Below are 144,179 nucleotides of genomic sequence, written 5' to 3' on the forward strand. Positions count from 1 at the left end.
TACAGGAAGATCAACGCTGACCCCACAAAGAAGGTGGAGAAAAAGACTAGGGCTCTTCTCAAGGACACGTATTTACCACAGGGTGTCACCAAGAAATTGACACCTCAAGGACCTGTACCGCCAAGACTTTATGAACTCCCTAAAGTCCACAAAAAAGGGGTGCCGTTACGCCCAATTGTCAGCAACATTAGGGCACCTACATATTTGCTGGCCAAATACCTGGCAGGACTACTAAGCCCTTACTTCGGTAAATGCCCTCTTTACGTTCGGAATTCAATGGATTTCATAAAACATCTCGAGAACTTCAAGCTGAAAGACTCAGATATTCTGGTGAGTTTTGACGTTGTCTCGTTATTCACCATAGTGCCTCTTCGAGAGTCAGTTGAGCTCATTGCACAGAAATTTGACAAGAAGACGACCGACCTTTTCAGGCACGTTCTGACCTCCACGTATTTTCTGTTTAATGGAGAATACTATTAGCAAACAGAAGGAGTCGCAATGGGGAGCCCACTTTCGCCTGTGGTCGCGAATTTCTATATGGAGTATTTCGAGGAGGAAGCTTTGGCGTCATCCAAATGCAAACCTAGTTGTTTTCTACGTTATGTTGGTGACACATTCGTGATATGGCGCCATGGAAGGGACAAGCTCCTAGACTTCCTTACACACCTGAACTCCATACATCCGAACATCAAATTCACTATGGAGACCGAAGCAGAAGGAAGGTTACCATTCCTGGACGTCATGGTCAAAAGAAGAGCGGATGGCACCCTGGGCCATGGAATGTACAGGAACAAAACGCACACCGACCTGTATGGCATGCAAATAGCTGCCACCACCCTTCGCAGAGGAATGGGGTACTAAAAACAGTAGTGCAGAGAGCGCGCACCATCTCGGACGCGGAGAATCTTCCCCATGAGCTGGAAAACCTCAAAACTGTATTTCGGAAAAACGGGTACTCGAAATGGCAGGTTAGACGCGCTGTGCGCCCCACCTCTACAGTACAGCATGTGGAGATGGACAAAGTCACGGAGGAAGATATAGCCACCGCCTGTAAACCGTATACTGGCGCACCATCGGGGAAAATAGGAATATTGAGGAAACATCGAGTAGGAACTGTCTTTTGCCCGGCCAATAAAACACGAGCATTATTGGGAAGTGTCAAAGACGATCTCGGCTTGCGGAAGGCCGGCATATACCAGATTCCCTGTGAGTGTGGGAAGACTTACATTGGACAGACAGTGCGCACCGTCGAAGATCGTTGCCGAGAACATGAGAGGCACACTCGACTTATGTACCCCAACAAGTCGGCAGTCGCAGAGCACTGTTTGTCCGAAAATCACGAAATGGACTACCGACATACCAGGGTCTTGGCACAGACATCTAAATACTGCGACAGCATCGTTAGAGAGGCTATCGAAATTCGTACAAGGGACGGACTCATCAACAGAGATAGCGGCTATAACGTCAGCAAGACATGGGAACCAGCACTGAGTCGAATTAAAGAGAGGCTCAGCAAAGAAAACGAACGAGCGACCAGGCCGGACGAGGCAGTTGCACCGACGCCACCACAGACGCCGACGCGAGCCTCACAGCGACCGCCGACAAGCGGCCGCGGGCGCGGACCGCGGAGAGAACGCCTCGCGGGGGAAGGGGATTTAGGACGGCCGTCCGCCCTCAGGAGCTCAGTTCGTCAGAGCACCTGACGATGGTGACACGTCTGATCGCCGAAATATTGTGCCCGTCGGACACTATGGACCGGCAGTACACCCGTGGACTGTTCGAGCAAGGAATACGCACGGAGAAGTTGAAGAATCACATCGTAGTTTTCTTGTCTTAGAGTGTATGTAGAGAAGGACTAATATCACGATGTTTCATGGTCATAAATTTATTTATTTTTAGAGGTGATGTGCCACGAATCTGAAATTTACGGCACGTCTTTCTTCCTGCCCTTTCCAGACGGCCGCAACAGCTCTGCTTTCGCGCGCGTGCTGGGCAAGAGGACGCGGTTGGCGGTGCTGGCGTGGTGACTGGTACTGTCGCTCCCAGTTAATACGGGCCGGCGCGAGACGCAAGAAATTACGTCATCTGCTTCGCTACTAGTGTGGTGCCGTGACCGCGGGCAGTGGTTGGGAAGCCTGCAGCGTCGTCAGTGGTCGACATGAGTCCTTGTCAATGCTGTGGCGGGAGCCGAGGTTCCTGAAGAGGGATAGGCTTGGAGGTGAGGACTGTGGAGCCGGAGATACGGCGACAACAAGGTCAGCCTTCGCCAGTAGCTGTGGTACGTGCGGATGTCGCGTAGTGGCGAGGCAAAGGGAAACAATTGGTGCGTTGGCCCGACTTGTTTCAGTTAAGGGAGCAGTCCGAAGGATCGCAGTGGCCGCAGTTGTAGCTGCAATTTCAGGGAGACAGTCAAGATTGAGAAGCCTTTTTTGAAGCTGGTGTGCTCAGAAGCTCGGAACTTCACTAAAGGTCAGCAGAGGGCATAGTCACTCTGTGGGGAACCGCGGGACTGCTACGGTCGCAGGTTCGAATCCTGCCTCGGGCATGGGTGTGTGTGATGTCCTTAGGTTAGTTAGGTTTAAGTAGTTCTAAGTTATAGGGGACTTATGACCTAAGATGTTGAGTCCCATAGTGCTCAGAGCCATTTTGAACCACTCTGTGGGCACAAACAACCCAGGGTGTCAATAGGTGCTTTTTCCTGGGCGAAAGGACAGCGATTCCAGAGGAGACGCAGATGGGGGTTTCCAAAGTACCAGAAGAGCCAAAATAGAAGAGGCGTTTATCTAAGTCTCGTATTGAGAGTTAAAGAAACTTAACGGTATCTCAAACGTACAGCAAGAACGTAAGAGTTCAGAAATGGTGCAATTTAGAACAATAGAACAGCCACGATATGGAAGCAATTCTCATTGAGGCTGGATAATTTTACAAAGAAGTGAACAATGTAGTGCGTCACAGGTAAATTCCCTACTTTTATACCAGAGTTTATCTTATAAAAATCCACCCTCTTGTAGTTCATTTGCAGATCTGCATTGTATAGGCCAATCTGTAGGCTGCCAGATATCATTGTTCGGAAACAGAAACCGATCAGCTCCGCGCAGTTTTAATTGTGAAATGTTGCTTACCCGCAGGAATGAACGAAATAATTGTCTCAAGAGAGTTCAGGTACTTCATCGAAAAATAATTAACGAAAGGGCACTAATTATGTTCCATCCTTCGTGACGGAACAATCCGCCTCCAATATTGCCCATTTTTCTTGTTGTAACATTCAGAAATGATAACATAAATAATTAAAAGACACGGCAATGGCTTGAATCAATAACGAAGCCAATATAACAGATAGAGATGATGTTTGGTTTGGTTTGTGGGGCGCTCAACTGCGTGGTTATCAGCGCCCGTACAATTACCCAATCTTTTGCTCAGTCCAATTTCGCCACTTTGCTGGATGATGATGAAATGATGAGGACAACACAAACACCCAGTCATCTCGAGGCAGGTGAAAATCCCTGACCCCGCCGGGAATCGAACCCGGGACCCCGTGCTCGGGAAGCGAGAACGCTACCGCGAGACCACGAGCGGCGGACAATATAACAGATAGATTTAAACAACTATTATCGAACAAATATAATTACAGTTACGACATTTACGACTCAACTGACAAAAGGTTATAACACAAGAAGAAGATGAAAGACGAATGGTCTTTCATTTACTCTCAGTGGCTTAGTATTCACGTGTTTTAGAGCTGGAAGTTTCGTCGTATTAAATGCAATCTTGAAACATATAGGTCTATCAAATTAGTGCTTCCTTAAACTGAAAAAGGGTTTTCTTACTATACGCTACTAATCATTAAAATTGCTACACCACGAAGAGGACGTGCTACAGACGCGAAATTTAACTAACAGGAAGAAGATGCTGTAATATGCAAATGATTAGCTTTTCAGAGCATTCACACATGGTTCGCGCCGGTGGCGACACCTGCAACGTGCTGAGGTAAGGAAAGTTTCCAACCGATTTCTCATACACAAAAATCAGTTGATCGGCGTTGCCTGGAGAAACGTTGTTGTGGTGTCCCGTGTAAGGAGGACAAATGCATACCATCACGTTTCCGACTTTCGTAAAGGTCGGATTGTAGCCATCGCGATTGCGGTTTATCGTATCGCGACATTGCTGCTCGCGTTGGTCGAGATACAATGACTGTTAGCAGAATATGGAATCGGTGGTTTCAGGAGGGTAATACGGAACGCCGTGCTGGATCCCAACGGCCTCGTGTCACTAGCAGTCGAGATGACAGGCATCTTATCTGCATGGTTGTAACGAATCGTGCAGTCACGTCTCGATCCCTGAGTCAACGGATGAGGACGTTTGCAAGACAACAACCATCTGCACGAACAGTTCGACGACGTTTGCAGCAGCATGGACTAACAGCTCGGAGACCATGGCTGCGGTTATCCTTGACGCTGCATCATAGACGGGAGTGCCTGCGATGGTGTACTCAGTGACGAACCTGGGTGCACGAATGGCAAAACGTCATTTTTTTCGGATGAATCCAGGTTCTGTTTACAGCATCATGATGGCCCCATCTGTGTTTGGCGACATATTGGAAGCTTGTACTCGTCATCACCCGGCCTTGACGGTATGGGGTGCCAATGGTTACACGTCTCGGTCACCTCTTGTTCGCATTGACGGCGCTTTGAACACTGGACGTTACATTTCGGACGTGGTACGACCCGTGGCTCTACCCTTCATTCGCTCCCTGCGAAACCCTACATTTCAGCAGGATAATGCACGACCGCATGTAGTACGTCCTATGCGGGCCTTTCTGGATACAGAAAATGTTCGCTGCTGCCCTGGTCAGCACATTCTCCAGATCTCTCACCAATTGGTCAATGGTGGCCGAGCAACTCGCTCGTCACAATACGCCAGTCACTACTCTTGATTAACTGTGGTATCATGTAGAAGTTGCATGAGCAGCTGTATCTGTACACACCATCCAAGCTCTGTTTGACTCAATGCCCAGGCGTATCAAGGCCGTTATTACGGCCAGAGGTAGTTGTTCTGGGTACTGATTTCTCAGGATCTATGCACCCAAACTGCGTGAAAATGTAATCTGATGTCAGTTCTACTATAATATATTTGTCCAACGAATACCCGTTATCATCTGCATGTCTTCTTGGTGTAGCAATTTTAATGGCCAATAGTGTAGAAGACCATTGCCATGACTTTACCAGCTGAGGGTGAGGCCCTTTTCTTCGGAGGAGAGGTGGTGTGACGCCACTCCATAGATTGCCATTTTGTTTCTGGTTGGAAATGATAAACAAAGGCTGCATCGCCTGTGACAATGTTCGTCAAAAAATTGTCTTGCTTGGCCTCGTACTGAGCAAGCAATTTCGCAAAGATGGTCCTTCTTTGCTCTTTATTATCTTGTGTTAGGTGTCGAGGAATGGATGAGTGAGTCAGCACTGCCAACAGTGGCGTCCTGTTGTGCAGCGAGGAGTTTGTAATCCGTCAATCACCTCGAAAGAGTCCACACGTTCCAACACTGTGGGAGTCATAGCTAAGTGTGGGCGGCCGGCAAGCGTGAGATCGGACAGGTTGATTGATTGATTGATTGATTTTAACAGGAGAGCTAAAACAGCTTAGGTCTGACCCGCCACTGCCCGCACCGAAACTAGGTTTATTGTGCGGTATCGCTCCCTTTATACCTAGTAAAGCTAACCAGTGCCCTTAAATAGTACAAGGAGTCCCTCTACCAGTTTTTTGTTAGACACAATTTCTTCAGGTCTAGTTGTCCCGAAGATTCTGATCTTTTACTCTCCAATGTCCTGAATTCAAAGATTAGGTGTGATGCAGTTTCTTCACCCTCATCACAGATCCTACATTTATGGTCCTCTTCCATTACACCCATTGTCTGTAGGTGTTTTTTGAAGTTCCTCATGGCCGGTCATCAGTCCAGTCATGAGTTTGATCTCTTTCCTGTTGAATCCCAGAATTACAGAGCTTCTTTTAAAACATGGCTTGGGCATCATTACCTTACCCTGTTTTTGTTTATGGACCTTGGTCCAATATCCTATGTGCTGTTTCCTAAGCAAGTTCCGTAGTTCTAATTTATTCATAGCTTTGGTGATTGCCAAGACAGGTTCCGATCCAATTAATGGAGTTGTTGCCCCCATCCTAGCCAATCTATCGGCTTGTTCATTGCCACAGATCCCTGAGTGGCCACGGACCCGCACTAGATACACCCTATTGCTTCCCCCTAGATCCACCAGAGCCCTGTGGCAATCTGCAACAATGTTACATCTTGTTGCAGGAGCTGCCAATGATTTCAGGGCTGCCTGGCTGTCTGAATAGATGCAGATGATACGGTCATTGTAACACCTACTCATATTCTCCTCCACACATGCCCTGATTGCAGTAATTTCGGCTTGGAATACAGATGATAGTTTCCCTAGAGACATGCTGCTCTCCAGTCTTGGCTGAACCCAGTACAACTGGTTTGTTCGACCTTTTTGCGATGATGACAAACGCCTCGCCCAACGACTTACCATGCTTTTGTTCACAACCATTCTGTAAGCGCTTACGAATATCTGTGATTCTCTGGTTTCCCGCCAAAAGAAACTCAATGGCAGCTCTCTACTTGCCACACACCTAAGCTGCAGACGCCATTCTAAAGGCTACATATAGCACCACCACCTATCACATCATCATGAAATTATAGGGGCTGCATCGAGAGTATTCCGCATTTTTCAACTGAAACTGGCCGAGAAAAGATTTTTTTTTTCATATCTTGCTGAAAGCCCCTCGTATATTGTTACCTTATTATTTCAAGCCCTGTCTTCTGGAGCTGAACTGGGATAAAGGTAAAGTGTAGTTGAGGATACCATGCTGTAACCTCCTCACAATATAAATTCCGTAACCTCCCAACAGTAAAAACAATATAATTATTTATTTCATTCACATTCAGCGTAACCTCCCAATAAACTAATTCCGTAACCTGCCAATAATGCAATGTGTCTAATCTCTCAATAAAAAATTGTCGATCACTTATAACGTTTCCATAATGACTGTGAATTTAAGCTGGTAAATTTTGAACGTCAGCAGTGCTGCGTCATGGCCCTGAAAATTCATTCTGAATAAATCGAAAAATCTTACCTCAATTAGGTCGCCGGATAACGCGTATATATCTGCACCTATAAGAAAATTTTCTGGCGCAGCTTAGTGCAATGCTGGCCGATATATTTCTCTTATATAAAAGGATTGTCAAAAGTTACTTTTTATAAGAAAGATTATTATTAAGAGATTTTTTTAGAAACATTTACATGGGACTTGATGTAACAATACTACTTATGCGCGAGGCTGCTTTTACCTTATACTACAATGCTCAGGCTCCGCCATCGCTCCACCGCGACCGGCCCAGGCAACACGATACACCACACTGCAAGCTGCTACTTACTGCTACACAGTTCCTACTGCAGTCAACACTGCTCTTTGGTCTCAGATTCTCTTATAGCTTACATATCGCAGGTAGCGCGTGAGCAATCCATCGAAATTACATCTGCTCGAGTGCGCTAGCAACAAATTCCTTAATCATGGACCTCTTACAATGCCAGCAAAACGCACAGGTCGAACTCGATTCCACGTAAATCCTCGGCTACAATGACTATTGGATGTATGTCCCTGGGTTTGACGTCAACAAGCAGCTGGCACATGCCGGTGGGTTCTTAAACTTTTGCTCCGACTGGTCTGGACGTTGGAGCGGCTGTGGTAGGTCAGAACGGCTCTCGATCCGTCAGCCACGAGACAGCTCTGAGAAAGGGCGGTAAATGCGGCCGCCTGGGCTATAACTCAGCGCCGTGGAGCGGCTAACTGGCCGTCTGGCGCTGACTGCGCGACCTGGCGCGCGGCTCGTTAGCGCCCCTTGAGCCTGGCGGGTGGGTGGGTGGGCGGGCGAGCGGCCGCGACGAGCGCTGATTAAAGACGGCGCCGCCCTGGAAGCTGCTGGAACGCCGCTGCGGATCATAACGCCTCGCCGACACGGCGGGGATGCCCGGACTGGAAAGCGGAACGCCTCCGCTGCGTCGTGTTTACGGCGTCCGGTTCTTCCGGCTAGTCTGGGAAAGGTCGATCTCTGGCGTACTGTAGTAGAGTGTGTTCTTACACTGCCGGGTCACATTAATGTGACCACCAAGTGAAGTATCTTCGTACTGAGAAGTGATCGAAGACACTTTTAAAAGTATAACTTTAACAAAATGAAACGCAGTTATAATGTCCCTGGATGAATATCCACACAACTAAACACACACACACACACACACACTGGTCATACCGGACTCGAGAGTCCATTACCGCAGCAACGTATTTTCTCCGTCTGTCCCTGTCTTGGGCTATTTCCTTCCATTCACCTTCAATACCTAGGCTCCTCAAATCAGCCTTCACATTGTCCTCCCATCTACGCCTCGGTCTCCCCACAGGACGTTTTCCCTCTAGGTGCCCTACCAGTACTCTGCGCGCTGCCCTGCCCTCATCCATTCGAGCTACGTGATCCGCCCATCGCAACCTACGTGATTTAATAATACTGATTATGTCAGTTCGTGAACCTCTTCGTTATGCAGTTTTCGCCACTCTCCGCTAATGTCATCCCTTTTTGCTCCAAAAATTTTCCAAAAAATTTAGTTTTCAAATACTCGAAACGTCCTTTCATTTTGCACATTGAGAGACCAAGTCTCACACCCATACAGCATAACTGCTAGAATAATAGTTTTGTATATTCTAATCTTCAAATTCCAAGCCAAATATCCGTGATGAAAGTAATCTATTCAGTGAGAAGTAGCACGCATTTCCCGCCCGTAATCTCTTCTTCAGTTCGGATTCAATCTCATTTCTCGAAGTGATGTCCACGCCTAGATACTTAAATGTGTTCACTTTTTCAAAATGCATATCTCCAACTCTTAACATATCCTGATCTACTGCTGTTAGCATTCTAGCAGTAACCACTTATATAGTTTTGTCTTCACTTATCCTTAGATCTACATCTTCACTAGCCTTGATTAACGCATTCGCATTTGCTGTTACAGATTCTTTCCTAACGCTAATGATGTTTAGATCATCTGCATACTGTAATATCTTAATATTTCCATTTAACTCCACAGCTTCTGAATTATCTGCTGCTATTCGTACAATATATTCTAGGACTAAATTAAAAAGAAGCGGAGACAGGGCATCTCCCTGCTTAAGCCCGTTCTTTATTACAAATTCTTCTGACTGCAATTTCCCCACGCGTACTCACCTTTTGTGTTTTTCAAACTCGCTTCTGTAAGTCTAAAATACTTCTTCGGTATTCCAAGTTCCAAAAGAATTCTGTACAGTTTTGATTGCAATACTGAATCATATGCTTTTGTAAAATCTATGAAAAGATTATGAACTCGTTTACTGTATTCCCATTCCTTTTCCAAAATTTGACACAGGGTGAATATTTGGTCTATAGATGATCTGTTCCTCCGAAAGCGAGCTTGGTAATCCCCCACAATTTCATCTGCATATGGTGTAAGCCTGCTTAGCAGAATATTCGAGAAAATTTTGGAACATACTGGTGATAGCGATATCCCTCTATAATTACCACAATCCTTTTTGTCGCCCTTCTTAAAAATTGGGATCAGAATCGACTCCTGCCACTTTTCAGGTATCATTTCTGAGTTCCATACTTTAGTTATCACTTTGTGAACTACTTCCACCAATTTCTGTCCCCCATTTTTAACTAATTCTGCAGTTATGCAATCTCATCCTGGTGCTTCATAGTTTTTCAATGTGTTGATTGCATCTCTTGCTTCCTTTAACATTGGCTCAGGTATCTGGGGTTCTGCTGTATTTCGTACGCCTGCTCATTTCCTGCTTCCTGGTGTACATTTAATAGATGCTCAAAATACTTCCTCCACTTACTTAACATAGCACTGGGGTCTATCAGTATTCCCCCGGCATCCCCTCGAAGTGCATTTGTCCTAAAAAATAAAAAAAATAAAATTTTTAAAAAAATAAAAAAAGCCTTGAACCCCTTCCTATACCCATTTATGTCTAGGTTAAGTTCCCTAATGTTCCCTAACACAACTACATACAACAGAATTATGTCTGCTCTACGTCGTCTGTAACGTGCCTACACTACCAGTCTTAGAGTGGTGATAGACAGTGGCGTTGGTGGAAGAGTGCTGGCAGCGTGTGACAACTGACGTGCTGCTGGTGAAGCCCAGGACGAACAGGGACTGGTCTGCCGGCCTAAGGACAACACTCTCTGCTGCGACAGGTATGCGGCCTGTCGCCGAGGTTGGAGCTCCCAGGGGCTGTGGAGGCGACATATGATTATGTAGTAAACAGCCCAGGCTATACAAGGAAAATCTCTATTTTACGCACTTCCTCCTGGCGGGACGGCTGCCCGCACAGCCTGCCTGGTGTGCGCAGGAATCGATGACCAGGCCGACATAACACCGCCTTTGTCCTATGTCAACCCGGAATAACCTCTCCAAACGGCAGGTGACAGCACTCCTAGTGGAGCATATATGAAACGTATCGATAGGATGCGGATAATAGGGCGGTCATTGTCATAATTAGCAAATTGAATACTGTGCATGGCAAAATGGCGACAAAACAATTGTGGTGCACCGATAGCCATTGATGCGAGGGGTGATCATCGGCTGTGGAGAAGTCTACAGGCGAATAGACGTGCAGTTGTTGAGCAACAAACCATTCTGACCCACCAAGGCTCTACCAACAGCGTCTCCTCAACGACCGTTCAGCGAACATTGCCTCATATGGACCTCTGCAGCAGCCACCTATTTCATGCGACTGCTGTTCATCGGCGACGAAGGCTGGAAGCTGCACGCCAGTACCGCAACTGGACGTCCACTATGTGGACTCTCAGGAGGATTCAGAGACGTGAGCAGATAAAAGCCGCTCGTTATAGACACTCTTCATGCTACGTATTCTTACGTGCATATCGATAGCAATCGCGTGCCTCGGAGAACCTATAGTCTGTCTCGTAGAGTAGCTTTATCTTTCTTTGCGAACCACAGACACATGGCTTAAACAAGTAGCATAAACTTCGACATTAGCCAGCCAATCGCACTCCTTGAGGCGGAATATCAGCATACAGCATGGATTGTGTTCAAGGTGACACAGTTCGCTTCCGTCTGGCGTCATGAACGCGCCCTGCTTGCCTGCTTGCTGCTGCCTGAGCGTGACGAAATGTTTAAGCATAAACGATTTGCCTTGTGATATTGAAGTGGACACACTGAAGCAACTTCGTCCAAGATTATGATGAGATCGTTGCTTATTTGTGTGGCATTTAGGTAATTATATGTGACGTGTCTTTCTTTTCGTATACAGGGTGGTCCATTGATACTGGCCGGGCCAAATATCTCACGAAATAAGCATCAAACGAAAAAACTACAGAGAACGAAACTCGTGTAACTGGAAGGGGAAACCAGTTGGCGCTATGGTTGGCCCCGGTAGATGGCGCTGCCATAGGTCAAACGGATATACACTGCGTTTTTTTAAACAGGAACCCCCATTTTTATTACATATTCGTGTAGTACGTAAAGAAATATGAATGTTTTAGTTGGACCACTTTTTTCACTTTGTGACAGATGGCGCTGTAATAGTCACAAACGTATAAGTACGTAGTATCACGTAACATTCCGCCAGTGCGAACGGTATTTGCCTCGTTATACATTACCCGTGTTAAAATGGACCGTTTACCAACTGCGGAAAAGGTCGGTAACGTGTTGATGTATGGCAATTGTGATCAAAATGCCCAACGGGAGTGTGCTATGTGTGCTGCTCGGTATCCTGGACGACATCATCCAAGTGTCCGGACCGTTCGACGGATAGTTACGTTATTTAAGGAGACAGGAAGTGTTCAGCCACAAGTGAAACGTCAACCACGACCTGCAACAAATGATGATGCCCAAGTAGGTGTTTTAGCTGCTGTCGCGGCTAATCCCGACATCAGTAGCAGACAAATGGCGCGAGAACCGGGAATTTCAAAAACGTTGGTGTTGAGAACGCTACATCAACATCGATTGCACCCGTACCATATTTCTATGCCCCAGGAACTTCATGGCGACGACTTTGAACCTCGTGTACAGTTCTGCCACTGGGCACAAGAGAAATTACGGGACGATGACAGAGTGTTTGCACGCGTTGCACTTAGCGACGAAGCGTCGTTCACCAACAGCGGGAACGTAAACAGGCATAATATGCATTTTTGGGCAACGGAAAATCCACGATGACTGCGATAAGTGGAACATCAACGACCTTGGCGTGTTAATGTATTGTGCGGCAGTATGGGAGGAAGGATAATTGGCTCCCATTTTATCGATGGCAATCTAAATGGTGCAATGTATGTTGATTTCCTACGTAATGTTCTACCGATGTTACTACAAGATGTTTCACTGCATGACAAAATGGTGATGTACTTCCAACATGATGGATGTTCGGCACATAACTCGCGTGCGGTTGAAGCGGTATTGAATAGCATATTTTATGACAGATGGACTGGTCGTCGAAGCACCATACCATGGCCCGCACGTTCGCCGGATCCGACGTCCCCGGATTTCTTTCTGTGGGGAAAGTTGAAGGATATTTGCTATCGTGATTCACCGACAACGCCTGACGAGATGCGTCAGCGCATTGTCATTGCATGTCGGAACATCACGGAAGACGAACTACTCGCTGTTGAGAGGAATGTCGTTACACGTATTGCCAAATTAATTTAGGTTGATGGACATCATTTTGAGCATTTATTGAATTAATGTGGTATTCACAGGTAATCACGATATAACAACATGCGTTCTCAAAAATGATAAGTTCACAAAGGTACATGTATCACATTGGAACAACCGAAATAAAATGTTCAAACGTACCTACGTTCTGTACTTTAATTTAAAAAACCTACCTGTTACCAACTGTTCGTCTAAAATTGTGTGCCATATGTTTGAGACTATTACAGCGCCATCTATCACAAAACGAAAAAACAGTGGTCCAACTAAAACATTCATATTTCTTTACGTACTACACGAATATGTAATAAAAATGGGGGTTCCTATTTGTTGATATCCGTTTGACCTATGTCAGGGCCATCCAGCGGGTCAACCAAAGCGCCATCTGGTTTCCCCCTTCAAGCTAGACAAGTTTCGTTCTTTGTAGTTTTTTCGTTTGCCGCTTATTTCGTGAGATATTTGGCCCGGTCACTATGAAAGGACCATCCTGTATATCGACGCGAGATACTTTGCAATTATATTTCATGTGATAAACGGTAGATTCTTTTTTCGATTTAACAACTTGGTTGGAAAACGTGGGGATCAATGTCATATTTTCTGTTCACTCACCCGGATATGCAAGTGGTTTACTTCAATGTTTTTCCACTCAGTAAATGAATCGCCTATTTCTAAAGAGGTTTAAGTTAACTGACACACATTTGTGGGAAACTGTTTAAATTGTATAACAAATTTATATGAACATAATTTGGCATTTTTATATTATATGACGCAAATGTAGTTGCCAGAGAAGAGCCTGACGTTATCTTTTGGTAACGCAATTAATCGTTAAAAGCTGGAAACTGACGCCGTTTCAAAAGATACATGTAAAACATAGTGAAATGACAGACACCTTTTTATTCACGTTAGCCTTATCTTGATTGCAAACAACATGTAAATTTCTACATTTTACTCTACTAACTCATAATTCTGCAGCGATAATTAATCAGTGTTTGACAATCCACTCACTTGACGTCTTAGTTGTCACTCTTTACAGACCACTTCAAAACTTCTCCATAGAAAGGTTGCTGTTCGTCAGGCAGATAATGTTGACGTTTTTCCAAGTCCTTGATTGTACTGGACTTCATTGGGTCCTTTCCAAATGGATCAGCTCGTTTTTCTGGTGCAGTCAGTGGACCACGTTGGCGGTGCAGAAGGAAAGTGTGACTAATCGGTTCAGTGATCAGTCGACGAAGAAGCTGTAATACAACCATTTCTTGTATGAAAAAGTGCTAATGAATTCGTCACATTACTTCGTCTTTCAGTTCTTTGAGTTTCTTCCTGTGGTAAACCTGACACCACGAGATGAAGTCTATCATTTCAGTAGCAGCAACCTCTCCAATAAGTAGCTTATCTTCTAAAGATCAGCTGTTTGACGTCATATACAGTAAAAGATCTGTCCTGTTTCCTTTGTTTCCTTTTTATAATTGAGAAATCCACATCGCGAAGTAAAAACTTGATGTCTCTTTGCGTTTAAAAGGGCATGGCCCTATAAGAAGAACATTGTTTTTTTCAGAATCGTGGAGAATGTACACTAACTAATGGACTGATACCCCTTTAATATCAGTTTGTTTTGTTAGTTTCATGTATAGTATCTGAAGCAATAGCAAATTAAAATTCGTCGCATTACTGACAGATGCTCTTTTAAAAAAATATGCTGTTCAATTTATGTTACAGGCGTTAATATGATTATAGGATGCTTCTTACGTTTTGTAAATGCGTGCTCGTGTAAGGTCAAGGAGTCCTATGAAGGGCACTTGTATGTAAGATATAAGACTATATTCATTTTCTGCACAGTATATACGCATTTATTCAGTATTCACATAAATTGCGACCCTCATGAAATTATTTTCCATTCCTCTGACTTTTATTCAAAACCCCACATGCACTCACTTAAGAGTATTGCACTCAGTTTCATTGTATTTGAATACGTTAGAGAATTAAATGCCATCACTGGAAAGGATGCTTTTATTTTAAAATTGAATTTTCGACAAAGAAGATAAGGGTGTGTTGAAGTGGAGTCTCAAGGTACGTGTTTGCAGCGACCAGGGCATCGACATTTAACTACCACACAGGTCAGTTTCAGTTTATTAGGTGTTGGAGGGTACAGTGTGCTAGTCCATTTGCATTGCACGGATCATTCATTAGCACAGACAGAGAGCAGCTGCATGAGATTTGTTGCAAAGGTTATGTTTTTAAACTATTTTCGTTAACTTATGTTAAATATCCCTTTCATTATTCCATTGAGTATTGAGAAAGGTCGCATACCCCTTTTAAATATTCCATTCCGCATTGAGAAAGTTCGTGGTTAGTGCAGCACTTAAGGTAAAGTTAGTCACATCGCGTAGCTGTTCACTTATGTGTCAGATATCATTAATGGGGGGATTGCTTCGGGGCATTAAAACCGGGGTCGTAGCTTCTTATGCAGTCACAAGATGAAATTTAAGGTAGTGACCGGTTTTCACAATGTAACTCTGGCTCCTAGCAACTTCCGCCGATGACCTCGGCAACAATAAAATAAGAATCCGAAAGAAAGTTAATTGGGAAAATGTCACACGAAACACCACACTTAAATTTACACCGAAACAAATGGATTCTATCGGCTACAATTAAACCTAGCCAAGTCCACCACTTTTGTTAAACGACCACCGCCGGCTAGCTATGGCTATACTTAATCCGAACATGTCTACACTCACATAACAGGAATGTGCCTAAGCAGAATTCTATGCCTGGGGAAGCATTTTCGAATCCCTTGCAGGCTCTTCGTACTGGAAAAGCAGCCTCGTTGATCATGAACGGTCACTAATTCTCTACTGCACAGATGATAACCTCTTTAAAAGACAAACTGCGCCCTGTAGACCTCACGACTTGCCACCTCAGTCGCATGAGGGCTCCTGGCAGACTAATGGACTTCGCTGGCTCTAATTTGCTCCACGAAGATATTCAACATTCAGACCTTTCGAGCAACTGGAACCAGTGGCCACAGGCAGGCAATTTCACTGACCATTTCCTATTCACGCTGATCAGTCTATTGCTAAATTCTTCTTCTCGGCATGCCTTTCAAAAGTTCGCTTTCAAGTGGTGCTGCGGTACACCTTCCATCCTGGGGTAAGCATTCATCCTTGAATCAGCCACGCAAACCTCCATCACAGCCCATGTAGGACGATTAGGGAAAGACCAACCCGTCATCTCCGGACTGGAAAAAATCAGCTTCCCTAACATACCCGATAACGTACATAGTTGCCACAGGATAGCACTCACAGGCTGGCGAAGAACTGATACGTTACCGCGCAGTTGATAAATGTTCCCCTCCATCTGCCGCGGCATCTGTTGTTTACAGGGCGACAGGAAGTAACACTGAAACAGGGAGAAGCTCCACTGCGCATGAAGTATTCAGGGTGAGACAACTAAGACCATCTACAGTATAAATAAATTGACGCTAAATCACAGATATACTCAGCTTTAGAGCTTTTAAAACACATGTCTGCTAAAATCGACATTTTTATTACACAGAATGGGCATATGACTAATGGGTCTAATCAGTCCATATTCCTAGGCGTTCACACAGATGGTAAGCTGTCATGGAAAACCCATGTTAAGAATCTTGTTCAAACTCTGGACGCTGCCATATTTACCATTAGACCAGTATGTGCACTAAGTAATAGTTCAATAGGAAAAATAGTCTCCTTTGCTTTAATTCATTCTCTTGTGACGTGATATCTCCCTGGGTAGCTCTTCTCATTCACAAAGAGTACTTTTGGCTCAGAAACGGACTGTTGGAGCAATATGTGGTGTAAGGAGTCTTGGAATTGCGACATTCGCTCCTCAACACATATTTTCTTTATTGTAGTCTGTTGTTAACAATATAAGGTTATTCCCAAGAACTGGAAACTTTCACTCAGTTAATACTAGGAAGAAATCAAATCAACATTTGGATCGCAACTCATGATTTTTGTGCAGAAAGGCGCTCAGTTTCTGCTGCATCCATTTTTCAATAAGCCTCCGCGAGAATTAAAAAGTCTTAGCAGTAAGCCCCACACTTTCAAGTCCAAATTTTTTCATGGTTTACTCCTTCCATTCTGTGGAGGGGTTCATGGAAAAAAAATGAAACAAATTCCTGCCTTATATTGTTGATTATGCTAACATACAAAAAAATGGCTCTGAGCACTATGGGACTCAACTTCTGAGGTCATTAGTCCCCTAGAACTTAGAACTAGTTAAACCTAACTAACCTAAGGACATCACAAACATCCATGCACGAGGCAGGATTCGAACCTGCGACCGTAGCAGTCTTGCGGTTCCAGACTGCAGCGCCTTTAACCGCAAGGCCACTTCGGCCGGCGCTAACATACACTCAGCAACTTTATTACTAACTTTTCTGATATAATTTCATATGCTAACACGTTCCATGGCCATGGAGATGTGACACTTCATTATGATACTACGGACTAGACGCGTAAATGTAAAAGAAATAAAACGAAACATAACGGGAACAAGTAGATATATCGAGGTGAAGTTACAGCGAACTATGAGACGACTATCCTGACTCAAGCAAGCAATTTTTAACGATTACAGCTGCTTAATTATTTCGCCGAAATTCCTTTTATTACAAAGGGAAATACACTCCTGGAAATGGAAAAAAGAACACATTGACACCGGTGTGTCAGACCCACCATACTTGCTCCGGACACTGCGAGAGGGCTGTACAAGCAATGATCACACGCACGGCACAGCGGACACACCAGGAACCGCGGTGTTGGCCGTCGAATGGCGCTAGCTGCGCAGCATTTGTGCACCGCCACCGTCAGTGTCAGCCAGTTTGCCGTGGCATACGGAGCTCCATCGCAGTCTTTAACACTGGTAGCATGCCGCGACAGCGTGGACGTGAACCGTAAGTGCAGTTGACGGACTTTGAGCGAGGGCGTATAGTGGGCATGCGGGAGGCCGGGTGGACGTACCGCCGAATTGCTCAACACGTGGGGCGTGAGGTCTCCACAGTACATCGATGTTGTCGCCAGTGGTCGGCGGAAGGTGCACGTGCCTGTCGACCTGGGACCGGACCGCAGCGACGCACGGATGCACGCCAAGACCGTAGGATCCTACGCAGTGCCGTAGGGGACCGCACCGCCACTTCCCAGCAAATTAGGGACACTGTTGCTCCTGGGGTATCGGCGAGGACCATTCGCAACCGTCTCCATGAAGCTGGGCTACGGTCCCGCACACCGTTAGGCCGTCTTCCGCTCACGCCCCAACATCGTGCAGCCCGCCTCCAGTGGTGTCGCGACAGGCGTGAATGGAGGGACGAATGGAGACGTGTCGTCTTCAGCGATGAGAGTCGCTTCTGCCTTGGTGCCAATGATGGTCGTATGCGTGTTTGGCGCCGTGCAGTTGAGCGCCACAATCAGGACTGCATACGATCGAGGCACACAGGGCCAACACCCGGCATCATGGTGTGGGGAGCGATCTCCTACACTGGCCGTACACCACTGGTGATCGTCGAGGGGACACTGAATAGTGCACGGTACATCCAAACCGCCATCGAACCCATCGTTCTACCATTCCTAGACCGGCTAGGGAACTTGCTGTTCCAACAGGACAATGCACTTCCGCATGTATCCCGTGCCACCCAACGTGCTCTAGAAGGTGTAAGTCAACTACCCTGGCCAGCAAGATCTCCGGATCTGTCCCCCATTGAGCATGTTTGGGACTGGATGAAGCGTCGTCTCACGCGGTCTGCACGTCCAGCACGAACGGTGGTCCAACTGAGGCGCCAGGTGGAAATGGCATGGCAAGCCGTTCCACAGGACTACATCCAGCATCTCTACGATCGTCTCCATGGGAGAATAGCAGCCTGCATTGCTGCGAAAGGTGGATATACACTGTACTAGTGCCGACATTGTGCATGCTCTGTTGCCTGTGTCTATGTGCCTGTGGTTCTGTCAGTGTGATCATGTGATGTATCTGACCTCAGGAATGTGTCAATAAAGTTTCCCCTTCCTGGGACAATGAATTCACGGTGTTCTTATTTCAATTTCCAGGAGTGTATATGCTTTCACCCTATGCCATTTGGAAAGCCCCTACTTGGAGGAATTCAGTGGCACTGTATTTGTGGAACTTGACAAGTAGTAACACTATAAAAAGTGCCGCAACCAAGCGTCTGGTCATCAAGAGAAGAAGTCGCACTAACGTCTGCCCTGCAGTATCAGATGTAAGCAAACTCCTCGCTCAGAGATGAGCCAAGAGTTTATCAGCGCGCTTGAAGCCCATCATTTTGTGTGCTGCTGTTGTAACTGTCATATTACTACATCGTGAAGCTACTCGGACTTTCATAATCCACGGGAGCCTACGACAGACTAACGTACCCTATATTTTGTCCTTCATTACGTTGGTAAACCAGTAATCATGAATATCTCGCACTTCCACAAACTTTCTTCTAGTGTGCACGCCAGTAACGGCGCCCTACATCAACAGATGGCGACGATGTATAAGTTTAGAAGATGGCCGATGTTAACGACGGACAAGATAGCGTTCTGTGACTGAATTCCTTCTGTAGATGGTGAAACGAGAAATAGCGTTCATGAAAGGTTGAAGAAGATATGGACGTCAACAGCGTTAGACGTTGGGTTTATGGCTTTACAGAGACTGAATGTCATACACAGTTGGCTGAAGTAACGCGGGGCGACCGAACAGCGACTGCAGGGCTATCACAAAATATCCAGCGTGTCGACCAAATCACCAGTGACGGCCCCCGGGTAGTAACAGTTGAACTGTGTCACTACTTACCCATCGGTAAAGGCAATGTGATGGCCGTTATTGAAAAACTTGGCTACTTCAAGGTTTATGCTCCCTGGGTATCGAAAATGTTGACAGACCAGAATAAAGAGCAAGGAAAATTACTGTATCCAATTTGTTGCAGCGCTTCATTGTCAAGTGCGAGGAGTTTTTTGGCAAAAATCGTGAAAGGAGACGAGAAACGGATTATTTTTTTAAAAAATCTGAGTCAAAGAGGCTGTCGAAGAAATGGCGTCACATAACATCGCCGACATGGAAAGAAGTGAGAATAGTGCATACTACGGTGAAGGCTATGGCAACAATCTTTTGAGATACAGAGGCAGCGATTGTGGTTGATTTTTTGGACACCGGTTCGCAATAAACTCTGTCCAATAGGTGAAAACTCTCAAGATGTTAGAAGCTTCTCTTCAGGGAGGCGGCCCATCGATAGTTAACGAAGGATATTCTTCTTTTGCACGATAATGCCAGGGCGCGCAGCAGTCACTTCACCACTGGTGATATTGCAGAAATGATCTAGGAGGTCTTGCCCCATCCACCAAACAAACCTGACATTGCACTATCAGAATTCCATCTGTACAGCCCACTCAAAGAACCTCACTGGGAGGCAAGATGCGGAGATGTTGAAACAATCTGTGCGTCAGTTGCTGAGAAAGCAGGACCATGATTTTTACCGTACAGATATACATGCCCTTGTTTCAAGGTGGAAGACAAAGATGGTGATCTTACTGAAAATTGACAATCGTGAATGTTGAAGTTGGTATCGTTTATGTAAGGTATTTACTTGTCCTGTAAAACAAAAATGTAAGAAATTGAAGTCATACTTTCTGATTGACCTTCCAATACGAAAGTTGCAAAAGTGCATATGGTTTTCGTTTATGACTGATGTCACAAAACTGCTAGAGCAGTAGTGGGGAAGGCATCGAACCTACTTCCCACTATCTGCCTTTGAATACTGTTTCATGGATTCCACATTTTGCTCCATCAACTGTTTCATGACAATGACTCAAAACAGATTATAGTTTTTCCGAATGTTGTATATGAAAACTACAAAATGACGCAACGTCTGTATGCAAGAAGTCGTTTACGGATTAAGTATCGTTTACAAACCACGGGCAAATTAGTGTTCACAAAATCTACTATTGGTCAGCAGGAAATTCAAGCTGACTGAGAGAAGAGGGTAAACAACGACCTTCATCTGTCAAGGTATGGTGCGATCCTACCAAGAATCGCAACATCGGTTCCTGTTTAACTGGTAGGACTGTAAACACTACGTACTATTATTCCTAACAGATATGCTTCGCAGGTACTCAAAGACATCCTTGTGGTATCCAAATGATGGATATCCCGCTATTCCGCACAGACATTTACAGTCCTTTTCAAGAGAATTATTTATCAGACGCAATACCTCACAACTTATATCTTAAAAAAGGAGGTTTACAAGGGAATACGGCCTAAGCCCGAATACATGAAATGCTGTACAACGAGGGCCTGTGCTGGGGTAACGATGAAATTCAACGTGCAGAGGTATCAGTGCATAATCGTTTAGTAGTATGTATCAATGCTCAAGGTTCACATTTTCACCGTGTGATATGACATGTTGAACGGGTAAGGTGAAACTGCGCTGCCTGATTTTATAAAACCCTCTATCAGAATGTTACCCTGACACACACCACCCCCAAAGAGCTGTAACTATAGACTGAGGTAGTGTCGCGTACACAAGATATAAAATGGCTGTGCATCAGCGGAGCTGTCATTTGAACGCAGGTGATTCGTGTGAAAAGGTTCCCAACGTGATTATGGCGGCACGATGGGAATTAACAGACTCTGAACCCAAAATGGTAGTTGTAACTAGACGCATGGGGCATTCCATTTCGGAAACCGTTAGGGAATTCAATATTCCCATATCCACAGTGTCAAGAGCGTGCCGAAAATACCAAATTTCAGGCATCACATCTCACCGAGGAAAATGGAGTGGGCGGCGGACATCATTTCACGACTGAGAGCAGCGGCGTTTGTCTAGAGTTGTCAGTGCGAACAGTTCGTTAGGGCTGTGCGGTGAAATTTGGCATAATGGACTATGGCAGCAGACGACCGACGCGAGTGCCTTTCCCAGCAGCACATCATCGCCTGCAGTCACCTCTCCCGCTCTCGTAACCACATTACTTAGATGCTAGACGACTAGAAAACCATTTGCTAGGAGCTGATGGTAAGGTTCGAGCGTGGCGCAGACGCCACAAAGCCGTTCACGCAATCTGTCAACAAGGCACTGAGCAAGCACTGGTGGCTACAGAAAGGTGTGGCCTGTGTTTACGTGGAAGGTTCAAAAATGGCGCTGAGCACTATGGGACTTAACTTCTAAGGTCATCAGACCCCTAGAACTTAGAACAACTTAAACCTAACTAACCTAAGGACATCACACACATCCATGCCCAAGGCAGGATTCGAACCTGCGACCGTAGCGGTCGGGCGGTTCCAGACTATAGCACGTAGAACCGCTCGGCCACCTCGGCCGGCTTACGTGGAAGGAATTGGGCCCTCTTGTCCAACTGAAGCGATCACTGACGGGAAATTGTTAAGTTCGGCTACATGGAAACCATTTAAAGCCATTGATGGACTTTATGTTCCCAAAAAACGATGGAATTTTGATGGTTGACAATGTGCATCTCAGTGGTCCACAACTGTTCGCAATTATTTTGAAGAATATTTTGGACAATTTGAGCTAATGATTTGGTCGTCTACTTGTATTAAACAGTTATGGGACATAACAGAGAGTTCAGTTCGTACATAAAATCCTGCACCGGCAACACTTTCCCAGTTACGGACGGATACAGAGGCAGCATGGCTCAATATTTCTTCAGGGGCCTTCCTTATCGAGTTCATGTCACATCGAGTTGCTGCACTACCCTGGCCAAAAGAAGGTCTGATGTGATACTAGGAGAAATCCCATGGCTTTTGTCACCTCAGTGTGTGTGCTGTGAACGGAAATCAGTAACGCAAAAAGAATGTATTTGGCCTTTAGTGAACAGGCATAATTAATTACATAATTAATTAATATGTTGATCAACATCCCCCGCAAAAGATCTGGCTCAGAACAATATAGTAAATGAAGTCCGCTTACTACTGAAATGGTAGTGGGTTTGAGAATAATCATGAGATTTATTATTTAAATACGAGGAAATCAAATGACATAAGACACAGGCGCCTGTAAGTGCACAAAGAAATACAATTGGTATCGAAGAATGATTAGTTAGCGATGTTGAAGTAGGATCCTAGCAAGTGACTACGGTTCCTATCATGTATTGTGAGAAGGATGATAATCCCTCACTGATTGAAGTACTACTACTGTGGAACAGTGATTGAGTACCAAAGTAAGTAAATAGAGTCCACATGCTAATAAGGTCTGCTGCTGCTACAATGCGGACGTGAACGCTGGTGAGACTGCGAGACTGCCGGGATAATACGTCTAAATGCCTACTGCGCCGGAGCTGCCGATACATTACGAGTCACCGATCTCACAGCTGTCAGTGTCAAGTTGGTCTGCAGGCTGCTATCAGCGTTGCTGACTTCCGTCTCCAGCTGCGGATCTCGGCTGATGTACCTGAATGAATCACGTCTCCGAAATCGAAGTTATTCCAACCAACTGTCTGGATCGGAATGCACGAAACTCAGACCGCCACACCGAGACAGTAACAGCACTGCTAACTCACCCTCGATGAGTCTGGATGAGACTCTTATCAAAAGTATCTCTCTGCAGAGAAACTCTGAAAAATTAGTGCGTTTCAGTTCCGCCAAGTCGCAAGACTGTCAATAGTGGTCAGCCGTGTACCTGAACGCCAATCACATGCACGAAAATCATTGTGCGACAACCCCTCCAAAACACATCTCAAAATTCTCCCCCAGATTTGCCGCCAAAACGTAGAGGCACCTTATTACATCAGCAAGTGTTACTAGCTGTCCTTCAATCGACTTGGTCGCATTTTTTTTTTCGTGGGTGGGAAGCCATAGGCGTCTGTACACGCAACAATAAACAAATCGGCTTGTATACGTGGGCGCCACTGAGACGCACAACCCAAGGTGTCTCCGCATTCTGTGAGCGAAACGCAAAAAAGGCGGCGAGGACTCGTTTGCCCTGCCATAAAGCGATTAACATTGTGGCGGACCGTCGATTTTGCTGATCCTAAAAGCCTGCTGTCCTTAAATCGGGAGACACAAAAGTGACCGGCTAACCCCTGCTGGCTGCCTTACCATTACTTCAGACGACTGTCAACAACCGGCGTACTTCCATTAGTCGCCAGGTACGCTAAAACTGTCATACCCAGTGTGCTTCGACTGTGCACAGAGGTCACCAAACAGGTCCCAGAAAAATATTCGGAAATAAAGCTAGTGTCATCACCCAGTTTAATCAGAACAATAAGAAGTTTTAAAGCTCTCAATACCGAATCACTTATTATGTCTACGTAACTGACACACTCGCACTGAAAGTAACTCGTGTAGACAATAAGAAATGTAAGGGACAAGACTGGTGTCTTTCACTGACAACAGAATTTTTATTCGGTGAATACTCACTTAGAACTGGATAGTGTCTCATTAAGACGAGAAAAAATCTGAATAATATGGAAAGTACAACAGAGAGCAGCGCGTTTCGTTACAGGATCATTTAGTAATCGCGAAAGCGTTACGGAGATGATAGATAATCTCCTGTGGAAGACTCTACAGGAGAGACGCTCAGTAGCTCGGTACGGGCTTTTGTTGAAGTTTCGAGAACATACCCTCACCGAGGAGTCAAGCAGTATATTGCTCCCTCCTACGTATATCTTGTGAAGAGACCATGAGGATAAAATCAAAGAGATTAGAGCCCACACAAAGGCATACCGACAATCCTTCTTTCCACGAACAATACGAGAGTGGAATAGAAGGGAAAACCGATAAAGGTACTCAAGGTACCCTCCGCCACACACCGTCAGGTGGCTTGCGGAGTATGGATGTAGATGTAGACGTAGATGAGATCAAATATTTGAATGAATATGGGGAATTCATTTTCGATGTTTCCAAATGTCATCCTTATTAGAGCTAATATATTTTCATATGACACCGAAACATCCTCAGGGACACCCACAGTCACTCACACAGTTTCTCGCACACTCGACTGAAATTGGGCATAGGGCAGATGGCCGCGCTGAAAATTGCTATTATTTTCAGTACAACCTTTTGGTCTCTGCATACTTCTCGGTCCATATTTAAAACAATCAAAAATTTACTGACAGGTGTCCAACACATCACATTTTCACTTTCGTTTAAAAAAGGAATTCTAATACAATGGTTTTCTCAAGAAATAAAGCAGTGAATCTCACACATACCATATTCCTGATCAAAACAAAGATCGTACATAATGAGCAAAATGGCAGATGGTCCACTGAACTGATATTTATCCATTGAGAAATGACAACTGCAGGATTCTTACTGCTCCCATATACCTACAAGACACGCAAAGAATTTCTGGCATCTTAATGAGTGCACAGTAATATACTGATCAGACATAAAACACAAAAAATATATTGATCATAACGTATGTGGTTTATTAGAATGGCTGGATCAAAACGAACTGAAAAAGTTTTGAGTCATAAACTATGATCAAGTAGCGACACAAATACAATTCGTGTCACATTGACAAATTAGACAGGGAGCGGTTAATAATTGCACTAACAGTGGCTCGATAATTGTGACAGAGTTGTTGTGCATTCTTTGAGCTTAGTAAGAAACAAAATAATTGACTGAAATGATTAGAAGCGGTACAAAGTTTTCAAAAGTATGCTATGTAGACACAGGTGTGGCAAAAAAAATTGTTTCGTGTCAGATGGGCTCTATCTTACAAAAACAACAAAAAAAAAGAAATATAGAAATAGTATTAAGAAAATGACCGTCACAATTATGGCAAAGATTCAGTTATCATACAATACAGGAAGAGAATTTTATTTGAATGGGAATGGACGAGACTGTTTTGAGCGGGATTTATTATGCAGTTATATGGTCTAACGGAGGTAATACCCATAACACACTTAATCTGTGATCCAAGGACGCGGATTGGCATTGGTGAGATTGCGTGAGCGGTGGAATGTGGAAGCAGAAACGAGCGTTATCCCTTATGTGGGGGATAAGGGCTGCTCCAGACATCCTTCTGTCATGGTAGAGGTATCGGCAGCTGGGCCAGGTGGCTCTCTTTGTGGGATGGCAGCAGGTGATAGTGGATGGCTCAGCATGGACATCCCATCAGGTAGTGATGAAAGCTCAAAAAGTGACCCTTTCCAGAGTGTGGGACGGCAAATGCGCTGCTCCTGCAATGGACCTTACCATCGGTGTCTCTACACCAGGAGCATATGTCAACTATCCAGAGACAGTGAGATAGATTTCGCTCAGGGATGAGCGAAGAGGAGGAGGTATACTAGGAAAAGGCCGGGAGGTACTGGAAGATTTCAGTTATCAGGCAGAGATTCCAAAATCAGGTATTGGATTATAAGGCATACCCAGGAACATATATACACTGAGATCACAATTTAGTAGTGATGAAGAGTAGGCTGACGTTTAAGAGACTAGTTAGGAAGATAAAATGCGCAAACAAGTGAGATACGGAAGCACCAAGGCATAAAGAGATACGCTTGAATTTCTCTTACGATATACATACTGCGACAAGGAATATCTCAGTAGGCAATTTAGTTGAAGAGAAATGGGCAATCCATAAAAAGGGGAGTCACAGAAGCTGGAAAGAAGGTAAATGCAAAGAAACCGTGGCTAACAGAAGAAATACTTCAGTTGATCGATGAAAGAAGTAAGTACAAAAATGTTCAAGGAAATTAAGGAATACATAAATGCAAGTGACATAGGAATTAAATCAATAGGAAGCACAGAGAAGCTAAGGCAAAATAGCTGCATGAAAAATGTACAGAAATCGAAAACGAAATGATTGTCGGAAAGACTTACTCAGCATATGGAAAAGTCTAAATAGCCTTCGCTGAAACTAAAAGCAAGGCCGGTAGCATTAAGAGCGCTAAGGAAAAACACTGTCAAATGCAGAGGAGTGAGCGGGTATATGGAAAGAATACACTGAACGCCTCTATGAGGGTGAGGACTTTCTGCTGCAGTGATGGGAGAAGAAACGGAAGTCGATATAGAAGAGATAGGCGATCCAGTATTAGAATCAGAATTTAAAAGAGCTCTCAAAGACTTAAATTCAAACATGGTTGAAGCAATAGATAACAATCCATTAGAATTTCTAAAATAATTGAGGGAAGTGGCCACAAAACAACTATTCACTTTGGTGTGTAGAATATATGTTTCTGGCAATATACCAACCGACTTTCGGAAAAACATCAGCCACACAATTCGGAAGACTACTCGAGCCGACAAGTACGAGAATTAGCTTAACAGCTCATGCATGCAAGTTTCTGACAAGATTAACATACAGAAGAATAGAAAAGAGAATTGAGGATAGGTTCGATGGTGATAAATTTGGATTTAGGAAAGGTAAATGCACAAGAGAGGCAATTCTGATCTTGCAGTTGATAATGGAAGCAAGACTAAGAAAAATCAAGACACGTTCATACGATTTGTCGATCTGGAAAAACGGTTCGACAGTGTAAAATGGTGCAAGATGTTCGAAACTCTGAGAAAAGTAGTAGTAAGCTGAGAGGAAAGAGCGGTAAGGAGAGAGGGGTAATACAAAATATGTACAAGAACCAAGAGGAATAATAATAGTGGAAGCCCGAGTAAGAAGTGCTCGATTAAAAAGGGTGTAAACAAGGATGTAGTTTTCACCTGTACTGGTCAATCTATACACCTAAGAAGCAATCAATAAAGTAAAAGAAAGATCTAAAAATGGAATTAAAATTCAAAGTGAAGGGATATCAAAGATAACATTCGCTGAAGACATTGATAACCTTGCAAAAGAGAAGAAGAATTACAGGATCTGCTGAATGGAGTGAACGGTCTAATGAGTACAAAATGTGGACTGAGAGCAAATCGAAGAAAGACAAAAGAATGAGAAGTAGCAGAAATGAGAATAATGAGAAACTAAACTTCAGGACTGATGACGTAGGAATTCTGCTACTTTGGCGCAAAATAACCCATGACCGACAGAGCAAGGAGGACATAAAAACCATACACACTGGCAAAAAGGGCACTCCTGGCCAAGTTTACTAGTATCAAACATGTCCTCAATTTGTGGAAAAAATTTCTACGAATGTACGTTTGGAGCACTGGATATGTTAGTAAAACGTGGACTGTGGAAAAACTGGAAAAGAAGAGACTCGAATCATTTCTGACATGGTGCTGCAGAAGAATGTCGAAAATTAAGTGGGCTTATAAGGTAAGAAATGAGGAGGTTCTCCACATAATCGGTGAGAAAAGGAATGTATGGAAAACACTGACAAGAAGAAGTAACAGGACGGTAGGACATCAGTTAAGACATCAGACATACAGTAGAATTGACTGAATCTCTTATTCAGTGGTCTCTACTACCTAAAGACCTATTTAACTATTTTGATTAAATCTAAATAATTATTTACTATGCTTAGCGCTTCCTTTTGCAATGACATTATCGGCAAAAGTTTCCTGCTCGGTGTCCTGTGGATAGCTTTCAAACAAAACACAAAACATAGCAAGACAACTAATACAAATGTGATGGCATTGAATGCGTCTCTATCCGCTCAGTGTATGACATATATAATGTACACATACATAATAAAATGTGGGCCCAGAGAAATACAAAACAGATAGAAAAGTGTTGGTTATACGTACACACCTACAACGACTCACAATTACTACCACAACTTTGACTCCTTTCAATACGTTCTGTGACGTCCTGATCAACTGTTACGACACAAATCCTGTGACAACAGAGAATGAGATTATCAGCTCTGCAACTCCTCATAGCATACGGTCTGACTATCAATGAAACTTGAAAACTTTCACTAGACAAAATCGATGGACTGTTAACCTTACATAAACTCTGCTTATTATACTAACCTAGCCAGTATAAAATAAATAAATAAAAAAAATATAATACTAATTATTGTATATGTGTGATAGTGATTGGTTGTAATTAATATTTGCTTATCTGGAACGTGGACGTTTAATTATTTGGTGTCAGACGCTTGACAATGGCTTTTTGGTAAATGCAATGTCATTCGTATTTGACCGTGAAATGTGATTCAAATAATCGGACTTCGTATTTAAATCGTTTCCAAAGACTGCTGCGGTAGGTGCGGACTCAAAATCTCAATATTAGAATAATTTGCCAGCCATGTCGTACAGAGGTGACTGTCTACTGAACATAAAAAAGTTTACACAGTTAGTTAAATCAGATATATTCAACGAATAAGCCTACAGTTAAATAAGTCAACTTACTTTTATAAATATAGAATCTTTACAGGGTCGAGTGCCTAGTGAGATTGCAACTCTCAGTGTTCTTATATAACATTAAATATGACGGTGTGACAGTTAATAAAATATACGTGCTTCCCGCACCAGCTATTCTACCAGACCTACTTCCTCTTAATGAAACATAAGAGTGTCGTAATTGTATTTTGTTTTATCAGCTTTATTTATTGGCTTTATTTATTTGTTAGAGATTAATTATTTAATTAAGATTTCGCGTTTCCAAGGAAACTCACGCAGGGCATGCAAATGTACCTTTATATTGCCCCCTGAATTGTGAGGCGAAAGGACACGCTTGCAGGCGAGAGATTCACCTAAAGGCAGAAGAAAATCTAAGTTATCTACAACTATTTACATGACATACATTATACAGTATATTATATACAAAATTTGAATGACGCGCGTGCGCTGTAAAAGTTCTTATGTTGGCAAAATAGAGTGCGCGCATGCGCAGAAGCGTCTATGTGACTCCGGCACTGCCGTTATATCGTAAATTTAGATCACGCGGCACAGTATTGCAGTTCGTATTGTTCGTGTGCGCGCGCATTTCTTAGTCGTTGCACAAAGAAAATATTTCACCAAGATTGCATATGAAGAGTATATTCTATGAGAGGTAGCTTAATTTTAAAATTACAGTATTTGTTATAATACAATACAACTGCTGAATGAATACAATACAATACAATTGCTGAATGTTCTTAGTTACGTAGTATTGCATTGAAATGCTTCAAAGAAAAATGTCTTTTTGTTTCAGGTGCGTTGACCTATACACATCGTGTCATTATTACAGTTTATATTCATCTGCTGCACAGTAATGTTTCACAGGTTAGTGTCGTCGTGGTAAAGATTTTCATCACAGTAACATCACTGTATAACAACGTAATTGTTACATAAGTATGTCCATTTCCTATTTCCATTATAGTCGTTGTGATGCAGTTCGTTGTGACAAAAAGCATTGTTTATTACAGATCGGACGTGACCCATCGAGTAATTGGTCCATATGCAGTTCGTTTTCAATATTCCGTGGAAGCTTGGTTGCATAACCTCGGACGGCACATAGCTGGCGTCGATCCTTGGATAGTCCAGGTAAGTGTGTCCGTCACATTTCGAGAACATTCCATTCCCTGAAGTTCCAACCAAAATTCTTCCACTCGTCGTGTTGTTTTCTGGACAGGCACGTTGTGACCATTTAATCCAGTTAACATCTTGAAGTTAGATACTGTAGTAATGTCGCTAGACAATGCACCAATTATGCACTTCACATTTTAGTTTTTTGTTAAATATAGCGCACCTAAATATTCGTAGTTACTTATCAAAGAAATCGTTCATCGCGTTTACAATGGTATGATGCATGATGAATATCATCAACAGTTTCTTTCATATAGGTTTCTGCGTAGTTGCAGACTTAGTAATGTACGTTTATGTTCGTGAACAGTCGTTCACTGTGCATTTTTTTTTATTTTTCACATTTTGGCACTCGTTATCGTTCAAATTTTCACATAGTAACAGTTACATTATACATAATTTAAAAAAAAAACCATAAGTAATCATACATATACACGTCACATATTTTCTTAGCATAAACATAATACAGTTACACATAAACACGTTTACATTATCATTACGTAGCTATAAATTATTACATTATGTCACATTTGATTACATGAATTGCAGATATTTACATTCTCTTTTACGGTTTTACTGGGTTTTTATCTGTGTTTTTCTTTCATGTCATCTGAAATTAAGATAGGTTAGACACAACATTCATTACATCAGTAGGCAAGACCAGGCGTTTTCACTACTCAATAAATATTCAAAATAATAAGAGTAGGAAAACTGTTAGATTCCTCGCGTTTTGTGCGTGTGTCTATAGTGTATGTGTGGCCTTGGCTACTGGTAGATGCTTTTCTTGCTGAGAGATGTGCGTCTAATCTATTTCTCGAAGTAAAAGATCACTTCGCAGATGACGTCTGTCGGTTCGTCAGGTGTCATACCAAGTCAGTGGTACCTATAGGCCCATATGTTCCGTGAAAAATTAATATATCATTCACTGCTACGTAATCATAAATTTTACCTTAATGTTCAATGTTCTTGATAGTGCCGCGGCGTTGAAAGAAAAGTTCTTCTGGCTTCAACTGCGTCACTGGTACAGCTGAAATGAAAATTTCTATACTACTTATTACCTACGTTGTAATTTGTTTTAGTTCTTGCCACACAGCAGGTCGTTGAGATAACGGTACGTTGTATGTCTTGTGGTAGAAGATCTTGTGAGGCTTAACTTCAATCTTGTAGACATATGTGTTGATAACACCTAATCGTTTGGTAAAAACTTGTAAATATTTGGATAGCACTTCCTGTAGTTTCATACGTTCATGTACACTGAGAGCTGTAGCTTCATTTATCTTATGATCAATCAATGTTTTCAAGTCCATTAGTTCTGTGTCAGATGAGTCTGTGTGCGTGTCTTGAATGTCATTGTCAAGTACTAACTGAACCTTGTACCCTGTACAGTGTTTGTCATGCTTTAGAGTTCTCCTGTCCAATTCAATAATAATTACACTGCCTTTATCGTTTAAAATACATTTACCTTTGGAGAAGTCTATAATGCAGTCCTTCTCGCTCATAATATCTAATCCTAATATGCAATTTGTCACAAGGTTTTGTACAACCAGGAATGGCCATTGTACGGTCCCATTACCCATTTTAATATTTACAAAAACTTGCTTCTTAACCCTACATGACTTCTTACCTAGAGCAGTAGTTATTTTACAGTTTTTGGCAGGAAACTCAGGCACAGGCTCCAATTCACACATCTTTTTATAGAAATTAAAAGACAAAACGCTCACAGCTGCACCTGTATCTAAGATAATAGTAGTTGGAATCCCACCTACTACACCAGTAGTGGAGGCTAAAACAAATTCATTTGTGTTTGAACGACATTATGTACTGTCTTGAAAAAGTTCATCAGATATATTCTCATTGTGGTTGTATCTTATAAATAAAACAGGTAGTTTCTGTTTACAATTATTAGGCATATCAATATTTTGTTGTTCAATGGTGGTGTCAAATAACTGATTAACATTGAAGTCGCCCCCCAAGAATTCTTCAGCCACGACCTGGGGTATAGAAGTGAGTATTTCTAGTTTGTTGGACTAGAATTTCTATTAGGAACTGACACAGATTGAGGTTGTGTATCAGGTGTCACTTCTATTATATTCACATTCGGATATTGCCTGTTGTGATCTCCAAACTTTTGCCGTTGTTGTTGCTGTTGCGCATTATGACTTACCTGTCGGTCGTAAGGTATGCTCCATTTTTGCCCTGGTGGCTGCTGTGGTATAGCAGTGTTAGAATGAAAGTATTGATCGCTACGAGTCCTGCCTTGATGCTGTCTTGGCTCGTAGTTATTATTGTTTCTGTTTGTGTTTTTGTTGTTATATTTGTATCCGTTGTTACCGTTGTTGTTGTTATTTTTACCGCGGTGCCTTTTGTATGGATTGCCGCATGAAGTGTTATTACTGTTGTAACTGTTGTTTGTATTGGAATACGCGTGTTGATTTTGATTTCCGTATTGAGACGGCATGTGAGTTGGCTGTTTTTGCTGTACCGCGTATCCAACTGTCGGCGCGCCAGAACTGAGTTGGCAAGCCTGCATGTTTTGCATACCACTAATATAAACATTGTGATTGTGGCTGCTGTTTTGCCGCGCGAAGCGCTGATCTAGTAACATGTCAACCGAATCTAAAGCTGTTAAAAAATAATCTGGATCGTCATCCGGAATATGTAAGAGTTTTTCTTTAATGTTGAAAGGCAATTTGGCCTTCAACGCACGGAGTATATCACGTGTTGCGACTGGTTCGTCCAAAAAATGTCCCATTTTCAAGTATTTTTCAAAATATCTGCGTAAGTTACAATTTTTACTGTCAAAGTTTCAGGTTCTAAAATTTGCCTTCTGAGTCGCTCCTGAGCGGATTGCGACCAGAATTTGTTCAGAAAGGCACGCTCAGACTCACTGTACGTGGTACATACGTCAGCTTGACTGTATGCCCAGACAGCTGCATCGCCTTGGATGTAACCGACAATATATGAAATCTTTTTCTGGTCACTCCAAGTGCGAGGGAATGCGTTACTAAAAGAATTAAGAAAAATCACCGGATGAATGGTTCGTTTTTCTGGGATAAAAGTCTGAAATTGCCTGTGTTTTATTAAGCTTTCTTCTTCCTTTGCATTGTAATATGGATTTGTTCCACTGTAATTACTGTAATGTTCAGATGGCGAGTAATTATGATAATGTTGCTGTGGTTTACCATGATAATAGCTTGTGTTTGTGTTTGCACGTCGTGGTATGTGTTGTCGTGGTGAGTTTTGTTCTTGTGTGTTTGTCGTGTGCGGTATGTGTGCGTCATACTTGTATGTATATTGGTTTCTGATCTGTACATTTTGACTGATATTTTCGTTACATTCAGACTGTGATTGATCCGTGAATCGTTTCATTGCTGCAGTGACAAACTGTACTGTGTCACTAATCAGCTGTTTGTTATTAGTGATGTATTCCGCTACGGAATCGTGCACAATTGTTGGTAAATTTTCACGTATGCATCTATCAAAATGTTTGTCTTTGTTCTCTACCCAATCATGAAATTCTTTATTAATATTTTGAAAATGAGCTGTGGCATCAGATTGTAATCTGTCAGTCAGGTGTTGTTTAACATCGTCAAATTTATTCTGCAATTCAGTAATTCGTTTTTCAAGGTTGTCATGTACTGAAGGATATGTTTGAATTTGTTAAGTAAGAGTTTCACACGTGTCATTAAGGATTTTTACTTGTGTCTGTAAAAGTGCTACGTCATTTGTAGTCTTTTCTTGCATCGTATTAAGCTTGGAAAATTTCGTACTGAGTTCAGTCATCTGTTTTGTCAGTGTGGCGTCTATAAATTCCACACGTTTACATAAAGTGTCATTACATGTCTCGATTGCTATGAGATCAGATTTAATTTCGTCATTTTGTGTCTTTGAGGTTGCCATATTTTCTGCGTTTTGTTTCATTAGCATTTGTAACACGTTGGCAATGTTTACTGTTTGCAAAGTCTCTGCTCCCGCCGCATCATTAGACGTGACGTCATGTATTAACATGGGCTCTGACTGAGACTTTGAAATTTTTGCGGTGGACGGCCTATTGTCAAAATTTCCGTTAACACTTGCGTCAATGTTTGATGAATCGTCACTACCGGTCGCTGTCGTAAAGTCATTTTCTAACATTTGTCTCGCGTCCGAGTCGGATTGCGTCTGAATAGTATGTCTTTGCAGTTCCATGTTTGCGTATTGTTTTCTAGTTATGACCATGCCACACGTAAGATATGTTCCAAGAAAATAAAGTTTGACACTGGTTTTAAAATAAAATGCAGTTGAACATGAATCGCTCGTAGCAACAATGGCTGTTTGTTAATTTTAAAATGTAAACTGAATATCGGATTATTCTTAATGGCTGCTGGCCATGTTACAACGTATCGTACAGAAGTCGACCATAATGTACACTCGTGTATTGGTATTGTTGCAGAAGTTATTGTTTAAGGAAAAGTACTGAGAATAAAATTTATCACTGAAAACTGCTACGCGCGAAAGAAATACTACAGAATCTACTAATACACTGAATTATGCGTCTGGTCAAGCCTGCCAATGCAAAGATGCTGCGTCTTACCTTATTTTGCTGGAAGCTTCGTTGCGTCTTCCCGCAAAAGTTTAGAATTGGAAAATATCTTCAGATTTTTGTTATTTCTCATATATTCACGTCCAGGTCCAGAAAGTTGATTTCTCACATGAAACAAGAGAACAATGTAACAAATGACAGAATAACAAGCCCGACACGCAGTCGTCAATATAAAATAAATAAATAAAAAATAAAATAAAATATTCATTATTGTATATGTATGATAGTGATTGGTTGTAATTAATATTTGCTTATCTAACGTCCATGTAGGAACTATCTGTGATCATGCAGAAATCTTGTGTTAAATTGGGGTAGAGAGTATCGGTGCTTCAAGTAATACTGGCGTCAAAGCCTGAATTCTTTCTCCACAGTTTAGTCCCAGACCATATAATTTTTTTTTTCCAGTTCGCTGGTTGAGATGAGTACTGCTTTGTGTATCTACGCGTATAAGCCGATTGTAGAAGTTAACAATTCAAAGCAAACCTCATAATCGTCTTTTGATCGTCGGTCTTTCAAATGTAGTGATTGCCTCCATCTTCTCTGAGTTGGTAATATTCCATCTGCTGCAATGTGGCCCAGAATTTCACATTCGATGTTTCGAAACAGGACTTTTCGATGTTTACAGTCAGGCCTTATTCCTTAAATATCTTAAATATGCAAAGTACCTCCCATGGACTGTATTATGTTCTGGCCATGTTTTTCTGCTATGAGGAAGTCGTCTACATAACTGTTCACATACCCATGAGGAATTCATTAAGAATTCTCTCAAGAGCCTGGATAAAAGCTGCTGACAGTATGTAGGTCCAAACGGAAGTCTGCAAAATTGTTAACATTTACAAAACGTATGGGAAGCCATGGACTGTGAGTAATCTTTATGGAATTCAATCTGTCACGAACTGGAGCTGTGGTCTACAGCTGAAAAAAAAAGAAAAAAAACCAGAGATTTTGTGAGAATTCTTCGAACGTTATTATAGCTTCTGGGGTCTGCCAGTTCCTGGATATATTATGGTGCCGATTTGTTAGAGTCTACGACGAACTGGATCGATCCGTCCTCCGTTTAGCTTGCTCCGAGTAGGCTGTTGTAAACCGCCTTGCAGGTTCAATCACACTATCAGCTAGTATTCTGGAAACTCCTTTCACTGTTTCATACCTGTAGGCAAAAGGAATTGCATAGGGTGGGACAAAGAATTTCTTGTGCATTTGTACCTTGAATTCATATTGAAAATTCTTTATTGTCCTTGGTTTTGGCAGAAGAACCTCAGTTTCTGCAGTAACATCTGAACCCATCGTGCAGGCTTGATAGATGGTACTGTCTTTACGTCCTGCTCTATTACATTCCTAATTTCTTTCGTCACTTCCTCCTCTTCTTGTTGACCGGTTTTTGAGGTCAAATTAGACGAACAGCTGTTTGTATACTCGAGTCTAACGCAATTGGCAGCAAGTTGCGCTCATATAACGTGTTCTTCGCACTTGATACCGATAGTGGCACCCTTGTGCAGGACGGCCTCTCCCATGCCAAGTTCAAGACTAGCCTGATATCCGATTTTGCCATAGTGTGGACAAAGTCTTACTGAATCGTGGCAACCAAACCTTTGGGTGGCGAGAACTACCTTTATCCCATAAATTTTGGAATTTGAGCACCGACAAGAAATGTTTGTGGTCGAATGCCGATTCTGCCCTCATGCTCACACTTGTTCTGGACCAAAAACTCTACTCTGCTCCCGATACCTCGAAAGTCTGTGTCCTATACCCTACATTATCAAGATAGCGGGATCCCACATGGCATCTCCTAAACAGTATGCAATTGTGCGATAGTTCACACTGTCCCATGGCATGGCTCTGATAGCCCTGCGGTTCTTACAACCGGGTGACACAAAAGGGACCGGCTGGCCCTCGCTGGATGCCGCCAAATGCTTGGAGAGTTGCCTTCCCACGAAAATAGACTGCAAAATGTTAAGAAGGCTAACTAACCTTAAGGAATGTTTAAGAATAAACAGGCACATGGAATCATTTCTTTTCAGGGAGAAGTCGTCTACCCTAATGTCGAGACAAATGCATGAGATCTACACAGTCAAGTATTGTGATTCACCAACAGAAACTACTTCTGTTTTATTTACTTCAACAGAAATTTCAACTTTTCCTTTGGGAAAACATAGAAATATTCATGTTACACACGCGAGGAGCCGGGGATGAAAATACATAGTCACTAGTTACTGAGCGGGCTACTATAGGTAAATTTGTGGTGGTATTTACCAGAATGATGGGTTCTGTAGAAATTAGCCGTGGAGGGGTCTATGTACTTCCAGTTTCGATTTCATGCAGAACTTAACTTCGCCTATTATTCCAGTGCAGGAGCTGTTCTACTTACGTCAGCTGCTGGTTAACGTTTATTGTGTACACAAACCTGACGCACGTTTATGATAAGGCTGAAGCAAACATAGTGATTAATGCATACGATTTCTAATCTGTGTAACTATCACACTCGTGGCCTAATTCATGTGCGTGTCAGAACAAAAATCAATCAACGATACGGCTCTGGAATTCAATATTTTGAGGACATTTTTCACATATTTTAAATCTATACTCATGTGTACTATGCGACAAAGGTTTCGAACGAATCAACTAGTTTTTCGTAAGTTGGACGCTAACTATGTACAAAAACAGTAACTTGAAACTATTTTAAACTGGTAAGAACAATAATAGAATGTCATATATTTGGATCAGCAGGCGGTGCCGAGTAAGAAGAGCTTTATTTACAACCAGTTTCATCGAAAAGATAGTCAGAAAACTTCTGTTTCTAGTTTCACGAGGCTCCTTAATGGTTATTGTTTCGATCGAAACACTAGTAGCAAATATTTTCTTTTTATGAACAGCTCCTGGTGGTACATAAATATAACTTTGCTTAAGTATTTAGCAATTTCAAGCTGTGTGGCAACACCCACCTACCATCCCGAACACATACACACACACGTTTATACAGATTATGTCAAAATCGTTGTAACAAAAGTCTAGTGGCGATAAATCACATCAAGGCGATGCTAGACTTCCTTTAGTATTCGTTGACCGGGGTACTACGAGATTTCACCGAACTAGCAGAGAAGGTGTGTAGCGTATTACTTACCCCAGTAAATTTGTAGTGTAACAACAAACAAACCACAAGAATGAGAGTCTGCAGTGCAGAACGATATTTTAGAAGTGAATCAGGAATTTCAGTTTTTCTCGGCCTTAGGCATTTTGCGCATAGTAGATGACTTGACGATAGGCAACACACACTGCATACGAACACCCCAGAGTGCCTACGTACGAAGCCGGGAAGCGTCACTGAATATTCTGTCTCTAACAAAGGGTGTTCTCCATCACATGATCTGTCACCCCTAGACGTTTGTCGCTTAGACTTTGAACAATATACAAGTCTACAATTTGGAAAAGGAAGAAAGAATTGCGATAACAATGGTGGAGTACCCAAGGAAACTAGAGAAATAAAAGTGGAACATTAGTCGGAGATATCATTGAGTCCTACTAGTCATTTATAATTCTGATGCAACTCACGTTTTTCACATTTGTGTCCAACCTTAATTACATTGGTGGAGTTGAAAAGCCCACTTTCGATTTCAGTTTTCCGATAGCAAAACGAGTGTCTCTTCCTCTGCGTGCAGCATACAATGGGCTAGTTTCGAGGAAACATCTATTTTTATATAGATACTCAGATAATGAAGTATATGAAATACATCCCCTACACGTATGTAGAGCATTACGAACATATACTAACAGTCCCTGAAGAAGAAGACCATCCTGGCATTTGCCTTTAATTATTCAGGGAAACTGTGCAAAGCCCTAATCTGGATGGCTGGTCAGGGATTTTATCCGCCGACATGGCGAATACGAGTACTGTGTGTGTCTTACCGCTGGACCAAGTCACTCGATTCCGCTCCCCTGTCTCTCCCCCCTCACGTCCCATTCACCGTCCCCCCTCCCCTCACTCCCCACTACATCTACATCTACATTTATACTCCGCAAGCCACCCAACGGTGTGTGGCGGAGGGCACTTTACGTGCCACTGTCATTACCTCCCTTTCCTGTTCCACTCGCGTATGGTTCGCGGGAAGAACGACTGCCCGAAAGCCTCCGTGCGCGCTCGAATATCTCTAATTTTACATTCGTGAGCTTCTCGGGAGGTATAAGTAGGGGGAAGCAATATATTAGATACCTCATCCAGAAACGCACTCTCTCGAAACCTGGACAGCAAACTACACCGCGATACAGAGCGCCTCTCTTGCAGAGTCTGCAACTTGAGTTTGCTAAACATCTCCGTAACGCTATCACGCTTGCCAAATAACCCTGTGACGAAACACGCCGCTCTTCTATCGATCTTCTCTATCTCCTCTGTCAACCCGAACTGGTACAGATTCCACACTAATGAGCAATACTCAAGTATAGGTCGAACGAGTGTTTTGTAAGCCACCTCCTTTGTTGATGGACTACATTTTCTAAGGACTCTCCCAATGAATCTCAACCTGGCACCCGCCTTACCAACAATTAATTTTATATGATCATTCCACTTCAGATCGTTCCCACTACAGAAGCTTTACCCAAAACTGCTCAGCAGAACAATAGACCACATAGTCAAATTTTTCATTCTAACTCTCTCTCAAATAACTCTTTTCCTTTTGGTACTTTTGAGCTTTCCAGCTTTCCTTGAATTTTATTTATGATTAATGTCTGCTACTGGTTTTTTTCTGAGCTTCAAGAGTTTCAGTAGTGTCTTGTAAACGGAAGTACCGCAGTCAAAATTACGTGCGGTTTACGTTTCATCTAGCAGGTAAGCCAACTTTTATTATATTTTTTGTTTATAAAATCTCAACGTTATTTCTTCTTGAAATTCTTGGATTTCGCAGAAGTTACTACATCACCAACTGGCTTAATACACAGTAAAGTGTCTTCAGAATCTGCAGAAAAGATGTACGACATTAGTTTCATTTGACAGGTCATCTCAGCATTTCAGTTTTTTGTGTATGTCCAACTTTATTACATTCCCGTAAAATTACCTTGGGCCATAAAACAAATGCGGAGAAGAACTCTAAATTTCTCAGAATTTATAGCCATATTTACAAGGTCATAAATTTTAAGTTCATCGTTTTGCTGCGTTATTGAACGCCCGAAGGCGGCGTTATTTCCCCATCGAATTCCACAAAGTGGAACCAGCTTTTTAAGAGCTTGTCCCGTTCTAGTTTTATGAGCGCTTCACGAAAGAACCAACATATCGGACTGTGCTCAGCTTGCAGTCTTTGTGCATGGTGTCGACATGGAGCTGCAAGTAACTGAAGAACTCCTGGATGTGGTACCACTCGATTACACCGCAAAAGGACGTGATATTTTTGAAGCTGTTTGTGAATCAGTGGACAATATGAATTTGCCGTGGGATAAGTTACATTCTGTAGCGACAGACTGTGCGCCACAAATAATCAGGCGTCACCAAGGTTTTGCTTCTCGTTTGAAAAATAAACTCAGGGACGAATTCGGGAAAGATATTTTGCCTCTTCGTTGCTTTGTTCACCAAGAGGCACTGTGTGCTGAAACAGTAGAGCTAGGTGGGGTAATGAAAGATGTCATGAAGTGTGTGAATTCTGTGCGGCGTCACGGTATGAATCATCGCCAATTCAAAGGATTCCTGAAAGATACGGAAGCGGAGTATGGAGATATACCTTATCACAGTACAGTTCGTTGGCTGAGTTGGGGAAAAGTTCTTGATGTTTTCTTTGCCATTCGTGAGGAAATATCCCTTTTTCTCGAAATGAAAGGGGAAGAAATGCGTTGTCTGAAAGATATAAAATGGATATCAGACCTGGCGTTCCTAGCTGACATAGCTATGCATCTGAATAACTTAAATCTGTCATTGCAGGGCAAAGGGCAGCTAATCGTTGACATGCACGACCAGATCAAAACGTTCATGGAAAAGTTACGTTTATTTGAGAGGCAGATGAGTAATGGACATTTAACGTTCTTTAATCGTCTTGCTTCTTTAAAACTACCTGAAGGTACTACTTTCGGCGATTACCAAGCAAAGTTAAAGCAGCTCATCACGTAGTTTGAAACAAGATTCCGAGACCTCGCTAGTTTGGAAATGGAACTTACGGTGTTCAGCACTCCTTTTTTCAGTTTCCACCGATGACTTGTCATCGTCACTTCAATTGGAGATTGTTGATTTGCTAAATTCAACTTTGTTGAAAGAGAGGTACTACAACACGTTGGATTTATCACGATGGTATCGTTCATTACAGCAAAAATCGTTTCCCAAGCTTCACAACAATGCCGCTCAGATCATGTGCATGTTTGGATCTGCGTATTGTTGTGAACAGCTTTTCTCAGCAATGAAAAGAGCAAAAAGTAAGGAACGATCGTTTCTTCGGGATGCAGCAATGAAGGCCATCCTCCACCTTAACGCTGCGAACACTTTGACGCCTGATATTTCCGATCTTCTAATAAAAAGAAAATGTTGAACTACAGAGGCCCAATAAATTTAGTGTGCAATTTCTTGTAAAATAGTTGTTTCTTGTTTATTTCCTGAACATCGTATTTCCTGGTGTAGCATGTCACCACATCTTAGCAGCTAAGAGTATGAGGCTGTCGATCTTGTAAGACGCAGCTGGCACATCAAAACGCTTGCCTTGCCGCCTGCCTCAGCCAGCCGTGCCACGTGCCGGGGTTGCCAGCCCAGCTGAATGGTCACAGCGAGCGACACGGCTCCGTGGAGCAGGGAGCGCTCCGCGGCTCACAACGGAGCCGACGAGTCGGAACAGCCTGCTATAGAGGCTGCATGTCTCAATATTTCTGCTGGGGACTTGCAGCGACTTGTTGAGTCCATGCACTACCCAGAGTAAAAGAAGGTCCGACACGGTACTAGGGGGTACTCCACAACTTTTGTCACCTTAGTGTAAGTGTGATAAAAGAAACGCTCCATCATCTCTTTTTCTAACAGCAGCGTGAATTGAGAGGGATACGGGAGACAGGAGTCTGTGATAGAAACATTTTGATGCTATCTGAATATTCCATTCCTACAGCAGATGATAGTCTGTCGAAAATCAAGTCTCTTCTTAATATGTCTCTGAAAAACTGTTCATGAACCCACAAGCGCAGTCGCTGCGCATCTTTGTAGTGCACTTATCACAGGTTTCACAGCAAATATTCTAACCGACATAACGCACTCGCACTGCCTCAGCGCCACCAGTCCTGCCTGGCAAGTTACGACTGTTCAGTGTCAGTTCGGTTGAGCACAGTGTCTAGCATGCTCTCAGTGCGTGTGCATGGAACTTTATACCATGATCTCACGACACATCACTACTATTGTGTTGGCAGAAGAGCCAACACCGTGTTGCTAGAGGAGGCCGAAATGCACGCTTTTAAGCTCACGCAGGCTGGCGTGAGGTCTGGAAAATGACAATGTAATTAATATAGCCAATAAGGTACGTTGCTGCTGGAATACTTAACTTTAATCCATAATTGGTGTACATCGCTCTTGACTGTACAGGTTTTACAATCTCAATATTAACTGGTAATGGCGCCTTGCTAGGTCGTAGCAAATGACGTAGCTGAAGGCTATGCTAACTATCGTCTCGGCAAATGAGAGCGTAGTTGTCAGTGTAGCATCGCTAGCAAAGTCGGCTGTACAACTGGGGCGAGTGCTAGGACGTCTCTCTAGACCTGCCGTGTGGTGGCGCTCGGTCTGCAATCACTGACATTGGCGACACGCGGGTCCGACGTATACTAGCGGACCGCGGACGATTTAAAGGCTACCACCTAGCAAGTGTGGTGTCTGGCCGTGACACCACAACTACTCCATTTTCATGATTAACTGTCACGTATCACACTCAAGATTCATTCACGATAATACATGAGTAATGGACTTCTTTTAACGGGTACATTCAGCTAACAGTTTGTCCACATCTAATTCACGCCGTTACTACATGAATGTGATTATGGTGCATTTGCACATGTAAGTCCACACAAGTTACATCGCGTCCTCACTGTGCTACAGTTCAGACTGCTTCCGAATCACAAGCGAATTCAGTCTGTATATATGAATATGTGATAACCAAATATAACCAGTATAACATACAATAGCTATTTAATCTCAAACAATCGATGAAAAAACCTCTCCTTCTGTGATTATTGTCACACCCATACCTGGTGCACGTGTAAGTACACATCGCTTTTGCAAGTGATTCAGGCATTGCCAGAATGCACCTTATCATTACTTATTTGCACAGATAACCGTCACATCTTGCACCATGCTCAGTATTTTTCAGATACAGAACACCTAACTAATAATCAAGAAAGGAAGTCACCAAAACAGGCTTGCAAACTCACAGGAAAATGAATCTACGTAGTCCAACGTAACCTGGGCAACCTCGATCGTTCAAACTCCAAACAAATGTTATAGTTTTATATCGTATTGGTGACAACTGATTTTTATAAGAATTCTAACTTGATAAACTGATGTGCAGTACTTAAGGACGAAAGTAACTTTGCGTGATGTCTCATAGCCAAATAACATAGCTTGATTAAACTTGAACCATGCATAGAAAAAACTACTACGTTATAGTACAGAAATACGTAATGAGAGGAACAGAAATGACACTTTTATTCAAAGTAATTACACTAAAGTCACCACGATTTATGACTATTGTATTCCGAATAACTTCTTGTCAAAATACTTTTTACTATGACTAGCTCAGTCCGTCAGGGTGATCACTGCCTGTCGCATCTTCTCTTCCCAAGAACCTGCACCCCTAGGAATCTGTTTTTTCTCCTTTATCCTTGGTATTAACTTGATTGTAGCACAATTAGTGGACGCGTGTTGAAGGTTGTTTTCAATCTCTTCAAATGATCTCTCATATTTGATCCTGGTCAAAAATGGTTCAAATGGCTCTGAGCACTATGGGACTTAACATCTATGGTCATCAGTCCCCTAGAACTTAGAACTACTTAAACCTAACTAACCTAAGGACAGCACACAACACCCAGCCATCACGAGGCAGAGAAAATCCCTGACCCCGCCGGGAATCGAACCAGGGAACCCGGGCGTGGGAAGCGAGAACGCTACCGCACGACCACGAGATGCGGGCTGATCCTGGTCATCTACTTGTTATAGCATTACGTCCTTGGAATATATTGAACTCTGTGAATATGTGTTGAAGGGGAATTGCTTCTGAGTGGTACTCTGATCTGAATATCTGCTTACTCTTTTGATGTAGTATAAAATTATCCACCGGCAGCCAGCGAAAGTTTTGGCGTTGTCAGAGAACAGAGCAAGTGGCTTTCCTACCTTCGAGGTATAGTCGTCCATTAGCTTCCTGGTTATAGGTGAACGTGTAACACGTTTTAGGGGCACAATGTTATACATCTGGTGAAAAAATCATGCGAGTAGAAAGCTGCATGGTACATGGCACCTGAATATGCTCGTGGGCTGTGGCCACTGATACCAGCTGAATGGTTTCTCAGGTAGTAAGTCGTGAAACTCGCCTTTACAGCACCTGTTCGAAGGTTTTGTCTTTTGGCAGATAGTTTAAGTTCTCAGTAACTTCTGTGCTTTCCTATATATGCTTGGAAAATGGCAATAAGTCACAATTTCTTTGCATATTTTATGACACCAAAGCGTCCCCTTGCTTAATAGTTATAACAGATTAATTTGTTTTCATAATCTGCAGGGGTGAAAATGCACCAGTGATCAGATTCATTTACGATTGCACAGTGCTCGGTCAGCCTTTGATCTATGATTCTGGTACTGCTGCAGCTTTTGCTTAACGTGGTTCCACCTAGGAACTGCATTTTGTAACTTTGACATATTTCTGCTCAAATCTAAATAATTTTCTGTGGACTTATTCTTTCGTTAATAACACCCTTAAATCCCTGAATTTTCGATCAACCATACAGGGAGGTGAGATAAGGGTTCATCCACTATATTGTCTTTCCCTTAGAGATGAATAATCTCAAACCATATACCTGGAGTGCTAGGGACCTTCTAGAACGTCTGCTGGTAATAATTTGCAAATTAGCAAAACGTTTAGTGACTGGTAATCACAGCAGACTTTTATGTGGGCTCGAGAAAGGTAACAATGGAACGTTTTGAATGCCCACTCGATTGCGAGCGCCTCCAACTTGGTGGTAAATTTTGTCCTCTCGCATTAGGGTAGGATCGGACTGGTGAAAGTGATAGTACAGAAGGTAGGATTCCACCTGCATTCCTGACTTCGAAGAGATAAGCTCTCACTCCGACACAAGACCAATCAGTCAACAATTCACATGCAGCGATCAATATTTTTCAGATTACACAAGTTCTGAATCAACTAATAACATGATCACATCCGTTTTACGACAAAACGGCGCTGCGTGACAGTCTATGCGAGAGTTGAACACACATTTTCATTCTGAAGATATCTTTAATTGTGCAACAAAGTTTTGCGTACGATGTAATGAAAGTTCCTAACCAATTTTATGTCCGGGACTCTGAAGTGCAAATTCTTCAGTCTCGCATGCAGACATTATCCGTTTCCGTTTCGTTTATTTGCAGAAGTTCTGCTTGAACAGAATGTACGGGAGTGGCTCTGTGGAGTTCCCAAACTGACCGACTGTAGATTTCAACTGGGCAGTGAGAAGTTCTTGAATGGTTCATTTTCTGACAGTGTTCTCCATTCTTCACTCTCGCCTGCAGACATTATCCGTTTCGTTTATTTGCAGAAGTACTGCTTCAACAGAATGTACGGGAGTGGCTCTATGGAGTTTCCAAACTGACCGACTGTAGATTTCAACTGGGCAGTGAGAAGTTCTTGAATGGTTCATTTTCTGACAGTGTTCTCCATTCTTCACTCTCGCCTGCAGACATTATCAGTTTCGTTTATTTGCAGAAGTACTGCTTCAACAGAATGTACGGGAGTGGCTCTATGGAGTTTCCAAACTGACCGACTGTAGATTTCAACTGGGCAGTGAGAAGTTCTTGAATGGTTCATTTTCTGACAGTGTTCTCCACAAAAGGCAGAAGTCCGGAATGGAATGGAAGTCCGCAAAAAAGTTTTTATCTCTCAAGTTGACTTTCAAGGTACACTGTGTAATCCGCAAAATACGGACATGAAATGAGCTAAACTTCGTTAATTTGATACTAATGAATTCGAAACTGACGTTAAAACTCTCATATTAGCTCTAGCCTTCGAATTGCAACTACTACCTGTAATTACAATTTTTTTTCATTGAATGTCGTGTCTCGTGTATAAGCGGTTAGCAGCACTGCCTGAATAAGTCGTAATGTTCGTAGAATTTTCTCAACTTATGATCGGGTAATGCTCTCCATGTCTACATCACGTGAACAGTAGTGTTGTGGTGAGACGAGTGTCTTCGCTTCTTTTGAATTTTTATAAGAAATTCGTAAATTAAGTGAAAAATTCTGATGTTAAACGCTTTGGCCAAGGCAACAAGCATTAACTCCTGGAATCAAAATGTTGTGCAGTAAATATAGATAGAGCACGTAAAGTTTTGCTTCCTGCAGACATAAAACAATATTTAAAAAATTAAGAAGAAATTCATGAAGGGTTTAAATGTGTTCACTTACTTTCGTCAAAAATTTGCCGAGACTCAATTTCTAAAAAGCGAAAGTAGTTACGTTTTTCGGTTCACCGGTCATAGAATTTTCTAAGGACGATGAATAAGAATTAATGCAAAGACACTCAAAGGAAACAGCTTGGTAGATCCTTTAAGGACATTACAAATGGTTTTACGGGAAGCATAAACACAGAATATTTCAGAGAACTTGTGGATGATCTGATGCAGTCGTATGAACAACTTAAAATATACGTTCAATTACAAAGCGAACAAACGTGAAAGATGAAATATCTTGAAATAATTCACACATTAAAAGAAATGATATTGGTTAAGTAATGCTTCAATTGCTCTGTCCCGGTAGCGGCACTTTAACACAGATGGGCATCTGGGCGGATCAAGAATATGAATGTATGTTTATTGTACTTATCTCGCAAAAGGTGTAATCAGAAGGATGAATTTTAAACACAAGAAAACTTTGCAGCACGTGGCGATAATTACACTGTGTTCTTTGCGCTACAGTGCAGGCTATATACATCACAGGACGCTGAAACATGTCAGGTGTATTCATTAATTGGTAAGCTCGCAGATTAATGTGGACAAATAGTAGTTCTACCTGTTGCCACTAGATACAAGTAGGGCGCTGTAAGCAGTCAGAATGTGGTGTGGGTGTAGGAAAAGGGGAGGAACGATCAAATGCACGGTAACGGTGTTTCTGGCACTTTCATTAGGATGTAGTCACAAGCTACAACATGTGTTTCATATGACCTCCTACTCAGCAACATGCTGCATCCGTAACACGACATAATCAACAGTTAGTCACAGCGTAACCTGGATAACGAGAGCGATGTGTCATCATACGCTGTCCTTCAGATCTGGAAGAGTCCGGATACATCCTTGATAGATATGATCTTTCAGAGACGTCCGCAACCAGAAGTCACAAGGATTTAGGTCAGGAGTTCTGGAAGGCCACTCATCGTGAAATTGCCTAGATGTAATTCGGTCGTTATCGAAGACTTCTCGAAGCAAATCTTTTCCCTGGGAAGCGACATGTGGTGTGGCTCCATGAAAATAGTGTGTGGATACAACTGCATTCCTGAAAAGCTGGAATCACGTGTTGCAAGGGGAGGTGCTTATAACGTGCAGACGTCACTGTACACCTAATGGTCCGCTAGGGTAATCTCCTCGAAGACAAACAGACCGAGAATGAAGGAGCTTGTGAAACCGCGACAAACAGTTCCTGCATAACATGTGGCTGAGTGGAACCCTACATGCGACACCGGAGCTCCAGCCTCTTAGCAGAGCTGAGACCAGCAGCAGCACGAGCAGCTTATCTTCTACCAGTATATACAGGGTGGTCCATTAATCGTCACTGGGCCAAATATCTCACGAAATAAGAGTCAAACGAAAAAACTACAAAGAACGAAACTTGTCTAGCTTGAAGGGGAAACCAGATGGCGTTATGGTTGGCCCGCTAGATGGCGCTGCCATAAGCCAAACGGATATCAACAGCGTTTTTTTAAAGTAGCAACCCCCATTTTTATTACATATTCGTGTAGTACGTAAAGAAATATGAATGTTTTAGTTGGACCACTTTTATCGCTTTGTGACAGATGGCGCTGTAATAGTTACGAACATATGGCTCACAATTTTAGACGAACAGTTGGTAGCAGGTAGGTTTCTTACACTAAAATACAGAACGTTGGTACATTTGAACATTTTATTTCGGTTGTTCCAATGTGATACATGTACCTTTTTGAACTTATCATTTCTGAGAACGCATATTGTTACAGCGTCATCACCTATAAATACCATAGTAATGCAATAAATGCTGAAAATGATCTCCGTCAACCTCAATGCATTTGGCAATACGTGTAACGACATTCCTCTCAACAGCGAGTAGTTCACCTTCCGTATGTTCGCACATGCATTGACAATGCACTGACGCATGTTGTAAAGCGTTGTCGGTGGATCGCGATAGCAAATATCCTTCAACTTTCCCCACAGAAATAAATTCGGGGACGTCAGATCCGGTGAATGTGAGGGCCATGGTATGGTGCTTCGACGACCAATCAACCTGTCATGAAATATGCTATTCAATACCGCTTCAACCGCACGCGAGTTATGTGCCGGACATCCATCATGTTGGAAGTACATCGCCATTCTGTCATGCAGTGAAACATTTTGTAGTAACATCGGTAGAACATTACGTAGGAAATCAGCATACATTGCATCATTTAGATTGCCATCGATAAAATAGGGGCCAATTATCCTTCCTCCCATAATGTCGCACCATACATTAACCCGCCAAGGTCGCTGACGTTCCACTTGTCGCAGCCATCGTGGAATTTCCGTTTCCCAATAGTGCATATTATGGCGGTTTACGTTACCGCTGTTGGTGAATGACGTTTCGTTGCTAAATAGAACGCGTGCAAAAAATCTATCATCGTCCCGTAATTTCTCTTGTGCCCAGTGGCAGAACTGTTCACAACGTTCAGAGTCGTCGCCATGCAATTCCTGGTGCATAGAAATATGGTACGTGTGCCATCGATGTTGATGTAGCATTTCCACAACAACGTTTTTGAGATTCCCGATTCTCGCGCAATTTGTCTGCTACTGATGTGCGGATTATCAGCGACAGCAGCTAAAATACCTACTTGGGCATCATCATTTGTTGCAGGTCGTGGGTGACGTTTCATTTGTGGCTGAACACTTCCTGTCTCCTTAAATAACGTAACTATCCGTCGAACGGTCCGGACACTTGGATGATGTCGTCCAGGATAACGAACAGCACACATAGCACACTCCCGTTGAGCATTTTGATCACAATTGCCATACATCAACACGTTACCGACCTTTTCCGCAGTTGGTAAACGGTCCATTTTAACACGGGTAATGTATCACGAGGCAAATACCGTCCGCACTGGCGGAATGTTACGTGATACTACGTACTTATACGTTTGTGACTATTACAGCGCCATCTGTCACAAAGCGAAAAAAGTGGTCCAACTAAAACATTCATATTTATTTGCGTACTACACGAATATGTAATAAAAATGGGGGTTCCTTTTTTAAAAGAACGCAGTTGATATCCATTTGACCTATGGCAGCGCCATCTACCGGGCCAACCGTAGCGCCATCTGGTTTCCCCCTTCAAGCTAGACAAGTTTCGTTCTTTGCAGGTTTTTTTTCGTTTGACGCTTATTTCGTGAGATATTTGGTCCGGTCCCTGTATATAGTTTGTACACCTCGTTAGTTTACTTCTGAGTAGAAGTAAGCAGTCGCACATCGTACAGTTATCGTGCTATTTCTTATTATTTTTGTGTTAACAGTTAGCACATTTTTCTATAATTTACTTTGTCATGTAGCACACAGTTTGGATACATCGTTTTATTTATCAGTTTTATGTGAGAGCTTATTGAATTTTCTTATACAGTACCATATGGATAGAGACTGCTTGTTGTAAACGGACACAAGAAGAACTGGCTGTTGTCCGTAAATGGCTGGAAGCTGTGTTGACCCGCTCGACAGGTATGTAACTACTGCCCAAAGCTGCGGCGACATAGGGGCACCGGTGACGCCTCTAGTGCCGTTGGAATCCACTCGTGATATGGTTGTCGCTGCGTCTTCAGATATGCTACACCTAACCGCTCCGTCTTCAGATATGCTACACCTAACCGCTCCGTCCTTGCTCGATAGTGAGTGGCGGACAGTGGTGGGTTCACGTCTTACTGGCCGGAAGACGAAAAAGGGAACGGACCGCGTTACGTCTTAGCAGGAGTTACGAGGCGTTACCCGGTGTTGATAACACTTCTGAGCTAGCACGGGATGCCTCTCTTTTTATGCCAACGGCCGATTTTCCTGCCCAGTGTCCGAACAATTGCAGAGTGCGGGTCTGCTAGACATTAGGACCGCCAACGTAAGGGGGGGGGGGGGGGGGTAATGGAGCTCCTCAGATAAAAATCAGGCGGGGTGGGAAAGAACGCTAGTGTGCACTCGGTGTGTTTGACGGGTGGTCTCGTCCGAGACGTGGGGGAGGCACTGCTGGCGGATATCGAGAGCACTGGGTGCAACTGGCTGCAAACAGTCGCACATATCGGAACGAATCACGCCTGCCACAGGGTTCTGCGCCTATCCTCGATTCCCTTCGGCGGTTATCTGATATGGCGAAGACCACTAGCACTGAATGCGGGTTGCTGGATTAATTGACTATATGTAGCGTCTTTCCCAGGGTCGACCGCGGTGCTATTGTTTGGAGCAGGGTGGAAAGTCTAAACCAGTGGCTCAGACGACTTGGCGACGGTATCGGATGCAAACTGATCGACCTCCGCTATCGAATGGAGTATTGCAAGGTTCCCATTAATACACTCCTGGAAATGGAAAAAAGAACACATTGACACCGGTGTGTCAGACCCACCATACTTGCTCCGGACACTGCGAGAGGGCTCTACAAGCAATGATCACACGCACGGCACAGCGGACACACCAGGAACCGCGGTGTTGGCCGTCGAATGGCGCTAGCTGCGCAGCATTTGTGCACCGCCGCCGTCAGTGTCAGCCAGTTTGCCGTGGCATACGGAGCTCCATCGCAGTCTTTAACACTGGTAGCATGCCGCGACAGCGTGGACGTGAACCGTATGTGCAGTTGACGGACTTTGAGCGAGGGCGTATAGTGGGCATGCGGGAGGCCGGGTGGACGTACCGCCGAATTGCTCAACACGTGGGGCGTGAGGTCTCCACAGTACATCGATGTTGTCGCCAGTGGTCGGCGGAAGGTGCACGTGTCCGTCGACCTGGGATCGGACCGCAGCGACGCACGGATGCACGCCAAGACCGTAGGATCCTTCGCAGTGCCGTAGGGGACCGCACCGCCACTTCCCAGCAAATTAGGGACACTGTTGCTCCTGGGGTATCGGCGAGGACCATTCGCAACCGTCTCCATGAAGCTGGGCTACGGTCCCGCACACCGTTAGGCCGTCTTCCGCTCACGCCCCAACATCGTGCAGCCCGGGTGTCGCGACAGGAGTGAATGGAGGAACGATTGGAGACGTGTCGTCTTCAGCGATGAGAGTCGCTTCTGCCTTGGTGCCAATGATGGTCGTATGCGTGTTTGGCGCCGTGCAGGTGAGCGCCACAATCAGGACTGCATACGACCGAGGCACACAGGGCCAACACCCGGCATCATGGTGTGGGGAGCGATCTCCTACACTGGCCGTACACCACTGGTGATCGTCGAGGGGACACTGAATAGTGCACGGTACATCCAAACCGTCATCGAACCCATCGTTCTACCATTCCTAGACCGGCAAGGGAACTTGCTGTTCCAACAGGACAATGCACGTCCGCATGTATCCCGTGCCACCCAACGTGCTCTAGAAGGTGTAAGTCAACTACCCTGGCCAGCAAGATCTCCGGATCTGTCCCCCATTGAGCATGTTTGGGACTGGATGAAGCGTCGTCTCACGCGGTCTGCACGTCCAGCACGAACGCTGGTCCAACTGAGGCGCCAGGTGGAAATGGCATGGCAAGCCGTTCCACAGGACTACATCCAGCATCTCTACGATCGTATTTCAATTTCCAGGAGTATAGGTTAGGCGTACACTACATGCAGGAAGCGGCTACTAGGGTAGCGGAGAAAGTGTCTCCTACACATGGGGAGTTTTTAAGTTAGAGGAACTCCTCTAACCTCCTCCCCCCCCCCCCCTTAGGATTAGAGACGAATTGCCCAATTGAAGATACACCAGCCACCATGTTCTCAGAGAATGCTCTTCTTCGGAAATCGAATATAGAAAAGATTAATATGATATTAGAAAACTGCAGGAGCATCCAGTCAAAGATCCCAGAATTAGTACCGCTAGCTGAATGTGATAGTGCACAAATAATGTTAGGAACAGAAATTCGGTTGAAACCAGAAGTGAATAACAAAGAAAACCTAAGTTCAGCTTGCAATATTGCTGGCATGTATAGGTGGCGACGTATTTATTGCAGTGAAGAATTCGACATACCTAGCGAGTTACCACGGATTACGAACATGAAGCGATATGTCTGAAGTTAAGCATCAGAGATCGGTCAAAAATGATAATCGAATGTTTTTATAGACCACTGGGTCAGGAGCTGTAGTGGTAGAGCGCTCCAGAGAGATCTTGCAGAGTACCATTAATAACTTTCCTGACCATACCGTTGTAATAGGGGATGACTTCAACCTGCCGGGATAGATTGGGAAAGTCATGTTATAAAAACTGGTGCCAGAGCCAGGGATTCGTGCGACATTATTCTGAATGTCTTGTTCCAAAATTACTTCGAGCAGCTAATTAGAGAATCATCTCGAGAAGGAAAGGTCTTAGATCTCCTGGTTACAAAAATACCTCAATTATCGAATCAGTTGATGCAGGTGAAGGTACCAGCGATAATAAGGCTGTGACAGCAACTATGGATACAGGTATAACAGGGAGTGTTAAGAAAGGTAGGAAAATATTTTTGCTTAGCAAGAGTGACAGAATGCAAATCACAAAATATCTGGGTAACCAACAACAAATATTCGGTGCTGAGGCTGAAGATGTGGAGCACAAATGGACAAAAAAATCAAAACTATAGTTCAGTATACCTTAGACAAGTATATTTCGAGCAATATCTTAAGGGATGGGGAAGACCCACCACGGATTAAAAGCCTTTTTAGTAAAGTGCTACTCAATCAAGAAGAGCTTCATCACAGATTCGAGAGAAGTCAAAACCTAACAGACAAATAAAAGCTGAACGAAGAGAAATTGAGCTCAAGGAGAGCAGTGAGAGAAGCGCTCAATCACTCTGAAAGTAAAATATCAACCGATCGAACTAAAAGCCTTGAGACATTTTTGTCTTATGTAACGTCAGTAAACTGTTCGAAATAATCTGTTCAGTCACTCAGTGACCATACAGGCACCGAAACGAAAAACAACAGAGAAGGTCGAAATACTGAATTTGGTCTACCGAAATTGTTTCACCTCGGAAAATCGTTATACACTCCCTTCTTTCAACCATCGTATGAGCGTCTAAAGGGCAGATATTGAGATAGCGAATCGTGATTAGATAGGCAATTAAAATCGCTTAGTAATGGAAACACACCAGGGCCAGATGAGAAACATGTTGAGCCGTGGCGGCTTCCGTGAGGGCGCGCTCGCGATCCTACTGGCGCCACTTCTGCACGCGTTGTTTTACGATTCTGTCCCTCGTCGTATTATCCTTGCTTCGTTATGTGTTCCTTCTGTGGCTGTGTGTTAGTGAGTGGTGTGTGGGACGCGGAGTTGGACGGGTGTGCCTGAGTACGCGACATCCAGGCGATTGCAGCGAGTTGAAACCGTTGTCTGTTGGGAAACTGGGGCCCGCGTTTCCCTGCAGAGTTGACCGTTGCTACCGGCGAGTATAGTGGGCAAGGAGCCGCTCTCGACGCGTGCAACCTGGTTACAAAGTGCATCAGTCAGTTGTGGTTTGTTTAGTACGCCGAGATGTATTGAACGACTTGTTAGCAGCTGCGAGCAGGAGGGCATTATCTGGTGTCTACCTGGAGTCCTGAAGCTATTGGCCATCGTGGCATTTATTTGAAATTATGCATGAAGACTGTACTTAAAGACTGTTATTTCTGCCCCGGTGTCAGTTGGCCAGGAATCCGGTTTCTTTACGCCTTTCAGTGATCCCTTTTTGGGCGTGCGTCAATCTTGAGGTTACTGTAAGCGCCAAGATAGTATTTTGCAACGTTAATCTGGTACTTGAAATCGTTGTTTGTTATCATTGAGTATTAGACGATACTTATTGTAATTTCTGTTTCTTGTAGACACTGTGGCCCTTTCTGGGGCGAGTTATTGGATTTGGCCTGTAACTAAAATTGTGTGTGTGTGCGTGTGCGTGTTTGCTTGTATTTGCACTCTCTCTTACTCCCTGCTGAGGAGTCCTTCGGGTTAACATTTTAACCGTCCATCTGTCATTTGGTGCGTATCCAAATTACAGTGTCCATTAGTCCCTAAGAGGCCTCAGTAAGGGTATAATTTGACTTATTTAATCTTGTTCGAATATTATTGGATTATTCTTTTAAATTACTTCATACATTGTTTCATGTTATTCCTAGGAAGGTTAACTTGCAATGTTTATGAGCGGGCTGCTCTTATGCTGAAGTTTTAATAGTTGGTTTGCTTGAAAATTTTAATTGCCCGTTTAAGTATTTCTGTGTATGTTAATTTCTATCAAACTTTGTTTGTATCAAGATATACCAAATTTTGATAGCCTTGTATCGGCAGCGATTCTCGCGTTGCTGTTCTGATGGTCTGGGGCATGGACGTGGGGCATGGACTTGTTTTCTTTCTGCTTCAGCGACTTTCCCCTCATGGCACGAGACCTAGGTGCTAGCAAGTCACACGCGCTTCGGCGGATCTCGCTTTCCAGCCTCAAGTTGAGTGGTTTATTGTTATTCTTTTGGTTCCGTGACGTGGCTGGGGTGTCGCTGGATGAGGACTTCGCTTCAGTCCGTGCTGAAGAGTCCTTCGGGTTATAGGTGTACATTTTAACCGCCCACCTGCTGTTTGGTGCGTATCCAAATTACAGTGTCTTTTAGTCCCTAAGAGGCCTCAGTAAAGTAGTGGGAAGTCGTTTACTCAGTGTTTCTATTGTTGTAAGGTCCTTGTGAGCAAGTGATGAAAGCCTTTGGGCAAACTGAGCACTTTCTTGATTTCTTAAAAAAGTAAGGATTTAATTGCTTTAGGGGCGTGGTAGTTTATTTAAGTACTTAACTTGATTTATGTGTAACAGCCTTGTGACTAATTAGGGGATTGTGTTTTATGACACCAAAGATTCGTCATTTGCCTTACATTCCCTATTATTGTTATTTAACGTGATTGCGTGTCTCCTAGTGGTGAAGAGGCTAATGGACTTTATATATCAACGTTCTTTTTATTTATTTATTTATTTTTTATTTTTTTTTTTTTTTTTTTTTGTCTAATGTCTTGCCTTGGAGTAGGCCTGGAGCTTACTGTTGCAGTGGAGATGTATGACTTGTAATGTCTTTTATTTAACATTTGTTGATCTTACATTCAAGTCATTGTGGGTTTAGCCTACAGCTGTGATGCTAGTCGCTCGGACAGAGTCCCCCCGCAGGTTTATTTAATCAATTAACTGTTTGTAATCGGACCACCATTGTATTGGTTGACATATTCTTGTAATTTTATATATAACGCAAATGTCCTTATACATTGTGATATTAATTTAGAAACTTAGCTGTGTGTATGAATTTGGTTAGAATCTTGATAATTGTTAGTTGGCTTATGATATAATTGTTATTAATAAAAAGTATTTGTTTGGTAATGGTAAATGACGCATCAAATTGGGCCACCTTTCTACGTGTTGTCCTAAAATTAATTCCGATCCTTTCCCTGTGTCTCACCTGTAATATCCTACAAATATTACGCTAAAGAACTTCTCCCCTTCTAACAGTAGTTTATCGTAGAAGAATTCCTAGTGACTTGAAAAAAGCGCAGATCATTCCCGTTTGACTGGGGTGGTAGGACAGATGCACAGAATTAAAGGCCAATATCGTTGACGTCAAACTGTTGTAGAACTGTGGAACATGTTTTATGCTCAAGAATGATGACGTTTCTGGGGAACGAAAATCTCTATAAAACTCAGCGTGGATTCCGCAAACAGACGCAAACAGATATCATCTTCCGAACATTTCGCTATGTTCCTCAATGAGATCCATAACACTGTAGACAACGGCGCTCAGGTTGATGCAGTTTTCCTTGACTTCAGGAAGGCATTTTACACCGTCCCGCGGTGCTGTCTAGTTAAAAAAAAAAGAACATACAAACCCACTGAGTATCGGACCATATTTTCAATTGGATTCAGGACTTCCATGTAGATAGAGCTCAACATGTCGCCCTTAACACACCAAAATCGACAGATGTAAAGGTAATTTCCCGAATACAGCAACGAAGTGTGATAGGACCATTACTGTTTACAATGTGTATAAATGAGCTGGTAGTAAGCTTCGGAAGGTCTTTAAGATTGTTCGCACGTGATACCATAGTCTATAAGAAAGTAGCAACACCAGAAGATAATATCGATTTGCTGAATGACCTATACAGGATTGATGATTTGTGCACTGACCGGTATTTGGCCCCCATGGTACACTATGTGATCAAAAGTATTCGGTCACCCCCAGAAACATACGTTTTTCATATTAGGTGCATTGTGCTGCCAGGTACTCCATATCAGCGACTTCAGTAGTCATTAGACATCTTGAAAGAGCAGGATGGGGCGCTCCGGAGAACTCACGGACTTCGAACGTGGTCAGGTGATTCGGTGTTACTTGTATCATGCGTCTGTATGCAAGATTTCCACACTCCTAAACATCCCTAGGCCCACTGTTTCCTATGTGGCAGTGAATTGGAAACGTGAAGGGACAAGTAAAGCACAAAAGCGTACAGGCCGACCTCGTCTGTTGGCTGTCAGAGACTGCCGACAGTTGAAGAGGGTCGTAATGTGTAATAGGCAGACATCTATTCAGACCATCACATAGGAATTCCAAACTGCATCAGGATCCATTGCAAGTGCTATGACAGTTAGGCGGGTGGTGAGGAAACTTGGATTTCACGGTCGAGCCGATGCTCAAAAGGCACGTATCACGCCGGTAAATACCGAACGACACCTCGTGTGGTGTAAGGAGCGTAAACATTGGACGATTGAAGAGTGGAAAAACGTTGTGTGGAATGGCGAATCACGGTACACAATGCGGCGATCCGAAGGCAGGGTGTGGGTATGGGGAATGCCCCGTGAACATCTGCCAGCGTGTGTAGTAAATTCGGAGGCGGTAGTGGTAAGGTGCGTGCTTTTCATAAAAGGAACGTGAACCCTATGTGTTTTTGCGTGGCACTATCACAGTAGAGGCGTACATTGATGTTTTAAGCACCTTCTTGCTTTCCTCTGTTGAAGAGCAATTCGGGGATGGCGATTTCATCTTTCAACACAATCGAGCACCTATTCATAATGCACGGCCTGTGGCGGAATGGTTACTCAACAATAACATCCCTGTAAAGCACTGGCCTGCACAGAGTCCTGACCTGAAACCTATAGATCACCTTTGGAACGTTTTGGAACGTCGACTTCGTGCCAGGGTTAGCCGACCGACATTGATACCTCTTCTCAGTGCAGCATTCCGTGAAGAAAGTGCTGCCTTTCCCCAAGAAACCATCCAGGACCGGATTGGACGTACGCTTGCGAGAGCAGAAGCTGTCATCCAGGCTAAGGGTGGGCCAAGACCATACTGAATTCCAGCATTACCGATGGAGGGCGCCACGAACTTGTAAGTCATTTTCAGCCAGGCGTTCGGATGCTTTTTATCACATAGTGTAAATTGGCCATCCATAGTAAAGGAAATCCACTATTGTACAACTACACTATTGATGACAGATTGCTGGAAGTAATTATCCAGAGCGACCTTACGTGAAATGACCACATAAACAAATAGCAGGAAAAGCGGACATCACCCTGAGATTCGTAGGAAAATTCTTAAGGACATGTAACTCATCCACGACAGAAGTGATTTCCAAGGTGCTTGTTCGACCGACTCTTGAGTATTGTTCACCATTATGGGACCCTCACCAGGTAGGATTGACACTGAAGAAATACTCAAGGAATTCCAGAAGCGGACCCTTCAAGAGAGATGTCGTGCATCACGGGAAGGTTTACTATAGAAATTTCAAGAGAGTACTTTCCGGAAAGAGTCGAACAACATATTACTTCCTCCCGCACATATCTCGCGAAAAGACCAAGATGAAAAAATTCGAGACATTACAGGGAAGACAGAGGCTTACCAACAATCGTTCTTGCCACGTGCCATTCGCGACACAGGTGCGTTTCTGCAAAGCTGGAATACCGTATTCAACAATTAGGTCCTTATAATGCGCAGATGGCACTGTACGCCTAATAGGCCCGTGAGGTGTAATCTCCTCGGAGAGAAACGGACCGAGAATGAAGGAGCTTGTGAAACCACATCACACAATCACATAAGCAGAGCGCGGTGGATGTTCTTGCATAACATGTGACGGAGTAGAGCCCATATGCGAAACTTCTGTGCATTCATGGCATCGTGCGGAGGGAATTGCGTCTCGTCCGGCTAAGGAATATTCCCTGGCCACATGTCATCCATCAGTATGCTTGCCAAGAATCGGACGGCAAGGTCGTGGCTTAGGAGCCTATCTTGTGGCTTCATTATGAATTTTGTAGGGATACTAGTGCAAAAGGCAGCGCAAAATTTTTTGAACTCTTGACCCGGAGAGAGACAATTCCCTTGACACAGCTCGAACACTGGCTGCAAGAGTTTGAGGTATGTGCTGCACGGACGGCTATAGATGCAGCAAACTTCATCAACAGCTGCCAGGGGAGTGGGCCGCCTCCCTCCCCCTGCTGCACCATCTAATTCACCTGTTTCTTCAAATTTCTTGATCATTTATTAACATGGGGTCTCTACGCAGCTGTTTCTGTCGGCGATATTCGTGCAATAGAGTGCTGCTATTGCTGCTGTTGTGATACAACTACTTTACTCATAGTGCACGGTCTTTCTTCACAATAACTGTTATATTTTGTACCGAACACTTCCACTTTTTTAACCGTTTACACCAACAGTTACTTTACAAAAGAAATAAACACGCGTTGTCAAGTGACAAACGACATACTGACCTCAAACTAGGAAAACATTTCACATTCTGACTGGTTATAACGTTGTATTTTCACCTGGTGGCAGAAAGTGGAATTATTACTTTTTCAGCACACGCAGCGAGAGCACTGATTAATGAATATACCTACGATATTTCAGCATCCTGTCTTGGGTACAGTCCGCACTGCATCACTCGGAATACTGTCAGTTTAGTTATAGCCACTAGATATTAAGAAAAAGCGGTACCGCCACCAAATCAACATGCACGTAAGGTCCTTCAGTTTATGCTTGGAATACATGGTTTTGCTTTGCTTGGAAAGACTGAAGTGTCGCAAAGCATCTGAAACGTCTGGATATTCTGTTGTTGCTCTGATGAATTTGGTTCTCCCCCGGTTTATTTGCTCTTATTTTTCTTCTTAACATTCTTTTTTCTTCTGGAATGTGCCTGTGTCGCCTAGAACTTGCGATCAAGTTCCAACTAGGACTGCTCATTGGTTGGTAACGGGTCCGCTCTTGCAGCCAGTGTGAGGATAGTTTCAGGTAATCAATGACATCGAAACATCACAGATTGCTTTTAGCACTGAAACTAAATACAGGGATTAGCGATCACAAGGCAGTTGGTGCTAGGCTGAATACAGTAACAACTACAACCATAAAAAAACGCAAAGTATATCTATTTAGCAAAGCTGATAAAAAAGCTCTTAACGCCTTTTTAAGAGACAGTCTGCACTCCTTCCGATCTGATCATGTAAGTGTAGAAACGTTGTGAAATGTTTTCAAAGACATAGTATCAACAGCAATTGAGAGCTTTATCCCACATAAATTAATAAGTGATGGTACTAATCCCCCATGGTACACAAAACGGGTTACATTGTTGTTGCAGAAGCAACGATAAAAGCATGCCAAATTTAAAAGAACGCTGAATCCTGAAGATAGGCAAGGTTTTACAGAAGTTCGAAATAGAGAGCGTACTTCAATGCGAGATGCTTTTAATAATTTCCACAACGAAATTCTGTCTCGAAATCTGGCAGAAAAGCCAAAGAGATTCTGGTCATACATAAAGCACACCAGTGGTAAGATGCTATCAATACCTTCACTGCGCGATAACAACGGTGAAGTCACTGATGATGGTGCCACTAAAGCACAGTTCTTAACCACAGTTTTCCGAAACTCCTTCACCAAAGAAGACGAAGTAAATATTCCTGAATTCCAATCAAGAACAACTGCCAAGATGAGAAACATAGAAGTACATATCCTCGGAGTAACGAAGCAGCTTAAATCACTTATTAAAAGCAAGTCCTCCGGTCCAGACTGTATACCAGTCAGGTTTCACTCAGAGTATGCTGATAAAATAGCTCCATATTTAGCAATTATATACAACCACTCGCTCACAGAAAGATCCGTACTTAAAGACTTGAAAATTGCTCAAGTCACACCAATACCCAAAAAGGGAAGTAGGAGTAATCCGCTGAATTACAGACTAATATCATTAACGTCGATTTGCAATAGGGTTTTGGAACATATACTGTATTGGAACATTATGAAGTACCTCGCAGAAAACGATTTATAGACACATAGTCAGCACGGTTTCAGAAAATATCGTTATTGTGAAACACAACTAGCTCTTTATATTCATGAAGTAATAAATGCTATCGACAGGGGATGTCAAATTGATTCCATATTTTTAGATTTCCAGAAGGCTTTCGACACCGTTCCTCACAAGCGCCTTGTAATCAAACTGCGTGCCTACGGAGTATCGCCTCAGTTTTGCGACTGGATTCCCGATTTCCTGTCAGAAAGGTCACAGGTCGTAGTAATAGACGGAAAGTCATCGAGTAAAACAGAAGTAATATCCGGCGTTCCCCAAGGAAGTGTTCTAGGCCCTCTATTGTTCCTAATCTATATTAACGACGTAGGAAACTATCTGAGTAGCCGTCTTAGATTGTTTGCAGATGATGCTGTCATTTACCGTCTTGTAATGTCAGCAGATGATCCAAACGACTTGCAAAATGATTTACATAAGATATCTGTATGGTGCGAAAAGTGCCAATTGACCCTGAATAAAGAAAAGTGTGAAGTTATTCACATGAGTACTAAAAGAAATCAGCTACATTTCGATTACGCGATAAGCCACACAAATCTGGGGGCTGTAAATTCAACTAAATACTTAGGGATTATAATTACAAATAACCTAAATTGGAACGATTACATAGATAATATTGCGGGTAGAGCAAACCAAAGACTGCGATTCACTGGCAGAACACATAGAAGGTACAACAGGTCTACCAAAGAGACTGCTTACACTGCGCTTGTCCGCCCTATTCTGGAGTATTGCTGTGCGGTGTGGGATCCGCATCAGGTGGAACTGACATCGAAAAACTACAAAGAAGGGCATCTCGTTTTGTATTATAGCGAGATAGTGCCACAGACATGATACGTGAATTGGAGAGGCAATCATTAAAATAAAGGCGTTTTTCGTTGCGACGGTATCTTCTCATGAAATTTCAATCCTCCGATTGCGAAAACATTCTGTTGGCACCCACCTACATAGGGAGAAATGCTCATCACGACAAAATAAGAGAAATCAGGGCTCGCACAGAAAAATTTAAATGCTCCCGAGAGCCGTTCGAGAGTGGAACGGTAGAGAGACAGCATGAAGGTGGTTCGAATTTTTTCTGTCTTGAGTTTTCATAGAGGTGAGCTTTAATCTCTGTGAACAAAGCGATCGTGATTTTAGTTCTGCTGCATATTGTTGACAACTGTTTTCTGAGATTCATTGCACATCGCGAGGTTGTGGTTAGGTCAGGACATGAGTTTAAATTCGGGGATATGAAACCCGTCGTCCACCGCAGTTCAGTCATTGGCCACTAAAAATCAGCAGCCGACAGAGCATCTCGCACTTCGGTAATGCCTCGCGGCCGCCATTTCCAACATTGCTCCACTTTACACATTAATAGCATTTGTGAAGTGATCCGCAGTGTTTGTATTCAATAACAACCTACCTTTACACCTAAATTCAACACCAAATCTATCTTTACGACCACTCCACACTGCACCATCTCTAAACTTTCTTAGGTCCACTTCTGCTTCCACAAGGTCAATCATTCGTAGTTATACCACAAGGGCAAAAATTTCCACTTCCTTAAATGATAATATCTATAACCACACCTTTCGTGATTTTGTAAGTGATCTAGAAAACTTGTAAATTCAATATATAATTCTGTTTGAAGATCTCTGTTTGGCTCAAATGTGCATACCAATTCAAGAACAAGTTCTCCAGCTGATGTAGAAATTCTGTTACCCTAAAACAAGAGAGATATATGCACAATTGACCACCCAAGATTTTCGTTTGGTTGTCTGAAGGAAGACCAGATGGGTTCAGGAAGGTCATCAATTCGACGAAAATTTGACTCGAAAAAATCCAATGCAGTAATTTATTTCTGAAAAAATACACATCACTCGTCACACCCATCAGCATTAAATCTGTGGCATGCAGTTACATCATATACAACATGTGCTTTAAAACATACTTTTTTAAATATTAACTCATCATTAGAACTAGGTTCAAAATTGTTAATACTAAGACCTACAATGAAATCATTAAATTGATCCAAATACAATTGTGCAGTGTACTTGGCATTATCATCAACTTTAGTAAGTGTCTCTAATTCGGCCAAACAATTTTTAACTTCATCTTAAAATCGAGCGCTAGTTGGCACCCAATGTGGCAACACTGACGCGCGAAGTGAAAGATGACAACTATCAAGTAATTTTAACGGGACCGTAGTCGGTTTGTTTGCCGCCGTTCGTGAACACTGGGCTCCGTGTCTGGCCCATGGGCAATCATTATGTAATTGTAAAGGTACCCACAAAAGGTCTCAACCTCGTCGTGTGCTGTCGAAACCTTGCATGCATTTAAACGTTCAGTCAAGATTTATTAAACTCGTCTGAAATAGTTACTCGCTCCCCTCCGAAGACGGTTGCTGGCATTCGTAAGACCTGCACGGTCACATGCTGTGATTTAAGCGCCACGGCATGTCGTTCTCCTGGGCCTTGGTCGACAAATCGCGCTGCGCTGACTACAATAGACGGGCACAAACACGCCATTTCACTACCACGATTTAGATTAGTTGTGAAGATTTACTTGATCGCCTGGGACCAGTCCTATAACGTGCACGCCTCTCGAAGGCGACCAGTGTTCTCTTGTGGGAAGGCACACAAGGAATCATCATCTAGTCACCATAACATTATGGTTTTTCGAAATTTGTAGAACAGTCCAATTTGTACATTACTGAAATAGTTTTGTAGTTGTTAAAAGCATAAGAGCAACGTTTACTGTCTGTTCCTCGTACGCAAAGAGATGCACCAATTTGAAATAACAGACGAGTAAGTATTTCACGTGAATGCAACGAGAGTGCACTCGTCAAAACGTCGAAATTCTTCAACGAACATATTTGGCTGGTAAATCGAATATTAGCTCAACCTCGGCTGTGGCATCACACTTACGTAATTTTCCTGTAATCAATGTCAGTCATACTCAAGAAATTAAAGCGCACTCCCTTTTACAATCAAAGATAGTGCTCAAAGGGTATTGTTATACAAAATATCTAGCGAAAGGTGGAAGAAAGTTACAACGCATCGTCCTGCCGACTGTGAGATGACTAGGTCTAAGAACGATAAATCGTACTTACAATTCTGAAAGTATAGTAGGAACAAAGGCTGTTTTATGGCACTGGTAAGATCCGTCTTTTATATCTGTAAAAATGTAGATGCTTTTGAAATACTTCTGCTATGAAGGTTTACTTTTTCTCTACATTAGGAGTAATTGACAAGGCAAAATTGCTGTACCAAAGCAATTATTTTGTGTCAAGAGATTCATCTGCATATTCGTTCATAAATCGTGCACCTTTGATTTTATTCAAGGAAAAGGTGTTTGATTTATATACGATACACGCACTGGAGGAAAAGAACACTTCAACAAACTTGTCGAGTTTCGCCGCGCGGTTTTAGCCGTGCGGTCTCAGGCGCTGCAGTCATGGACTGGGCGGCTGATCCCGGCGGAGGTTCGAGTCCTCACTCGGGCATGGGTGTCGGTGTTTGTCCTTAGGATAATTTAGGTTAAGTAGTGTGTAAGCTTAGGGACTGATGACCTTAGCAGTTAAGTCCCATAAGATTCCACACACATTTTTTTGTCGAGTTTCATCTGGCTTTGTTTAATTACTAACTACTCTCCTGATCCTGCTCTTCCATCTTTTATAGTCCTTCCTCTTGGACGCGCCCGTACAAGCATTCACACACGAACCCTGAACCTACCTCACCTCCCCCTCTCCAACACACACACACACACACACACACATACACACACACACATGTGCGCGCACGCGCGCGAGATCTCTATCTCGCTTTCGAACAGAGAAGGCAAGGTCTCTTTCCTTTTTAAGAGCTGAGTGGAATGCCAAGTTAGCATGGTGTGTGTGTTTACAGTGCCTTCTCTCTCTCTCTCCCTCTCCCTCTCTCTCTCTCTCTCTCAAACACACACACACACACACACACACTCATTTTTATTTTGCCTGTCCTGGACAGCAGCTAAATTAGCCGTCAGAAGAATAAAAAGAAAGTAAGTAAGATAAGGGGAGTTTCTCTGCTTACATCTTCCTAATTGCCACTTCGCACCACAGTTGCCTCTTACTTCTTCCCAGTGCATGAACACGTAAGATATTGTGATCTTATGCTCGAATGAGCACGTGAAGAAATGACGTTTCTTTCAAATGCAAAGGTGTGCTGTTGAAATGAAGCATTATAATCTTACCTCATGAAATGTATACTTTTGCATCTAAATCTTACATGTCTCTTAAAAATTTCCATTTTATTAGGCTGTGGTTCCATGAATTCCCTTGAGAGTCCCCACATTTTTGCACCCTTAATTGGTAGGGGGAGGTGGAAAGCTCTTGGATTTCCTTGTACAATCGATGCACGCTGTTTATCGCCCTTGAAGTAATCTTGAAGTAACGGACATCAGTACACAGGCGTGACGACACTTTGTCTCGAAATTATAGCGCAATTTGTCCGTCGCTGGTTGTCACCACCACAGTCGTCTCGCGATGAACGTCATATGCCCTTCCTCTTTAATACACGATACCGTTAACGCTTACCTTTACTCTTTCCCATAAAACATGCTAACGTTCTCGCAATCGGTATGATGTGTACAACTTACGTTTCTAATTTCTATGAAGTACTAGAGAGGAAAACTGATTTAAATGAATCTATTTCACATGCGAACTGCATCTTTGCGCTGTCTCTCTTCTGTACTTTGTAGAAACCGTTAAATCTAAGATTTAATTTTATTTCGTTTTACACGTCTAGTTCAGAGTAAATCGCAATTGCCATGGGAAGAGGCAATACGTGAAACTAACATCAGAAAAATTAATAATAAAAATTAAAATAAAATTTACAAAAATGTATTTACATAGTCAACAACGGAACACAGGAAAATGCTTATTTTTTTCCCAGGAGCTTCACAGCAGGATAGAAAGAGTGAATCATGTCGAAATTCTTCAATTTAATCTTGAGAGTGAGAGGATTACTGCTAAGAATTTTTTATTCTTGCCGCCACTTATTGAAAACGGCTGCAGCAGAATACTGCGAGCCTTTTTACACAGGAGTCGAGGATGTGCGGTCCAGAAAAGGTTTGGATTTCTGCCTAGTATTAATTGAGTGAAAGCTGCTAATTACTGGGAACTGTTGACGACAGACGACGTTAAAGGAATGTATATTGCGAGGCAATTGTCAGAGTTCCCAGAATACTGAACAGGCGTCGACAGGAGGTTCACGAACGTTTACTACGTCTTGCTCGAACTGTGCGTTTCTAGGTTGAAAATATTCTTTGTGAATGGGAATAATTACCCCGGAATATAATGTCTTATCTCATAAGCGAATGAAAATAAGTGCATTAATCTCCGTATTGCAGTATCACTTATTGCAGATACTATTCTAATGGTAAATGCAGCAGCATTGAGTTTTTGATGAAAATCCTGAACATGGGATTTCCATGAGTGGTTACCAACTATTTGAACACCTAGGAATTTTCAATAATCGTATGCCCAGTCTGCGTAATCTAATGTCAGTTTTTAGTCAAAACGTCTGTTACGAACAGTAAATACTGAGTCTTGCGGTGGTTTAGCATAACTTTATTTTCTACAACCCATGAACTTACATCTTGAACTGCAGTATTTGATACATTGCCTATGTTGCACTGAACTTCCTTCAATACCAAAAGCAGTGTCGTTAGCAAGCATAAATATTTTATAATCACAATATGTAGAATCACGATATTGGCCGCATTATGCCTAGAGCCAACAATGCCTACAAACGGTGAACCATCTGAATGGAAGTATCCGTCCAATACATGGATCAACCACATAAAACTATTGTGGGAGAAGCAAATGCCGAGCTGCGTTTCATTGACAAAATCTTAAGGAAATATAACCCATCAACTCAAGAAGTGACTTGCGAAACACCTATTCGGCCAACTCTTGAGTACTGCTCATCAGTGTGGGACCTTTAGCGGGTAAAGTGAGTCGAAAAGATGGGAAATGTCCAAAGAAGAACGACGCATTTCGTCACGGGTTCGTCACGGTTTCGTCACGGATTCGAAATTGCTCACTAAACTCCTGTGAAAATGCAACAGGAGAATCATCGCGCATCACGGACAGGTTTCTCTTGAAATCTCGAAAGCTTAAGACCCAAGAGAAAAGAAAGATCACCGCTGAACGTCCTGTCCGTCGACGACGAGATCATTGGAATGGGATCAAGCTAGGTTTAGGAGAGGATAACAATGTAAACGGGAGTGTTCTCTCAAAGGAAGCATCCCGGAATCTGTCTTACGCTATTTAAAGAAAGCGAGGAAAAGGTAAAGCTGGATCGTCGAACAGGGATTCGAACCAACTCCCTTCCTCCAGTGCCTTAGCAATACGCCATCTTGTCCGCCAGTACCTTCCAAGAAAAGTTATGCAGTACATTAGTCCCACATGCACTTTGCTAAAAGTCCGTGGTGGGAAAATCAGAGAAGCTGGTTATTACATGCAGTGTTAATGACAGTCATTCCTCCCGGACATGGTTCAGGAACTGTACGAGGAAAGGGGAGGGCGGTGGCGAGTGGATTGGTCACTAGTATCTTCTGCCACTCTCTCTAGGATCGCTTAGTGGATGGACGCGCAGATTTATGTGTAAGTATAGAATGCAATAAACCTCGCTCGCGACAGACGGTACTTCAAATTTGATGACATTTATGTCGGCTTAAAGTTCCATATCTACGATAGTTTCGTTCATGGGCAAATGGCGATACTCCGCAAGATCGGCCTTTATTAATTTAGGAAAGCCTTTGTTTTATCTGCGATTTTCTATCAAAAGATACTAATAGTTTCTGCTCCAGTTCCTCCTCCGTTGAACTTTAGTTACCAATGAAACAATCAAATATACTGTCCTAAAAACTATTTCTCAAAACAGGAAAATCTATCATGCAGACTTTTAAGTGCTGGTTAAACCAGCTACTACGCTGCCACCACACACTATACACGTCACACCCAGAGTATCTGAAATGCCACGTTAGCCAACACACGAATAAAAGATTATTGTACCATGCTTAATACTCACATCAACAATAAGTATTTTATGACTCAGCTGCTAAAATAGGCCTAACCGCAAGTCACATTATTGCGTACCTTCGCTATCTCTAAATTGTCAGAGAAATTCAACAGACCTTAAAGAAATGTCATTGGTAGTCTACAGGATATTCAGAAACAGCCTGAAAAGCTTGTCAAGGTGTTGGAGGGTAGGGTGTGCTGAGAAATAATTGTGAAGAAAAAATTAGATACATTACACCGTTTCCTTGTTAATTAGCACTGAAGTTAGCCGATTAAGCCGTTGCTCGTGCAAATTCAAGCGGCCCGCTGTAGACGGTGTCGCCAAACGTGTTCTTAGTTTGGTTTCCTAAGACTGAAAATAGAACGATACACAAAACTTATCATGGGACGGTCAGAAGTCCTGAACCCGAGCCAAAGGGTGAGCAGTCTCGTGCGTTATCTTCAACGCTAGGAGAACAAATGTGTGCGTGAAAGCTTATGGGAATTAACTGCTAAGGTCATCAGTCCCTAAGCTTACACCCTACTTAACCTAAATTATCCTAAGGACAAACACACACACACCCATGCCCGAGGGAGGACTCGACCCTCCGCCGGGACCAGCCGCACAGTCCACGACTGCAGCGCCTGAGACCGCTCGGCTATCTAGGAGAACAACTGATACGAATTGCATGTGCCTTGAATTTGCTCGTCAACGGCTCATTTGGCTAACTTCATGATAATTTACTCAGTAACGGTACAACGTGTCTAAGTTTTTTCTTAACAGTTTTTTCTCAGCTCAATCTACCCTGAAACATCTTTAGAACCTTTTCGGAATGTTTTTGACCACCCTATGGTCTACAGTATTGGGCTAATCTAACTTACCGCATTAAATTGGTTTTAATGTTTTGCACCGTAGCAGTAATGGTCTACTCCGTTCATTTCTCGTGTACTACATCTGCTTTCGGAGGTATCAATGGGTGATTATACGTAGCTTGATTTATGAGATTCTGCAGTTAAATGAAGGTAGAAAGTGTGGTATGCCTGTGATTGTAGTTGATGGCAGAGGAGGAATATGCAATGTGTTAATTAAAAAGCCGGAATTTGTGTTTTTCGGGAAATTATTTTACTTATTCGTGTACAACGGTATTATCCCTATCAAAGTAGTCCATTTAGGCACTGTACACTTACGCCAGCACTTTTTCCAACTTCCGAAACGCTTCTAGAAATCGACCGTTGATCTTTGGGATAGATTTTAGTTCTCAACAACGATGCGTTTTTAGTGTCATCTGTTCATGTAAAATTATGGCTCTCTAAGGTTTTCTTTGTTTCCGGAGACACGAAGGTCACATGGAGCCATGTCTGGCGAGTATAGAGGCTGGGTCATCATTACGGTATTGGTTATGGTCGAAAATTCACGAGCAAGCCATGAAGTGTGAGTAGGTGGATTATTGTGATACAGAAGCCATGAATTGTTCCGTCAAATGTTCTTTGAAACTGCTTCATTCAAACCGCCTTGAACTTTCTTATTGACCGTTAGACTTCGTGGCAAGGGGCCAGGTTGCATTATGCCATTAAAATCGACGAACAGTGAGCATAACCCTCACATTTGACCGCGCTTGTGGAATTTCTTTTATCCATCTTTGCAGTTCAGAATGCCTCTATTGGGATGACCGAGCCACAGTTTCCACGTCTTTTTCTTAGATCCGTGTTTCGTCTCCTGCCTTAATGCGTCTGAGTGGTTCCGCTTCGTCTAGCGAATTTTAAGAAACTTGAATTCGCTGCCGTTTTTGCTCCAAATTCAACAATTTTGGAACATATTTAAGAGTCACAAATTTCAAACTCAAAAGATCCCAAGAAATTAATAACATAAGCCAGCTGATATGCCATATCATCAACGACTTCTCTGATTGGGATCCAGCAATCGTTGAAAATCATTAGTCCCATTTTCCCCATGATTTCATCGGTTGATGAACCAGCGCGCCGAGGGCGCTCGTCAGATTCAACATCTGCGCAGATTTCTACGAAACGCTTGTGCCGCCCACAAACGATTCTTCTACTCATGACAGAGTCACCAAAAACAATTTTTAACGTTCTAAAACTTAGCTACTCTTTATTCTGTTCTTATAAAAACTTCAATACGAATCCCCTGATCCACTTTATGTAAACTACGAGTAAATAGTCGCCCATACTACCAAATCTCAAGTTACCTTTATGACAACTGAAATTAGGCTTAGTATATAATGAGCTAACACTGTACGGATACTTTTTCGACATGTCTACCAACAGAACCACGATAAAAATCATTCAGATGCGACTAATAAAACACGCGGGATTACAAAATTCGCGTTACTTTTTTAACACACCTCGTAGATATTTAACTTTAAAATTTGTATCCTCCAATCCTGTCACAGTAATTATTGCTGCATTGTTCTGAAACTTTGACTCCTGTTAGCTGTAATGGCACAGTGTGGAGATAGAGCCTCATACCGCGTTGCCTCGTACTTCACACCTGTAGGTGGTCGTTAGTTTGGAGAATACAAACAGCGGAGAGAGGGTTTGGCGTGTGTTTGTCTGGCAGCTTTGCTTCGATGAGTTTAATTACGGTAGAACTAACGATGTTTGTGCAACAGTTTACCGTTGACGGGATTAATTAAAATGTACAAAGTTCAGTAGGGACACGGTGGATATCGTAGATACCAATTATAAAATTTATGACTCGACACAATAGCGCCGGAACAGGGCAATAAGAGTACCATAGTATGAAAAGAAAATGCAGAATAAATCGTAATGTCAAAGTGTCCCTGCCAGTCGAAATAAAAGGTAAAAATTGCTATCAAATTAATGGAACAATAATGACTGTCTGTTCAGACAAGATTTTTGAAGATGGGTATTAAAAAAGATCGCTGCGTTTTATACACTAACGAGAATTTTCACTACAAATAGCTGATGTGTTCGAGACAGAGAGCGCTGCCCTTGTCACGGATGATAAATTAGTCTCTATCTTTATACATCTAAATTCACACTGTGCAAACCACCGTGAAGGGCAAGGCAGAGGGTACTTCCCCTGTACCATATATTAGGATTTCTTCCTGTTCCATTCATGTACGGAGCTCAGGAGGAATGAGTGACAAATGCTTCGTGCACGCGACAACCAGTACAATCCCGTCTTCACAGTTCCTAGAGGCGTGGCCCGTATGACGGAGCAGTATAATTGTACGTTCCTCGCCTAATACTGTTTCTTGAATCAGCGTTTTTAAATAACTATAAAATTTAGGAACTGATGCACTGATATTGCTGTGCATACTTTTGGAAATGTGGCATATTCTCAATATAAGAACATTTTTTACAGTAAATACTCAAGAAGTAAGTGAAAAGTGATGTCTAGTCACATGTATCAAGAATATTCAAAAACATATTGCATTAGTTACAAGAAAACCTATTTAATATTTCATGTAGGCATGATTTGTAACGTTACACAACTGTCAGTGTTGAACTACATAAGCCATCCCATAAGCAGAGGGTGCCGACAGTAGTTTTTAGCCCATAATCAGAGTTTGCCGATGATTCAATTACATGTATAATAAATACTGCTCAAGTCCCTTTATCAACACGTGAAACGGTGAGAGTCCTGGAACAAAAATTCAGTAGAGGTGGAAGACAAAGAAATGGTTGCTCAGTAAGATGGCAATGTGTACAACTGCTTGGTAGTATTTCGCAGTATAATGTAATGGTGAAGACAGCTCTGATCGATAACTGTTCCCCATTCCACTTACCGATTACAAAGCTGAAAGTGTCTACCTCATTACTTGTTTTATTAACTCTTAATGTACAGCTTTAATATTTTTACTTGTTAACTGTATCCCAGTGCGTACGAGTCAAGGGTAAGAGAGCCAAGATTGACCTCCCAAACACATTCAGAATGAGCAGATATGTCCTCACCAAGCCATAGCGGACAATGCAACGGGCCTTCTGATGTTTGCAATGAAGATTAAACGTTTACAGCAGTCGAATCATGACACCAACACTGTTCCCTACTCCAGTGTAATAAACGCACCCTCTCGCCCTAATCGTTCATCCCTTCCTCCCCCCTTCCTCTCCCCCTGTCGGCATTGCAGAATCTCTCGGAGGGGACACCAAAGCCACAACACGTGCAGAACGTGATCGAATATCAACAAGACTGGGATTTTCCGGATTTCCAGAAGGCTTTTGATACCGTTTCTCACAAGCGGCTTCTAATTAAACTGCGTGCCTATGGCCTATCGCCTCAGTTGCGCGACTGGAATCGTGGTATCCTGTCCGCAAGGTCACGGTTAGTAGTAACTGACGGAAAGTCATCAAATGAAACAGAAATGATATCTGGCGTTGCCTAAGGAAGTGTTGTAGACCCCCTACAATCCCAATCTATTAAAATGATTTAGGGGACGATCTGAGCAGACCTCTTAGATTGGTTTTAGAAGTTATTCATCATCTCATAAAGTTATCACAAGAACAAAACCAATTGCAAAATGATTTAGATAAGATATCGGTATGGGGCAAAAAGTGGCAACTGCGTGTAAATAACTGGAAGTAAGACGTCGTCCACGTTAGTTCGAAAATGAATTAGTTACATTTAGGTTACACTATAAATCGCACAAATCTAGGGGCTATCAATTCAACTAAATACCTAGGGATAACAATTACGATCAACTTAAGTTGAAACGAAGACGCAGATAATGTTGTGGGAAAGGGGAACGAAAGACTGCGTTTCGTTGGCAGAACACGTAAAAGATGGAACAAAGTCGCTAAAGAGACAACCTACTCTACGCTTCTCCGTCCTTTTCTACAGTGTACTGTATGGATTCTTTAGCATCTAGGACCGACGGAGGACATCTATAAAGTTCAAAGAAGGGCAGCTCGCTGTGTACTATCGCGAAATAGGGAGAGAGTGTGGCGGATATGATACGCGAATTGAGGTGATAATCATTAAAATAAAAGTGTGTTTCGAAGCTCCAAGGCCGGCCGAAGTGGTCGAGCGGTTCTAGGCGCTGCAGTCTGGACCCGCGCGACCGCTACGCTCGCAGGTTCGAATCCTGCCTCGGGCATGGATGTGTGTGATGTCCTTAGGTTAGTTAGGTTTAAGTAGTTCTAAGTTCTAGGGGACTGATGACCTCCGCTGTTAAGTCCCATACTGCTCAGAACCATTTGAACCATTTTTTGAAGCTCCAAGCCGTTTTCATGAAATTTCAGTCTCGAACTTTCTTCTCTGAATGCAAAAATAGTTTGTTGACGCCCACCTACATAGGGAGCAATGTTGACCATAATGGAATAAGAGAAATAAAATAAAATAAGAGAAATCAGAGCTCGCATAAAGAGATTTAAGTCATCGTTTTTTCCGCGCCGTGGTGGGTAGGCAAATAGTGTGAAAGTGGTTCTATGAACAATTTACCAGGCACTTAAGTTTGAATTCCAGAGTAGTCGGAAGATTTATGTTTCGTCTGAATATGTACGGTCGCTGTGTCTCCACCTAGCACGTATTGGTCTCACCGCGGACTTCTAATACTCAGCCACACACAATTGATTTCATCGAAGTGAGCCGGCCGTTGTAGCCGAGCCGTTCTAGGCGCTTCAGTCCGGAATCGCGCGACTGCTACAGTCGCAGATTCGAATCCTGCCTTGGGCATGGATGTGTGTGATGTCCTTAGGTTGGTTAGGTTTAAGTAGTTTTAAGTTCTAGGGGACTGATGACCTCAGATGTTGAGTCCCATAGTGCTCAGAGCCATTTTTCATCAAACTGTACGGGCCTGAAGAAGGTGTTGACACAACGTCGAAACTAGTCGCCAAATAAATATAAAATCTTAAGTACAGGTGGAGGAGTTTCATTTTTAATAAAAATATCCAGGTAAGATAATTTAAGGCCCAGAAACACATCAATTGAAGATTTAACATATTTTCTAATAACAGAAGAATAATTAAGTTACAACGGATTAATATAGATACTGGGATCCCAAAGCATATCAAAATTTGTTAAGGTGATGGCTACAAGCTAACCAATACAAATTCAGAATTATTACAAGTATAAACTTAACTATAACAGAAACATTAAGTAGTGCGGCTGCAGTTGTAGGAAACAGCGCAAAAGGCAGAGAGCGGCGAGAGCTGCCGAGTGTATGCACTACTAATGACTTAAAGACCCGGCTAAGCAAGCCGGCAGGCCATGAGTATGTGGGGCTCGATCCTGGGTATCGCGTACCAGCAATGGAGTACAAGAGATTAGTAATGACAGTTCCCTATAGCACAAATAATTTTAATTAGAATTACAACACACTGCCATGTATCAAATAAATATCTCTTAGGGGAGAAATAATTAATCTGAACTCTTACCAAAAGCCATAACAACCAAACGTTTTTTGGAGCCACCTACAAACATTTCAAAAAAGTAATTTCAGGCATAAAATAGTAATATAAGAATTTTTTTGGCGAACTGTTAAAGTAGCCACAAGGACACTCGCATGACATTCAAAGCTCATTTGTACACACATTAGTCCATAGCGTTTTGGAGAGAACAAATGCATCCTGGAATAGACTAAAATTTATCTGAGACACTTAAATGTAACAGACTCACTATATAATCTCTTAGACAGCATAGGCCTTTAGCATTATGCTCAAGGAAACCAGACAACAAAAGCAAATTATAAATAGGCCAGTGAAATAACAAACCTGACAAACTTTCTGACATGTTAACTGAGAATACTAAACATTTCTCTGCGCCTCCAACTGAAAACTACATAACGAATAATTTACTTTAAAAATCAGAAGATTTAATGGGAGGTGGGAAAGAACAGGTAATGCGCACCGCCAACCTTCCAAATAAGCTTTCTTCTGGAACACAGTGCCTTACACTGGCTTAAGGTTCACAAGCACCACGGATACATAAGATTAACACATAAAACAAATATCAACCAATGAATTAGTCTGAAATGTCTACCAGATCTTGGAATCTCATTGCTCTTCGAAAATCGTGGAGACACGGCGTCCGTACCTAACAACAAAAGGAAGACAGACCAAAGTAACAGTGAACGCTCCCCTGACAGTGTAAGATGGCTTGGCCTCCTGACCTTCATTTCTTACATATTCCGACCTCACAATCGTATTCTGCGTATCAATATGTTTCATTCGAGCGCAAACTCGATAGGGTAGAGTCAATTTTTACATATTTCCATCCAATCGATATGCAAACCTAATAAATAAATTACAAGTGCGCACTGAGATCAAAAAGTCGAGGTTGGCATACACAAACATTGAAGACACAACAGCCACAGGAGTTTTTGTTCGGCAGAGGCAACCGGCCCACTGGAAAGTCCGTAGGAGGGTGAGTTAGCATGCAGCTACACCGGCCGGCCGATCGCCTAGGGAACAAAACAGTTTTTTGCCAGAGAAAAGAGAGAATGGCCTGCGTGTTCAACTTAAAAGTAAAACCCGCTGTATGGTTTGGGAGAGCCCCAGCATATGCATTTTTGACGAACCTAGTGTGCAGTTTCAGAGTTCTCACAGGTGGACAGTAAACACCTAATGCAGATGCTATATATTTCCTGACTGGTCGGCTTAAACAAAGCGCCAGTCTCACGTTTGTAAGAGTAACGCTGATTGGGGACTATTTCTGATGCAATGAGCTGGAGGAGTGAGGGAAAGACAGTGGATGATATACCCTTTCACTTTTTGCATGGAGAGGGGTCATTCCGGTGACACTCTTGAAGCGGGAGCACATAGCGGGAGTGAGTGCGCTCGTGCATGTACGCAGAGAGCAAGGAACAAAGTCTCTTTTCAGTACTGCACTGAGAGAGCACCTCTGTCGCTAGCAAATCGTTGTGATACTCTATACTGAGTAGCTCGCGATTAAGCGTTTGTTCACTGTGTTGTCCACGACACTTCATGTGTGTTGTGAACACAGACAGAGTATTAGTTAGCGCCTGCGAGCTAACAGTGAGTGGCATTACGGTGGACTGGTTATCTGAGTGGTGTACCACGCCGATAGTTAGACTAGCGGCAGATAGGAGTCCTTGACTTCATCAAGGCGTAGTGAGAGTTCGACTGGTGAAGGTCAATCCAGATAGAAAGAGATAGTTTTGTTATTTTTCAGTGGCGAACGATGCAGGCAGCAGTCATCACAGCTCATGGTATTGTGCGCTACAGCGTAGGCGATCCCCATCTTTCCTCCATTAGAAATAACATACTTAATTCACGTCACTCCATTACATTTCTCACACGATAGCCTCGACTGTACTTAGAAAAATTCATTCAGATAATTATTCAAGTTGAGTAGGCGAGGCCTTCAGCCATTCTGCCGAGTAAATAACATTCTTAAAGAAAAGGGATAAAAGAGCTTTCCCACACTTTGTATATAAATTTCATTAACAGGATTCCTATCCATAAGAGGTAACCTCCTATTCCAAAAAGAATCCGGAGATTTGTGTATCAGATTACAAATAAAAGTTTCACTTGATTTTCTCAGATTTTGCAATAAATAATATTTTCCATTTGTTTAATGTTTTTCTCACACTGACTAGCAATACTCCAGTACCCAAGTATCCCACTAGTTACGTAAGAAAATAGAATATTTTTGTGTCTTTTCCTTACAGCGGACGACTCCAGAAGATATTTAGTGCTGAAAGTTTTTCAGACATTTTTGGTACGTTAGGAGCGTCTGTCTGACTTCTGTAGTAGTGTGGGGTGGAAATTGATTCTTGCAGGAGCCAAAGGGTACTTGTCAGATCAATCCGTTGCGCAACTCGTCAACATAACACCCACATACATACAACAGCTCGGAGCCCTTCTGTTGAACCATAGCACAAGCCACGTCGGTACTCAATAACTTACACGGAGTAACATGACCATAATATTGTTGGCCCGCCAAGAGCTAACACCACGGCAAAGAGGCCCCACGGAGAGCTCGTTACAGCTTCGGTCTTCAGTTCTTATTGCCCATCAAGCCGGCCACCACGCCCAGAGCCGCCACACCATAGGGCATTACGCTCCAGCGGCGACATGTTAGTCAAAGATCGTAAGAATTGTGATAGATACATTGCGAAAAGGCCGCCGCGGCTCATACTGTTTCGCATAATAGTTTCTCAATAGCTTTTTCTGTTACGTGGGAGTGTCATAGTCAGAAGGAATCTCTTAGTACTGCAAAGTTGGTTTTGTACACTGCCTGAGGAAAAAAGTGAGGCATCCAGAAGACATGGTCGAATGTTAACGTACTAGTAAGTTCGTACACGCTCTCACCATAGGCCAGTATGTAAATAATTAGAGTAGCAACATTCTGTGACAAAATGGCAGTGGCCTAGGGTTACAAGCAGCGTCGAATGTTGAGTTATCATTGTGAAGGACGTGAAGATGACCCATGGCTTATCAGAATGTGACAGAGTTGGCCTCATTATGACTCTCCATTTGGCTGGTTGTCCAAATAGTGCAATATCCAAAATTGTGGGGCATTCAGATGCGAGAGAGGCCCGATAACGGATTGCATGGGAACGTGAGGGCAGACATACAATATCTAATCAAAAATATGTGGACAGCCATTAGTGGAATATTATAATGGACTGTGTCAATCCTTCGCCTTTATGACAGCTTGAACTCTGCTGGAGAGACATTCAGTGAAGTGCCTGAAGATCTGCGGGGGAAATGCAGCCCTTAATATCTCAAGAACCGGAGGTTGGACGCTGGGGTCTGGAGCGAAGTAGACGTTGTGTCTCATCCCAGTGGCGTTCCACTGGGTTCACGTAGGGACTCTGTGCAGAAAAGTCCTTTACAAGAATGATGTTGTCCACAAACCATTGCTTCACAGATACTACTTTATAACACGCTGCATTGTCAAGCTGTACAATCATACGCAATACTGTATGCAATAAACAGTGCTGTAAAACGTGTTCATATCCTTCAGAATTTAGCCTTTCTTTAAGCGCAAAAATGGAGCCACAACCCAGTCTCTACAAACATACCTCTACCGTAACACCACCTCGTCTGTACATCACTGTGGACACTAGACATAATGGCAGCTAATTTTCTCCAGGTTTTCACCAAACCCAACACCTTCCATCGGATTCCCACAGAATGTAGCGTTATTCATCACTCCAAATCACTCATTTCTAACGATCCAAAGGCAGTGGCGTCGCTCCTTACACCAACTCAAGTGTAGCTTAGCACTGACTGCAGAAATTGGTCGCTCATGAGGAGTTCCTCGACCACTGTAACCCATTCTTTTTAACTCCCTATGAACAATTATTGTGCTACAAGGACTACTGGTAGCAGTTTTTAACTCATGAGTAATTTCTTCCAATCACTTCAAGCTATATTTCACAATCACATTCCACATTGCCTGACGCTTCTTGTCCGTCAGTACATAAGGTCTGCCTGGCCGCTGTTTAGTTCTTATTCTTTAGCGTTTCCATTTCACAATCACATCACCAACAGTGTAAGGATTGAAATTCGCCTGAAGTATCTGTTAATCAGGTGATATTCATCGGCTAGTCTATCTTCGAGGTCACGGTGCTCTTCTGATTGACCCATTCTGCTGTTTCTGGTTGTCTACTGGCAATAGAATACTTTCCTATTTTCTTTTATTTTGTCGGGACCGCCCCTCGTGATATCTAATGGTAGATTCCACGTTACGTAGGGGTGTCTCGACACTTTTGATCAGATAGTGTAGTTGGGTCGTCATAAGTAACAAACTATTGTGTATTATTTCACTTATCCGTAATGTAGCCTGTTACATCATCTTTTCTAATTTTTTCTCTGCAATTCGTAAAGAGAAATTAGTGTTGTCTTTTGGCGAAAGTAACTATTCCCCGTCATTTGAATCAGATCGATACTGGAAATATAAAGCGGGAAAAAGTAAAATAACGTGTGGAATATTCTTTCTATCGCTGTTTCTATCGTAATTGCCTCTGTAATCGTTGAGATACAAACCGCTGCGTTCAATCACAAAGAAGAGGTTCCACTTCGTCGATGCATAGACTGAATGAAAGCGTTTTCTATATCATGCATTTGGCTAATATTGGCGGTGTAAGTTCAAGTCTGAAGTAGGAAAGGTTATCCTTCAAAAACATTAAAGAAATTACATATCTGTCTTTCCGCTTTAAAGATCAAGGTCAGTTAAAATTTTATCTTATTTTTCCGTTTTGTATGTGTTTCAGGAAGTGCATACAGTCCACGTAACTAGTTTCCAGAGATACTGAGCTCCACGAAAAATGTTCTTAATGAGCACCTCTTAAATAACGTTTCCCACTTAGATCATCTAAGGATAATCAGTGGACAATAGTACTGTAAAATTTGCAGCCATACTCTCTCAGTAATTTTTCAGTACTGCTTATCTTCAAGGTAAGAATAAATATTAGCCGTCGTTTTGCAATTTCATAGCTGTTCTTGTTTTTAGCTAAAATAGATGGAATATCATCTATTTGTTTTAGGCGTCTTCAGTGATCTGCAAAGAAACTCTACGTATCTCAAATCAAAATATTTATATTTAGGTAAACAAGTGTTTATTATTTCTATGTACACCACTACAGATGGCTAAAACTGTTAGATGGGAAATCATTGGCTGTAAATAACATTAAAAGTTCAGAAAGCATTGACACTTTGCAGCGGACTGTGCGCTGATATGAAACTTCCTGCCAGATTACAAATATGGGAGGGTTGTCTACCGACTGATCTACTCACGAGCACTTCTCACAATCTGGAAAGTAAATGAGGGAAAAGTTGTTAGAGCGTTTGCGCACCAAAATCAATCGTTCCGGGTTCGAGTCATAGTCCGCCACACAGTTTAATCTGCCAGAAAGAATCATGTTAAAAGTTCAGTTGTAAAAATGTATTATCTGCAAGAGTAAAGGAAAGACAACCGGTATCACGTTTTAAGCACAATGAATCTTGTGTTATTAGGGATAAAGGTACGCGAAACAACGTCTTAACAAGTCTTTGTATGTATAACTCACCAAGATCGTTAAAGCGTACTCACAGAAAGGAAATCTTGTAATCCCGTTCCAAAAAAGTACTGTTGCTTCTTATTTCATGTTTTTGCTTTTACAGCTGAAATATACTATCGGAGTTACATAATCTCCAGTGGATATTATAGTGATTTGTATCTGCATTACAATAATGTTGTTACCTAAACATGTGTCATTAACCTTTTAAGTCCAGAACAGAGAAGTAAAACTTAACAGAAATCTGCTGATATATTATAACTAGTAAACACGGAATGAAGCAGGTAATCACCTCCACACTGATAATGATAAGTGCTCATATATCAGACTTCACCTTCCCTACAAAGCATTAATGTGAATGGAACTCCTGTGGGCTTGAATTTTAGGACATATCTCTCCACAACCGCAGCCGTAGGTACAACGGAATAAGAGGAAACCAGAAAAAGAAGAACGACAAATGCGAATGGATTGAAGACGTAGACATACAACGAATTACACGTCATGCACTAGATAATTGTGTGTTCGTGTATTTAAATCGTACAGCAGCGTTCATCAGGTGCTCTGCTCGTATCCGAAGGTCATTAGAACAACAAAAAGCAGACGTGATTCCACGAAGCGCGAGTGATTTCCGGAAGTTTCCACGTCATAAAAAGTTTGGAAACCGCAGGATTAAAGGTCTGTGCGAGTCAAAGTTCCTCACAGAGCAAGTTGAGCCTTTCATCGCTGATAGTTTGAGAAGTTGAGCCGGCAGAATACCCTTGACCCCCACCTCCACTGCCTGCTGGAGGCATCCACTGGATGCTGCACCGCCACCTCTCAGCAAGAGGAGCGGTTTTCAACTTATTATTTGGCTTGGATTTATTGAACACATATTATGAAACACGTATAGAGAGATATCACAATTTAACGAGTTTCAACAACAATTTAAAATCAGACGGGGACAGTGGTTTCGAGACAAGGGCAGGCTGCGAATCTCTTTCCGATGTGCGCAAATTATGCAGTGCCGTTGACTCCTGCCGATTAGATTTACTCTTCAGTTATGTCTCCAAATACGTGTTTTTGACATTCTATCTAACGCACGCGCTACGAAAACGGTAAAATGTTGAAGTAAAAATCGTTTTACTAAACGCCCCTTGTCAAGCAAACGCCAGTTAGTGACCAAGGAATTTGTTGGATACCAAAAGTGTCGACATGTTTCTCACCGTTACATCAGAAAATGCGATAACCCTATCGATACAATTTTCTTATTTTAATCGATCTAGCACGCAAATATTGTAGTGAATAATGGCGAAGATTTTTCATTTAATAGGCCAATAAAACCTTGATTGAATCATAGCAGGTGCTCCATCAGAACAAACTCTACTGCAGACTGAATGCTTCGGTGATTTTTTTGGCTTCTTGGTAAATGTCGTGGCCAGCAGTGAATCCTTTTTTGCCGGTAGTGATTCCTTTTAGCGGCTGTAATGTTAATAATTCTTCCGTTATGCTGAAATCGACGTCTGCACCACGAACAAAATTTGGTCAGATGCGATTAGGATTCGCGCACTGAGGGTCCGTACAAACTTAATTCTGTACATAGACAGTTAATCCATTCCGGGAATCGCGTATCTCGAGCATTTTTGTCTGTTATCGACAATGATACTGTCAAGATATCGGGCCTAGTGGGTCCAAAACTTTTGCGAATGTTTTAATTTCAAGTTCGAAGTCGGATAACAAATGACAAAAGAATTTTTTTCGTGTGATATAATTACAAATTAACACTTTTCTTATTTTTTTCCTTTACTTGAACTGCGGAATATTTATTCTTGCCAAAATTCATGGTTCTACGTCAAGAGGAAGTGGCCTATAGGTTTTAGTGACTCTTTACGAGTATCAAAATGTTGTTGTTGTTGTGGTCTTCAGTCCTGAGACTGGTTTGATGCAGCTCTCCATGCTACTCTATCCTATGCAAGCTTCTTCATCTCCCAGTACCTACTGCAACCTACATCCTTCTGAATCTGCTTGGTCTATTCATCTCTTGGTCTCCCTCTACGATTTTACCCTCCACGCTGCCCTCCAATGCTAAATTGGCGATCCCTTTATGCCTCAGAACATATCCTACCAATCGATCCCTTCTTCTAGTCAAGTTGTGCCACAAACTTCTCCTCTCCCCAATGCTATTCAATACCTCCTCATTAGTTACGTGATCTACCCATCTGATCTTCAGCATTCTTCTGTAGCACCACATTTCGAAATCTTCTATTCTCTTCCTTTCCAAACTATTTATCGTCCATATTTCACTTCCATACATAGCTACACTCCATACAAATACTTTCAGAAATGACTTCCTGACATTTAAATCTATACTCGATGTTAACAGATTTCTCTTCTTCAGAAAAGCTTTCCTTGCCATTACCAGTCTATATTTTATATCCTCTCTACTTCGACCATCATCAGTTATTTTGCTCCCCAAATAGGAAAACTCCTTTACTGCTTTAAGTGTCTCATTTCCTAATCTAATACCCTCAGCATCTCCTGACTTAATTCGACTACATTCCATTATCCTCGTTTTGCTTTTGTTGATGTTCATCTTATATCCTCCCTTCAAGACGCTATCCATTCCGTTCAACTGCTCTTCCAAGTCCTTTGCTGTCTCTGACAGAATTACAATGTCATCGGCGAACCTCAAGGTTTTTATTTCTTCTCCACGGATTTTAATACCTACTCCGAATTTTCCTTTAGCTTCCTTCACTGCTTGCTCAATATACAGATTGAATAACATCGGGGAGAGGCTACAGCCCTGTCTCACTCCACTCCCAACCACTGCTTCCCTTTCATGCCACTCAACTCTTATAACTGCCATTTGGTTTCTGTACAAATTGTAAATAGCCCTTCGTTCTCTGTATTTTACCCCTGCCACCTTCAGAATCTGAAAGAGAGTATTCCAGTCAACATTGTCAAAAGCTTTCTCTAAGTCTACAAATGCTAGAAACGTAGGTTTGCCTTTCCTTAATCTAGCTTCCAAGATAAGTCGTAGGGTCAGTATTGCCTCACGTGTTCCAATATTTCTACGGAATCCAAACTGATCTTCCCCGAGGTCGGCTTCTACTAGTTTTTCCATTCGTCTGTAAAGAATTCGCGTTTGTATTTTGCAGCCGTGACTTATTAAACTGATAGTTCGGTAATTTTTACATCTGTCAACACCTGCTTTCTTTGGGATTGGAATTATTATATTCTTCTTGAAGTCTGAGGGTATTTCGCCTGTCTCATACATCTTGCTCACCAGATAGTAGAGTTTTGTCAGCACTGGCTCTCCCAAGGCTGTCAGTAGTTCTAATGGAATGTTATCTACTCCCGGGGCCTTGTTTCGACTCAGGTCTTTCAGTGCTCTCTCAAACTCTTCACGCAGTATCATATCTCCCATTTTATCTTCCTCTATATCCTCTTCCATTTCCATAATATTGTCCTCAAATACATCGCCCTTGTATAGACCCTCTATATACTCCTTCCACTTTTCTGCTTTCCCTTCTTTGCTTAGAACTGGGTTTCCATCTGAGCTCTTGATATTCATACAAGTGCTTCTCTTTTCTCCAAAGGTCTCTTTAATTTTCCTGTAGGCAGTATCTATCTTACCCTGTCGATCTCATTTTTGAGACGTGTGTATTCATTTTTGCCTGCTTCATTTACTGCATTTTTATATTTTCTCCTTTCATCAATTAAATTCAATATTTCCTCTGTTACCCAAGGATTTCTACTAGTCCTCGTCTTTTTACCTACTTGATCCTCTGCTGCCTTCACTACTTCATCCCTCAAAGCTACCCATACTTCTTCTACTGTATTTCTTTCCCCCATTCCTGTCAATTGTTCCCTTATGCTCTCCCTGAAACTCTGTACAACCTCTGGTTTAGTCAGTTTATCCAGATCCCATCTCCTTAAATTCCCACCTTTTTGCAGTCTCTTCAGTTTTAACCTACAGTTCATAACCAATAGATTGTAGTCAGAGTCCACATCTGCCCCTGGAAGTGTCTTAAAATTTAAAACCAGGTTCCTAAATCTCTGTCTTACCATTATATAATCTATCTGATACCTTCTGGTATCTCCTGGATTCTTCCATGTATACAACCTTCTTTCATGATTCTTGAACCAAGTGTTAGCTATGATTAAGTTGTGCTCTGTGCAAAATTCTACCAGGCGGCTTCCTCTTTCAATTCTTACCCCCCAATCCATATTCACCTTCTATGTTTCCTTCTCTCCCTTTCCCTACTACCAAATTCCAGTCACCCATCACTATTAAATTTTCGTCTCCCTTCACTATCTGAATAATTTCTTTTATTTCATCATACATTTCTTCAATTTCTTCGTCATCTGCAGAGCTAGTTGGCATATAAACTTGTACTACTGCAGTAGGCGTGGGCTTCGTGTCTAGCTTGGCCACAATAACGCGTTCACTATGCTGTTTGTAGTAGCTTACCCGCATTCCTATTTTTTTATTCATTTTTAAACCTACTCCTGCATTACCCCTATTTGACTTTGTGTTTATAACCCTGTAGTCACCTGACCAGAAGTTTTGTTCCTCCTGCCACCGAACTTCACTAATTCCCACTATATCTAACTTTAACCTATCCATTTCCCTTTTTAAATTTTCTAACCTACCTGCCCGATTAAGGGATCTGACATACCACGCTCCGATCCGTAGAACGCCAGTTTTCTTTCTCCTGACAAAGACGTCCTCTTGAGTAGTCCCCGCCCGGAGATCCGAATGGGAGACTATTTTATCTCCGGAATATTTTACCCAAGAGGACGCCATCATCATTAACCATACAGTAGAGCTGCATGCCCTCGGGAATAATTATGGCTGTAGTTTCCTCTTGCTTTGCATGAACCATGGACCCCCCCCCCCCTTCATGAACCATGGACCTTGCCGTTGGTGGGGAGGCTTGCGTGCCTCAGCGATACAGATAGCCGTACCGTAGGTGCAACCACAACGGAGGGGTATCTGTTGAGAGGCCAGACAAACGTGTGGTTCCTGAAGAGGGGCAGCAGCCTTTTCAGTAGTTGCAGGGGCAACAGTCTGGATGATTGACTGAACTGGCCTTGTAACACTAACCAAAACGGCCTTGCTGTGCTGGTACTGCGAACGGTTGAAAGCAAGTATCAAAATATGTGACGTAAATGGCCTTATCTTAGATTGCGTTGACTTAGAAGCTTAACATTTTTACACCACCAAAGGACTATACAGGGTGTATCTAATTAATGGCGTAAACTGATTGCACAAAACAGACAACCATATTTTACTTAAAATTTTAATGTACCTTCGTAAAGACTTGTACGTATTTTTAATTTTTTTGGAACTATGTCTATGTATTTTATAAATGCTCTCAGATGAAGGGCGGAGTGTATCGCTCCTGGCCCACTGTTGGCCTGATTGGGAACGGAATGAAGTAACAATAAAAGGACAAAAATGATATGCTAGCAAACTGTCAAAATAGCCTCAGCGTTACGTTACTTATAGCTCGTATCTCTTTACAGACATGACATCAAATATTTCGTTAGGTATATGTTAACGGAAGATACTTAATAATGTCACAGAGGCAAAATATCAGCAGTAATTGCAGCAAAAACACTTTGAAGCAAATTCTTGCATTCATCACTGAAACACAGGCAGAATAACGTGTGTTAACTGTTAGGACGACCAGATTTAACATAATCTCCATGCCCGGAGATAGGAGCGTCGACATGCACATTTGGATCATTTGTAATTCTGAGTGAACTGAACGGGATCGTTGCGACTGCAAAAAATATAAAAGGGGTAACCAAATGAACTGTTGTCTGTTAGAATTTTTATCTGTAATGAATATTTAAGTTTTTGAGTCACGTTCCATTGCATTCCAAATATCGGATTAAAGTGCCACGGACAAGTCACTCGCGGTTATGTGAAGTGTAATGCATTGAAAAGTCCTGCCATGGAATTCCATTACACATTTCACGTCAACAGAACATTACAATATAGGCATATACTGTAAAGACTGAAAATGAATTTCAAATAATACATGAGCTGCCGTAAGAATCGTCACGCAGAAAACGTAAAAAGAAAAGCAAGTCCCTAACAGTGAATGTATTCGATTCGCTTGCAGACAGGAAAATGTGCAATAATTCTTTGATTTGAAAGGAAGTACAAATGTCTTCTCGTCATTGAACTTTTTGTGGAAACAGAACGATAGGACGAAAGGTAATTTATACAAGAAACCGGGAGAAAGACCTAGGCAAGCTATTTGCAGAATGTTTTTTCTTCTAGGCTGCTGTTGTACTTTCGATGAAAATAAGCGTGTGAATGAACGCGGAGAAAAACCACGCTTAGCAAATGGCGAACCTACAGTGCCACTCTTTTCTCAGCTGTTAATTGTACTGTTGCCTGTTACGTCATCACCGTCACCTGTCAGTTAACATCTACAACTATATAAAGACCTCCTCTACACTTATCCATTGCATTACGTCTATATTTCCTCTCCACCACTTGCAATGATACAGCTGTGGTAAACTTCTGCAGTTATTTTCTTTTCCTTTATTTTACTTAAAAGAATCTAATTATTAGTATAGCTGTATTATGCAGCTGCAAATACCTGTATAAAACGTGTGTATTAGAATCTTTGGAAAGAGAGGATGGGAAGTCGACGTGAAGAATCGTTTTTGAGGGTAGGTGTAGCGTCTATGAACGTGACAGGAGCGAGTGTGACTGTTTGTGGAGTTTGCTATTGGCGATCGAGTTAACATGCGGCCACTACCTTGTGAACCGAATTAATAAATAAAGCAGGTGGGCTATGATTAACTGTAGATACTTGGCGAAGAGAAGAGACATTAACACAACCTTTAAGAACGTTTCCACGAGCGTGATCTGCATTACTAAACGGGCAAACCTGTGTACGGTGCGCGGTGCACGGTCCGAGACGCACGCTGCCCAATTAAGGGCGTCCAGTGGCAACGGAAATGTGACATTCAATGTTTCACACAATTAGTGACCGAATATGAAAATTTAAAATACCATCACAATCTATTTTATAAGACGTGCGACGGCGTGCTAAATAGTGATGCCTGAGATTTTTTAAATGAAAATTCTTAAATCTTTTTAAGTAAAATAAACGTTATTGACGTTCTACATCTTTAGTCTTCATGTCTACCTATTTATTTCTCAACATAGTCACCGTAGCGAGAAACACTTTTCTCTCAACGAGGGACCAGTTTGTACACTACTGGCCATTAAAATTGCTACACCAAGAAGAAATGCAGATGATTATCGGGTATTCATTGGACAAATATATTATACTAGAACTGACATGTGGTTACATTTTCACGCAATTTGGGTGCATAGATCCTGAGAAATCAGTACCCAGAACAACCACCTCTGGCCGCAATAACGGCCTTGATACGCCTGGGCATTGAGTCAAACAGAGCTTGGATGGCGTGTACAGGTACCCAGCTGCCCATGCAGCTTCAACACGATACCACAGTTCATCAAGAGTAGTGACTGGCGTATTGTGACGAGACCGTTGCTCGGCACCATTGACCAGACGTTTTCAGTTGGTGAGAGATCTGGAGAATGTGCTGGCCAGCGTGGCAGTCGAACATTTTCTGTATCCAGAAAGGCCCGTACAGGACCTGCAGCGTGCGGTCGTGCATTATCCTGCTGAAATCGAATGAAGGGTAGAGCCACGGGTCGTAACATATCTGAAATGTAACGTTCACTGTTCAAAGTGCCGCCAATGCGAACAAGAGGTGACCGAGACGTGTAACCAATGGCACCCCATACCATCACGCCGGGTGATGCGCCAGTATGGCGATGACGAATACACGCTTCCAATGTGCGTTCACCGCGATTTCACCAAACACGGATGCGACCATCATGATGCTGTAAACAGAACCTGGATTCATCCGAAAAAATGACGTTTTTCCGTTCGTGCACCCAGGTTCGTCGTTGAGTACACCATCACAGGCGCGCCTGTCTGTGATGCAGCGTGAAGGGTAACCGCAGCCATGGTCTCCGAACTGATAGTCCATGCTGCTGCAGACGTCGTCGAACTGTTCGTGCAAATGGTTGTTGTCTTGCAAACGTCCCCATCTGTTGACTCAGGGAGCGAGCCGTGGCTGCACGATCCGTTACAGCCATGCGGATAAGATGCCTGTCATCTCGACTGCTAGTGATACGGGGCCGTTGGGATTCAGCACGGCGTTCGGTATTACCCTTGTGAACCAACCGATTCCATATTCCGCTAACAGTCATTGGATCTCGAGCAACGCGAACAGCAATTCTCGATACGATAAACCGCAATCGCGAGAGGCTACAATCCGACCTCTATCAAAGTCGGAAACGTGATGGTACGCATTTCTCATCCTTACACGAGGCATCATAACAACGTTTCACCAGATAACGCCGGTCAACTGCTGTTTGTGTATGAGAAATTGGTTGGAAACTTTCCTCATGTCAGCACGTTGTTGGTGTCACCACCGGCGCCAACCTTGTGTGAATGGTCTGAAAAGCTAATCATTTGCATATCACAGCATCTTCTTCTTCTCGGTTAAATTTCGCGTCTGTAGCACGTCATCTTCGTGGTGTAGCAGTTTTAATGGCCAGTAGTGTAGATACCATCACTGTAGAAAGTCCGTTGACCCAACCGCAACCTCTGCTTGCACCGCTTCATCACTATCAATGTGAAGTCCTCGACGGTGTTCTTTAACTTTTGGAAACAGATGAAGATCAGGTTGTGGGCAAGTCGGGGCTGAATGGAAGATGATCGACGGCAGTGAACCCAAAGCGTCAGGCTGTCAGATGGCGCAGTGCTCGTGTGTGGTCTGGCATTGTCATGCTGAAGGAGAGTAAGCGCCATGTTTGGACGAACTCTTCGAATTCGAAACCGGATTATAGCACACTGCCACCTTACATGCACCAATTTGGAGCACTCTAGGGGCAGAGAGCTGCAGATATGTAGACATGAAGAAGAAATATGTAGAATGTTAACAACGCTTGTTTTACTTAAAAAGTTTTAAGACTGTTCACATAAAACATTTCGGAGGCATTACTTTCGGCACGCCCTAGTATAATCTTACGTCGGAAACTGTGTACGTCTGTATTCAGCATAACTGACGACGCACATATTACCCAGACTGTATTCGTCCAATATTTGAGAATGAGAGTGCTTCTCGATTACCAATACACTTTTTACATAATTTCAAGCCTTCCGAAAGCTTTTTCTCTCTTACACTATCACAAAATAATGAAAGATAAAGAAGGTTATCGCTTACTACATTTTCGCTATTCATGCACTTAAATTTTGAGCACCAGGCAAGGCGTTGTAATTTTTTTAGTGTTTACTACCAGTACTATTCGCATCACTTTTGCGTACAGTATCGACATATGTCACTGAATGTACCTACAAAATTATATTATTGTACCACACATAATTCAGGAAATATGACGACATAAATATTGACATGCGTGACAAAGTAGTTTCTGCTTAAAAAGGAGTGCAAATTACCCAGACTATACTACTCATCCAATGCTTTATAATGAGAGCACTAGGCGACTTCCGATAATGTTTAAACATACGAGGGGCATTCAGTAAGTAAAGTAACACTTTTTTCTGAAAGCAGGTTGATTTTATTCAGAATTCCCATATACCACATTATTCCCTACTCTTGTAGCTAAAAAACTCTATTTTTCAACACAATCCCCATTCAGTGCGACAGAGTTAAGCCACCTTACTGTAAAAGCCTGTATGTCCGCATGGCATCACTCTACTGGTCGACAGCGGAATCAACGTATTGCTGCATCAAGAAACTCCCCGCGGAGTGAATCCTTCTTTGGGCGAAACAGATGGAAGTCGGAAAATGCGGGATCCGGGCTGTAGAGTGGATGAGGAAGAACTGTGCAGTGAAGTTTTGTGAGCTCATCTCGGGTGCGCAGACTGGTATGAGGTCTCCTGTCGTGACGGAGAAGTTCGTTTGCATTTTTGTGGCGACGAACACGCTGAACTCGTTTCTTCAGTTTCCTGAGAGTAGCACATTACACTTCAGAGTTGGTCGTTCTACTGTGAGTCAGGACATCACACAGAAAATCCCCTTCAGAGTCCCAGATCACTGTCACCGTGACTTTCTCGGCTGAGGGTGCGGCTTTGAACATTTTAATTAGAAAAGAGCTGGTTTGGTGCAACTCCATGGATTTAAGTATCTTCAAGTTTTTGACTTGATTCTAGACCAATTCAGGTCAAATATACTAATCTTGAATAATGACCATCTATTTCATATGGCCCGTATTGTCGGATGTTACAGATTACATATAGACTTGTTCCTAAGTTCAGTCATGACCATTTGTGTGCTAAGTCAATAAGATGTTCATGCGTCGTAAGCATAGCTAAGCAAGTGCTTAACAATTACGTCTTAAAAATTTCTAGAACTAGTCGTAATAATGACGATGTGGGCTTTACATTATCTTTCCCACTCCTAAGTTCGTCTTAGGTGATTAAACGTCGTGCTTAAGCACAAACATTTTCCTAGGTAGATACCTTGTAAGCACATGTCTTCCTTATATCATGAGCAATGAATACTTCATAAATGTTAAGACAGTCGATGTAAGTACGTTAAGCACAGGTTAACATACACTCTTGGAAATGGAAAAAAGAACACATTGACACCGGTGTGTCAGACCCACCATACTTGCTCCGGACACTGCCAGAGGGCTGTACAAGCAATGATCACACGCACGGCACAGCGGACACACCAGGAACCGCGGTGTTGGCCGTCGAATGGCGCTAGCTGCGCAGCATTTGTGCACCGCCGCCGTCAGTGTCAGCCAGTTTGCCGTGGCATACGGAGCTCCATCGCAGTCTTTAACACTGGTAGCATCCCGCGACAGCGTGGACGTGAACCGTATGTGCAGTTGACGGACTTTGAGCGAGGGCGTATAGTGGGCATGCGGGAGGCCGGGTGGACGTACCGCCGAATTGCTCAACACGTGGGGCGTGAGGTCTCCACAGTACATCGATGTTGTCGCCAGTGGTCGGCGGAAGGTGCACGTGCCCGTCGACCTGGGACCGGACCGTAGCGACGCACGGATGCACGCCAAGACCGTAGGATCCTACGCAGTGCCGTAGGGGACCGCACCGCCACTTCCCAGCAAATTAGGGACACTGTTGCTCCTGGGGTATCGGCGAGGACCATTCGCAACCGTCTCCATGAAGCTGGGCTACGGTCCCGCACACCGTTAGGCCGTCTTCCGCTCACGCCCCAACATCGTGCAGCCCGCCTCCAGTGGTGTCGCGACAGGCGTGAATGGAGGGACGAATGGAGACGTGTCGTCTTCAGCGATGAGAGTCGCTTCTCCCTTGGTGCCAATGATGGTCGTATGCGTGTTTGGCGCCGTGCAGGTGAGCGCCACAACCAGGACTGCATACGACCGAGGCACACAGGGCCAACACCCGGCATCATGGTGTGGGGAGCGATCTCCTACACTGGCCGTACACCACTGGTGATCGTCGAGGGGACACTGAATAGTGCACGGTACATCCAAACCGTCATCGAACCCATCGTTCTACCATTCCTAGACCGGCAAGGGAACTTGCTGTTCCAACAGGACAATGCACGTCCGCATGTATCCCGTGCCACCCAACGTGCTCTAGAAGGTGTAAGTCAACTACCCTGGCCAGCAAGATCTCCGGATCTGTCCCCCATTGAGCATGTTTGGGACTGGATGAAGCGTCGTCTCACGCGGTCTGCACGTCCAGCACGAACGCTGGTCCAACTGAGGCGCCAGGTGGAAATGGCATGGCAAGCCGTTCCACAGGACTACATCCAGCATCTCTACGATCGTCTCCATGGGAGAATAGCAGCCTGCATTGCTGCGAAAGGTGGATATACACTGTACTAGTGCCGACATTGTGCATGCTCTGTTGCCTGTGTCTATGTGCCTGTGGTTCTGTCAGTGTGATCATGTGATGTATCTGACCCCAGGAATGTGTCAATAAAGTTTCCCCTTCCTGGGACAATGAATTCACGGTGTTCTTATTTCAGTTTCCAGGAGTGTATATGCCCTTTTCCTTATCTATACCTGTTGTCTCACTTTAGTAGTAAATTCAAGGATAGGAGTTAAGTTCACGTCTTGTCCCGACAAGTAACTATCATACTGATTATGCGCAGGCGCTAGGTATTGTGTCCGCCTAGGCGGGCCTCATGACGCTACGGTCAGTTCCAGTACGGCACTCGTGGCTGCCGCATCGCGGTCGCGAAGTGGGGCCGAGGCAGTTCCATATAAGTTTTATAGTCTGACGATAATTTACGGATTTGTAGTTTTAGCTTGACGATGTCCGCTATGGACAAACGGCAGTTACTGTTATTCTGAAGAAGGTTGGGTTATCCCGTCTGAAACCTAGGTAAATTCTAGGCAAACGGTGCAACTGAGGCTGTTAATTATTAAAACTAAAATTAATTACTCCATAGATTGCCGTTTTGTTTCCTGTTCGAAGTGATGAACCTATGTTTCATCGCCTGTGACGATATTCGAGAAAAAATGATCACAATCGTCCTCGTAATGCGCAAGCAATTCCGCACAGTTGACCCTTCATTGTTGTTTATGACCTTGTGTTAGAAGAAGAAGAACCCAGAGGAGACACGCCTTTGAGTATCCCAAGTGGTGGGCATATGTCTCAGCACTAGCATCACAGACGTCCAGTTGTGCAGCGAGGTGTTTGACTGCGATCGTTAGATCACCTTAAATGAGAGTGTCCAACATTTAAGGAGCCGCAGCTGCGTGCGGCTGGCCGGCACGCGGGAGATCGAAGAGGTTTGCGCGGCGCTTTGGCGTTGATGAAAGAAGCCTCGCCCAACGACTCCCCGTGCTTTTGTTCAGTGCCAGCTCTTCGTAGACGTTTTGCAAGCGCCTTTAAAAATCTGCAATGCTCTCGTCTTTCGCCAAAGAATCTCAGTGACGGCTCTCTGCATGAAACGCACCGAAGTGTAGTGCCCAGACCTGTTTGAACTTCAGGAAATTATAGGGGCTGACGCGGGAAGATTCCAGAACGTCCCACAACAAATTCCGCTTCTTTTTTTTTCAAAAGAAATTTGCGAAGAAAGAAAATGTGTTGCTTTAATTATTCTACGCCCCTCCTAATTTATAACATTCTCTAAACTTTTCCTCGTTTGCACGCTTAACTGAAATATTTAACACATTAACTCATTTGTAAAATAATCACACTCTTGAAGCTGTTTTATGCATGTGACTTTGATTATTAAGAGAATCACATGGCGGGGGGGGGGGGAGGAATGGAAGGGGGAGAGGCGTGTTTACTGGTATACATGTTGCTTGTTGTTGTGGTCTTCAGTCATGAGACTGGTTTGATGCAGCTCTCCATGCTACTCTATCCTGTGCAAGCTTCTTCATCTCCCAGTACCTACTGCAACCTACATCCTTCTGAATCTGCTTAGTGTATTCATCTCTTGGTCTCCCCCTACGATTTTTACCCTCCACGCTGCCTTCCAATACTAAATTGGTGATCCCTTGATGCCTCAGAACATGTCCTACCAACCGATCCCTTCTTCTGGTCAAGTTGTGCCACAAACTTCTCTTCTCCCCGATCCCATTCAATACTTCCTCATTAGTTATGTGATCTACCCATCTAATCTTCAGCATTCTTCTGTAGCACCACATTTCGAAAGCTTCTATTCTCCTCTTGTCCAAACTATTTACCGTCAATGTTTCTCTTCCATACATGGCTACACTCCATACAAATACTTGCAGAAATGACTTCCTGACACTTAAATCTACACTCGATGTTAACAAATTTCTCTTCTTCAGAAACGCTTTCCTTGCCATTGCCAGTCTACATTTAATATCCTCTCTACTTCGACCATCATGAATTATTTTGCTCCCCAAATAGCAAAAGTCCTTTACTACTTTAAGTGTCTCACTTCCTAATCTAATTCGCTCAACATCACCCGACTTAATTCGACTACATTCCATTATCCTCGTTTTGCTTTTGTTGATGTTCATCTTATATCCTCCCTTCAAGACACCATCCATTCCGTTCAACTGCTCTTCCAAGTCCTTTGCTGTCTCTGACAGAATTACAATGTCATCGGCGAACCTCAAAGTTTTTATTTCTTCTCCATGGATTTTAATACCTACTCCGAATTTTTCTTTTGTTTCCTTTACTGCTTGCTCAATATACAGATTGAATAACATCGGGGAGAGGCTACAACCCTGTCTTACTCCCTTCCCAACCACTGCTTCCCTTTCATGTCCCTCGACTCTTATAACTGCCATCTGGTTTCTGTACAAATTGTAAATAGCCTTTCAAAAATGGCTCTGAGCACTATGGGACTCAACATCTTAGGTCATAAGTCCCCTAGAACTTAGAACTACTTAAACCTAACTAACCTAAGGACATCACACACACCCATGCCCGAGGCAGGATTCGAACCTGCGACCGTAGCAGTCCCGCGGTTCCGGACTGCAGCGCCAGAACCGCTAGACCACCGCGGCCGGCGTAAATAGCCTTTCGCTCCCTGTATTTTACCCCTGCCACCTTTAGAATTTGAAAGAGAGTATTCCAGTCAACATTGTCAAAAGTTTTCTCTAAGTCTACAAATGCTAGAAACGTAGGTTTGCCTTTCCTTAATCTTTCTTCTAAGATAAGTCGTAAGGTCAGTATTGCCTCACGTGTTCCAGTAATTCTACGGAATCCAAACTGACCTTCCCCGAGGTCGGCTGCTACTAGTTTCAGGCGCCAATTTGTACTTGAAACAATGGGCACATGACATAATTGTCGAATGTACAAGGGCCACAAATAAAAAATGGGAGACTTAAAACAAACTGTGAATTGAAAACGAAATGACAATTACGATATCGCGCTAATTTTGGAGAGTGACAGGAGACGACAATTTGTACTGAATGGTTAACTATAGTGTTGTTCAGGTCACGTACAGTCCGATGATGAAACGCCGGCCGCGGTGGTCTAGCGGTTCAGGCGCTCAGTCCGGAACCGCGCGACTGCTACGGTCGCAGGTTCGAATCCTGCCTCGGGCATGGATGTGTGTGATGTCCGTAGGTTAGTTAGGTTTAAATAGTTCTAAGTTCTAGGGGACTGATGACCACAGATGTGAAGTCCCATAGTGCTCAGAGCCATTTGAACCATTTTTGATGATGAAACGCTATGACATCAAGGTTTCAACAATATTTAATAGACGAGGAGTTTAGTCGAGATACAGCCTAAAATGGACGACTAATTAACCTGGAAATTTCACTTTCATTGTGAGGATGACAGATACCAGTATGGCCAGTTGCTGTCGACGCTACACTTCGGAACAGGACCACGAGGTAAAACGCTGCCAATAATTTAGAGCATACGTGACGATTGATACAGAAACCGAGCTCTCACAGGCGCAAAATAGGTTATTTAAATGTGAAGAGTAATCGGTATTGTAATCAATGTAGAGAAACTTGTGTACCGTTGTCGTTTATAACTAACAAATCCCGTCGCTTATTTAATATTCTTTCTCTATCAGTTCCTTTTGTGATTACAATTGGAACTATTCCCAATTAATTATAACAATTTCTAAAGTTATCAGACTTTAACTTTCGGCATTGTGATTCATTCAGAACGCCATTACTCGGCGTACGGTCGAATCAACTGGAGTGCGAACACAGAAAGTGGTAGTCTGGCGCGAGTGTCAGCGAACAAGAACTAGGGTACCCGAGATGAGAAGAACTGTGCGGAGGGACCATCCTCGGTGGGAGCCTACACCCGTCCGTGTTGTGTGCTCCTGTGGAAGCAGAAATGACACAACAGTCACAGGGATCACTGTTCCCTTCTGGCGTTGTGAGGGTCGTACTTGAACCCCTCCCCCCTCCCATCATTGACCATGATTGTCTCTTCACTCACTTGGAAATAAGAAATCAACGAACGAAACAAAACATAAAGCAAAGCGGAGGGCACAAACATTCGATACCAGGTACAACGCAATTGTTTGCTGAGATTGGCACTGTCGTAAAGAATATACACTCCTGGAAATTGAAATAAGAACACCGTGAATTCATTGTCCCAGGAAGGGGAAACTTCATTGACACATTCCTGGGGTCAGGTACATCACATGATCACACTGACAGAACCACAGGCACATAGACACAGGCAACAGAGCATGCACAATGTCGGCACTAGTACAGTGTATATCCACCTTTCGCAGCAATGCAGGCTGCTATTTTCCCATGGAGACGATCGTAGAGATGCTGGATGTAGTCCTGTGGAACGGCTCTCCATGTCATTTCCACCTGGCGCCTTAGTTGGACCAGCGTTCGTGCTGGACGTGCAGACCGCGTGAGACGACGCTTCATCCAGTCCCAAACATGCTCAATGGGGGACAGATCCGGAGATCTTGCTGGCCAGGGTAGTTGACTAACACCTTCTAGAGCACGTTGGGTGGCACGGGATACATGCGGACGTGCATTGTCCTGTTGGAACAGCAAGTTCCCTTGCCGGTCTAGGAATGGTGGAACGATGGGTTCGATGACGGTTTGGATGTACCGTGCACTATTCAGTGTCCCCTCGACGATCACCAGTGGTGTACGGCCAGTGTAGGAGATCGCTCCCCACACCATGATGCCGGGTGTTGGCCCTGTGTGCCTCGGTCGTAAGCAGTCCTGATTGTGGCGCTCACCTGCACGGCGCCAAACACGTATACGATCATCATTGGCACCAAGGCAGAAGCGACTCTCATCGCTGAAGACGACACGTCTCCATTCGTCCCTCCATTCATGCCTGTCGCGACACCACCGGAGGCGGGCTGCACGATGTTGGGGCGTGAGCGGAAGACGGCCTAACGGTGTGCGGGACCGTAGCCCAGCTTCATAGAGACGGTTGCGAATGGTCCTCGCCGATACCCCAGGAGCAACAGTGTCCCTAATTTGCTGGGAAGTGGCAGTGCGGTCCCCTACGGCACTGCGTAGGATCCTACGGTCTTGGCGTGCATCCGTGCGTCGCTGCGGTCCGGTCCCAGGTCGACGGGCACGTGCACCTTCCGCCGACCACTGGCGACAACATCGATGTACTGTGGAGACCTCACGCCCCACGTGTTGAGCAATTCGGCGGTACGTCCACTCGGCCTCCCGCATGCCCACTATACGCCCTCGCTCAAAGTCCGTCAACTGCACATACGGTCCACGTCCACGCTGTCGCGGGATGCTACCAGTGTTAAAGACTGCGATGGAGCTCCGTATGCCACGGCAAACTGGCTGACACTGACGGCGGCGGTGCACAAATGCTGCGCAGCTAGCGCCATTCGACGGCCAACACCGCGGTTCCTGGTGTGTCCGCTGTGCCGTGCGTGTGATCATTGCTTGTACAGCCCTCTCGCAGTGTCCGGAGCAAGTATGGTGGGTCTGACACACCGGTGTCAATGTGTTCTTTTTTCCATTTCCAGGAGTGTATTTCACTCTCGACCTCAACCAGTATCTTACGCAATCATAGTTCAACCATCCCCCCCTCCCCCCCCCCCCCCCCCACACACACATACCTAAAAGTGCCACATTAAAGTGTCAGCATAATATCTCTTCTTTCCGATTGGCCAAGAGCTGCTAACAGTGTGATTAGCTCAATTTAGTTTACCAAACGCATGTCGGCTATTTTCGCTCTTTTATTTGTTTTACTGTCCGTACCAATATTGTTTTTAAATATCGTCAATTGGTTCCCTCATTTCATTGTAAAAATATACAGCTGAATTCAGGACTACTTTCAAACTTGCTCTATTACATTCATCCGTTAGGTAACGAATTTTATATGTACATGTACAAGAGGTAGACAGTACAATGTCATCGGGAATGCCAAGACAGATCAGATGTCTTCCATTAAGGGGAATAGGACGTCAAACGGGCCGACTTGGAGCAGAAGAGGCACCACAGGAGATTTTAGTTTGCACATTCTACACTTTTACAAATAAGTTCGTAAAACTTTGTCAGCGTGACTAGGGAGGATTTAGGATTCACGCTCATAGCAAGTGGAAGTTCAAAAACATGACAAAATAAATTTGTTTTGCATGTGAAATTTCATCATTATTTCCCTTAGTATTGGCTGCATTTGTTGTTGTAGGTACACTTTCCTTGGTAAGTAAGAGAGACTCTTCGATGAATTTTGCACAGTATACAAATCAGTCTTACAGGTGAACCTCTAGAATTTTCCAAATCTATTAAAAACTGTGGTAAAAATTGAGATAATTGACTATAAAACTTGAATTTTTTCTAAACATGAAGTTTAAAATCTAACAGCTCATTCATTTTTTCATAAATTAAAGAAATTATGGAGTTTGATACACCTGTAGGTATGGTTTGTATGCTGTGCAAAATTCATCGAAGAATCTCTCTTACTTATGATGAAAAGTGTACCTACAGCAACAAATGCAGCGAGCAGTATGTGAAAAAATGATGAAACTTCACGCGTAAAAAATTTGTTTTATTATGTTTTTCAACTTCCGCCGCTATTAGTGTGAATCCTGATTCCTTCCTAGTCATTCTGACAAAGTTTTTTTTAATTTCTTTGTAAAAGTATAGACGATGTAAATTAAAATGTCCAGAGGTGCCTCTCCTGCTCCAAGTCAGTCTCCAGCTTCTCGCTATTGCAATGAAGCCCAATAGAAGCTCTATCACTGACTCACACTGGGTGAACCGAACTCCACTCATAAAATTTCGGACAATGTTCTGAGATATTTACTGACAAGGGAAGGCCACGACTTTGGGATCATGGATTTACTTCAAACTTCGTACATCTTTAGTAGACCATTAAGACAACATAATACACAAGTAGTAAAGTGCACCACGCTAGCAATTCCGAGAAAATCGCAACAGAAGTTTTACGCGTCTATGTGACTGATGTGTGTGTGGGTAGGTGCCGGATTTTAGAGTTAATGATGGTCAAGGGATTAGCGTTTGAGCTTCGTAAAATGTACGTGTGTGAGACGTCGGTTCGATTTCCGCTCAAACCCTTATTTCTGTAGTGCAAGCGTAAATACAGTGATATTCAAAAACTATACAACCCCACTATTCGTTCTTGCTACATTAGTAACTTCTCACCGTTATCAGGTTAAGTGCCAAATGGGTCCTACGTCTGTGTGTCTACAGCTCGAAGCGTCAAGGTCAAAAAGTACACTACTGGCCATTAAAATTGCTACACCAAGAAGAAATGCAGATGATAAACGGGTATTCATTGGACAATATATTATACAAGAACTGACATGTGATTACATTTTCACGCAATTTGGATGCATAGATCCTGAGAAATTAGTACCCAGAAAAATCACCTCTGGCCGTAATAACGACCTTGATACGCTTGGACAGTGAGTCAAAAAGAGCTTGGATGGCGGGTACAGGTACAGCTGCCCATGCAGCATCAACACGATACCACAGTTCATCAAGAGTAGTGACTGGCGTACTGTGACGAGCCAGTTCCTCGGCCACCATAGACCAGACGTTTTCAGTTGGCGAGAGATCTGGAGAAATGTGCTGGCATGGGCAGCAGTCGAAAATTTTCTGTATCCAGAAATGCCCGTACAGGACCTTCAACATGCGGTCATGCATTATCCTGCTGAAATGTAGGTTTTCGCAGGGATCGAATGGAGGGTAGAGCCACGGGTCGTAACACATCTGAAATGTAACGTCCACTGTTCAAAGTGCCGTCAATGCGAACAAGAGGTGACCGAGACGTGTAACCAATGGCACCCCATACCATCACGCCGGGTGATACGCTAGTATGGCGATGACGAATACACGCTTCCAATGTGCGTTCACCACGATTTCACCAAACACGGATGCGACCATCATGATGCTGTAAACAGAACCTGGATTCACCAGAAAAAATGACGTTTTGCCTTTCGTGCACCCAGGTTCGTCGTTGAGTACACAATCACAGGCGCTCCTGTCTGTGATGCAGCGTCAAGAGTAACCGCAGCCATGGTCTCCGAATTGATAGTCCATGCTGCTGCAGACGTCGTCGAACTGTTCGTGCAGATGTTTGTTGTCTTGCAAACGTCCGCATCTGTTGACTCAGGGAGCGAGACGTGGCTGTACGATCCGTTACAGCCATGCGGATAAGATGCCTGTCATCTCGACTGCTAGTGATACGAGGCCGTTAGGATCCAGCACGGCGTTCCGTATTACCCTCCTGAACCCACCGATTCCATATTCTGCTAACAGACATTGGATCTAGACCAACGCGAGCAGCAATGTCGCGATACGATAAATCGCAGTCGCGACAGGCTACAATCCGACTTTTATCAAAGTCTAAAACGTGATGGTACGCATTTCTCCTGCTTACACGAGGCATCACAACAACGTTTCACCAGATAACGCCGGTAAACTGCTGTTTGTGTATGAGAAATCGGTTGGAAACTTTCCTCATGTCAGCACGTTGTAGGTGTCGCTACCGGCGCGAACCTTGTGTGATGCTCTGAAAAGCTAATCGTTTGCATATCACGGAATCTTCTTCCTGTCGATTAAATTTTGCGTCTGTAGCATGTCATCTTCGTGGTGTAGCAATTTTAATGGCCAGTAGTGCAGTTCCCGTTATCTTTTCAGACTGCATGTGTAGGGAACTTTGCAAATCGGGGTGGGCGCACATTTTCGGGAAAATTCTATGCGTTTCTTAATTTACTTGTCGATAGTTATATTTTTTCTAATAATAAAATTTCATTAAAATAGTAAGCAGTCAAATAACATGAAATTATCTAAAACTTCATGCAAATGCCCTTTTTTATTATATTACTTCTCAAATGTCACATAAATTGGATAATATGACCAGTGACGGAAAAAATTGATTAATAATTAAATCTGAGCGGGAACCAATCCATCGCCTCATCCACTTTCGTTTTGTGAGATACGAACGTTCAAAATGGCTCTGAGCACTATGGCACTTAACTTCTGAGGTCATCAGTCCCCTAGAACTTAGAACTAGTTAAGCCTAACTAACCTAAGGACATCACACACATCCATGCCCGTGACAGGATTCGAACCAGTGACCGTAGTGGTCGCGCGGTTCCAGACTGTAGCGCGTAGAACCGCTCGGCCACCCCGGCCGGCGAGATACGAACGTCACAACTTGAACACCATGAACTCTAACAACCAGCTCCTACGCACACAGACATCCGTTACATAACAGACGCGCAAAACTTCTCTTGCCACTTGCTCTGAATTGCCACAGTTGTGCACCTTACAATTTGCACATTATTTTGTTTTAATGATCTATTAAAGGCGTAGAAAGTTTGAAGAAAATCTGCGATCCCAACGTCGTGGGCTCCCCTTGTGAGTTCTTTTGGTATTAGGAACCCATGGCCTCTCACCGCGACCCGCTGGAGTGGCCATGCGGTTCTATTCGCTACAGTCCGGAACTGCGCCACGGTTACGGTCGCTGGTTCGAATCCTGCCTCGGGCATGGATGTGTGTGATGTCCTTAGTTAGGTTTAAGTAGTTCTAAGTTATAGGGGACTGATGACCTCAGAAGTTAAGTCCCATAGTGCTCAGAGCCATTTGAACCATTTCTGAACCTCTCACGGCCCGTTATGGAGTAGTAACATAATTACCATTTATTTGGTGTGAAAATTCTTGCATGCCGTCACCGAAATGAATAACACAAAACACAGTAACGGAACAACTCTCAGATGCAAAATCAGTCGCCGTTGCGGGAACAGTTGAGTTTAGCGTCATTGTGCTGCTGTTGCACTGCATTCAGTGTAACCAAACAGCTGTATATCACTGTCAACGAACATTTAACACTGTTGGAAAAAAGGAAAAACACGAGGCAAAATTGAGCAGTACCGAATGGAAACTTAAGGGCGTAGAACAAGGTGAGCATTGCTACTGCCAACAAGTAGCGTGCGTGAAACAAGCTTGTTTCTACACAAGGCATACAGCGCATACCGTCAACGTTTGAACTGTTCTATCATTATTTTCAATGCAAAACAGATGCGAATATAAATGGGTGTAAGACACGAAACGAAATGAATTAGTCTGTAACAAGCCACTGGAGACCAAAACACTCACGGAATATTCTATCCCTGTACAAACTGGTAAATTTTGTTGGAGGAGTTCGGCATACTGACACGTGTCTCGTTTTCTCTTTTTCTCAAGGGCTGACATTAGTGATATGGTTGTAACCTAGTCAAACTCTTTCTCTACGTCTATGCGTTCCCAGTACAGTTATAATTCACACTCATGGCTCCTTTCCACAATCTTGTGTATGTGGCGCTTGGAAATATCGTATTGCTCTATATCTATGTCTAAACTCAATTTGTTCAGTTGCTTGATTAAATCTAGTGTTTTCTCTGTTAGAATTTACTGAAACATTTGTCATCAATACACTTCTCGATAATAACAGACATTGTTAACAAAGAAATGTATACACGCACTTCATATAACGTTTTATGTCTGTAACCTAACACAGTCCAGTTCTGCAAGCAAGGTTCTAACGAGGTCCTCTGTGCAACTGACCAGACAGAAGAGAGTGTGTGACCTCTGACATTCCAAGCAACGTTGGACGTTTTGTATTGGACAGTGACTACAGGAGCGTTTTGTGTGCCGAGACCAGCACAGTTCAAGGCGTTGGCTAAGCGCGAGACAGATACTGATACTAATGGCAGTCATTCAACGCTGAATAGTAACCGTAATGAACACACCGCAATAAAAGTAAGAAATCAATGAGACCTGCAAACAACATTATCCTTCCACCATAGTCTCAGGCGTACACTTACTCTCTCTCTCTCTCACACACACACACACACACACACACACTCTCTCTCTCTCTCTCCCTCTCTCTCTCTCTCTCTCTCTCTTTCTTTCTCTGACTCACTCTCACCACCAACATGTAAATGACATCGAGAAAGCCCTGACAGAAGCAGTGGAAGTAGTAGACATGAATATGTTCAGTCTAAGATAAACTATTGGGCAGCACAGCTATAGGTTCCAAAAAATCCAGGAAAAATATGGATAGAAGAAAGAGAACCAGCACACTGAGAGAGAGAGAGACTGAGAGTGTGGGACGGTGACTGCTTTGTCAAATCTTAACACGTGCATCGATTTTCTGAAAAGAAAGTTCACCTACGTCACTAGGGCATGAAAATTACTTAAATGAGCTACCAGAAAATTGTCCGAAACGTATTACTCCTAATCTGCAATCCGCCTGGGTACATTTTAGATTGCCGTGGCTGGAAGACAAATTCCGACTCACTACTTTGAAGGGAATGAGGAAGTAACGTCGAAAAATTTAAAGTTCACTATATTCTTTTTGGCCTAGCCCGCAACACATAATACGTTATAATGTGACAGTTTATAATGATATATTCCAGACTATCTGCAAACAGCTTAATCAGTAGTGCTTCTTCCTTACTACAAGTCTGTTTCGGCTACAGTGCCATTCTCAAGTAAACGTCTCGTTGGAATAGACTCTCGTATTGCATCAGTGAGTAAACTGTCGACTGTCTATTTCTTGATAGACTGTTATAAATCAAGTAATTTCTATTTGTGTAGAGTTTTTTCGTAAAATACTAGGTCTAGAACTTTGCATCCTCCGTTTTTACTCTAAGTTGTGAAAAACTTACAAAAAAATTATTTCATAGTATTTCCATTGCTGGCCATTACATTCTCCCATCTTTCGGATAGCATACGAATCCAATGGGGGAAGGACCGGGCGTCTTTTGTGGGGATCCATGAATCGATTCAATTTTGCACTTTTTCATATGATCGGAAGTGCTGGTCAGCCAGACTTGTATGCCACAGACTGAAAAAGATGGTAGTCAGACAGAGAGCAACGTATGGAGAATACGGCGGGAGGGATAGGAGTTATGTTTTCAACGTTTCCATGTACATTTTGACGGCTTTTACGACATGGAGTCGAGCACTGACATGCTGCAAAATTACCTTTACGTGTCTATCGCTGTATTGTGGCCGTTTGTGTTTCAGTGCTGGGCTCGAACGCATCAGTTGCTTTCGATAATGATGTCCTGTGACTGTCTTCGTCTGTTTCAGTAGCTACGAAAACGTTCTGTCTTCCCCCGCCATGCCGGTCTTCGACATCAAAATCACCGTTCTTAAGGCGCTGAAAACATTCTCTGCACGTTCTTCCACTAATAGTTCCGTCACCATTGGTCTTACCCAGCATTTTAAGAGCCACAGCCGAAGATTTCTTCATGTTAAAGCAGAAAATTAAAACTTCCCGTAAATGGCGAGAAATGGGTACGTAAGTTGACGTACTTGATCGAGAATAACCTTAGGAAGCAATCTCAAATATACTATGGCACTATGTTTACAGATACCTAAGCTTATTGATTACACCTATAACCAGCCACCCGAACCCCACTTGCCGCTACTGCTGTCTATTACAAAACGGCGGAAGCAAAATTGTAGACCTAATACTTTTGACAGCTAGACTCACATTTTATTCTCATTTCAGAAAACAAATTCACGTGTAAGGATGTTACAAAATTACACCGTTTCACACTCTTTCTCTCTCTCAGACAGTGTAAACATGAAGCATCAAAGAAAATAAACTCTCAGTCTAGCTGTCAAATATATTTCACGAAAAAATTCTACACAAATAGAAACTGCGTGACTTATAACAGTCCAATAACAAATAAACAGTCGATAGTTCACTTACTGTTACAATACAGTCATCTATTCCAACTGGACGTTTACTTGAGAACGACACTATAGCCGAAACAAGCTCGTAGTAAGGAAGAAGCACCACTGATTAAACTGTTTGCAGCTTGCTTGAAATAATCTCTATATGTGCGGCGTAAAAGGCGATGTCCTTGCTGACCGCCTGACTGGCCGACTCATCATCGCAGAGCCCAAACCGTTAAGGAGAGAAACTTGAAATTTGGTGAAGGTGTGGATCTTATACTGTAGACGTCGTGTGAGAAAGGAGTTTTCAAAATTTCAACCATAAGGTGGCGTAATAGGGAATGAAGGTTTTTCTCTTTCTATTAAGGCAATTTTGAGGCTAGACCTTCAAAAATCGGTATTTGGTTTCTGAATCAGAAAATAAAAAATGCGTGTTTCAGCATTTTTGGAAATTCAACCACTGAGGGAGTAAGATAAATAATTCCTAAAGAACTAGTAAAGGATTTGCAAGGCTACATCTATGACCACTGATTTTAACTTATCGGTTAAAAATAAAACGTGTTTCAGCGTTTCTGGAAATTCAATCCCTAAGGGAGTGCAATAAAGGATGAAAATTTTAAAAAATATATATTCCGTTACATTAAAAAATATCTTGAAGCTAAATTTATGAAAACTGGTTTTTCTCTTCTCAGTTAGACACAAAGAAATATTTGTTTAGGGGACAAAAGTTGCCGTTGAAATATCTCCACAAGAACACCAAGGCGTGATTAACAAAAACTTTGGACTCTGGCTACTAGAACCGCTTCCTGGTCAAAAGTACATTCGGAGGAGGCCATGCTTATATAGCCTTAATTAACTTGAAAAGTTAGAAGGTGTTGCAGTTTGTGAACAACATAAATATTTGATTAAATGAAAACAAAGAGAACCTCTGCAGGTCAGGTCATACAGTCAACGTGAGCGAAGCTGTGGGTGCTAAGCTAGTTCATTATGAATTATTATAACCGTTTGTATTAAAAAATGTGTAGTTTGACACACACAGGTCGTCCATAAATCACATAGATGTTATCAACGTATTAAAGCTTGGCACAGTTCAGAAGCTAAATGACCTCAAAGCTCCATTGCGTATAAATTCCTTCTCTGCGACAAATTGTTCGAGTAATTGAAAAGACTGTTTAGCTCGCGAAAAAAAGGAAAGCTCATTACTCCACTCACCACAAGGATTTAAATTACGGACGACATACAAATCACGCAACAACGAAATGTATGAGGTCTTTAACTAATTGCAGGTCTTTAACTAATTGCAGGTCTTTAACTAATTGCAGGTCTTTAACTAATTGCAGTTGAAAATTCAAATATTAACGGTTGTAACAAAATGCGATATTAACATTGCTCAAAGGGTATCCGTATTGTTTACTGCGAACAGCACAACAAACTCCATATTTAAGATATAGCCTTGTACGGAAGTGAAATATGGATGATAAGCGATTCAGAGAAGAAGAGACTAGAAGCTTCTGAAATGTGATGCTACAGAAGAATGTTAAAGATTCGATTGGTAGATCGAGTAAGTAACTGATACCGAATCTAACTGGGGAAAAAAGAAATTTGTGGCGTAAAGTGACTGAAAGAAGGGATCAGTTGTTAGGACACATCCTGAGTCATCAAAAAAAGGTAGTTTTGTAATAGAGGGAAGTTTGGGGGCTGGTTGGTAAAATAGTAGAGGGAGGCCAAGGCTTATTCAGGTTAAAATTGATGTAGGTTGCTGCAGTCATACATATACTACGAAACTTCCACTGGACATTGTAGCATATAGAGATGCACTAACCGAGTCTCGGGATTGAAGAACACAACAGCAACAATATGCTATGGTAGATCACCGTTTAACATGTTTTCAGCTGAAAAACAGAAACAAGCTGGATCGCGATTCTATCTACATACTGCATAGTGGCATAACGGTTGTGCTCGAAAGTATGCGCACTATCCGATCAAAAGAATCCGGACCCCTTAACTGAACCACGCCTCTATGAAGGTTTGAATTTTGCTGGGGACAAATGGCTGTGAGCACTATGGGACTTAACATTTGAGGTCATAAGTCCCCTAGAACTTAGAACTACTTAAACCTAACTAACCTAAGGACTCGAACTCGGGAACTTTGCCTTTCGTGGGCAAGTGCTCTACCATCTGAGCTACCGAAGCACGACTCACGCCCGATCCTCACAGCTTTACTTCTGCCAGTATCTCGTCTCCTACCTTCCAAACTTTACAGAAGCTCTCCTGCGAACCTTGCAGGACTAGCACTCCCGAAAGAAAGGATATTGCGGAGACATGGCTTAGCCACAGCCTGGGGGATGTTTCCAAAATGAGATTTTCACTCTGCAGCGGAGTGTGCGCTGATATGAAGCTTCCTGGCAGATTAAAACTGTGTACCCGACCGAGACTCGAACTCGGGACCTTAGCCTTTCGCGGGCAAGTGCTCTACCATCTTTTTTTTTTAAATCTCATTTTGCTCTCTTTCGTTCGTTGTATCTGCTCGGGGCGGACGTCGTAAGACACCCGTTTTCGTTCGTTGTTGATCGGTGAACTCAGTTTTTTTATTACAGAGGGCAGCTAACCCTCTGACCATCATCTGAACTACCGAAGCACGACTCACGCCCGGTCCTCGCAGCCTGACACTACCTGCCGCCATTGTGACTTTATATTCCTGGACTGGATGCGTTGCTGACGAGACGCCATGTATGAGTGAAACTGCACTTTGTGAGAGTTTTAGACCGCTAAGTTTGGCTAGTAAGATGTCGAAGACGACAGTATCAAATGCTTTGCTGAAATGTAAGAAGCAAATGATAGTCGCTTCTTGTCTGTCCATGGCAAGTTTCAGGTCATCTGTCATCTGTCGCCTTTATCAGTGCAGATGTTGTGCTTCGATGTTTACGGAAACCTGATTGGTATTCGTCTAGTAGGTTGTTAGTCGTTAGGCAGTTGGTGAGCTGGTCATGGACTATATATTCTAAAGCCTTTGATAGTGCAGGAAGAAGGCAGATGGGGCGGTAGTCAGAGGGTGCTGTGGCGATGTCCTCTTTAGGCAGTGGCTTAATTTGTCCCAGTTTCCAGGCCTCAAGGAAAACACTTGTGATTAATGAATCGTTATAGATGGCAGTAGTTGATCAATAATAAGTTGAAACGTCCCCTTAGAAATATTTATGAATGATTGTGCTGCCAAACCCCTTACGTTATTTTATTTTTATTTTTAAACAGCTGAGCAAACCTGAACGTACTCAGACATTTCTCTCTTTACTTATTCTGATCATCACTAAACTGACACACAATATTTTAGCGCAACGCAATCTGACTTTCAATAATCCCTACAAAAGAATAGACCTGACTAACAATAACCTATACCTTTCATGAATCACTTACTTCACAAAATCTTCGTTACTCGAACTGCTGCAATACAGCGAGCGCCACTACTGCCAGCTAAATAAAAGATTCTAACTACTGAAGGCACTAACTACTGATAGGCATAGCCAGCAAATGAAAGATTTTGATCGAGAACAAACAATGTATTTACCTTAATAGTGTTCAAAAGTCATAATATATATATCAGTTCATTACATCCAGTCTTACAAATCTACTGTTTCTGGCGGACACACGTCCAGATCGTCCGCTCTTAAAACTCCGCCATCTCTCTCCCCACATCCACCACTGCTGGCGGCTCACCTCCAACTGCGGAACGCTATGCGCTGTTCACATCCATCTGCCCAGCACTACAATAGAGAATATTACAACAATGCCAACCAGCCAGAGACTGCACATAGCACAGCCAGTGATTTTCATACAGAGCGATACGTGGCGTTACTAATATAAAAACCTAAACAGACTACTTACATAGCCCCCATCCTCCCCACAAAAAATTTTACAAATTGTTTTGGGCAGTGGCCAATACAGATTTGAAGAAATTTTTCATAATTACAATAACAAAGAAATCAAATTAACACACTTATTGATGCAATGTTGGTCAAAAGCAAAAACTGTTCTCATAAAGTCAGTCCTGATCATTCATCACAGTAGTAATAGCAGTTTTTTTCTCAAAGTCTGAGCAGTAAAAGAAAATGCACATGGAAGTAGTGGATTTCCATGCAGTCTTGAAGAAGTAGTGCTGTCATTCCAACGGAAAGACAATGCTGACTCATGACATGCAGACAGGTAATGGGCCACAACAGAGCAAACCCACAGCAGAGTCAGTCGAAGTTTTGAAGAATATTGGTAGGTAGGTCATCACAGAGCAGACCCACTGTAGTCCTGGTAGAGATTATTATACTGGTGGGCCACCAGAGGTGCAGACCCACTTCAGTCCTTGTAGAAATGACCAGCAGCCATCTGTTGCGACTGTGTGGGTGCACAATCACCATAAAAGAGTCTTGCAGACAATATCGCAAGTCCATGAACCACCACTTGTGCACTCACGTAGTTTTTGGAATTGTCCTTAGAATCAGCAGTGCTGTTAACCAGTCCCTTGCTGAATTATTAACACATGTGGAAAAAGTAACAGTCCCAACTTCTTACATATTGTGCATATATTATGACCAACAGAAATGTGTGCACTGAAATGGATGCTTACAAGTTACTTAATTTGATGAACTAGTGTCAATTACAATTTTATAACATGAGTATACAATTACAAAGGTACAGAAAACATCATTATAAACATAATAATACAGATAACATTTCTAGTAATACAGGCTTTACAAAAGAATATAAATAAACATGTACATCAGTGTTACAGGAATTATCACATAAGTAAATAAATAAAATAATGAGAATAGTTTTCGAAACATTAATTTCACACATGAGCATTGAAACAGAACAGAATTAATAATATCTAAACATATTTACGAAGTAAATAACATAGTATTAGAAAAATTTTACATCACTCTTATCAGATAAACATATAAAGACAGGAAGAACACAAATACACAAGGGTACACAAACACAAAGCAGAATAACACCAAAGGAAAGGACAGGGTTTGTTTTACTGCGGTCTTTTGCAAACAAAACTTTCTTTACTTCTTGGAGATCTCCCTTCATTCATCATTATTCCCAAAAAGTCCTATCTATACCTGTTGTCCCTAAACCCTACTGTTTTGTTCATATCTTCTTTCAAAATAATTATTCTTCATTGTACACTACTCATTTTGGCCCAAATCTTTTTTATATAACTTCTCAATTCATTTCTTCCAATTTATCACAACCCTTTCTCTTATAAAGCCTACCCCCTCTTAAGCTAACTTAAATCTACTGAGCTCAGATGCATAAACTAAGGAACGAGGCAATGCAACAGTACAAAACAATTAACAGAAACAGCAATGACAAAAAATGCAAATTGGCAAAGCAAGCAGCAGTATATCTAAATTAGCAAAGCAAATGCATCATTACAACTAATATGAGCCAATTTGCAGCAACAAGAAAAATAAATCAGTAGTAAAACTGGCTTAACAGAGTAATACAAAGTGAAATTTAGCAGCACTATGCCTGGCAAACAGCAGCAGCAAATGCTATAACTTGTACCCAAATATGACGAAGCTCAAGCAGAAAAAATATTACAGTAAAGATGGCCATGTCTTATACCTATGTCACATCTTAACACTAGAATGATGCATCACGATAACGTACTCTAGTAGACAAGTTACCAAATCGTTAAAAAATTATTAATGCATTTCCTGTGAAGGGAAATGTCTATTTGTGTTCCTTTTTTTTAAGAAAGTAGATCATAATATTATTGTTTAATGGATCTGTAGACAGAAAATACTTACATTAGTACATCTATTAAATTTTATTTTAACCAATGCTGCTGTGCAACTAGAAACTAGATATTAAACAAAATAGGCCAATATATATACAAAGCAAAGCATGAAACATCATTCACTAGCCATATGGCATTTCAAAAGGCATTAAAAAAATCTCTCAACTAGAAAGACAGTAGTCATAATCAGGTGTATAAATAAATATTTCTCATCATTTCATTAGGCATTTCAGTAAATATCAGAAAGTATGAGCTCAAAACTGTAATCAAATGTTTCACGTATGAGTGTGTCTTATTTGAAATGCTTTCTACAAAGAAATGTCAACAGCGAGGTTAATGGCCACTTTTTTTCACCTAATGGCTTTTTTTTCCAGGCGACTAGCACAGCTGGGCGCCCATAATTCATTACGTCAAGGTCACTTAGCTTTCTTACCGAAATATTTACGACATCAGTTTGTGTTACAGTGACAGTCTCATATAAAAGATTTCAGAGGTCGAGAATTTGCGTTACAAATGTGTAGAAACAAAATCCTACAAATATAACAGTGTCCAAAAAATTTTCGCCGGCATTGTGATACATTCACACATGTACACACATTTCATAACTCTAAAAGTACGATTCTTGGTTTCCAACATCCTTTTTCAGAAATCTGAGACACTAACCACTACTCATTATTCATATACATATAAACACGTAATCACATTCCTCATATATCGTAGCATCAGCTTATTGATCATAAACATACCTCAACAGCATAATACACAACATCATCGTAATAATAACATCATAACACCTCAGTCAAATCTCAAAAACTTCGTAGCTTTCTGCAATAATTTCAAAACCAAAAAGAAAAAAATCTCTGCTCATTTCAATAGTGTTATCTACCTCAAACGTACTTTAAAAATCATGATCCCATACGAAATACATCATTCAAAGCTCTCATAGTATCACAATGGTTCTGAAAAATAAATGAACAGTTTACAAAGTACAGACAAAATACAATTTCATAAGTGTGAAGTTATCGAACAGTAAAATTGCGTAAACATGTGTCACTGACGTAGTAAAAAAAACGTTTGTCCCTCTCAGTTAAATGATCAGATAGCTGTGTAATTATGTGTTAGAGAAATATGGTACCAATGCGTAAAGTTGTATAAGCAAATACCATATTAGCTAGGGGTCCTTGTGCTTCCCAAACACATGGCACACAAAGTAAGTGTGTACCCCCCTGAGGATTAAAGTAATTATACCCTGAGGTGTTACAGATTACAGCAATGGAATGAAATGTATGACGGAAAACCTTTTTTATCTTTGTAATTCAAAACTCTTTAAAAATAAATGTTTTAAGTACAAATTAATCACTCAAATTCGTGTCCTGTAGCGCTAAATGTGCGTCTTGCTGTAAGATAATTCTGTGGAAGTGTTGTAGTTATCGTCCTACGTAAGCAAAGTTCTGCAGAAGTCAATGTACTCACCTCATCATAAACAAAAGTGAAATGCTGTGTGTATGGATATCGTAGTTATTACGCTTATTGCCGTGATGAATAAAGTACTGTACTGCAACGTGTTGTTGTGCTACAGAAAATGCTGTCTCATTGTAGCTATACGACAAAAGTTACTATTAAAACATGTTTTACTTTCCAGAATAATACAGAAAAACTGTGCAGATATAAAACAGATACAGCACAAAAGCAACAATGTAAATTGTGTCACTCTTTAGTAGCGTTGTGATATAATCGTGTAGCTGTCAAGTAAACTAACCACTATGTCATCTGGTATCTCTCAGAAAGTATTTTAAATCCAGCATGTATTTTCAAGTAAACCAAAATGTTGCATGAAAATCTCATTAGCAGTGCCAGTATATGTTCTAAGTATGTGAGCCTTATAGTCGTTACGTAATCGAGCAACTAACAAGCAATAATGTAGACATACAATAACACTGTGTCGTCTGTTCACTATAACAATGCAATTGTAATTACTGTTTAAATAAGTTCCCTAGGTTCTTGACTGGTTAGTTAACTTGAAAACATTGTTGCATGTTAACAGTTTAGAAGTGTGACAAAGCATACTAGTAATGTGAAGATAAAAATTTTATAGCAAAGACTAAGTTAAAAAGCAGATTATCTTTCAATAAACGGTTTTACAAGTGAAATGTGGAGCAATCTTTTATCCTTTCTAGTACGCAGAGTTTCAACTTGAACGCAATTATCGTTCGGTATACGTCGGGAAAGAGTACTGGAATTTTTCTCAAGGTTAGCGTCGATGTTATTTTTCTCTGAACCAGCAGGCGCACGTCGCTGCCTGCGGTGTGAGTCATTGTTTGTCTGATTGTTGGCGCGCGTCGTCATTAGGATTAGGAGATCTAACTTCTAGAAATTCACCTTGTCGAGAGGGCCCTGCCCTGTTTGAATCCCGCCAGTTATGATGAATTTCAGGTCTGTCGTTACGATTATATCATCTGTCGTCATGCGGTAGATTCCAAAGTTTCTTTCTTGTTGGTAACGTGGTGGAGAATTTCTCCCTAAATCGTAACTGCGCGCTGAACTGTTGCGTCTGAAGTTACTCTGTCTCCCTTGATAATAATAATTTTGGTTCCCATATTGTCTCTTTCTATGGTTATCTCTGTCATATTCATTACTACAGAAATGCGATCTTTCTCTGTAACTATTATTCTTCCAACGGTTGTCATACGGATGGTGTCTGTTTTTGTCACGATTTGCGTTGTAAGAATAGCCTTGGCGTGTCCAGTTATTATTTCTGTCATCGCGGAATTGTGACGGATGTGACCTGTAATTGTTGTGCTACTGTTTTCGCATTCCGCGATTGTCAGTGTCAATTTCCAATTCTTGTAAGAGTCCCTGAAAAGCTTCAATGTCGTCTTTGCAAAGTCCTGCCAAAATAATATGTCGTAAATGTTGAAGCAATTTGATTAAGCAAATGCGGATGAGTTCTGAGGGGCTGTATGGGTTTGACAGGTACTGATTCTTGTGCAACATGTCTTCAACATATTTCACAAGACTGGAAAATTTAGATTGTTCGAAATGTATCAACATTATGATGCTATGTTTTACTCTGTCTTGTGTGGCTTGAGACCAATATGCTGAGAGGAAGGCATGGTAAAATTCTCCTTCACTGTGGCAAACGTGAATGACCGATCGCATTCTTACAGCTGGTTCATTCTCTAAGTAGCCACAAATAAATTCTAACCTGTGCTCCAGTGACCAGTTGGGAGGAAAACAATGAGAGAATTGATGAAGCTACGCTTGTGGATGAATCTCGTTGCCGGAATTCTTAAATGTTTTGAATTTATGTGTAGTAATGAACAGCTTGTAGTCAAAGTCATCATGTCGGCGAGTCGCCTGTCGGTCATTGTTACTTCGTGTCGGCGGTTCCATCTCAAAATTCGGTGCACCTTGCCAATTTCTTTCATAATTTCCGAAATGCCATGTGATATTATTTTATGGCTTTTCCGTATTTCTAAGTCCCTCTTCCTGTGTTGGAGCGTGAGTATCCTCTGAAATATGTAATTCTTGTATTACTTGTGCCAACTGATCTTGTACTTCCCGGATTTCTCTTTTATGTTGCGTATTAATTTGATTCTGATGTGGTTTGAATTTCTTAATTTGTTCATATTCTTCTGTGTCAGCGAAGGCTACGTGTCTTGTGTCATTCAGATCATCATCTACCTTTGTAGATAAGTTAGTGAACTGATCCGAGAATTCGACTACTTTCTCCGATAATGAACTGATTTCGTCAGTGTGTTTTTCTGAACCAAGTTTCAGAATGTCCATTTTTGTTGAAAACGTATCTGCTGTGTCCTTTAAGTTTTCCTGAATTTTTGCAAGTTGCGTAACTGAATCGGTAGATGCAACTGAGTCAATTTTAACTTGCAAGGTGTCGCGATTTTCATGAACAATAGTTTGCAGTTCCTTTATGGCTGCTTCGTGATTCTGTAATGCATTTTCATGACGCGAAAAAATAGGTTGAAAATGCTCAGAAATTTGTTTTTTTTTTTACGTCAATACAGACTTTTTGACATTTCGATTCGATTTTAAGTAACTCAGCAGTTTAACCTTCACGTGTTTGTTTAAGCGTGGTGTCTAATATTTGAAGCTCTTGCCATGTTTGTCTCTGGTTTTGTTCCATTGTGTCTAACTTTCGAAGATTTTGTTCCATTGTGTCTAACTTTTGAAGCTTTTGTCCTGTTTGTTTCTCATTTTGTTCAAGCTTTGTGTCTAACTTTTGTAGCCTTTGTCCCATTTGTTGCATTGACTGTAATAACAATGCACTGGTGTCTGAAACATGTTCCTCAGTGCCATTCAGCAGCGTATTTGAACCTGCAATATTCGCATTTTGAAAAGCTGAAAATATGTCTTGACTTATTTGAGAAAACGGTGAGGACGCAAAACCTGAATCAACAGTATTTGCAAGATTATGTCCTGTAATTTCGGAATCCTGAGGCGAGCTGTTGCCGACCGATCGATCGATAATGCTACCCTCTTCACTAATTGTTTCACTGTTTACACCATTATTTTTCACCCACTCCATTTCCCTATGCACAATTACCAGATTACAATGTTGAACATTACTTAATTCATTACACAGTGGTGCTAACACAGTACTCTCGTCTTCACTGTCATTTCTCAGTTTACTTTGGAGTCTAGTATTACGTTTTTCGCACTCCTTAATTGTCACAATATTTCACACGGTAACAAGAAATGCACAATTTGAAGAGCAAAAATAAGAAAACACATTAACATAACACTGAAAATAATATCTAGTTAATTGCAAGCACAGCTGCGAAATACTTGGTGCAAATCTACATGCATGCCACAAATGTATTACTGTACAACAATATAAAACTACAACTATAAAGGAAATTCTCTCTACAATTATCCTCTAGCAATAAACAATAGTTACACTGATTGCACAAACTAAAAGAAAATATCAGAAGATTACAGTGAAGTATCCTGGCAGGGTTGCCATATGAAACATCCCCTTAGAAAATTTATGAATGATTGTGCTGATAAACCCCTTACGTTATTTGATTTTTCAATACCTGAGCAAAAGTGAATGTACTCAGACATTTCTCTCTTTACTTATTTTGATCATCACTAAACTGACACATAATATTTTAGCGCAACGCAATCTGACTTTCAATAATCCCTACGAAAGAATGGCCCTGACTAACAATAACCTATACCTTTCATGAATCACTTACCTCACAAAAATCTTTGTTACTCGAACTACTGCAATACAGTGAGCGCCACTACTGCCAGCTAAATAAAAGATTCTAACTACTGAAGGCACTAACTACTGATAGGAATAGTCAGCAAATGAAAGAATTTGATCGAGAACAAACAATGTATTTACCTTAATAGTATTCAAAAGTCATAATATATATATCAGTTCAAGACATCCAGTCTTACAAATTTACTGTTTCTGGCGGACACACGTCCAGATCGTCCGCTCTTCAAACTCCGCCATCTCTCTCCCCACATCCACCACCGCTGGCGGCTCACCTCCAACTGCGGAACGCTACGCACTGTTCATATCCATCTGCCCAGCACTACAATAGAGAATATTACAACAGTGCCAACCAGCCAGAGACTGCACATAGCACAGCCAGTGATTTTCATTCAGAGCGCTACGTGGCGTTACCAACATAAAAACCTAAACAGCCTACTTACAAAGTTTTACCATCTGGATAGTGATGCCATCACGTCCCGTAGATACTGATCTAATCCGCATTATGGCTTTCTTGACAGTATTGCAAGTGATGTGCTGGGGCGGTTCAACTGTGGTTGTAGGTAATGTGAAGAATCGGTTTAGTTCTTCAGCTAGGACCATGGGATTTTCTGCAACTTTTATTTTGCCTAAACCGAGACTACGGAGATTTTTCCACAGGATAGCTGGTTTACATCTATTGTCAGCTAATGTACGGGCATGGCTGAGTTTAGCGTTTCTCACCGCTTGACTGACTATGTTTGGTTTCTGCTTGTATACAGTATGATTTCCAGGTGTAGGGTGTATCTTGTATGCACGATGTGCAGCGTCTCTGAGATTCATGAGCTGTTTTAGTTCATCAGTCAGCCAATGTGCAGGTTTCCTATTTACTTTTCTGGTCTTTATTGGAGTATATTTGTCATATAGTTGAGTATAGCGTAAATCATCACTCCAGATCTTTCGCTTCCAGTCATCTTTGCACCACGTCTAACGTGGATTAGCATGGCAAAGAGAAAAATGTGACTTATGGGGAGCAGCTCGACCGTTGTATGCTGTTCACTGTGCTAGCTGGACTGCTGGTAGCACGATGGAACTCATTCCGCTAATTTCAAGAGATGCTTTACAACCACCCACCGCTGCCCATCAGTAGCTTTGGTGTAGTTGTGGTTGTTCCTTCGCGTTTTCACTTTCCAGTCGCATCACCATTGTATACGTGGGGAGCTTTATAAAGACTGAAATGTCCCTAATCGATTTGTTACTCAGATGACATCCAATGTCTATTCCATGTTCCAAGTCACTGAGCACTTCGGACCGTCCCATTCCTACGTCTACATCAGCACTCTGCAAGCCACCTGACGTTGTGCGGCGGATGGCAGTTGTGGTACCATTGACTGATCCGCCTTCCATGTTTCAGTCGCGAATGGTACGTGAGAAGAATGATTGTCTATATGCCTCTGTAATAGAGCCAGTTCCTCGAATTTTCTCGTCGTGGTCATTTCATGAGATGTATGTGGGAGGAAATGATACGTTTACCGACTCTTCCTGGGAAGTAGTGTCTCGAAATTTCAATAGTAAACCTCTCTTGAACCATCTACCACTGGTGTTTGTGGACTATTTGATCCCGCGAGGAATCGCGCCGCTCTCCTATGGGTTTTGTCTATCTTTTCTAACAGTCCTGCCTGGTATGGGTCCCAAAGTGATGAAAGATACTCGAGAATCTATGGAGCAAGGAGTTTGTAAGCCACATCTATGAATCTGTTACTGTTTCTCTACATACAACACAATATTCCCCGACTCCTTATATACCGATGGGTTCACCTCTCGTGACACCTGGCGGTCAATTTCGCATTGCATAGGGGTGTTTGAATGCTTTTGATCAGATAATGTATGTGTCATGTGTGCAAGACATACTTTTACATTTTCAGATGGACAAATAGTGTTCCAGAGCAGTATCTCCAAAACGTAGACACACAGTACTTAAGACACTGTACTCACATTCGGGAGCGGGGCAGTTCAAATCGCATCCGGCCATCCAGATTTAGGTTTTCCCTAGTTCACTAAATCACTTAAGAGAAATGCCCGGATGGTTCCTCTGATAAGAGCACGGCCGATATATTTCCTCGTCTTTCCCCATCAGGACTTATACTCCGTATGTAATGACATCGTCGTTACGTTCCTGCTTCCTGAATCCAGTTATCTTAGTACTGCGTACCGTCACGATAACTTGTTAGCTAGATCTCTAAGAAAATTACCTGCTGGTTCGCTGCAGTAGAAGACGCATCCGATGTGTTTTGTCTGTAACAAAACTGACTGAGGAATATCGTGCTTCAATCGGAAATGGGTTCTTTGTGACAGATGAATAAAACCTGAAATACAATTTAACTGGAAGCGCAGTGGCTTCATAAAGCCACAAGAGGAATCTGTCCAAACACCCCTGTGCATTGCATCAAAACAGAGATAGCCAAACCAAACTAAATAATTCCATGCGTGTATCTTTCCACGGAAGCTTTTGTTGACAGTAATATGGCGGCGTAAGGTAGTGTTGCGTACTGGAACAATTCACAAACCAAAGCACTACTCACATTAAATTGTGTATCTACCACATGGGAATTACGCATAAAAGGTACAAAAAAGATTTTCTGTACCTGACAAACAAATGTTAATGTCGTTATTTTTATTATTAGGCTTCGTTTGCGCAATCATATGTACGCACGTGGCAAACGCTATACACCGTCTTTTGTTACTGTAATAATAGTTTTATTAAGACCGTACGTGTTTCGCTTTATATTAAAGCGTTTTCAGTGGTCTAGATTCCTACCTTATTCCTAACCTTAATCATAGATGTTCGGTTTTATTACACTACATTTTCACTGACACTGAATATACCGTATTTTAATTTTCATACTGTACAAGTCCATTTACACCTCGTGTACTCGTTTAGATGAAGTATTAGCCGATCTACGCTGTTTCAAAAACAGAAATATGTAAACAGACAGAATACGGCGCTGCGGTCTGCAACGCCCCAATAAGGCAACAAGTGTCCGGTGCAGTTGTTAGATCGGTTACTGCAGCTACAATGGCAGGTTATCAAGATTTAAGTGAGTTTGAACGTGGTGTTATAGTCGGCGCACGAGCGATGGGACATGGCATCTCCGAGGTAGCGATGAGGTGGGGATTTTCCCGTATGACTATTTCACGAGTGTACCCTGAATATCAGGAATCCGGTAAAACATCAAACCTCCGATATCTCTGCTGTCGGAAAAAGATCGTGCAAGAATGGTACCAACGACAACTGACGAGAATCGTTCAATGTGATAGAAGTGCAACCCTTCTGGAAATTGCTACAGATTTCCATTATGGGCCATCAACAAGTGTCAGCGAGCGAACCATTCAATGAAATATCATCGATATGGGCTTTCGGAGCCGAAGGTCCACTTCTATGCTCTTGATGACTGCACGACACAAAGCTTTACGCCGACTGTTGATGACTGGAAACATGTTGCCTGGTCGGACGAGTCTCGTTTCAAATTTTATAGGGCAGATGGACTTGTACGGGTATGGAGACAACCTCATCGGTTACTGCAGCTACAATGGCAGGTTATCAATCCATGAACCCTGGATGTCAGTAGGGGACTGTTCAAACTGGTGGAGGCTTTGTAATGGTGCGGGGCGTGTGCAGTTGTAGTGATATCCTTGATACGTCTAGATACGACTCTGACGGGTAATACGTACCTAAGCATCCTGTCGGATGACCTGCATCCATTCATGTTCACTGTGCATTCTGCGGACTTTGGCAATTCCAGCAGGAGATTGCGACACCCCAGACGTCCAGAACTGCTACAGTGCGGCTCCAGGAACCCTCTTCTGAGTTTAAACGCTTCCGCTGGCCACCAGACTCCTCAGACATCAACATTATTGAGTATATCTGGGATGTCTTGCAATGTGCTATTCAGAGGTGATCTCCACCCCATCGTACTCTTACGGATTTATGGATAGCCCTGCATGATTCATGGTGTCAATTCCCTCCAGCACTACTTCAGACATTAGTCGAGCCCATGTCACGTAGTGCTGCGGCACTTGTGTGTGCTCGCAGGGTCCCAATTACGATATTAGCTAGGTGTACCAGCTTCTTTGGCCCTTCAGTGAATATAAAATATTCCTTCCGCTGAAATCACGCATTTTTATAAACGCGGTCTCCGCTATGCCCGACGGTCTCAGACCGTCAGAACATGACATCTGCCTGGTCTTGGATTCGCTGTGACTGTTCCTTTGCGTTTCCCCTTCACAGTCACATCAGCAACAGTCAGCTTCATAAGGGGTGAAAAGTCCCTCAAGGATTTGTTGCTCAGGTGATATCCAATGACTAGTCAACATTCGAAGTTTCGTAACTTTCCTGACCTGTCACTGCCAACACAATACTAGCCATCTCCTTTTATACTGGAGGGTCAGCTTCTCATGATGTCTAGTGGTCAGTTTCGCATTACATAGATTGTCCAGATACTTCTGATCAGATAACGTATATTTCCAATAAGTCTAAAATGTACGTGCGTTGTCCCGATTTTGAAGCCATTTTGTTTAAACAACAGAACGGTGCACACAAAATAAACAGTTTAGCATACGAAACTGAACTGATAAAGCTGTAGGTAGAGGTATATAGACTAAGTAGTTTCTGCAATGAAAATTTAATTTGAGCACGTCTGTCAGTATATTATACAAACTCTATTCTTGTCCACAGATCGTCACTAGTTTTTAACAATATGAAATAATGCACAACATTATTGATTTTCTATTGGCTGCTTAACTCTTCTCCCTAAAGTTAGTATTGAGAACCGCTCCGTTCCGTCTCGGGTTTGGTTTTTCAGCTATTTAATTTTATGTTAACTGTGACACGCAACAGTAATAACAGGTTTGCTGATGAATATATGGCTGACAAGCAACGGCATATACTAATTGCAAATTACTGTTCAACATTATTTCCACATGCTACCGTAAATTCAGTACAGTACTTGGCTTTCTTTAGAATATTTCCGCCGACCGAGTTTCGTGACTGATCACATCTGTAGAACTCACTTTAAAGGCTTCTGGCGCGTTGAAAACGGATGGTAACCGCATCAAATTTCTGTTGCATCAGCATGCAGAAATAGAATCAATACGTGTATCTGCCGGCCGGAGTGGCCGAGCGGTTCTGGGCGCTTCAGCATGGAACCGCGTGACCGCTACGGTCGCAGGTTCGAATCCTGCCTCGGGCATGGATGTGGGTGATGTCCTTAGGTTAGTTAGGTTTAAGTAGTTCTAAGTTCTAGGAGACTTATGACCTCAGAAGTTAAGTCCCATAGTGCTCAGAGCCATTTGAACCATTTTTACGTGTACGTTTTCGCGAGTGCAAAATAAACTTTTTTACTGTTATGAAATTGTCTGCACAGAAACAGTAGTAAATGGAACTTTTTTTTGAGCCACCAATCTTATGACAATCCACGTTTTCTTTTGCTATGCCAGGCTCTTCATCTCAGAGTCGCATTTTCATTCTACGTCTTCTTCTACAGTTTTCCCGCACTGCAACTCCCTCTTATGTACCATCCTGCTGCTTCTCTTGGCAGTGTTTCTCATATGTTGCTTTCTTTGACGATTCTGCGGAGAACAACCTCTTTTCTTACTTTATGAGTCCACCTAATTTTGAATATTCATCTGTCGCACCACAATTCAAATGCCTCGCTTCTAATTTCTTACAGAATATGTGGTTACATGACAAATACTTTTCCACAATCGTGTGAAATGTGATACTCTCTCAATACAACGAACGCGTGTTTTTTGTGTATCCTATTTCAGCCATTGATTCTCTTTACATTTTTGACTAATGTTTTTGAGTTAAACTTGCGTAAACTTCTCAGAGTTCGCGTTTTACCAAAGGAATTTGTGGAAGAAGAGCTACCCATCAACTAATTCTTGGTGGCTGCTTTGTATATCGCTCAGAGCCATTTTTAATCTTTGTCGAAATATATTTAAGGTAGCTTCTATAAGTTGATTAGACCGCCAAAAGGGATTTCAGTGAGTTGCGAAAACGCTTCCTATGAACTTTTATAGCTGAAACAGTTGTTGTGAGCTTATATTAAACATCGCTCTGTGTGATTTTTACTTCCTTTATAATACATTGTGAAAACATCCACCAATCTCTTAGCTGAAGTGTACCCTACAAAAGGCAGCGAACATTGTTATTTCAAGTCATGCAGTTCAAGTCACCGAAAGTAAAGGGTTTCATTGGTACCTTTCGAAGCTGGACACTATTCTGAGGTTGTATCCAGCAACCGTAACCAGGATGTAGATTGGCTGCTCTCTCGGCAGAAATTTCCAAGGTAGCAAGCGGCTCCAGGGACCTGTCGCGTATTATGCAACTTCTGTCAGCCGCGATGCTAATTCATTTATAGACCTTGTGCATTTCATTATAAGAGTTTTGTGTCGATGAGATATAAGTCCTTGTAACACAGTTTGCTCAGGGCTCTTAGGCCGTTTTGTTTGTAATTGTGCAAGTGCTATAGGTTGTGATACAATAACTGAAAGTATATCAACAGCTATGTTATTTGACTGACGAGTTCTCTTTCACGATATAATGTCACTTAGTGAGCACAGACTCAATGTAGGTACTGACCTTGAGAAGTTATCTTCCTTTGTAATCCGCGTAATATATTGCCGTGACTATGGACGTCAGAATCGTGTTAGTGTTTCTTTAATGAGCGAAGGGAAAATGATATACTACTGGACATTAAAAATGCTACACCACGAAGATTACGTGCTACAGAGGCGAAATTTAACCGACAGGAAGAAGATGCTGTGATATGCAAATGATTAGCTTTTCTGAGCATTCATACAAAGTTGGCGCCCGTGGCGACACCTACAACGTGCTGACATGAGGAAAGTTTGGCGACATCGCGTTGAACGCACATTGGAAGCGTGAATTCGTCATCGCCATTTTGGCGTATCACCCGGCGTGATGGTATAGGGTGCCATTGCTTACACGTCTCGGTCACCTCTTGTTCGCATCGACGGCACTTTGAACAGTGGACGTTACATTTCAGATGTGTTACGACCCGTGGCTCTACCCTTCATTCGATCCCTGCGAAACCCTACATTTCAGCAGGATAATGCACGACTGCATGTTGCAGCTCCTATACGGGCCTTTCTGGGCACAGAAAATGTTCGACTGCTGCCCTGGTTAGCACATTCTCCAGATCTCTCACCAATTGAAAAGGCTTATCAATGGTGGCCGAGCAACTGGCTCGTCACAATACGCCAGTCACTACTCTTGATGAACTGTGGTATCGTCTTGAAGCTGCATGGGCAGCTGTACCTGTACACGCCATCCAAGCTCTATTTGACTCAATGCCCAGGCGTATCAAACCGTTATTACGGCCAGAGGTGGTTCTTCTGGGTACTGATTTCTCAGGATCTGATGACCCAAATTGCGTGAAAATGTAATCATATGTCAGTTCTAGTATAATATATTTGTCCAGTGAATATCCGTTTATTGTCTGCCTTTCTTATTGGTGTAGCCATTCTAATGGCCTGTAGTGTACATTTCTCTGTTATCGGGTTCGGGTACTGCCATCTTCAGATCTGTTACACATAAAAAGCTGTAGTGTAACCAGTTTAGTTCAGTTACCTGAAATGAAATCTATAACGGGCCTAGTGATACACAAAAGTATTTAGCATGAATAGCAGCCTTGCATATCAGCCAGACACATCATAAACATCTACAGTAATAGATACATAGTAAGTGCTGGTGATGGCCTAGACGCGTCTAGTATTTATACAAATAACTGAGGCCAGCATAGGGCACAATAGCCTACAATAAAACATGACCTAACAAACAATATGTGGAATTATATCCATACCTAAAAGCTATATGAAAGGTGTGAGTAGTCATGTGAGAAGCTCCTAGCCTGGCAAAGTAAATGACACACAGTTGTGTAAGAGTCAGAACAAAAATTTAAAAATAACATTACACACATAAATTGAAAACTTGCAGCATGATAAAATAATTAAACCATAACCAAGAGTGTAAGGCAATTAACAAAACGCTGACTATTAATAAAAAAAAACTCGGGTAGACGGGAGGGAATTTGAAGACTCATTTTAGAGAGCATGCATATGCAAAAATAAGACCACTTTCAGTACACATTTGGGTAAAGAAAAACATGAGGCAGGAAGTATAGAGCTTAATATGGAAGTTTTACATAAGGCACCAAATGGACAATTACTGAACATACTCAAGAAATGGAAATTTATGTACACAGAAAACAGCAGCCGAAATTACTGATGCATGAACAGAATGCGTTTAAATTGAATGCTTATTCTAATGTAATGAGAAGCCTACTAATTTGATGTGCGTCGAGCGTCGCATCAGTTTGGCGTCACGTCATACGTGGGACGTCATGTGCTGTCCGGGCTCGTCTTTTGACTATGTTTTAGAGATGTATAAGCGATCATGCATAATTCGGATCGGACGCCCATCTGTCTTTTCAGCCAAAGTTTCACCAAGGAATGACATATGTTTATGCGCACTTGTAGCTTGGAATTTGTGGCACGTGAAGCATTATGAAACGTGGATACGTAGGGAAAGGCAGGATTCAGTGTTGAAGGGGACGTACTCAGTTACCGTTGGTTGCTCAGTTGTTAATCACGCACACCTTATTTGAAAAAAATTGCAAACAACGTTAACAATAAGGAACAATTATCAAATTTTACTCTTAAGGCACAATGTCTAATAAAAAATTTCTTAAGAAAGTTGCACTCACGGCTGAAGGCTTTATTGGCCAGAAAATCAACTTATTTGTCAGCTCAAGGCCCCAACAGTAATAACTCAAAAAACAATTTGATGGCTGAAGGCCTGGATAGCAAATTCTTAAAAACGAATTAAACTTCTCTAAGAGATACTAAAATATTGTAAAAAATGGACAATCATCAAATTTTCACTATTAAGAGACAATATCTGATTAAAATTTCTTAAGACAAATTGCATTCACAGCTGAAGGTCTTAATGACAAGAAATCCAAATTATTTGTCGGCTGAAGGCCCATGGAGTAGTAATTCAAAATACATTTTTTTTTAAACAATCATCACAATCTGATCAAATCAAGAGAGAAGTGGGCCTCAGACAGTGCTGCAAGGATCGACCTGGGAATGTCGCTCAAGTTCGTAGATGATGAGACAGGCAGCCAAGAGTTGTATTCACTTAACGGGATGGCAAGTGAAACTAGTGACAGTTTAAACGCTGGTCAACGCTCTTGCAAAATTTACCTAACGTCTGATAACCAATACAACGATGGAATAACCCAGGCAAAGCAGAACTGTCGGACTGCACTGCATCTTCAGAATCCGGTGTTTAGAACATCCAGAAGCAGAAGGAACCAATACGACCAAAGCAGACCAAAAGAAACAAATCTCTAAACCGCAACCAAGGAGGCTGTCGAACTATACGCCTTACCGGACTGCAGTGGCAAGACGAGGAAAGGCACACTGCCGCGAAAATACGCTAACCTCAAGAGCAGGTAACTGGGGGGTTAGCGGCCACTAGGCAGCAAGATACCGCTGGTTGAACTTCATCCATAAACACAAGGAATTCAAAGATTGATAACAAAAGGTGGAGGAGGGTTAATTAATGTCGCCTACTCCAAACACTCCATTCATTGCTATCATCTCAGCGACCCTGCGAGCAGAAACGCGCGAACAAATGGTGTGATCTCAAAATAGTGGAGGTTTCACTAGTGGGTTAATGTTCACTCAACTCAAAATCCTGTGTCCGGTGGAGAACGAAGTTGTGGCCCTTGCAAGTGCAGCTCCCATCTGGCAGTGCCTGCATGCCGCCAGCTGTCCCAGCATGTCGACGCACTGCCGAACCTCACTGCTGCTCCGTCCGAGTCCAACTCCCAACACACTCCGACTCCGAAAACACTTGCCGCCCTTCCAAAGATAGTCCTAGAGTACTAGATATCGACAACCGCAACTGCTGCCACTCACAGACAGACAACGCTAGCAAATCTAGTGGCACCAGTAAACACGAGAAGAAAACGAGACCCCACTATCCCTATTACACGATGCCAACTTACCCCCTCAAACACCAACTCGGGGGTAATTCGACAAGTGGCCTAACCAAAATTAATTTGATTAAGATGGACCCAGTATTGCTTACCAGTGTGATTGTCCTTAACCAGAAGATTAACTCGGCCTAAAATACGCATAATAGTACAATGACCCAGGAAACGGGAGCGAACTTACCAAGGTTTCCAACACGCACCTCCCTCCCGGGAAAACTATGGACATACACCTTGTCTCTGGTCTCCTTGTTTACCCCTAAAGGCCCCTCGATTACGGTTGCAACGGTCAGCTTGTTTGTTATGGGCCCTGAGTATACTGTGCCTGGCACGTTTCCAGTTTTCTTTGACGATCTGAGGGGTAATATCCTCAGAGATTAGATCTTGAATTCCCCATAAGTTCGAAAGGGCGGATTAACAGGATAAGCAAAGATCAAGGAAACAGCAGTAGCACTCAAAGCCTCAGGGCTGGCTGTATTGAAGGCAAAACAAAGCCGAGGGAGACTAGTATCCTAGTTAATAGGCGTCTTCTGATGGAAGATCAGTGCGGATTTGAGATTACGATTGACCCTTTCCGCGAAAGACCCCTTTGGGTAATATGGAATGGTAGTCACCTGTTTCACACCGCTTTGAAAACAGAAAGCCTTGAAGGGAGCCGAAAGAAAGGCCGGCGCATTATCACTAACGATTTACTTAGGGGGTCCAGAAACACTAAAGACATTAGTTAAATGCGCAATAGTAGTAGCAGCAGCAGCCACGTTACGACTTGGAAGAAGCCAGCTGAACCTCGAAAACGCGTCACTAATAACCAATACGTACCGATGGCCTCTTTTGGTGCGAGGTAAGGGCGCTACATAATCGATAAAGAGTTTATCCAAGGAGCAGGATTCTCACTCATAACTCAAGAAGCCCTGTTGAAGATCGTTCTTAGGCTTGGCCACATGACACAACCGACACCGAGAAACCATCTCTCTAACGCCTCGGTCCATAGACGGCCAAATCAAATGCTCCTTAATTTTCTGCAAGGTCTTGTACGTTCCTAAATGTCCGCCAATCAACGAGTTGTGAAAGTAATGGAAAACGGGGCGTACCAGGGTGGCTGGTAGACAGATCTTCAACTCCTTGGCACGTTCCGCCCTTTTACATAAATTGCCTTTCCTGATGACGTATCCATCCAAAGGTTCCCCCGCCGGCACCCGTTCCTTAACGGGGGCCTGATCCTGTTGGTCGGCAACGTCACTAAATGAATGAGGAATACCGCCTAACACGACACAACTAAGATTGCCTTCCTCCGTTTCTTGGGCGCGCTCACTAGATGGATGTTCAGTGAACATACAGGTGAGGTCGTCCGCGAGCACATTCTCAGTCCCCTTAATGTGTTTAACCTCGAATTGAAACGCTGAAATGCGTACTGCCCACTGGCGATACGGCCAGTTTTACGCGTCCTGGTTGGCACCCAGCTTAAAGGTTGATTGTCGGTTTCTAGCTGAAATACTCTATGCTCGAGATAGAAGCGATACTTCTCCAGCGCGAAAAAGACGGCCAATGCCTCACTTTCGTAAACGGAATATTTAAGTTCTGCACTGGTTAACCGACGAGACGCGTACACTAATGGCTGCCTTTGACCCTCGAACTCCTGTAGGAGGACGGCCGAAATCCCCGCATTAGATGCGTCGGTTTGTACAATAAATTTTTTATTAATATCAGGCACTCCAAGTACCGGAGGGTTGGCTATCGCTGCCTTAATGTGCTCAAACGCGGCATCTAGGGCAGGTCCCCATTCAAAACTCACCCCTTTTCGACGTAATTCATTTAAAGGAGCCGCCAACTGAGGAAAATTAGGGACAAAACGCTTAAAATAATTCGCCATGCCTATGAACCTGGCAATCCCGCGTTTATCAGCAGGCGGCGGGAGAGCTCTGAATGCCTTAGTCCGCTCCTGGTCAATGCGAATGCTCTCGCCTGACACTAAGTGACCTAAGAAGGATACCTGCTGCCTGGCTAATGTCACCTTACTGGGTTTAACAGTCAAACCGGCCCCCTGCAACTTACCAAAAACTTGCTGCATATGTTCCAACTGCTCCCGAAACGAACGGCTATAAATCACCAAGTCGTCCAAAAAAATGGTTCAAATGGCTCTGAGCACTAGGGGACTTAACATCTGAGGTCATCAGTCCCCTAGAACTTAGAACTACTTAAACCTAGCTAACCTAATGACATGACACACATCCATGCCCGAGGCAGGATTCGAACCTGCGACCGTAGCAGTCGCGCGGTTCCGGACTGAAGCACCTAGAACCGCTTGACCACCGCGGCCGGCTAGTCGTCCAAGTAATTATAAACAAAGACTAATTTCAAGTCTCCAAGAATATTATCTAGCAAACGAGTTAGAACTCCTGCGCCAGTAGCCAGACCAAAGGGTCCCTGTTAAACTCAAACAGATTCCAGTCAGTATTAGGGTTGATTCTGATCGAACACGGTGAACCAATTAGCGCCGGAAAATCAAGTAAAAGAGTTATGAAGATCAGGTAAAGGAACTGACTCGAGGACAACCTTGGTGTTCAGGCGCCGGTAGTCAACAACATGCCTAAAATCCCGCCCCTGATCCTTAGAAACAAGAAATGTGGGGGACCAGATGTAGAAGGCCTAATGACACCTTACTCGAGCATTGTAGAGATGTTTCCTCTTGGTATCTTGTGAGAGACGATATGGGGACTGCCTGACGGGAATATGGTTAGATAGACGAATATGGTAGTCAAGAACATTAGTAACCCCCAGTCTGTCACAGAGAAGCTCGGGGAACCTCTGCAATAAATCCCCTAGTTCAGAGGCCTGCTGTGAAGACAGATGGGTGAGATCAAACTCATTAACCTTAGCATCAACAGCCAGCATGCCGGCATTTCGATGCACCTTACGCTTAGCGCATTCACAGAACCCAAACTTCTGAGTAGAAGCGAACTTAGAGAAGAAGGTGTGAGCGGAATAATCCAAGACAAGACCAGTTTTACTGATCAAATCACATCCCAAAACCAAATCGACAGGCACTTCTTAACCAAGGCCAAAGACAAGGGCCAGGGGAAATCCCCAACCGAGATACTCCCTCGGACCCAATCATGTAGAGGCAACACCTGCCCATTGGTAACCCGATATCTCTGCACCGAAAAAGGGACCGACCGAAGTATTGTAAGATGACCAAATTCAAGAAACCATTCCAGGCTCAACAACGAAAAGGAGCTACCAGAACCCAAGAGGGGACAAATAGGTTCGCCACCTACTCGAGAACAAATATAAGGCAGGGGAGGTGATGATCGAGCAGCGACACGGGCACATCAACGTTTAAGGGCTTCATTCCGAGGTCGCTGCCCAGCCCAACGTCATTTATTGGCTCTGGGTGCGCGCAGTTGAACGCAAGAACGAACTAAATGACCTGTCCGACTGCACCTGAAGCTACGCCGTGGTTCCCTTTTAGCAGACTCAACCGGTGTAGATAATCCAGAGCTCTTAATAACGACCGCTGGCTGAACCTTAACTTCACGGCCTGGATCGTCCGCGAGCGGTAACACAGGTATCGCTACAACGGCGGCACGAAGTACTTCCCAGGTGAGGGACGACCACGAAAAACAAAGTGCGACTTACCCGTGCCCGCATTCCCCTCAGGTTAATAGAAACTAACTCACGTTCTGGCGAGTCGACTAACAAGGCCAAGCAGGCCGTCTTGACTCTACCCACATATTCATGTAACTCCTCTTCATCTTGCTACATCTGCCAATATAGCAACACTCGAGCTATTTGTGAACTCCCATGGTCAATCTTTCGTTAATTACAAACTCCCTAAACTGCTGCAAGGAAAACCCCTCTGCCATGGCTCTGGATACGAGGGTCCTCAATTCGCCTCTAGCTAACGGATAGAATACTGACAAAACTACTTGATGCGAAACGCCAAAGGCATCAGCCTGTTGCTCAAGGCGAATAACCTTTTAATTTACTCGAGTCGATCTATAACTAATTCTGTGATGTCCCGAAAGAGATGCACCAGAGGATTAGGCAATTAAGCAAACGCTGCGTCTAACCTCTCGAGAGACATTAGTGCATCATTCCCGGGCTGGTTCACGAGCCCCCCTGACGACAGCAAGTCCTGCTTCCCAGTTCTCTTCCCATCAAGCTGTAAACATGTAATCTTAAACTGCAATTAATTAATCAAGGACGGCAATTCAGCTGTTGATTCCTTATAACAATCCTCTAACTTTAATGTCCTCCAATCCGCTATCCGGTTGGTTAAATGTATCAACTGTGCCCGCACCCTGTCTAACTAACTGCCACTAGGTTGAGTACCATTCAAAAAGCGGATGGTGTCCTCAAGAACCCTAACAGCTTTACATAAAAGCTCAATAGCTGCTTCTGTCTCACCCACAACATCCGGCGTGACGTCAACCGGCTGAAGAACGGTAGCACGCAAACGGGCGGCTAAGTCCGGGACGCTGCCGTCAATAGGCTGGCGCCTTTTCGCCAGCTCATAAGTGAGGTGGTCCTTCCTCAACAGGCTGATCCCGAGACACTGCCTGACCGCCATTAGCATCGGTCACCTGAAACAAGCAAATAGCAAATCCAGATATCGTGTAACACTGACAGAGCTACAATTCGAACCAACGGTAACTGTAATGGCAATATTACAATCGCAACCACGCTCTGCTGCCACTGAAAAGTGGGTACTTCGAGAAAGGCAGGATTTAGTGCGGACGAGGACTTCCTCAGTTACCGTTGGTTGCTCAGTTTTTAATCACGTACACTTTATTTGAAAACAATTGAAAAAAGATTGACAATAAGGAACAATTATCAAATTTAACTGTTAAGACACAATGTATAATAAAAAATTTCTTAAGCAACTTGCACTCATGGCTGAAGGTGTTATTGACCAGTAATTCAACTTGTCAGCTCAGGGCCCCAACAGTAGAAACTAAAAAAACAATTTTACGGCTGCAGGCCTGGATAGCAAATTCATGAAAACGATTTGAACTTCTCCATGAGATACTAAAATATTATAAAAAGGACAATCATCAAATTTTCACTAGTAAGAGACAATATTTAATTAAAAACTGTTAAGACAAATTGCATTCACAGCTGAAGGCCTTAATGACAAGAAATTCAAATTATTTGTCAGCTGAAGGCCTAGATAGCAGTTTCGTAAGAACGAGTTAACCTTCTCCAAGAGACACTAAAATATTATAAAAAAGGACAATCATCAAAATTTCACTATTAAGAAACAAACATTCTTAAGACTAATTGCATTTATGGCTGAAGGCCTTATTGACAAAAATCCTAATTATTTGTCCGCTGAAGGCACTAAGAGTAATAATACAACACTAATTTTTTTTTTAAACGATCGTCACAATCGGACCAAACCAAGGGAGAAGTGGCCCTCAGACAGTGCTGCAAAGATCGACTTGCGAAAGTCGCTCAAGTTCGTAAACGATGAGACAGGCAGCCAACAGTTGTATTCACTTAACCAGATGGCAACTGAAACTAGTGAAAGTTTAAATGTAGGCCAACGCTCTGATAACGTCTGATAACCAATACAACGATGGAATAACCCATGCAAGGCGGAACCGGCAGATAAACTGCGTCTTCAGATTCCAGTGTTTAGAACATCCAGAAGCAGAAGGATCCACTACTACCAAAATAGTCCAAAAGAAACAAATCTCTGGCCCAAAGTACCGTTATCCAAGATGCCGGACAGGATGTCATCCAAGATGGCGACGATGACGTCATCCAATATGATGGCTGTTACGTCATCCAAAAAGGCGGATTTTGGCGGGAATTTTGAATATTGGCAGGAATTTTGAATATTGGCGGGAATATTCAACTTAACCACCGCTCCCCTCCCCCAGAAAAATGGTGGGAAGTTCAAATTCCAACAGGACAATGCATCTCACTGCAGTCATCTCTACTAACCTATGAAAATCGCAAGAAGACAGGTCACTTGGGCTACCTCCACTAACCTAAGTCACCTGACCGCCACCTCTTCATAGGAACTGGCGCCAAGTTAAAATTTTGGCAGTAAAGAAAGGTCACTTGGGGATTGTCTACCAACCTAAGAAAATCTTAATGAAGGTAGGTCACCTGGACTACCTCCACTAACCTCACCTGACCACCACCTCTTCCTAGGGATTTATGGGAAAAGGACTCAGTCTGCACTGGGCTGGTGGAGAGAGGAAAGAGTGTACTTTATTTATTTTGAACAATTTATTCAGGGTGGGCTTATAGTTATCACAGTGATACAGAACACATGATCTGACATGCCACACAGCATACAGACTTGCAAACTACACCTAAATAACTCATTTATAATGCTGTACACGTGTGCCTGCTGATTGCAAACTGTCAAAATAACCCATTGCACAGCCTACAGACATGCAAACAACTCATAAATCATGCAATAGATTTACGTCCAGAGAGCCAAACAATTCGTAAAATGTCAAAATAATAAGCCATTTAAAAGACTCCACAAACATGCTTGGTAATTGCAGCTATCGAAATCATGCACCAGTCTTTATTTAAACAATTAGAGACAGCACCACCCACCACCATCCAGTGTGTTCGCCAGGAGCTCCACACTCCAACTGACCTAGTACACAGTACCACCACCAGAGTGCGCTGTCTTCCATTTTGTGATGTAATCCAAGGTAGTGGGGGGAAATGGCGGGAAAACGATTCAGTTTGTGCTGGGCTGCTAGATAGAGTAAGGAAGGAGTGTACTTTCTTTATTTTGGAATTTTATTTAGGGATGCGTTATATTTATCACACTGATACAAAACACATGCTTGGGGTCACGCCCAACAGCCCACAGACCTGTAAACTACTCCTACATAATGCTCTGCAGACACGCAAACAATTCCTAATTTACCAAAATAATTTCAGTACAGACATGCAGACTCCTCCTAAATAATGCAGTACACAGATGTGCAGACATGAAATCAACCCAAAAAACTGCCCAAATAACGCATACCGCAGCATACAGATTTGCTCAGGAAATAATACAACAGACATGCAAACAATGTACACAGACACCATCCGACACCTCCTTGTAGACTGCACAGGAGTCTACCTGAAGACCTGCAAAGTGACATGGCCATCAGCTGTCAAACCACACACAGATGCCTGCATGCATGAGGCGGCCAAATCACTTTCATACTTGATACCTGACAAAATCCTCTCGAAATTCGTGCTCATATAGGCACCGTTGCTAATGTGACCGGACGGGACCACAGGCGCTCAAGGGGCACCTGCTGTCACAGCAAAGAGCTGTCACCGGATGCAGGTGAAATTTGCCTCTATTTTTGGGTATACAGAAAGTGTTATACTGATGTTGCAGAACTCCAAGGCATACACATGCCAGTCTCATATGCATTACGCCTCCGGGCACCATGTGTCTTTACCAGAGTACCACAGGACGCATTGTACCTAGCACGACATGAGAGATGTGTCTAACTGCACTTAACTGCAAATAGCGCAGAATAACATTGAATGCACTCTTCCCAGCGGCCCTAACGTGATGCTCCAGTCCATGATATCTTACTCTTCCTGCTTTCAACACACACAAACGTTCACACTGCTATGCAGAAGCTAATATATCCTAGCACAAAAGATGTGAATGAATTGAGCATTATGATTGTCTCTTATCGAATATACTCGCTGAATTACTGATGCTGTCAGTATCGAAACACCATCCACCTTCTCTTTCTTTCTGCAGATGGCACTTTCAGTGGTAAATTATTTTACACAGATCACTGAATTACATTGACAGTTAAACCCACAAAGTTGTCTACAGATCATCAAATACATACGAGACTCACAAGAATATTGAATGCCAGGAACATATTTACCAGTGTAACTACAATTAAATATTGCTGCTGCAGTCTGTCGCTGACTAATGTACAGGTGATATCTCCTCTTAATGACTGTGCTTCTTAAATGAATCTCTGTATCTATAGCACACTTAATTTTCCACCCAACACATCTCTCTCATACTCTTGTAGTTATCGATGTGCTGAATCTATACATCCCTCACAATAGGACATACCATCATCCTCTCTAGTCATGACACAACATAAACCACAGTTACTTTACAATGTAATATATTCACATTTTACACCACATAAGCCACAGTTTCTTTACAATGCATTATACACATATTTGACACAAACAGTGCAGTTGTCTTTTATATCTGTACAGCATCCAAAAAAAATATGGTACACCGACACTCACACCAGCTATATGTCACGATTCTCCTCAGTCCTAGGGAAGTACCATTCACCTTTTCTTTCTTTCTACGGGTGTGACATTCAGTGGCAATAAACTATTTTCCACAGATCGCCATATTGCACTGACAACTAAATCTCGCTACGTGCCATCATATCGTCGAATACAGGAAGACTCTTAGTTACACTGCTCTCCCATTGACGACAGGAGCTTGAATATTAGAGCGTGAAACCGATCTCCAACCCAGCAATACATCACCGAATACTGTGACCGTGTAGTAAACATACAATTCATATCCTCCATCATACAAAATCATCCCTTTTACATCAAAAAGCCGTCAGTGGATCGAAATCATTATCAGAACGTTTGTGCAAAGACTGGCTCGTTCCCCCCCCCCCCCCCCGCCCCACCTCATTATTGTTTCTGGTCCGGACCTGCCTGCTTGCTCGCATCTGCAAACCCATCTCCAGACTCTGGGATTAGAAGAACATATCTAATTTCATATGGTTCAGACACAGCAGAATCCTACCTATCGGTCACACAACATAATTCCGAAGATATAGACTGGGAATTATTTCTATCACAAACCTGAACATTAGCCAGGTGGAGTGTGCTCTAGACCACTGAGTAACTAGAAATAAACAGACGAAAAATAATATTTTCACCCGTGAATCCCCATCTCGATGACGTAACAGATTTGAAATCATCCCTATAATTTACAAGGTCAACTAAGGTGTTTTCATGTCTAGAGAACCAGCAAATGGGTCTTCCACATGCTAGATGCACACCCCACAATCGATCTTCTCTCAACAAAGTAAAGGTGGGAAATGTGCAGAAGCAGTCAACTGAACATTTTACAAATAATTCATCCTAAGAAATCGGTCACATACATTTTTCATCCCTGTACTTACAAGTAAATGTTACCTTGCAGTCTCAATTGAACGACATTCAACAATGAGCAAAGTATCTGAAATACACCCTTTTGATGGCTATATCTCTGGAAATGGAAATATCAGTACCATTCTTATGACTTGACATTCCCCCCTTTGCTATTACATTACTAGATGTCAAATCCACACTTTTCTTAAAAAATGGAAATAGTCATTTCCGTTCCACATGTCATTACACAAACATATACATTATAAGCCTGTCTTTCAAGGTGAATCCATCATGCACCCCCCTACTACTAAGTATAATGCACAAAGTATCCATGTTAAAAGCCATACTTGCTTTATAAATCCATGTATAGCGTTACCTACAAATCACGTGGGGTTTCCAGACAAATACCGAGACAGGGATCATGATGTTAAAAAACCTGATCCAAACAACTACTGTTTGTTACTGTCACAAGCGATCTTCGTTTTATAGATGCTCAAATGGCTCTTAGCACTATGTTCTATAGATGCATACAAGTATCAATGTTAAAAGGTATACCCACTTTACAAATCGAGGTATGACATTACCTCTGAATGAGGTGCTTTTTTGCCCAGACAAATGCCGTGATAGCGATCGCAGGAGTATAATGTATCAGACCAACATGTCGCCAATTACTCAATTTAGAAGCTGATTTGGCTAAGGAACGTGGTATGACACCGGTATTTACGAATCTGTTATGACACTGCAGCTAGATATTTCTACAGTATTTGTAGTGCATTCTGTCTCTATCCCTTGAGAAAGGTTCGATGGTATATCCACTGAGCTACAGACGATGACTGTTTGAGAAGTATCACAAACAGTAGTAGATGGTGTGCTGATTGAGGACGTTAGAAGATGTACACTAGCTACTCAGATCTTTAGTGTTAAGCTATCCGCTAGAAATGACGTCCATGATTTGGACTCGGGCATTTCCATTCATGCACATACCTGCATTGACAATTCCTTTAATGATTATAGCCATTATTCAATCATATTTCTCCCCAGAATAGCGCAGTGTGCAGCCCTCTAAGCATTCCTAACGGTATACCCTGTCCCTCACTGAATTTATACCTCACACTGCTGCTGCTGCTACTGCTGCCTCTGTGGCACGATCCTGTTAAATATACAGGCGCTGCAGAGACCGCTTTTAAGTTTGATCACCTATACTCTAGGCGAATGATCGTATCCTACAGACTTTACTAAGTCGCAAGAGACGCTCTCTCTGGACCCATTGTTTGAAACAATGTTTTCTCATATGCTTTTGTACAATGCCAACGATTTCATTTTTCTGCTATGACTTCGAGACCTGGGGCAGATTGTAAACTGACATTAAGAAGTTCTCATCCATGGCCTTTCGCAGGAAAATAGACATTGTACAGTGTAAATCATGTTCTTATGGCAGATGCCGTAACACACCACCCATCGGCTGATTTTAAATAAAAGACAGTTACAACATAAGGAAACCGGAAGATTTTGCTCTGATTGTGTAAGTCTCCAAACTACAGTCCGAAGGTGATTCACGACCTCTACACTTAGACTTGTCTCTCATACTAACAGAATAGCTAATAACTCTACGTTCCGTTTCGACTGATTCCTCATATTGCATTCACGTATGGTGAAAGACATTCTTGCACTGTCAATGACCAGCCCACCCTGGAGCACCAGTACCGATTTAATCTGCGTCCGACCAGAAATAGGTCGCTACATTCCACATCTCATGAATGAACAGAGATTACCAAGTCCTCTCCTATCCAAGTGCACAAGATTTCTCGAGATGCGCCCATGTCGAGGAGCTTAGCACACCTTATCGATGTATAGTTACAGATTTCAAAGAGTCATGATGTAATGGCAGACGGTTAAGTAGAAGAAGAAACGAATATATTTTATATGTGATGGAGCTCCAGAGGAATGGAATTCGATGCATTTTTACGTAAATCAACCAAGCTATATACTCTAAAGTGTTGTTCTAGAGTCTAGGATCGGTACCTGGAAGATATTGGTAAGAGAGAACATAAACACATACACTCCTAATGCTACAACGTTCTGCACTTAAAATAGGCTATAATGTTAGATCACCTGCGCTTATGACCTATCAGTCATGTGGAATGTAGCGCTGTTAATATTCCAATGTAAGAAATATATTTCAAGCGCATGACATACATCTTTCTTCCTGGTTTCTATGTGATAAACTGCGGTATCGATCCATAAAACGATAAAACTACTTCCTTAAAACGCTGGCTATGCGTGATACATGCACAAAATAACTTCCCAGAGATGTATAGCGTCCACTGTTCACATCTGATCATGGTTGAGAAATTATACCATGCCTGCATCAGGTCTATATAAAATGATCGTTAGTAGCAGGGGATACCTCCTACAAGGAAAGAGATAAACAAATAGCAGCAGCGTCCGACATGTGAAAATTACAATTCACACTGTCACTGACTCTGTAAATAGCACATCTGCCAGGCAAATGTGTACATGGGGGGATTGCAGCGCCCCACAAGCACCTATCACTAACTTAGTAATGACGCTGAAGTCTTGATTTTACACCCAAGATACGACCGGGGGGATGGAATACATCGCATAAATCAAAGTTCGTTTAGAGGTCTGTGTCAAGCTTCATCACACATGAGATGGAAGTCCTCTTATGACCAACAGGTTTACCGTTAACGATCGCAAGTAGACAGTGCTTTAAAACACATACAGAACACGTGCCTGTATACGAGTAGAATGCATGTTATGTCAAGCAGCTGATGCATCCAGACAGAACGGTGGAAAAATTGATCTGCAGCAACTTCTATTTTTCTAGAAGGCATCAATCTGTTACTAAACATCGATAAGGAGTGCTAAGCTCCTCGACATGGGCCCATCTCGAGAAATCTTGTGCACTTGGATAGGAGAGGACTTGGTAAGTTCCATTCATTCATGAGACGTGGAATGGAGGGGCCTATTTCTGGTCGGATGCAGATTAAATCGGTAGTGGTACTGCAGGGTGGGCTGGTCAGTGACAGTGCAAGAATGTCTTTCACCATCTAACTTTACCCTAAGACAGCGATAATGCTCTGTGACTCTAATCAGCATAAATTATGCACTATGCTCGGGATGTTAGAAATATGTAGTGTTGTCTGATATACTTTGATGATGTTTGTGCTTGAGAATTATCATTGAATGGACGTACTGCACAGTCATCTATCTACATTCGCAGTGATACTCGTAATGTGTAGAAGGGGTGCTTTAGCTATGATACTGAAAGTGGGGAAGATGCTGTCACATCATTGGTTGGTGTTGAAATTAGTGTAAAATTGCTAAAATTGTTCGCACTATCAACTGTGATGTTTATTATTAGAGTGCATTGGTGTTGTCTTTTCTATCCCATTCTTCCACTGGTACGCTGTTGGTTACCACATAATGATTGACTGACGTCACTTGTTTGAGTTGGAGAGAGAGTTTTGACGGCTGGGCTATACCTTCTGGGCTGGATAGCACTGAAACAGTGATCGCATACGTGACTGCAGTATGAGGAATCAGCCGAAACGAAACGTAGAGTTATCAGCTATTCTGTCAGTATGAGAGACAAGTCTAAGTATAGAGGTCGTGAATCACCTTCGGACTGTAGTTCGGAGAATCTACACAATGCGAGCAAACTCTTCCAGTTTCCTTACATTGTAACTGGCTTTTATTTAAAATCAATCGACGGGTGGTGTGTTACGGTATCTGCCATAAGAACATGATTTACACTGTGCCATGTCTAATTTCCTGCGAAAGGCCATGGATGAGAACTCCTTAACGTCAGTTTAGAATCTGCCCCAGGTCTCGAAGTCATAGCAGAAAAATGAAATCGTTGGCATTGTACAAAAGCATATGAGAAAACAGTGTTTCAAACAATGGGACCAGAGAGAGCGTCTCTTGCGACTTAGTAAAGTCTGTAGGATACGATCATTCGCCTAGAGTATAGGTGACCAAACTTAAAAGCGGTCTCTGCAGTGCCTGTATATTTAATAGGATCGTGCCACACAGACAGCAATAGCAGCAGCAGTATGAGGTGTAATTTCGGTGAGGGACTGGGTGTACCGTTAGGAATGCTTGGAGGATTGCACACTGCACTATTCTGGGGACCATTGCGGAATATCCCTCTCCACACTGGAGCCCCGCCGCTGCTTTGCATCATTGTAAGAACAATGGTGTGTAGATAAGTTCTATATCGGATGTAGTTAGTGGAGCTTCCACAGTTCCTAACTTTTCTCTATTTGGGGGTAGAGAATAACGATGGTAGCATGTTGGGCTGATAGATTTGATTGGACACGGGTCTGCTTCGGTCTGTAGTATCTGTATCTAGTTCGGAGATGTACCACATTGCGTGCATTTCCACCGAATGGTCAAAACATGGTCCTGTTGCACTAACTCAGATCGTTCTGTTTTTACATTCTTTGGAGAATGTGATGGACGTGTCTTTCTCCGACTGCTCAGTTGCAACTTAAATTGGAACGATCACATGTGCGAAGCTGTAGAATAGGATTAGTTGGTAGATTTGTAGGGGCTGACTAAAACCACATTGGAATTTTACTGAAGCACCTTGGTTCGGGAAAGGTGACTCATTTCGAGATAAGGGAGTGCCAGAAATATGATTGAGTAGTGGTTCTAATCACTAAAGGAATTGTGAATAGGATGCCATGCAGGTATGTGCTTGAATGGGAAGATCTGATTCCAAATCATGGACGTCATTTCTAGTGGATAGCGTAAAACTAGATATCTGAGAAGCTGGTGTACATTTTCTTACGACCTCAATCAGCACACCATCTACTACTGTTTGTGATCCGTCTCAGTCAATCATCGCCTATATCTCAGCAGATATACCACCAAACCTCTGACAAGGGATCGAGGTAGATTCATGTTCCTTAGCCGAATCACTTACTAAATTGAGTAATTTTATTACGAGGTTGCACCATCGGCGACGTGTTGGTCTGATACATTATACTCCTGTGATCACATTCACTGTATTTGTCTGGACAAAAAAAGCATCTCATTCAGAGGTAATGTCGTACCTCGATTTGTAAAGTGGGTATAGCTTTTAACATTGACACTTGTATGCATCTACAGAACCAAGACCGCTTGTGACAGTAACAAACAGTAGTTGTTTGGATCAGGTTTTTTAACATCTGGCAGTTTGTAAGATGATCACTGTCTCGGTATTTGTCTGGAAACCCCATGTGATTCTTAGGTAACACGTGGATTTATAAAGCAAGTATGGCTTTTAATATGGATACTTGTGTGCGCCTGCAGAACCAAGACCGCTTCTGACAGTAACATACAATAGTTGTTGTGATCGGGTTTCTTAACGTATGAGACGATTATGGCTCTCTTTCTAAGACACAGTGGTATCACTCACAATAAAAAATTATGAGACATGTCCACCCATCGCTGATTTTCTCTTAGTATTATTTTGTATCATAGGTAATCAGTTATTGATGAAGTATTATACTTAGTAGTAGGAGGTGTGTGGGCATCAGGCTTATAAAGTATGTGTTTGTGTTCTGACACATGCAAAGGAAATGACTATGTCCATTCATAAGGAAGGTGTGGATTTGATGTCTAGTACTGTGATAGCAAAGGGAAGAGTATGTCAGGTCATATGAATGGTACTGATATTTCCAGAGCCATAGTCATCAACAGGGTGTATTTCAGATACTTTGCTCATTGTCGAATGTCGTTCAACTGAGACTGTCATCGTAACATTTTGTTGTAAGTACAGGGATGAAATATATATGTGACTGATTTCTTAGGATGAATGATATGTAGGAGAATTGTTCAGTTGACTGCTTTTGCATATTTCGCACCTTTAATTTAGTTGAGAGAAGATCGATTGTGGGGTGTGCATCTAGCATGTGGAAGACACATTTGCCTGTTCTCTAGACATGAGAAACACCTTAGTTGACCTTGTAAATTATAGGGATGATTTCGAATCTGTTACATCACAGAAATGTGATGGAAATATATGTGGGTGGAAATATAAATTTCTTATCTGCTTGTTTCTAGTTATTCAATGGTCTAGAGCATGTTCCACCTAGCTAAATTTTCAGGTTTATATAGAAATAATTCCCACTCTATATCTTTAGAATTATGTAGTGTGAGCGATCGGTAGGATATTGCTGTGTGTGAACCACGCGAAAATAGATATGTTCTTGTAATACCAGCAAGCAGCCAGGTCTGGACCAGAAACAGAAACGCATTTGTACCGAGTGGGGGAATGAATCAGTCTTTGCACAACAGTTCTGAGAGTGAGTTCGATCCACTGACGGGGTTCGGTTGTAAAAGGGATGATTTTGTATGGCAGAGGATATGAATTGTATGTTTACTACATCGACACACTATGCGGTGATATATTGCTGGGTTGGAGATCGATTTCACACTCTAATATTCTATCTCCTGCCCTCAGTGGGAGAGCAGTGTAATTGAGTAAGAGCCTTTCCCTATTTGACAATATGTGTGGCACATAGTGAGGTTTTAATGTCACATCTGTAGAAAGAAAGAAAAGGTGGACGGTGCTTCCCTAGGACTGAGGTGCATCGTGACATATAGCCAATCTGCGTGTAGGCACACCATAATTTTTTCAGGTGTTGTGCAGATATAAAATACAACTGCATTGTATGAGGCAAATGTGTATATATTGCACTGTAAAGTTACTGTGGCTTATTTAGTGTAAAATGTGCATATGTTGCATTGTAAAGTTACTGTGGGTTATGTTGTGTCATGACTAGAGAGGATGACTGTGTGTCCTATCATGAGGGACATGTAGATTAAGCACATCGATAACTACAGGGGTATGAGAGATGTTTGCTGTTTGGAAAATTATGTGCACTATAGATACTGAGATTCATTCCAGAAGCACAGCTGACAAGAGGAGACATTTCGTGTACTTCAATCAGTGTCAGACTGTAGCAGCAATCGTTATATTTAATTGTAGTGACACTGGTAGATATGTTCCTGGCTTCCAATATTCTTATGAGTCTCGTATATATTTGATGATCTGTAGACAACTTTGTGGGTTTAACTGTCAATGTAATTTACTGGTGTGTGCCAAGCAATTTTACCACCCAAAGTCCCATATGCAGAAAGAAAGAAAATCTGGATAGTGCTTCAATTCCGATGGCATCAGTTATTCGGCGGGTAAATTCGATAAGAGACAATCACAATGCTCAATTCATTCACATCCTTTGTACTAGGATATATGAGCCTTTATATAGCGGTGGGAATGTTTGTGTGTGCTGTAATCAGGAAGGGTAATACATCATGGACTGGAGTATCACTTTAGGACGGCTGGGAGCAGTGCATTCGATGTTATTCTGCGCTATTTACAGTTAAGTGCATTTAGACAAGTCCCTCATGTCACGCTAGGAACAATATGTCCTGTGCTACTCTGTCATGAACGGTAAAGACACGTGCTGCCTCCCATATGAGACTGGCGTGAGCGTGCCTTGGATTTGTGCGACGCCAGTATAACACTGGCTGTATACCCGAAAATAGAGGCAACTTTCACCTGCGTCCAGTGGCTGCTCATGGATGTGATGGCGCGCCCCTTGAGCACCTGTGCAGGGCTGCAGGTAGCCTCCTGTGTGGTCTGCAGGGGTTTGGTGGATGGTGTCTGTGTATGTTGTTTGCGTGTCTGTTGCATTATTTTGCGAGCAGGTCTGTAATCTGCGCTATGCGTTATTTGGGCAGTTTATGAGTTGATTTCGTGTCTGCACATCCATGTACTGCATTATTCAGGAGGAGTCTGCATGTCTGTACTGAAATTCTTTTGGTAAATTAGGAGTAGTTTGCGTTTCTGCAGATCGTTATTTAGGAGTAGTTTACAGGTCTGTGGGCTGTGTGGAGTGATCCCAAGCAAGTGTTTTGTATCAGTGTGATAAATATACTCCATTCCTAAATAAAAATCCAAAATAAATAAATTATACTCCTTTCTTACTCTATGCGGCAGCCCAGCGCAGGCTGAGTCATTTTCGCGCCATTTTCCCCCTCCAGACCACCATCTTGGATTACATCACAGGAGAGATGACAGCACCCTCTGGTGGCAGTATTGTGTACTAGGTCAGTTGGTGTCTAGATCTTGTGGTGGAGATATTGTCTGCAAAATAAAAGCATATGTGCAGCACAGGCAGAGTCGTTTTCCCGCCATTTCTCCCCAATTCTGGATTACGTCTCAGAACAGATGACAGCACCCTCTGGTGGTGGTACTGTGTACAAGGTCTGTTGGAGTGCAGACTTCCTGGGGAACACACTGTAGGGAGGTGCTGTCTCTAACTGCTTAAATAAAGACTGGTGCATGATTTCGAAAGTTGACGATTAGCAAGCATGTTTGCAGAGTCTTTTAGATGGATTATTATTTTGACAATTTACGAGTTGTTTCGCTCTCTGATTGCATTATTTAAGAATGGTTTGCAAGTCTGTAGACTGTGTAATGTGTTATTTTGACAGTTTACAATTAGCAGGCGCATGTGTAGAGAATTATACATGAGTTATTTAAGAGTAGTTTGCAGGCCTGTATGCTTTGTGGCATGTCAGAGCATGTGTTCTGTATCACTGTGGTGAATATACTCCATCCCTAAATAAATTGTCCCAAAATAAATAAAGTACAGTCTTTCCTCTCTCCACCAGCCCAGTGCAGGCTGAGTCCTTTTCCCACCAACCCCTAGGAAGACGTGGTGGTCAGGTGAGGTTAGTGGAGGTAGTCCAGGTGACCTATCTTCCTAAGATTTTCTTAGGTTGGTAGACAAGCCCCAAGTGACCTTCCTTTACCGCCAAAATTGAAACTTGGTGCCAGTTCCTATGAAGAGGTGGCGGTCAGGTGACTTAGGTTAGTGGAGGTAGCCCAAGTGACCTGTCTTCCCTCGATTTTCTTAGGTTAGTAGAGATGACTACAGTGTGATGCATTATCCTGTTGGAACTTGAACTTCCCGCCATTTTTATGCGGAGGCATGTTAGGTTAGTGGAGGTAGCCCACTTGACCTTCCTCCCACCAAAATTCAAACTTCCTGCCAAAAGCCAATATCTTGGATGACGTCCTGGCCGCCATCTTGGATGTCATTATCGCCGCCATATTGGATGACCTCATCGCCGCAAGAATCACCCTTGGCCCAATACTCACGCCTTACTGGACAGCAGAGGCCAGGCAATGTGTGGCACACTGCTGCTATAGTACGCTAACCTCCAGGGCAGGTAATTGGGGCGTTTAAGGCCACTAGGCAGAAAAATACCGCTAGTTGAACTTCATCCATAAACACAAGGAATTAAAAGATAAATAATAAAGGTGGAGGACGGCTGTTAATATCGCCAACTCCAAACACTCCACTCATTGCTCTTTGTCTCAGCGACCCTCCGAGCAGCAACACACGAACAAATATCGTGATCTGAAGATAGTGGAGATTTCACTATTGGGTTAATGTTCACTTAACTCAACGTCCTAAGTCCGGTGGAGTACGAGGTTGTGGCCCTTGCAACTACAGCACCTCAATCTGGCAGTGCCGGCGTGCCACCAGCAGTCCCAACAAGTTCCCACTTTGCCGGACCTCACTGCTGCTCCATCCTAATCCAACTCCCGACACCTTCCGATCCGGAAAACACTTGACACCCTTCCTAAGATATTCCTAGAGTACTAGATATCGATAACTGCTGCTGCTGCCTTTCGTGGACAGAAATCTCTAGCAAACGTAGTGGCGCCAGTAAATACGAGAAG

The sequence above is a fragment of the Schistocerca cancellata genome, chromosome 5, assembly GCF_023864275.1.
Source record: "Schistocerca cancellata isolate TAMUIC-IGC-003103 chromosome 5, iqSchCanc2.1, whole genome shotgun sequence".
Lineage (NCBI taxonomy): Eukaryota > Metazoa > Arthropoda > Insecta > Orthoptera > Acrididae > Schistocerca > Schistocerca cancellata.